Raw genomic sequence first — 109,204 nt, 5'->3', positions numbered from 1 at the left:
GTGGCGTGTTGGCATAGTTCGCATAACACACCACCGCATGCAGGCCGATTATGGTTCATTGGCATGCGTAGTGCCACTCATACGAATATTCGGGCAGACATGGATACATATGCATGCATGTAAATATATGTACATATAACATATCTATGTGTGAAGACAGTTAATAAACAAAAACACAATCACCAATAATTACAACTGAAGCAACACTAAACCTGTTGGCCATCCAGTTAGATGATCCTGTCAATGACGGGTAGCAATACTTGTATAGTTTGTACAGTGGCACAATATCGTAGCGCACTGACAGCCACCCATTGTACCACCTTTTTTATTTTGCATTTTCTGTAGACAAATAAAAAAGGAAGGAACCTCGACCTTTTAGTAAAATTTAATTTGGACTTGCTGTCATAGAGTATATCGTATCCAAATGAATTGGGGAGCAATATGTGGGCATGGCACCGCCCATCTTTCGACATTTTGCGTCGTGCATATACACTTCTTTATTCATTATTTGTACCAAATTTGAGTAATTTTGCTACAATTATAACAGAGATGTCATGTTTTTCCTCTTTTGAAAATTACTGTTATGTGACAGGGGAGCATGGTAATTGATCGATTTTGCCCATTTTTAATACCAAACTATCTTACACCCAGATTGATTGTAATATATTATATTAATTTTTGTTCGAATTATAGTGCTCATGGACAGATGGAGTGATGGACAGACATGGCTATATTGACTCCTTTCTCATTCATTCTGAACCTTTCAGTGTGCATATGTCCATATCTATTTCGATATCTGGAAGAATTCTAGAGTGACCAGTCTGCACTTGAATGCGGATTTTCCTTAATTCTATTAAAATTAATGTTTTCCGTCATAACTCAGATGAGAACTCGGAAGTAAAATAATTATGATGGAGTGTGTTTGATTAATGGGATTAACAATTGTGCAATTTATCAGTTCATTATTAGAGTGTGCCATAAAATTGCCACATTAACAAAGCAAACTGAGGAGCTCAGCCAGGTAATGCTTTTTGGCTCGGGGCACGACCGCATTTGTTGGCTATAAAGTTGGTAGCGCGTGACATACAATGTGGATTTAAATTCATAAGTAGTAAATAATACGTTTTATATAAAGTGTATACACGCATCATATCTTAATTAATTTAATTCTCATATTTAAAATATTTAAGTTAAAAGCCTTTTTCTTATTTCTTGATTTGGACGCTCTCACACCCGAAACTTTGACTGCTGGTCATATCATACGAGTATGCATACATATGTATGTATGTATATAATTCCCCGAATGAATGGCTTACGCTCGGTAAATGTGGGCATATATCGCACACTTATAAAGTAGTGTTGCTTGATTGGCTTATACCGAGGTGCCATTCATATAAACGGCGCTATGTACGATAATCACGTTATTAGTCGTCATGGAGGTACCAATTGGACGCCTGAAAGTCGCGACATTCTTATGCGGTGCCATGAAAAATCATTCGGGAAATGGTCGGGATTGGCTGCGCTCCTGCAATGAAGCCAGCAGAGGGAGGCTGTTACATGAATCGCATCGAATAAATCATTTCCCACAAAAATTTAAAATGCCGCTAAATCTACTACTAAAGCTAACATACTAATAATATGAAGTGGATTTTTGGATTATTCCATGTGTTGAATCAATAGCAATAAAATACTGCCTCCCTCTAATACTATCATATTTGATTGTGTAGTTTTTATTTTTTTTTACAAGATCCAGATGTAGCCATTAGTTTATAAATGTGTTCATGTGTGCATGTGTATGAGTATGCACTCGTGCATGAATATATTATTACCAAGAAAGTAGTGCATCCACCTCTTTGATCACCTTTGAGTACGCAGCTTCATTTGGACGTGACTCTAGGAGTGCTTGCGCCAGTGATACACTAACCCGGTTTCAAGTAGACGCAGTAATGTGGAAGATAAACAATACCACATAACTGTGCTTAAAACTGGAAAGAGTGGAACACTAACGGCCGCATGTAATGCAATAGAACAATTAATTACTTCCTCAACAATGCAAGAACTTATTAAAAATAAATAAACACACATGAGTAATGTGACCATTTGTCCCGAAATGACGGACACGGTTCTGAAACTTGTAGCGTATTCTTTATCAAGGTGCAAATGCTTCGGGATAACGAATTGTTAGGTACAGAATTTTTCTCCCTAAATGCAAAGATTTTAATGAATATTTCTGAATAGTACTCTTTGGATAAACAACACTTGTGTCGTACTTGTAATGTGGATTCTGCATTTCAGTGGTTGAATCAAACAGCTTCGAACTTTCAACTGCATCAAGTCAATTACAACATCTTTGGATGTTTTACAAAGAAACATATATGTAAATCGATGTTTATTTTTTGTTTTTTTTTATTTGAAAATTGGAAAAGTAATGAATTACAACCACAATGAGTTAAAAAGCATTAGCGACTAGGCCATCAGCTTATCGATGTTTATAGTTAGATTAATTTCATTAGAATTGACAGACTACGAATATTATTAATTTGAATGCTAAATATATATTCCCGTGGATTGTTTTATTTATAAAGTCGCATAATTGTGCCCAATTGACTCAATATTCATCTTTTAGTGTGGTACCGAAATGCTTCATCAATGTTATGGGAAATTTTGCAAAGAGTAGTTGGCTCCCTCAGGTTTTGGCGTCAAAATACAATAAAAATCAACGAATTCTCCATCTTTTCATGTTTAAGACAAATAACCACAAAATAAACAATTGTGGCAGCAGCATTAGTTGCTGCCAGCAAGGGCCATGAAAATTTGTGGCATGTTCACAACGCCATAGTGGCAGAAGAAAATTGCTACGTTGTATTACACACTATGTCTACACGTACAGACATTCACAAGTGTAAATTTGTAGTCAATACTAGTACAGGGAATTAGTGGGGGGAAGTTCAAATGAATTGTTCACTTTATGGAGGGTTATAGTCCAAAGCGGAGCGGAATAAATGTGGTAGCAGCCACTGTTGGACCGACCGGCAATTAATAATTGCATTTAATTGCTCTCACACTTCAATTCTAGTTCCACTCGTTGAAAATTAAAATGTCTTTTCAGTTTTTAGATTCATTTTTGAGTGTTGGGTTAGGAGTTAACCTCATGCACTGTCCACGGATCAGCGGATGCGGATGAGACACTGACCTAGAGTGGGATATCTCATTTAGGGCATTGATGTGGCAATAGCGAATTACACATCCGCACACTTGGCATCACCTCCACAAACCGTACAACTACATACATATGTATACACGTAACGCTAAAACAACAAACGAGAAGATGCAACACTTTTTATGGTTGTGTTTATACAGATACTTCCGAACTGTGGTTTGACAGTAGCAACAAAAATGCAGATTGGCGGTGCTAGATGTAAAGGACACGGGCTAACAAGCATCCACCTATCAACCTCTAATTGGCAATCTTGTTAAATAAGCAACCTCTTTAGAATCCATCTATCTGCATACGTAAGTCAATGAAAATCAAGCAATCCGAAATTCATGCAGGACAACAGGCCAAACGCGTAAACAATTGATCAACGTCAGTCTCGTGACTCCCTGATTCCAATTTTTTAAGGATTTTCTCTTTTTTATTTGATGCTAAAATGCCCATATGTCTGTGTGTGTACATTGTTCATGCAATCGGACATAGAACGCAAGTGGCTTCCAAATAACAACTACAAAATAGTGCCAGTGCCATTGCAATGTGAACATTTCTAACAATGAATACAACGGTGTACAACAGCATTCATACCAACGCTACCAGCTTGCACAGCCATCAGCATCGGTTGCATGTCGATCGTAGCATCAAAAATAAGTTCTCTCACCAATCGGTTTAACAACCAACCGACCGCAAAGTGTTATTGCTACTGCTGCTGTTTCTTCTACACATTTTCTTACACAAGGCACAAATGCAAAAACCCGATCGCTTTTTGAGCAGAAGATTTTACAGTGGCTGCTAGCAAATGTGTGTATGTGTATTTGTATTGTATTTTTTTCTATTTGATTTTGTGGGTGGTCAGATGAAACAGCGCCTCATATGTTCCATTGCTCGGTCAGCCATTGCCCACCATCCGCCATCCGTCCTCCATCGTCTGCTTATTACTGAGCAACCGAGTTTAAATACAGAGACACTGACTGGCAGAGTACTCAGTTGGCGTGTTGTTCTTAACGTTTTCGGTTCTTCTCGCTCGCGACTCTCCATACGTGCAATTCTAAGCAGTTGTCTGGTAGCGTTAGCAGGTGGATGTTTTTATACTCACGTTCATTCGGTTGTACGGAAAAAGGATTATTTCGCCATTGCGACTCGGTGGAATGCTGCAGTATTTGTTTTTGTTGATCGGTGCGTTGGTGTTGTGCTTTAGTGGAAAAGTGGCTCGAGCCAAAATTGAAAAAAACACCATCAACGAAGACGGGTCATTCTCCTTTCGGTAATTCAAGAAGATTAAATGAAAAGTGCTCTATGTCCTAACGTAAAAGTATATAAAGTTATGAACATTTTTACGTATTTATGTATATAAAGATTCATGTGTATTCAAGGAGTTGAATTAAAATGGACCGTGGCTATCATTCAAAAGTGCACAGGTTCGAAGCCCCGGGAATGAAACACCAAATGATGGAAACAGTTTTTTCTAATAGCGGTCGCTTCTCGGCAGGCAATGGCAAATTGCCGAGACTATGTTTGCTCTTCCTAAAAACCGCCTGCGGGTCGGATGTGACACAAAATTGTAGGCCCCTCTATTTATGGAAATATTACAAGACGTACTCCAAAAATAGCAATAGGACCTCGGCCAAACACCTAATTGGCACTTACACCCTTATATATAAAGTTAAATATATGCGAGTGTATGCGCATTACCAAGCAGACATGTTAAATACGTTTGTGTGCGAAATGTTGTTTAAAACCAAGAATTCTAAGGACTTTTCAAATTAAAAGCAAAATACATTCTCATATTTTTAGATGCAAATATTTCTGTGGTGTGGGAAGCGATCATTTTGGAGTTTTTGATTCGTAGAAGTTACATATCTGGGTAACGAAACTTGGATTTACTTCCAATACCCTAGAAACCAAAATACCCTAAGATAAACGTGAAATGAGCATAGGAAGATTGGATAATTTGGAAACTATCCAACAGCGAACGCCAGTATTTAATATACCCAAGAATTTAATGTTGTCTCAAGTCGTTGAAGTGGTCAGCTTGTTAAGATGTTCTTTGGCACTTTCCTATTTTATTAAATTCTATTTTGTTGAACTACTAAACCCCATTTTATAGCGAAGAACGGCTTGGTAGGTTGTTTGAGTTTTTGAGTGTTTGACCTTCTAACGGCAGTCGAAGGGACATCAGAAACATTTAGGTTGAAGTGCAAACCTCCAATAATTTCATTCTACATCAACAAGACTGCAAGTATGCAAAATCGAGCGTTTAAACTTAGTTTAAGTGGAATGCATTGTTAAACTAGAACTGAAAAATTTGCTCTAAAGGTTATACAATAGCACCAGTTAAGGCAAACTCTGATTTGCAAATACCGGATGCCACGCTGATTAACGAATTGGAAATGCGAGGAAGCCGTCGAAGCCTACACCATCTACTATGGCTTAAATAAAGAAGCACAGTGCCAGAATTATGATGGAAGTGATACTTCAAAATTATTACTGCAAAGTATGATATTTTTGTTCACTCTGGGGGAAGAAGGGTTTTGGAAAATCTGCAGCAAAGTGGAATTTTTCAACATTTGCTCCCACGCACTCACGAAAGGTAAGGGCGTAGCGGCGATAGATTGCTTTTACGTGTCCTTGCAGCAATTTATAAGCGTTGCCCGACACAATATGAGATCATATTTGGTCCCACAGCCTCAGTTAAGAAGGATAATTGACTTCCATGGGGCTTTGCCCTTGGTAATTTGTTTCACCAACCAACACAAAATTAAACTCAAATGTTTTTTATAAGCAAAACCCTTCTCAGCTGGTCGTCAAAAATGCTCACAACTGAGATCACCTCATTCCAAACAGCTCTTTTATATAACATGGTTGCGTAAAAAATTATTAAATGTCATAGAAAATCGTGTCAAAAAGTCTATAAAATGTCGTACAAATTTAGATATTTCTCAATAAAAAAATATTATTATAGCTTAGAAATATATTAAAAATATTTATTATTGTAAATTTTGCAAGTCAAAGATATTATTTTGTAATTTTTGTGTCGATATTCTACTGTTTTTAATGTTACCATAAAAATTCTTCATTTGGCATAACAACCCCGTCAATACTCTCAAGCGAAAAGGCCAAGCACTCACACCATCACCCACCCAGGTGTCTGTAAAAAGCAAAAAATGGGACGAAGAAGAGTGTTTTTACTTGAAATTTTGTAAAATGTTCATGGTTCAGGCGGCAACCACATAATATGGGCAACTGCTGTGCTGGTTTTTACTTAGTGTATGACCAAGATTCAGTTTGTGCCCACCTCTGTTGGAAACAAACCTTTTTTACGTCAGCAAGTTAATTGATTCCTTTAAATCCGCTGATAGCCCAATAGCGGTTTGATGTTGGCCACCTCTTTACGTTCTGTACATCGTTGATTTCAGGGAGCCAAGAAAGGCAACTGGTACGACGAGGAACGCCACACTGCTGCAGAAAGAAAACACATTACCCCTTACAGAGCCTTAACACATTATAGAATCGCTCACGATCGGCCGTAAGGCGAGCCACGTGGTAGTCTCTGATGATCCGATTATATTACACAATGGATTAAACACTTTTCCACCCTGTCGGATGGTTTACGCCGAAACTGATGGTACGGTCAAAAAACATCAAAGCCATGAGAGCCGACAGACTGTTCGCTGAAGCATTCTAATGCGGCGACGAGACGTCGACCAACAAATTTAAATGACTATGAATATGAAATTTAATTGAGAACGTTCCGATTGAATATCTCCGCAAAATACGGCTTTGTAAAACGGCATTAAACAATGCCAACAGCAGAATTGGACAAGGCTTCTAACAACAAGTTTTTAGATAAAGAGACTCGCTACAGTGTGACTTCTCATGCTGATGTGACAAGACTGTTCGAATAACTCGGGTATTATATTTTATGAGAGTGTGAAATTACTGACGTTTGCCGATTAATGATATTATATGCCTCAGCAACAGCGGTTTTACTTGTAGGAGTAGAGGTGAACGAGGACAGGACGAAATATCGTTCCAAGGGGAAATGAAATTTACAACTCAATCTTATTTATACAGCTAGTTTGGTCCAAGGCTTTGAATACGAACTAGAAATGTACTTCAATAATTTTTGTAAATTAACCACAATATTTCGAATAGAAACGTGCCTTTGCTTTTAATTATGTTTTATATCCTGCATGTCCCACATTCGCTATGAAATCGAATTTGATTAATTTCTAAAGCAATTTTGGCATATATGGTTTTCAATGACTAATTTCTATATCAATATATTAAATATCAAACATATCTCAGTTAAAATTGACTCAGATACCAATTTTGCATGCGAACATATATTAAATAAACCAGAAGAAGCTTTAATTGCAAAATGTGTGCTTTTTTATTTTTCCTTATATTCATCATCTGCGCTGCTAACATCTCGCTTACAGCCACGCCAACTATGACATTGGCAGCTATTACCACAGCGCCATGGCAGGTCCAGATAACATAGTCCGAGGTCGTTATGGCTCGAGAAATCCTGCAACTGGCCAAGTGGAGGAAGTTGTTTATACGGCGGGACCACGCGGGTAAGTACGAACCGAGGGAGCCACGTTAACATTTTCACATGTGCACATATTATATTATGCACTTATACATCGAGGTGACTAGCCCATGAAGTGTATGTTTTTGTAAACGGTGTGTATGTATGTAATTAGATCTACCAAACAACTTGGGAATTTAATACGTAATTGTAGAATAATTGAAATTTTGCAGCTTATATTGCAAATATGCAAGCATTTACCCAGTCATGTACTCTTATTAATGCCATTAAGCTGGATTTTTGATTTTAATTTTGAGCTACTAAATTCTTATAAATTATTATTATTGTTATAAATTAATACATATTATTGTAAAACCACAAGCTTAGACCCATTTTTGATTTTCGATCTTTTTGCCATTCTTGTTCGGAGTGTCAGAGTGGCCCATAAAATGTTTTCATTAACATATTTTATGCACAAGGGGCTTTGTACCAAACACAAATCATATCTATGTACATACATACAAGCAAGCATGCATACATAATTACATATATAAATTTGTATTACTCATTGCGAAGTTGTACTGTCAGTTAAACACATGTACATACATACAGACATACATATGAACGAATTATCGCTTTATTGCCATTCCAAAGCAGCTCTGGCGGAAGTGCGCTGAAGCGAAAATCTCACAGATTTTGCGCCCTTTGTTGTCTCGCCGAGTTTTTCATCTTTTAAAGTTCAATTTCAAGCCAATGCGTTTTACTTTTGTTTTGCTTTTGAATGTTCTTCGATTCATCATTACAATGCATGCCTCAAGAAGAGTTAGAGTTTGTTTTTGCAATATTTAAGTATAAGTAAATTTAAACCTCACACAGAATCATGTCTTACAGTAAGAATGGCAAAAGTATTGTACGATTGCCCGGAATACCAGTAGGCATAACTCGTAAAGCATTTATTAGCAATCGCACAAATTTATTTATAATAAAAATATTTTATATAAACGAATGGACATTTACGAGGTTCCTTGTTCTTAGTTTCTTAGGAAACCGGAAACAAAAGCCTTTTTGAGTTTTGCCGTTTCAGCGGAGCATAGTGAACATATACAGATGCACTATATATTCGTATTCATGTGTGTGTTTGCATGCGAAATATGGTATGTAGTTGTATATGAAAGTATGCTCACAACATAGGATTCTACGTATTTGCTTATGCGTTCGCTGTGAGTTGCATTGTAAAGTTCTTTTACTGAAACTCCAAATGGCATCATTTGGAGTCTATTTATTGCTACCACCAGCACTTCTACGTTTCACAGCAGCGCAGTTTACTAATATTACGGGCGTTAACCAAAGAGAAGCGAAGCTCTGTTTGACGTGCTTTTTTGCTTCCGTTAAAATAGCAGCTATAACTCCGGCCCTTCTGGTTTGGGTTAGTTGCCGAAGTTGAATCAACATGTGCTTGCATTTATTATATCGTTTGCGAATGCCGTTTGACTGATGATAAGATCGATTTCACAGTTTTGCTCAACTCTACCTCTTTGCATTATAAGTATGTAAGTCTATTTCTCTTTTTGCTTTGAACTACACGGTGCGATGTACGTACGTAACTCTGCAGCCACTGCTGTTGTTGTATTAACAAGATGTAATTTGTATGAATGTAAATGCATGCCCACAGCTTTTGAGTAACATTCGTATTCCATAGTTGAATGTCATAAATGCGTTCTTTGATTTTAGTTTTCGAGCTAATGGACCAAAAATTCACCGTCAAATGGATTTGGCGCAATATCCTGTACGTCCACGGGGCAGTCCCGACGACCCGTTGGCGGATCCGTACGACGATCCTTCGTATAATTTCAGCTTCCGATCAGGAGATCAATCGCGCACTGAAAACAGTGATTCCACTGGTCGTGTGAGAGGTAAGATGTTGTTTGAGTATTAAATAAATGCAACTTCTGATACTAACCAATGTTCAATTTGAAGGTCTTTATTCATACTTAGATGACGTTGGCGAACGCCATAGTGTTCGATATGCAGCAGGTGCGGGGACGGGCTTCGAAGTTTTCAATTCTGTACCTGACAATCCCGCAAGTGTGGCATATGCTGCTCCCCTTTATAAAGCTTCTCCGAAGACGCGTGGAAAGATGACCACCCAGCGTGGCCCAGATGGTACTTATAAGTTGATTGCTGCTGGACCTGACCATCGTCGGGCAGAAAGCCGAAGTTCAGATGGTTTTGTGAGGGGAACTTACTCGTATTTGGATGATACTGGTGTACAGCGTACTGTTGAGTATATCGCTGGGCCTGGCATTGGATACAGGATAGTGAAGAACCGAATGGGCCCAGGATCACACATAAATCCTTCAATAACTGAGTTTCGATTAAGTGATATGGACTTCAAACTGGCAAATGATTTTGGTCGGGGGGCTAGCGGTAGTGTCATAAATGATGATAGAGTTGGAAGTGAGTCAAACAGGAACAGGGTTGGTGGTAGCAGAATTGGCGATGGGGATTATTTGAAAACGGGAGACAGCTCAGGTAAAGTGCAAATCTCCGATAACAATGAATCAAATGATAATACTTCAGATGATGGGAGCGTAGTATTGACAAGTAACTCAGTAAATCGTGTGAAAAGTGATCGTGTGGGTTCGGGTAGTAGCAATCGCGGCACAACGCGCTATGGGGCAAATGGTGAAGCCAGTAGCGGAGGCCTTTTAGATGGAGGATATGATTACAGTTTGCCACGTAACCAGGGAAAGTTAGAGAGTAATCGAAAAAATAACCATAACTCAATCAACTCCGGTGACCGCGTAAGTCCTAAAAGTCGTGACCCAAACAATTCTTCATCAAGAGGTTCCGCCAAATCCAGTATCTCAATGAACAGCAATCGTAATGGTGGTGGTTACAACTATAATTCAATGTCGACTCTGTCAGATTCATTAGACTTTAGTGATGATGATCTTGGGTCACTCCCACCGTTAATAACAAGCAACCAGAAAATATTACAATTGAATCGAGATCGGGAATGGGCGCAAGGGCATCGTGACTCCACAGTGATCAAAAATGTTGGTAAATGGTACTTAGGACTCCCGCCCGGGCATAGCGTTCGGGCTCATGTGCAGAATATAGATTTGTTGCCGCTCGGTGGTCGACGGGTGCCATCACCCTCCGAGGCATTGCGGCAAGATGAAATCGCGGATATGATGACATCGATGGAGAGTGGAACGTCATACAACAGCTAAAATTAGAAAAATAAGTACAGTGCTATAGAAAAACAAAAATAAACCTTAGACTACAAATACGAAACAGTATTTTTGTTAAAATAAATTTAACTGCATGCATGCATTTTATAATAATATAATATAAACATTATTTATCGTTTTTAGAAAACTGATGCATTTATTTAATTTTTACGATTATTTTTTTCTTGAACTCGATCTAATATTGCATTATTACGATCGTTTCATTGCGACATTTGCATCCGGCCTATAGAATTATTACTCAAAGTAGCATCGGTTACCGCAAATTTCTATGACACAACTCATGCGTGCATATACATACTCGCACTTACGAGTATGCATCTGTAAACCACTCACACGCAGATTGGATTTTTGCGCGTCTTAGCTTCGAAGAGTCTAAACGCCTTAGCTTTAGTGCGTGTATGAAGTTGCGGTTGATATTCTGGGTATAAAACCAAAGTTTGTTGAGTTTAGAATGGCAGTTAGCTAAAAGCGTGTCTAAGAAATTAAACAGTTTTTACAATGGCTCGTCAGTTAGGCCAATTTGTGTGGCCGCTTCTGCTGATCCTTCTGTTGAGCGATTGTGCTACTATCCAGCCTGTAAGGCCAACTAAATCAAATGCAGGTCTTGCTTTGCCTTCGCGAAACTCTATTCTCTTGATGGATACTGGCGGAAATTATCGAATTGCAATCGGCAATGAGCAACATAGAGCATTTCACAGAAATGAAGTCACGAAACAATTCCCTTTCGTTGAAAGAGTTGAGCCCTATGTGGTGCAGTATCGAGAGGACACACAAGGCTATCAACCTGAATTGATAGCAACATCAGTAGCATCGGTTGATTCTCCCAATATACCTACTCCAAATTATTCGACAGTTCCAATGGAATTTACATCACGATCATCTGCCAAGTTGCGGTATAGTAATAGGTTATCCTTTGGCCAAACACCTACCTTACACACACCTAATGATTCAAACCAGCTTTCACCTCTCAGTACAACTCTTAGTGCCTCTGCAACGTTAGATGGCACCCAACAACAGCCGTCCTTCCAATTTGTACAAAATGCGCTACGTACTATGCAGACGCTTCCCCTCCGTATGTCTTTCAACTCCATGCATGACAACTTGCTGCAATCACCTATGGCGAATAGAGCGACAAGCACGGTTGTCGCGGTGAAACGCCCTGCAACACTGTCAATAGGTAGAACAAAATCAGCTGCTGCACAAATCTCTATCGGCAGGTTTGAGGAGATAACTTCAGCATCGCAGTTAAAGTTGCCGCGCCCCCTCATTGAAACCTTCCACCCACTTGACCATATCGACCCTGGGCAACGAAGCCACAGAGCTGGCATTGCAATACTCAGAAAAAATTTGAGTAAAATAAATGTATACGACAGGAACAGGAGCAACGCCAAAGACCAGAATGTAGGGACGAATAGTTTTCTGAGTTTGGATTTGCTGGCAGCGCCAAATTTGAGTTTAAATTCACATTTCGCTCCATTGACAAAAATGCCAACACCACAGTTGGTTGTAAGTATGAAACAACTGTCAGGTGGAAGTTATGATTATACTGTAAAGCCGCAATCCTAATAGAAAACGAGTTAAACAATAAATATTAGAAGTATCTAAGTTACTCTAGTTAAATCACTATTGGTAGGACTGGGAAGAAAATAGGTACAATTAGCAAAGAACTCTTGTAATAAAATAGTTTCTTTACTTGTCTGTATGTTAAGACTTAACTAAATTGTATTAGATGTAATGCCTAAAAGTATGCTAAAGTTTGCTCCCAGTATTCCAGGTACATGCGGAATTTACTTACAATTAACGCATTAATGTACTGGAGAAATTGTATATACATATGTGTGTAATGTATCAACATGAACCACTTATGCGCATAGGGTTGGTTCATTTTTTTGTTTATTGAATGATTGAATCAACTGACTGCTGAGCTTTACAGTTAGTAACATAAGTAAGTATACACCGGACACGTTTTCAATTTTCCCCCAATCGATTCCTTCAAACAACCTAAGTTATAACAAAATTGTGTTTTATTTACATGAATGAATTACAAAAATCATATAAAAATCCAAATAATGACAAAATTTTAAAAAGGAACAAAATTATAGCTTTATATATTAAATTTTATAAAAATTCATGTCTCAAAAGTAAGTTTACAGTTCATCATATTATTAATTTGTGAAATCAAAAACATAATTAAAGTCAAATCCTAGTATTTGGTAGGATAACCATTAGACTTTACAATCGCTTTGATTCGTGATGGCATTGATTTTACCAAGTTTTCAGTTACAGCTGGTGGTATTTTATTCCATTCCTCTTGAAGGACGTTTTTCAGTTGTTCCTTATTTCTAATCGGATGTTTACGTATTTGCCGCTTTAAATGTTCCTATAAATGTTCGATTGGGACTGTGGCGGTGTTTTCAGCTGTTTTCGCACATTATATAACAGCCACTCTCGTACAATGTGGGATGTGTGCTTGGGATGATTATCCTGCTGGAAGATAAACGTTCCTCCAAGGCCCAATTTCGTAGCGCTTTCTTTTAAAATATTTTTCAAAATATTTAAGTAACCATATCGGTCCATAATATTTTCGATAAATACCAAGTTTTCAACCCCGTTCGCAGCCATGCATCCCCAAACCATCACACAGCCCTCTCCATGCTTCACAGTGCCGGTCATATTGTTTGGATCCAATTCCGTGTTAACTTTTCTCCAAACGTTTTCACGGCCATCAGATTCACAGATACTAAATTTACACTCATCAGAAAATATGACTTGGTTCCAAAACGTTTGGTCATATTTTTCATGTTCTTTTGCAAATGAAATCCGTTTACTCCGATTGACACTACTCACGAAGGGCTTTTTCCTAACACTGCGCCCACGATAACCAGCACTATGCAAAACCCGGCGAATAGTTTGGGTGCTAAATTGTTTTCCAGTCTCATTTTCAACTTCAGATTTCAATTTGGGGGCACTTATTTTGAGGCTTGTCCTGATTTTCCGACCGACTAAGCTTTTTTCTCTGGGACTTAAGAGCGGCGGACGCCCACAACGCTCTTTATTAGTGGCACTTCCCGCGCTTTTATATTTATTCACAATATTTTGAACTGTAGCAAAACTCCTATCTATCAAACGACCGATTCTCGCAATGATTTATGTTCCTTGTGATATTTTATAATCAGTTTTTTTAAATCATCAGAAAGCTCTTTTCCTCTTGGTGCCATTACTAAAAATGTAGCAAAAATTAATCCAAAACGTACTTCCCTAAATTTTTATACTCACTTTGATTATTTCCTTTTAATAGTTTTAACTTTTTTAATCAATGCGTAAAAATTAATGTTATGCTAACTGAACAATCGTTTGCTGACATCAAAAGCAAAGCAAAACGTGGATAACGGTACCTAAAATTTACAGCTAAATTAAGGTGCATATGAAAGCTTATCCCAGTACACAATTACGATGTGCAAAATATTTTGATTACATATTAAGGAAAGCCTTAGCGTCAAACAATTCCATAAATCAGGCTCCTGTATATTTATTTATGTTACTAACTGTATATACAGTGGCCGACATACACCTCTCTCTTTCGTTGTTTGCAAAGTACAAACACTTTGCTTAAAAATGTGTTTATGCAATTTCATTTAAAATCTTTGTCTAATCGACTTAACTAAAACAAATCCATTCTTTAACATAAAACAACACAGTTATGCTAAAAAACCCAAACACAGCAAGCAAACTATCTCACAGAGACGTCAGCTTGATTCTAAAAGAAGTGGACAAAAATCCAGAAGTTTTTGCTCCGAAATTGGCCAAGGATATAGCAAGCTTATCCAACAAGTGTGTTCATCCAAGAACAATTCAAAGAGCACTGAACAAAAACATCTTTCATAGTGGAACACCACGAAAAAAGCCTCTTCTTTCTGAAAAAACCGTAAACTTCGCCGGGAGTTCGACAAAGCTCACAGGGAAAAAGGGATGGATTTTTGGAAAAAAGTTTTGTTTACAGATGAGTCGAAGTTTAATATATTCGGTAGCGAGGGAAGAGCAAAAGTGTGGAGGAAAAAAAATACTGCACTGAGTCCGAAGAATTTGGTATCAACAGTGAAGCATGGTGGCGACAATGTAATGGTTTGGGGAGCTGTTGCTGCATCTGGAGTTGGAAGATTAGTATTTATTGAAGGTAACATGGATCGTTATAAATACAAATCACTATTGAAAGTCAACCTGAAATCTTCGGTGAATGATTTGGAGCTTGGAGGTTTGAATATTATTGAACATGTCTGGGAAACTTTAAATCGAAAAATTAGAAAAAATTCGATTTTAAGCGCTTCAGTACTCAAAGAACGACTAATAGAAACTTGGAACAATATAACTTCTGCAGAGTTAACACACATAGTCCCCTCGACGCCACGACGGCTTCAAGCTGTTATTGATACTAATGGTGGACCAACTAAATACTAAGAAGCAATATTACTTAAAGTTAAGTGAAGTTTTTCACACTGGAGTAGGATATTTGTATACTGTATGTAGACTTTTGTTAACGTTTGTTTTAGGTTTTTTTGCCGTAGCTTTACTATTTTATGTTAATGTATGAATTTTTTTAAGTTTATAATGATTAGAAAAAGGTTTCAAATAAAACTGTGTAAACACATTTTTAATTCAATCCAGTGAAAATGGGGAGTGTATGTAGACTTTTGTCGGTCACTGTACATATGTATACTAACATACTTAACCTCATTATGTTGGCATTCTTCCCGCAAAGATGAGGCTTAAAATGTGGTTAAATTCTCTATGGGGAACTAATGGGGAAGCTCTGTATGGAATATTTGCTGGCCCCCCATATGCAGGATGAAGGATATGGTGCCCATTTAATCATCTGTAGCAACGATATTCCGTAGAACTTTGATAGGGAAGGACGTAAAGGAAGAGGCCCTAACAAAGTGTCAGACAAAGTTCTGTGCAAGAAAAGCGCTAAAGATCGCATGAAGGGGTATTGGCTGAACCCACAAAGTCAGAGGTGTTCTTCATCCAAACAACCTATGGAGCCAATAGAGGCCTAAAGAGGTATTTCGCAGCAGTAGAGCAAGCAAGAAACAAACAAAAACATCTATTAATAAATCTCCGGTTAGGGAGCAAAAGTCTCCTCCAGGAGCTTAATATTAAATATTGGAGGAGAGATAATTGCATTCGTCGATGATATTGTATTAACTATCTCGGGAAGAGACCTTCCAACAAATTACCCAAGTAGTTAGGCCAGTTCTCTGCTATGGTATTGGATAGTGATGGAACGCCTTTGAGAAGGGTACGAATATTGAAAAGACTAATAACTGTTCAAAGGTTCGTATCTACTACATCATCGAAAGCATTATATGCACCACTCTAGTAGAGTACGTCTAGTATGTAGATTTGCGGGCAAAATATGTCGCTAGTAGTGCGGTTATAATATTGATCACCTTAAGTAAGTGGTCAAAGCAAAAGATGTGGTCACGGTAAGATCATAATAGGTATTTCGGAGCTTCCCGTCTACCACTACAACAGAGTAGCTCTGTAGCTTTCGGGTCTCCGACTACTTCAGTGTTTTCCAGGCTGAACTGATGTCAATAATTATGACCGTGGCACTAGTGTGCGTGTAGGTTTGATGCGACACCTGGATATTATGTTTACATTCTCACTGATATTCCCAAAATAGTCGGCACTCTCTAAGGTAGCTATGAAATGCTGCTCATCTCTTAAAAAGATAGCTGAGTCATTTCAACCAAACGTTGCAGCGAATTGTAGGACAGATGAAGTAGCGAGACTCGGCTTCAAACTTCCTAATGAGTACACAGACATATGATTATACAGATATGTAAGCTACTTACTTTGAAATTTGTAAAAATAGCAAAAGAAAGATGGTATAACGAGTCCACCTCCAGAATTACTCGACAATTGTGGTCTGGTCGACTCTCAAACACTATTAAGGCAAAACAAACATAATCCTATCAGACTGATTTCGCTTATACGGATTATTATTATAACTTTCCAATAAGAAGACATGCCCAGATGATGATCGTGCAGACATAAGCTATCTGGATGAGGAAGACTTTACACCTCCTGTGCCACTGTTCTGCTCTATCCAGATGTATGTATATCCACTAGCTCATTTTTCAATGAGTTCGAAGATCTCAGCACTGTGGAAATCAAAGGTCTTCTAAAAAGATAAGGACAAATTTCCCACGTGACATCACAATGGGCTATAAACCTGAGTGCGCCCTATAGTGCACAAACGCTACAGCCAACCTCACGTATACCCCACAATCACAATTACATTTCAGCGGCGTAATACAATATAAACAAATAAACTGATACTCTTTGTTTCACAATTTTTGGTAGCAGGCAGTGGAAGAACAAAACTGAAAGAAAAATCTATTAAAATACTAAAATACTTTTTCTTTAACTTATGATAAGTTCCTTTTTTGGCACATTCACGTGTCTTATTTTTACGCAGAGTTTTTTTGGCTATCCCCCTTTCTCTTTTATACGGTTTTTTGTTTTCATCCCGATTTTTTAAGACATATTTTATTATTATCATGCGCTTGCATGGCATTGATCTAAAAAACAACAATAGAGCTGAGAGTGTGTGGTTGCTCCTCCTAAACTGTTTGACTTTGATTGAAGTTACTTCGACTGGTCTTAGACAAAGCTGCTTAGCTCGAAAATTATTTTATAGACATATGTTTGGCAAAACTTCGTCGTGGCCTTAAAAAAAGTAATGGAATGCGACCGAGAAGAAGAATAAACAATAATTGGCACCTACACTTCTGTTAGGTGTTTGGCCCAGCTCCTTCTCCTTCACAAATGGAGGAACCTACAATTTTAAGCCGACTCCGAACGGTAAATGGTTCTTATAACGAGCTTTTTGATAGCAGAAATACACTCGGAGGTTTGTCTGCCGAATGGCGACGCTATTAGAAAACAAATTTTCTATTATTTGATATTCATGCACGGAGATCCGAATCTCCGCCCTTCCGAATAGTTGCCACGCGCTAATCCATACGGCTGAGGCTCTAATTTCTGCGTTTACTAATGGATTATTTTAAGAAATAAGGTATTTTTGCATTTTTTTGTTAAATATCCATTTCCTGTTCTGTAAGAAAGGACTACATACAGTCTGTCTAATGGAAGCGTTCCAGGCGCTGTGCAATTTGTTAGTTTTGTGAGAAGTTCAGAAAGCGTCCGTTGTTTTTAGAAAATAAGTTCCACGCATGCAAGATGATTTGAAGCAGTGCACCTATGTACGCACCATATGGGTTCAAATATGTGAAGTGTATCCGCAGCAAAATATTTGAAGAAATTGAAGTCGTCATAAATAAGGCATTCGAGGATGCTTACTTGTAGAAGACTTCAAATTCCGGAGCACATAAAAAACCGCTGCTCATTAACACACCTTGAAAAAGTACTTGCATGGGCTAAGGCAATTTCAAAACGGTATTGAACAGACGTAATGAATCGTTATTACGAATGAATCTTCTTTATAGGTGAATAATTGTATAAATCGGTCCTGGAACACTGCTGATAATGGACAACTTCAACGAACTGTTTAGCCCCCAGTTAAGATTCATGTTTGGGACTGCTTCTCTGAAAAATGATTTGGCCATTTATTTGTGTTTACCGCAAAGTTGAATGCAGTTTTGATGAATAAAATGAACCAAAAAGCATTATTACAGTTAGCTGCAAAGATGTTGAGAAGAACTAGCCAACCTAATCATCGAAGTCGAAGGTGTGTAGAAAGAAAACATCAAAACGGGATTGAAATGTTGGATTGGTCAGTAACCTGACGCAAGTCCTATTGAAAATGTTTGGACAATATTTAAGGAAGAACTCAAAGGAAAACATATACATATATGTGGCGGTTTAACAGGTGTTAAAGCAAATTCAGTCGAGTTGCAGCCGACCGTGGAGGTACCATAACTTGCGCAGAAATTACCACAAAGTATCATTCTTAGATCTGCAGTTAATATAGTTAATAGTGGTGACTAAAGGTTTTATTGAATATATTGCGTATTATAAATATTATGACCCCATACAATGAAGTCACAGACTGAACATGCATACATAAGTATCTAATGTCAAGTTTTCCCAATAAACTGTGCTGTTCAAGAATACTCGCACACTTTGCCAGTGCCCCAGTTAGGAATGTCATATGAAAATACGATATTTTTTTATTTCGAATTTTTGCACGTTTTTTACAGAATTACAACGAATAAAAAAATTTGTACTTTTACGCAGAGATTTTCTGTACCAGTAGACCACGTTAAAATGAGATTAACTGTGCATTTCTATGTAGATTTCAAGCTCTTAGTTTTAGTGTTTTTCGTTTCACGTTTCACGAGAGTTTCACGTCCCCATACGAGAGGTTACGAAATTTTCGAATACAGGTTTTTCACAACGAGTCCTATATTATCGAACCTGAACCTGCTGAACTTCAGCCTCAATTCTCTTTTGAAACTAATATTATAAGCCAAATTGTTCTTTTCTTTTTTAAGTATTTAATAGTTTAAAAAGTGGCGGCCGCCGTAGCCGAATGGGTTGGTGCGTGACTACCATTCGGAATTCACAGAAAGAACCTCGGTTCGAATATCAGTGAAACACCAAAATTAAGAAAAAGATTTTTCTAATAGCGGTCGCCCCTTGGCAGGCAATGGCAAGCCTCCGAGTATATTTCTGCCATGAAAAGGCTCCTCATAAAAATATCTGCCGTTCGGAGTCGGCTTGAAACTGTAGGTCCCTCCATTTGTGGAACAACATCAAGACGCACACCACAAATAGGAGGAGGAGCTCGGCCAAACACCCAAAAAGGGTATACGCGCCAATTATATATATATAATAGTTTAAAAAGTAGTAGCAAATATGTGGTTTTACTTTTGTTAAAATTATACTCGTATTTTGACTAAACGCTCGGAAAGTGTTATTTTTGACCAAATCAGTGTTTATCGTCTGCAAACTGATTTCTTAATAAACCTTATGGATCAATATTCAAAACTAAAAAAACACGATACATACGTGATTTATGTGCACATGCGCGCATATACACACATGCAACTTATCCATTAGCATTTTGGAAATTCGAAATAAAATATTGTTCAACATTAGTTCAATCGAAGAATTTATTGAGTTCAGTATTAGGTTTGACAATTTTTATGCTGAACATGTGCCACTGTGGGCTACAAGGAATGCATGCGAAATAGTTCGTTGTTTATTTTCACAAATATGCGATAGTTTCGCTGATCTGTTTTCAAGCCCCGGGTACTCATCATTTTTACCGTTGCCTTTGCCATTGTACGATTATAGTATAGGATAGTAAGTACTCCGACATTCGAAATCTTAAAATTTTTTGCAAAATTTGTTTACTTGAGTTTTTTAATACGCGCACAAATGTTTTTAGCGATTTTCACATTTAATTAACCTTGACTCGACTGGGGGTAGCCTAAATATAAATTTTTATTCAGTAAGCTAGTCCGTTGCTTGTCAGTTTTGCACAAATGTGCAGTATTAAGTACATAAATATACAAATAAAATTAAATTTGAGAGAAAAGGGAAAACTCAATTTGGGCTTATAATTTCACTTACATTTGTATGTACGTTATGGGAGCATAAGATTGTGATGAATAAGAAAGGAATTATGTGGATTAAATTTTAGTCGCTACTTGTCAAGTTTCTGGTTTTTAATTGCCATTGTAGAGGCAGATTTCTTTCTGAAGCGGCACACCGATGACGTACAAGTAATGCCTCATCGCCACCTGAGTAGCATATTCTGCTTATAATTTCTTTATTTGAGGCAGCATCTATAAGTATACATATCTAATAATAAGTTAACTGTCTTTTAGCGGTACTGCCATGCATCTGCAACATCTGCAAGCAATTCACGTGCCAAACAAGTGTCATTGCCATGGCTGTACAAGAACCTGTGTTAAAATGTATTATTGTCTATATTTTTTTACTCAGTTTTCTACTGTATGCTGGTTGAATATGAATTGAAATGTATTCGTTAGCGATGCAAAATGCTCCATAGTAATTCAAATAACTCCTAAGACAAATGCATGTGAGATTCATAAAGTACCAAGGGTATAGGGTAATTGTTTTGTATTCCCGAATTAGAAGCTACGACAAAAGTATTATTCCCACAAAGTATACAGCTGTTTGGAGTATAATTGCAAAAGTCACTGCATTCACCTGATTTACCTTTTTGAAAAACGGTGACCGGTGTTAGTGAGATGGACTACTGACACACTCCGACGCCTTGATACAAAATTGTTGGCTGCGCCTGCACCTTCCGTTTGATTTAAGGCTTTCTAAGCAGCTAAAATTCATAATACGAGTATAGTGGTTGAAGCCGGCATGTACATAGTTGCATTAAAAGCTGCATTAAATAAAATTTCATTATTGGTTAAACTACCCGCTTCACTCATAATCATATGGTATATTTTATATCCATTTCTACAAATTTTTTCCACATTTTTTGTAATGAGTTTTTGCAATTTTTTATTTAATTCTTGCATTCGACAGCTGCATAATTTCCTTTATTCCTATTTTTAGTACCATATTTGTTCTCAATTCCGAAGTCGCAAACTCTTACACACAAAGGCATTTCATCAACGGAGGCATTACTGCGGTCTAAAGCCTAAAATTCCGACCATTTCAATTTTGGTAAATCCAACGCGAACATTAATCACAGAAACTACCAATGTATTTGCACATGAAGGTCACATTTAATGACGGCCTACAGCGGATGCGAGAGCAAAGCAAAAACGTTGTCTTCCCGCTTTCGACGTACACTAGTGCGTGCGTGCTTTGCATTGCCAGCGTTATGGCATGTGCATAAATATACCTACACGAACGTATGTATGTATGTGGAATGCCGTTAAAAATAGCACCGCACCAGCCTACAAATATGACAACAACCAACACATACACCAACACCCATTTCAAGGTCCCAAGTTACTAAATCCTCGTAGTGCAGTGGTTGTTTGGCTGGATTGGTAGACGATTATCAACTCTATCTGCCCGCGTGTACTGTTCGTAAATTTATTTAAGTCACATCATAGAGCTAACATATTAAAATATCCTGATAAGTTTAGAAATGGAAAACAGGTTCCAATCATTCACTCATAGGGACCACAAGAGCTGGTCTTAATTAACAATTAAATTTACAATACAATCAATGCCAATACATGCTTCCGCTTTTCAAAGCTGATGAATAATAGCCGAAGGTACTAAACGTAAAAGAAGTAAAATTCAAGTAACCTTCTTATTATGACAAATGCTGTCTGCCTAAGTGTTATTATCACTCAGCCATTTAAGTAACGGAACTTTTTTTTTATTGTACTTAAAGTCAAAAGATCATTTCGTCCTCGTGCTAAAACAGAAGACTAAAGACACAAACTCAATGTGTGTGTACTTAATAATCTAAAGGGATGCGATAGCCGCTTTAAGGCTTATTTTATGCTTATTTATCTTAAATTTATCATTACGCTTAAAAAAGAATTCAATTGATACTTTTCGAATTCTATTGTATTTTGGTCTTGAACGTCTTGAAGGAATCACGTACCAGTACAAATTAATGCTTCGTGATAAACTATGGTACATTCTCCCTTTTCTTGACCAGCGCATAAATGAATAAAGAAGACGGCTTTCCAAAACGCAAAGAGATATGGGGCGGCATTAGTCGATCCTCAAATGTATGATTGAATCCACATAGGAACGTTATATTTGAACCGAATGACGTCATTTAGTCAAAGTAACCGGTGTCTAGATTCCTGTGGAGTTGCCGTAGAGCAAAGAGCGCAATTATTCTGGTAGCTGATCTAAAGGTAATTTTTTTAAAATTTAGATATTAACACATTGAGAAACATTTTAGAATTTGCCCGCCGTAAAGAGTTTTTCGAGCGGAGACAATTCCAACAAAAAACCGAAAGCTCAAAACGGATGATCTGTTGGTCTGTCAAATTATCCGCCTTACGTATGCAACTTTGTTTTTATATATAGATAGGCAAGAGATCTCTTTGTTATGGAGACCTATTCTTAATATGTGAGCTGAATTGTGTCATAGGGTCATAGTCTGTTGCATCGCGACCGGATATGGTCATATTGGTTCGATTTTATTTTAAAAGCGTAGTTTTTTATTAAGTTGCCATAACTTATATATGTTATATGAGTCAATGCCATCTATCGGTTCAACTAAAATTGGGATCCAAAAATTGATTTTTCCGAGTTTCAACATTTTCCGGGAAATTTTTAAAATTTTCTCTCCGTGACATTTTTACATGGGCGGAGGCAAATATAAGAAAAAAGACCACTTAAATCAGATGATCCGTTCTCGAGTTATATTCGGTCTTACGTACACAGCTTTGCCTTGCATGCATAAACTATTAAATATTAAATTATTATTAAATATTAAGTATTATTTGGCTGTGGACTTTCTGCCGTAGATTCTTCCCCTTATACGAGTACAAATGTATTCGCCTGAGCAGCTGCAGAATGTGATGGAAAGTAATAAGACACTGAAATGCGCCCATATTATGCCAAGAAACACTTTCTCTTAATTTCACTCTTTCTCTTTGTCTTCAATGAACACTCTTACATTGCATATAATTAAATTTGGCAAAAGGAAATGACAAAAACTAGCCAATTCAGCGATCGGTTCAGTTGTATTGTGACTCCGGGATTCCACTTGTCTGTACACTGAAAGAGACAGCAACCAGCCAACGTAATGATATAAACTCGCGCAGTTGGTCGCGCACAAGCGCAGTTCGAGTTGTGACGCGAATGAGTTTGGTTGTATTTATTTTTTACTTTTTTTGACTTCAGTGGATTGATGCAGTGACATTCAACAGAAACTCACCTAGTTAAATTACTAAAATTCTTACGTATTGGATTAAGTGATTCAAATTATAAACCTACGAAATTTTGAAGGATATCGAATCTGAAAACAGAGTTTGTCTATCGAAATTTTGTTTGCAAATCATGAATATGCAGATTGTAAGTTCCAATGAATATTTCGACCTTATTCTTGTGGATTGGGAGCAGTATTTAGTATTTAAAGACAATACCATATTTAATTTATGCAAGTGAAGTGAGGAAGGGAAATGGAAAGAAATTTCTTTTTGTGCTTTTTAGTTCATTAATTGCGTTTCTCAGCAGCTGAGTATTTTGAGGTATGAAGAATGCTGCATATGCATCTTTGGTTGTTTGTATGCCTCCAAACAGAATAAAAAACGTAAACGAGAATGCTCGACCTGCTTAAGGCCTATTAAAAGCTATGGAATGTGGCCGTTAAGTTCCTCTAATTGACTTTCACTTGTCAGAAGTAAAGAACGGTGGCTATGTTGTTGTTAATTGTCAGAATGATGTTTGTTTATGTGCACGGTAATTAAGCAATGAAATGTTTAGTAGGTAGTGGCAAGCTGCTGATGAAATCTAAGCAGTAATAATTTAACAGGCGATATTTTTTAATAGGTCGATAGCTGGATTTTATTACTATTCAAATTGTATATTAAATTTCCACATATTTTTATGCAATTATTTTCATATCTTTGTATTTAAACTAAAATCAAACCCAAAAAAATCTTCTATACCAAGATCTACATCAACTACATTTTTGTGTAATTTTATTTTTATTGTCTGCAAAGAAAACCGCCTTAAATGCGCACGTATTACTCAAGCCTTCAACGGAAAAATCCATGAATTATAACTAAAAGCAAATTTCATAATTGTTGACTGACAATAATGTACAAATTTAATATTCAATTCAGTGTTTGCTCATATAGCTGGAATTATGATTATTATTTTTACATTTCTGTCGGCCGTCAGATGTAAGCAATCACACGAAATAAAGCGTAATTGTTATAAGTCCATAAAGGACCACAATGCCGGTAGAAAAATAAACATATACCTACCGTATTGTTTTATGAAAATTAATTATTCCGAAGGCGTATTTACTATTTTTTTACTAAAACAAAATTTAAAACTCTACAAAAAAGAGAATTCAATGAGGTAAGGAGCCACCTGTCGAAAAAAACAATCCTTCCACTATCAAATGGCTAGATTAAATCGATGCCAAAATTATGAAATTTTCTTAAGCAGAAAACATCACCAAGCGCCATGCATGCAAGGTCTAATGCTGTTTTATGCTTCAAACTAAATAGAAGAAAGATTCAAAGAAAGTTAATTCGATTAAAACATAATTAAATATCTATGCTAGCCAATGATTTTTTGAGATTGACCCTCCGTTGAACACCTTTTTCAAAACCTTCGCTTGGGCACCCGGGTCTGGCCTTTTTTACGGCCTGTTCGAGGATCCTTTTTAAAAGGGGTTTTTCCATAAATCGATAGAAAATTTTAAAAAGCTACCTGGAAGCCCAAGTTGTTAGCTATAATAGAAATCTGTTAAGCTCAATTCAGAAATATGTTGAAAATGGCAAAGCCAGTCTGGCCAGACCATGGTGCCCAACGGAGGGTTAAGCGCTTGAAAAGTCCTACCAAATCGCAGAATATGTAAATCAACCAGGCGTAGCTAATAGAGTTGTGACCCATTAACAAATTACTGCAGCCAGAAGCAATGCGACACCTTTGTTCCCTACAGAGACATTTGAATATAATAGATGTGTCTCTAATTCGTCACACCTTCTAACAATCGCTTCTAGCTCAGTTCATTGGCGGTGGTTATTAGAAAGCTTTCTCACAGATTCTAAGCTTGTGCCGCGTAACGAAACCCGACTTCAAAAGATTAGGGAATAGTGCCAGAAGCGTTGCTGTTTCACCTATCAAGCAAACAAGCACAATATTTGACTCACCCACTTTATCACTGAACAAAAAATAAGATCACTCTACTGGGCGCGAAGCAGCGGCCAACGGTCATTGACATTCTGCCGCTGTTTAAGTGCTTACAGTTTTTGCGATTTGTTGGCTTATCGTATTTGTTTTTCAAATATTTTTGTTGTATGATCTCGACACCAAATGCTTAATTGATTTAGCTTTGAATTACTGCGAATTTCTCTTCGCCTGTTCCATTATAATATTCTGAGTTATATGCAAGTGGATACTTGAATTGCTGCTCAAATGTAAAGAAATTGGCCAACTTATGAAAGATTTTACGTTTTTTAAGGCTTAGTGACGATGTTCAATAAACTTTCATCGTATTACACAAACGCCGGCAGCACATCCAGCCCACACCTTGAATGCGGACGCTGGCAACTTTCATTTGTTTTTTTTTTCTTCTGGTGAATACTTGTATGCTAATTTCCAATAAGCAATGGATGGCAAGTGGAATAGTAATTCTTGACCGCATTTTAATGCATCTTTTCATGCTGAATACCTAATAAGCACACCGTGGACTCAATTAAAATAATTTTAAGATCTTTGAGCTGGTTCTCATATATATACCAGCCGTGTGCTTCGCTTGCGTATGAAATGAAATACATTTAATAAAACACTTGTAAACATTAAATTTTTGAAACGGAAGAGCAAAAATTTTCTGTTTTTCGTTGACGTTTTTTTTTTATTTATTATAATTTATTTAATGCTTCTCTACGCTTGTTCAGAAATAAGCAACGCATTGCTTAATTGACAATACGAGAAGCAGTCAGTACGCAGATCAATATTTGGCTTTTAAAAATCTGCCATGTGGACTTATTAATTGCCATTGAGAAGCACAAACTAAGCCGCCTGAATTTAAATGAGTCATTTGTTGGGATAAGTGTTGTCAAAATAGTTGTTTCAATAATATTCTTTTATAGTTTTTTAACCCACAACATGTGCTGTTTGGAAAGTGACCACCTCGGAGGCCGAAACTGCTGAACGGTTAGTTCATCCCAACATCTAATTAAATTTTGGTGTTAATTTAAATGTTTTTGTTTAAAATTAAAAGGCAACGCCGTCTAAAAATATCGGTGAATTAAAGCTATCTTTGCTTTTACATTGACATACAAATGAAGATATATATATATATGTATATATATAATATATATATGTATATATGTAGGTATACATTGAAATTAACATATTTTTCTACTCGATTTCTTAGTTGCAAAAAAAGGTTTCAACACCAGCTAAAAACATTTTTTATGTAAGTTGAATTAAACTGATTTTATATTATTGTAATATATATACCAGATATTTAGTATTAAAATGAAATTCGTTATATCTTGGTAATTTTGCAATTAAAATCACATGACAATATTAAATAAAATTATATTTGAAGTGAAATCTGCATAAATTGGTTGCTATTTTTGCAAACGAATTTAGGTGTCAACATTAAAAGAATTGTTTCTAGAATAGATTTTTCTTAAAAATATTTGTCTTCAGTCCTACACCTGTACAGGGTTGCACATATTCGACGGACCCATCTGACAACCCTGTATATTTTGACAGAGACGTCAGATCGCTTAATGACATACCGCGTTGGAAGCGTCAGTCCAAGCAGATTTTTACCATGGAACAGTACAGTACAAAATTGCCGTATTTACGCGACTGAAAATCCTCACGAAATTCAAGAGGTACCTCTATACGACGAAAAAGTCACTGTTTGGTGCGGCGTTAGTGCGAAAACGATTATTGGGCCGTTTTTCTTCGAAAATGAATATGGACAAGCTGTTACCGTCAATCGGGAGCGTTATCGCGATATGAAAACCACTTTTGTGATGCCAATTATTCGTCGATAGCGTATGAGGCAGTTCTGGTTTCAACAAGACGGCGCTCCACCACACACAGCTCGCACCACAATCGACTTTTGAAGAAATAGTTTCTTCGTCGTTTGATGTCGAAAAATGGCGATTTTGACTGGTCACCGCGTTCGCCCGATTTAACGCCACCTGACTTCTTCTTGTGAGGATATTTAAAATCAAAGGTTTATATTAATAGGCCAAAGACCATAGAAGAGCTCAAGAACAACATCCGTGAGGAAATAGCCGCTATTCCAGCCGAAATGTTAGCTAAAACTATGGAAAATGCTGCAAAACGGGCACAATACGCCGCACAGGCTCAAGGCGGCCATTTGAGAAATATCATATTCAAAAAGTGATGTCAAAAAATCTACTTGAACCAAATAAAATGATTGTTATCGTCAACATCAAAAAAACTGTGTTTTTCTTTGATTAAAAAAAAAAACACATGGGTAGTTAATATATTACTTTTTTCAAATACAAATAGATGGCAACGCCCTACTAAATGAGCGTTATTTTTCTGTTAGTCAGGATCTAGATTTTACTGAGTTTTCGCAGAAGCTTACTCAGCACTTCATTCCGATTGTACTACCCGTGTTGGTTTTTCATCGTACATATTTACAATATTTTGCTTTGTTTGTTTGTTTACTTCGTCTTTATATTCGACAGTTCTCTTTGATGTGTTGCCATATGTTTTACATTCCTACGAAAAATCAATTTTGTATGGCATTTTTTCAGGAATTTTGTTTCAAATAGGTAAAAGATGATACAGTAGTATGATTAAAATACATAACGTAAGAGTGTAAAAAGGGGTGCAGTGCTCTATGTTTTCTCGTGTCGCTGACGCGGTTGGCGTAAGTTATGTAAAATTACTTATCTAACACAGTTTTAGCATACAAACCGTCCACGACCCATAGGCCTTCCAACGGCGAAGTCGGGGTTTTAAGTTATACTCTTTCGAAGAACGTTTTAACGGTTTTATACATGACTATTTATGTAAAGATATGTAGAGATACAATTATACTACTACATTTATTTATTATAAATAACTATGTAACTGCAAGGTGTGATCTTTACGCGAATAGACTAAGTTAAATGCGTAAAAGTATAATCTGCAATCAAAAGGTACAAAACTTTGTTCGTTGAAACTGTGACACAAGAAACGAGACGCATACTGAAACAGCTGACAGAATAAGATTTCCACCATTGTTTGTAATGCAAGGCTCGCATAGAGCGTTGTAAAGAGGAAAGGTGATACAAATTGAAAATGTAAAAAATCAAAATGAAATGTTTAACAGCCTCAGTGCCGTTATTTGAAGGATACATATCATACACATAGATATGCTACATTTTCTTATTAAAAAATACAACCAGAAACCAGAAACCTCTAAAATAATTTTTCTTTTCAGCTTATAATTTCGACGCTTATTGTGGCATGTTCTGTCACTCAGGCGCAACCTGTTGATAAAAGCGACGCTATTGTCGAGTAAGTACAAGCCGTCAGTTGTCGGGACCGATCAATTGCTGATCATCTCAAAGCAAACCAAGTAGTTTAATGCCTGTTTCCGTGCTTATGAAAAAATTCTAATATTTCGAATTATAATTTCATAAGAATTCTCACAAATAATATGTTTCATTTAGTTTCTTTTGAGACAGCATTCTAAAATCATTAACGTGTTAAGTGTGACGAAAACTCATTTAAATAATTTCATCAACCTTACAAAGGTCTTATTAGTTGAATTTTTTCTAAAACATCAAGTGACTAAAATATTATCGTTCCCATATTCTATAATTATTACACGAATTCTCATAACTGCCATTTAACCTAGAAATGCATTTATATACTCAATAAAATTCAAATAGTTAGGATTGTTCACAGCCCTTTATTATTTATGAGTGCCCACGCATTGCTTGCAATTCTCGTTCGCAGAATCGAAAAACAAAGACTGGTTAAATTTCCCGATGAGGTTGACCCACATCAGGATTCTACTGGCAACAGTTCCAAGCTGGATGAAGCTCAACGCATTCTGCAGGAAATTGAGAAGATTAATCACGCATTGGGTTATGTTCGAAAACAATCCGAGCACTCAAGAATTCCACCTATTCTAGATTCAAGTCAATATCTATTTCCAAAACCAGCAATGCAACCATTCCATCAGCAACATCACCAAGCCTCTGGTATGAATGGGGAAACCATACTAATTCCATCTATTAGATCAATATTACTGGACCAACAATATGTTACACCTTACTCAAGTTCCAAGTCCATTGGATTTAGAATTAATCCGCTCAAGCATCCAACCACCAATAAGAGTCTAACAAAATTCAATGAGTACGTCTTCCGTCCAAATGAAGTAATCCTACCAGCGCCACATGGTTCCGGCGATCAACAGCAAATACCTACACATTTTGTAATACCAGTGCGACTTTACAAACTCAATAAGGAGGAATACATTAATAACAATGCACCTCAAGAATTTCGAGTCAAGGGATATAAAATTGTCGGTGATGTTGACCATTTCTATGGGAAAACTAAGCTTAAGAATCAGGGAGTAAGCGGTGGTAAAGAAAAATCCACACCTAAATACAATTTGTTCCTTCTTTCACGTGAGATAGCGTTGAACGAAGATTCGAATCAAAATATTTCACAAGCTTCTGACATGAAATTGGATGCCAAGGAAGAATCGCCAGATAGTAATACGAGGGAAGAGAAAGTGATTGGTAATCAAAGGCCTTACAAAATACAAACCATAGCAACAAGCAGCAGCAGCAGCGGAGGTTCGAATACGAACGTCACAACGCAAATTATTCGAAAACGTGTTATACCTAAGCCTTTCAGAGAGAAGGAACCTAACATCGGTGAGATGACAGAGCAGCAGGTTCCGTTCGAAGGGATTTCGGCGACCAGCAACATCAATACTAACACCAACACTAACAGTAAACCAGCAGTGACCAAAAGCCCAACTCACAACTCGAATGTATTTAATACACGTATACAGCCTGGTAATTTGAATATACCCAACTTTAGTAACGTCGTGAGACCAAATGATTCAAAAAACTCTACTGCCAGCAATACGATTAAAAATGCATTTCAAAATATATTCAAATTCCCTTTTCGCCAGGACAGCAAACCGGATATGACAGCGGGCGTATCCGATCAAATGCCACCAAAGCCCTTTCTCACGACACTAGCTTATCAACCAGTGCAGCCTCCTACAGAGGTAGGTGGAGCACATCAATCACAGAAAGGAAGTTATTACCACTGGGACGATGAAGCGAGTAACAGTGCTTCAGAGGAAGAAGAGGACAATTCCACTGAGCATGAGGAAAAACAAATATTCGCCAACCGTAAAAATGGTGAGCAGAATACACAAATGGAAGCCGTCAAGCAGGGTGGCATTATCATACAGCGCCTGAAGGTGCGGAAGGGTGGCATTGCAATTGCGGGACCTGGTGGTGTAGCGACTGCGGGCAGCGGTGGTACCGCTATTGTTGGTCCCGGCGGCTACGCGCTTACCCATCCTCGTAGTCTGACCATTGCTGGACCGGGGGCTAAAGTGATTGCCATTCCATCCAGCGTAGACTTAAAAGATGCATTGCAAAGAACAAACCTTAGCGACCAAAGTATTCCACGCGAAGGCAAAGTTGTTGCCACTGGCCCGACGGTTTATTATTCGCCGGCGACAGGAACTGGCACATCGGAAGACTACCCGTAATGAACAAAAATACTGAGAAGGGACGAATGTTATTATAAAAAGCTAGCAATAATTTTAGTGCGTAATTCAATAATAAGCTGTAAAAATAATTAAACTTATTAAATTTATTTATTTACATTGCCGTAAATTACTCTGTGCTAAACTCAAGTCCGTTGCTCAAGGTCTGTACTATAAAAAAGCATAAACAGTTTTTATAGAAAATTCTCACAAATGATATAAACACACTTCATTAAACATATCATTGTCACAGTAATGCTCATTTATGCTTCATCAACTTATGTTGCACGTAAATAACAGATAATATACTCGTATAATTTATGCTCTTACGTAGTATTATTTTACATACCCACATATTTATTGTAAATATTTATTACACTCACTCATGCCTTGTTCTATTCGTACTTCTTTTCCGTTTCCTACTCTCAACCACTTCAACGGTGAATCCTCATTAACTTTTTATCCACCCATACCATGGTACCTTCACCACTCACTGATCTTTGGGAAACTACCATCAGTAATCTTTGGGAAACTACAAGCATTCAAACGTGGCCATGGACCATTCGTCCAGCTGCTCTTTCCGTAAACCTCTCACCACTAACACCAATCGTTCTAGCCACAGCACCAGCAGGGAACTTAAATCTGGATAAATTAATTTCTCAACCACAGCTTATTGAAATGTTCCAGCTTCTTCAAACAAATAAATTTGTTCATAAGAGTACACCAACTTATTTTACACCTTTCGCTATATCCCCCGTTTCGTTTCCACTTTTAAGAGGTGAAGCCACCGAAAAGCTCATCAACGAGGCAGAAAGCCAGAAGAAGGAAAAAATTGGAGAAGAAATATTACAAAAAAATACGAAAGAAATACCAGTTCCTGCTGCCACCAAAAAAGCCTATTCGCAGCCCAAACCGAATGCTGCTGACACGAATAAAGGAGGCTTCAAAAGTGATGCACGTCTTTTACAAGCTGTGAAGCAAATAAATCCGGAGTTTGTGATTGAAGAAATCATTTCTGTCCCCGGCCAACACATACTTTCTACGTTGTCATCGGAAAAATTTCCTAAGCCTCTTAAGTTTTCAGCTGCTTCGTCGGCGTTTCCTCAATTAATATCAAACAACAAAAGTCCTCCAAAAAAAATTTCAACGCAAAAGCTCAACATATCCAAACATCCATCCACTGAACCAGGAGCAGATGACAGTGAAGTGAAAGTGGAAGCGATAGGCCACACAGCCACTTCGGGCATAATTCCGCAAATACCGTTCGACACTTATTTCCTTCCGTACCACGCACAGAGTCAGAAGGATCTCACCAAGGCTGCTGCACTTATATTGGAACCTCATTCAAAAGCTGTGGTAGGCAATGGTGGCACAGCTATATCTGCACCGATTTCGAGGGCTTTCTTGAAACAAGGAGTCCCCACCAACGTTTACTTCAATCCGGAATCGGTGGCCATTGCAGGTGTTGGCGGTAAAGCGCATGCTCAGGCCGATTTAGAACTCGATTTGGTAGACTCGCGGAAATAGTTAATGATTGTATATTATACTGATGTGTAAAAGTTACCAAATAGAAATAACAATACTTACGTATATAGTGCTATATGTTAACCTTAGTATTTCTATTGAGATTATTAGTATGTAAATAATTGTATGTATATAGAATTTATATAAAAGTGAGTACAGCTTAAAAAATCTTTTGCGTAGTTGATTCTGAAACTCTCCTTTAGAGCGCTTTTGGCTTTGTAATACTAAAAAGTTTTGCATGGAGTTTTTGATAACTATTTTATGAACCAACCCTTCCTTAACAATAATGTAGCAAGCGCTCCAAAGCTCCTCTAGTTTTCGACGAATACTCATTCCCCTACTATGGCGGTCTGCGTGGGCAAATCTTGCAAGTGGTTAAAACAAAAGATGGTACCGAAAATATGTTTATATTAGCACCTCCCGACCCGTCCGCTAAGGCTCAGCCTGCTCTCACCAGGAAAAGCGGTATTTCTATATCTACAGTCGATGCCCAATCTCAAAACACACCGTCACCGACGACCGCCTTCGAGCAGGACTTTAACCGAATACAGATAGCAGCGGCCCGCTTGGTTGCCATTCAAGAAATTGCGAAACATAAGGGAACTTTTAGCGCCGAGGATAACCGCATATATGCGGAGAGTTTGCTAGAATTGGGATATGCAGCACAGAACTTGGCCAATTTGCAGCAAAGTGGCCAAATAAAAGACTTTAGTCTACTCCTTCAACCCGATTTCCAAATGTCTCACAAGCAACCATTATTTACTGCCGAATCACCAACTGACACTGAAAGCTCAGCAGGCGAACAAAAAGTGGAAGAAGTTACCGAGCAGCAGCTTAATGAAGAGGATTTCCTGCCACCGAATACAGAAGATCCTTATGAGGACGTCAGCGATACAGTAGCTGTGACAGCGCCTAAGAAGGATGCCTCTGTTGCAGAAGCTAAACCAGTGGGTAAGCCTTCTAATGCTGAATATAATCTGCGAAGTCGAGAAAAACTAAATCTTTTTTCATTCCATATACATATAGGACTGTCTATTGCTGGAGAAGGAGGTGTTGCCTCATCAAAGCCCAACGCAGTTGCGCTGTCCGGACGTAATGGGCTTGCTGTGTCTGCTCCAAAAGCCACCGCTATAGCCGGTGTATCGGCAGAAGAGGCAGCCGCGTTCAGTGTATCAATCCCCAATAGAAATAATTTAGTTATTAAAACCGTGAACCGCCTTCCACAGCGGCCTGTATATGATGACTACAGCGAGGACTACAGTGATATTTCACCAGAGCGCTCAATATTTACCCGCGATGCGGCGGACCCTCGCGCTGACTCCCCTCCTTCTGTTATTAGCAAAAAACCTAAGAACGTGAGCGCATCCGTCGGAAGTAATATTAGTAGAACCAGTGATTCATTTGTTGATAAATGGAAGACAATGGTGGCAGAGGATTACGCAGCGTTAGCCCGCAGCGCTCAACTGAAAACAAAGGAGTCGCTCAGGGGATTGGGCAAATTTTCACAAAGTTCTGCAGATAGAAAACTCTCATAATTATTGTGAAACTCATTTGTAACTACATATATTTTGCAACTTAAACAAATATCCGAATGTTGTCAGATGTATGTAATAACACAAAAAAAGAAATAATAGTAAGCTAAAAACTGTTCCTCAAGAAGGATCTGCCATCGAAATTTAAAATGAGTTACGCAAGTAAAATGAGTTATGAACTGCCATAAGAATAAAAAAATTAGAATTGTATTTATATAGAGTTTATTTGAAGCAATGCGTAGGGCATGAAATAATCTCTTATTTTCTAAATGCCTTGGGAGGTAAATTCCTACATGCCATTAAGCAACTTAACAGTAGGAATTTATTTCAATATATTTATAATTCAATTCTAAGCAAATGAGCAGTGCAGCTTTTACCTAATAAATATTTCCTCCGAGAAGAGAATTCACCATACAAGTCGAGCAAGCTTTGCTCTGAACTCACCTTCAAATACGAATGAAAGTTATTCTTGATTTGTTTCTTTTACCTTGAAAGCTGAGCAGAAAGTATGATCAAGGAATTGCGAGCGCCCGAGCTTTCAGTTTTAGTTGAGCTCGTAGCAATGGCTTAGACAGGGTGGACCCCAGCTTTTGATTTCTCCACATTTGTCAATGCAGACTTTGAAGAAGAAAAGCCTGCAAACAGTTAAAAAGAGTCAAACTTTCGTTTTGGCTTTTTAGCTTTGATACGATTCTTCGCAGTATGGTAAATGAATACATGGTTTATTTCATACTTCCCAATAATATATTGTTGCTTTTCTTAATTTATAGGAAATGAGAATTTAAAGAATAAAATAACAGGAAATAATAAAATTTGCGCGGATTGATTGTTAAGATTAAGAAAAATAATAAAAACAATGGCGGAAAACCATTGCTGTTCTAAGCTCAGTTTTCAAAAAACGATAATAGAGTAAAATGGCAGAAAAAAAAATATTTTCATGGAGTCGGTATACTCATCTTTCATGACGGACAATAATTTTTCGCTTTTCAACTGTTTTTTATAACTTATAACTAGTTTTTATATGTGGTTCCTGAAAAAACCAAGATATAAAACTTTTGCATTATTTTCTTGTAATGTGCCTTATTGATAATTAAATAAAGCTGTTTCCATTGTGAAACAATTTTCTTCTCAACGTTTTTTTAATTCATTCGGGCTTTCTTCTAACTACAACCTGTACTCTTATAAAACAAAAATTTTCCTGCCAAAAATGCTATACAAAGTCCGGGAGCCATGAAGTAAACGTCAAAACATTTGTTTGTAAGGGTGGTTAAGTTTCAAGGCCCGGTAATGATTTTGAATAAAATACATTTTTTTTAAGAAAATGACAATCATTTCTCTTTATTGTGATAATATTGGTATGGCTCAATTACGTATGGAACAAAATATCGGCCAAATGGCCGCCGCGGCCTCGGCGGCACACCTCCACCCGATGGTCCAAATTTTCGATGACGCTGAGGCATAATTGAGGTTCTATGCCGTTAAGGTGCCGAATTATCTCGTCCCTTAGCTCTTGAATTGTTGCTGGCTTATCGACGTACACCTTTTTTTTCAAATAACCCCAAAGAAAGAAGTCCAACGGTGTCAAATCACATGATCTTGGCGGCCAATTGACATCGCCGCGACGTGAGATTATATTCCACATATCGTCCACATATCGTCCACATTCATATCTTCCAATTCGGGTCATAAAAATAAGCCTGAATAACTTTAACACGTTGCTCGATTGTGTATCTTTCTATGGTTCAAATTGAGTTAGTATGAAATTGAAAAATGTCATATGAAATGCAGACAAAAGACAAGTTTTTTTGTGTGGTTCACATTCAACATCGGCCCTTGAAATGTAACCACCCTTATTACCTTTGTGGCGACCTTCTTTTATTTTGTCATTTATGTGCGCGTACGCAGTAATCATTCGATAACACTTTGGTATAGGTAGTTTTACTTGTTTTAGTATCGGAATAAGGTATTGAGTACTGAATAAATATCGGTAAAAAGTATTGCGTATATTCAGGTGTTGAGTAAAAATTTCAAATTGTAAAAATTAGAAATCTTTTTTTAATTTTTATCATTGAACGGAATTAACTTTAAATTTACATAACCTGCTTTGACATGATGGAATGAATTAATGGTGAAGGATAGTTTAAGCGTTGCCATATAACAAAAACTACCAAAAAGTATCGATACCAAATACTAAACTCGAAAAAAGCGTCGGCTACAAAAACGACTTGATTCGGGGAAAAAGTATTGAGTATTTACTTGCCAGCAGAGCTCGAAAACAAACGAAACATTCCACGAATGAATCGTTCAATGACACGAAACTTGCGGTCAAGTTGAATCGTTTTATGCCAAAGCAAAAACAAAACCACTATTTTTAGAAAGCAAAAGAGTGCATACAAAATGATCGCCTTTTCGATCATTAATTGTCATTGGTAATCGTATGTTTCTTCCTCTTACGTTTTTACCAAACGCAGCAATAAGAGTAATAGTAGTAAAAAATGAAAAACCATAGAAAACATGTAGGAAAATCAAACATGCAACTTCTTACTTGTCTATGCTGTTTGTTCAGAAATTTGTTAGGCGAATACGAAATGTGCACGGCAATTTAACTTGCTTCCACGACACACAAGTAATTTACTTTGGCAGCCTCTTTCTTACTATTAAAAGTGTCAGCAAATGGCAGCAGGCCCGCCAAAGTGCCTTTATAGGATAGAAGTGTTAGGCGATAAGATAAATGATTTGCGTGGCGCCGGGAAAAAAGCTACACCCTATTGAAAGAATGTAGCCGAATGAGTTGGTGTGTGACTACTTTTCGGAAGTGCACAGATTCGAAAGCATGGACAGGAAACACCTATTGATAGAAAACGTTTTCTTAAGCGGTTGCGCCTTGGCAGACAATGGCAAACAGAAGTGCTTAAGTTCACATTTTTAACAATTTTTTTTTTCCTGCGAATTATCAGTTCTAAATTGTTGAATCACTAATTCGAGTAGCATTCAAACAAATTTGGGTAGCGTGTAAATCACAATATTGGCGCGACAGAGAGGGAGACAAACATACAAACAAAATGGGTGTAAGCGCCAATAAGCCAAGAGGCCCCCTCCGCAATTCTTGAGGTGTTCAGCAACCTCCTCGACATACTTTTTTATATCATATCACAATATCTTTTTTTACTTCCATTATTCAAATGTAATTTAGTTTGAGCACTGTTTTCTTTCCTTTTGGTTACACTAATTAAAGTATATACGAGTCACAAAAAAAGTTAAAAATGTATAACAAAGTATACATACGGAAAACGATTATCCAAAAAATATCATATTTTGCGCAAAAGACTACAGAAATTTTACAAGTAAATCCGACCCATTAAACAAAATCATAGCCTCGCTCGTTTACAATATTTACTTTGATGTGATCTGTTCGTGTTCGGGGCAATAACAATTGCACGGTGTTCGCCAAACAAACTTTCAGCATAATAATAATACAATTATGTCGCGTCCTAAAAATGAGATACTGCGAGGACTTTTCCAATTAAAAAAAATAACATTAAGTGGACATGCCGACAATTTGGAGTGGACTTAAAAAACTGTTCGCCCTTTATTTGTTATGTTATTTTTGTTTTTAATTAATGATTTTTAATGTTTATCTTTTACATCGTCTTTATATATGATATAAAAATGAATGTTTGTTTGTATGTCCTCGATGTTCTCGATGAACTCAAGAACTGCTGGACCGATTATTATAAAAATTGGTATAGGTATGTATACTCGTATATGTATTTTCCCCCGGAGAAGAGTAGCAACTTCTGCCCCGTTCACCCGATTTTTTCGAAATGATAAAAAATCAATAAAATGGTTAAGAATGAAATGGAATATTTGTGTACTGATTTTTCTTTAAAGTTATTTTTTTTTTAATTTATTTTAGTTGTTGGCGCAGCAATGCGCGCCGGGTACAGCTAGTTGATAATAAAACTATGTTGCAGTTACGGAATCATTTTGTGATCCTAATAAATAAATCTTAAATCCAGGTTTTAATTTGAATTTGTAACGATCCCATGGTTTTAACTAATAAGTTTTCCTGCGGTCATATACTATTCCGTGACTCACAGCTTATTTCGTGTGTACGTTCAAACGTACATATATTTGAATTACAAATACCAACACATCAATTCAAAGTAACTTTAATTCAAGAAGAATATTTACAACATAAAAAAAGTGCGTGTAGCGTAGTACACATAACAGAAGTGAAACTTTCAAGGCAGACAAAGAAAGAGGGAGAGACCCGAGAGAGAATGAGAGAGAGAGAGAAAGAGTATATATCTAAATAAATTCAAAACATTTGCAGAGAATACAAATAGACAAAATTTACAAAAACCGGAGAAGGGTCGACCGGTGTAGGTAAACGCCGGACACAAACCGTGGCATCAACGCGCACTACTCCGAGCGCTTATCACCCGCACAAACGCAGCGATTCCAACACAGCAGCAACGGCACAAATTACCGCAAGGCAATACCATTAAATCCGACGCCGGAATGGATAGCACTTTATAGTACGCACAAACACTACCTAGGAAACGAAAATAAGCGCCAAAAGTAGGCACAAAAAAAAAACGAATGAAATTGGGACCAAAAAACGCCCCACGCAGTAGGCACCAAGGAAATATAACGCCAAAAAGTAGGCACCAAAAATATATTTCCTACAAGTTTGCTCCAACAAACAAGAACCAAAAAGTAGACAGTGTTGTTTCTCACTAGAAATTGGCAACCACAAGGAAAAACTCAGGAAAAATAGTCTAAAGTGTATCTAAAATATATATAAGGTATAGCTCTCTCTCTCCTTTTCCTCTACGTTATATCTATTTTCTCTCTCGCGGAACGAAAATGCCAAAAACGTTTCATGGCCTTGAAATTTTACTCTCCATTCTCGCTCGTCCATCGACGCCTAAGAAGTTTCACTTCAAAAATTACAGCGTAACACGACCTCACTGCTTGATTCGTGTGTGAACTTCATTCGCGCCAATATTGCGACTTGCAAAATACTCGCATTTTGTGAATGCTACTCTAAATCATTTCTCCTACCCTACCTATTTCAGGCTAGGAGAGATCGGTCGCGATTATAAACTTTAATATAACGTGATGGGCAACTGTACGTCTGTAGACACGCTTGAATTAGTGATTCCGTTATTGAAAAACGGTAATTCACAGACAAAGATTGCTAAAAATGTGAATTTAAGCATTTCCACAATTCAGTCCATATACAACGCTTTGTCCGTGAGTATAGAGTAGTTGACAAAAGTCGCGAGACACTGATGGTGTTCAGAACTTCTACAGATGATGGGGAGGCATTTGTTGACGAAAGGTTGTAACCTCTGTTTGATGGTGCTCGAGGCCAGCTATGTTTCAATTTCGTACAACAATATAGACTTCACACATGAGCTGAATATCCGAAGTTTAGTGGGGCTGGAGAGCTCGCCCATACTGTATGCATTCGCCCGAACGCCGTCCTTGCTTTGTTTAGCCTGCAGTTGCACCGAACACCCGTGAACTATTATAGGTCTTACTTTATTGTGATTGTCTATCCGCCTTCCCTTGCATATCAGTGAGCTTGGGAGAGAGGAGGCACATGTCTTTGGCGAAGTCCAGGTCCTCAAGATGTCTGGTGAATCTCCATACGATGCTTCTTTTGTGCAGGGTCAATTGGTTCATAACGTCGTCTACAACGATGGCGAGGAGAAGGGATGACAGGGGACAACCTTGCCTTACTCCTGCGTTGGTGGTCGCTGTGGGACGTTGATGTTACCGTTGTGGAGCAACACCAGTTCGGAATTCTCGTAAAGGGTTCTGATGCGGCCCATGCATATACGGGGAATTCTGCTGGAGTGACAGTCCTTGGCCGGATATAAGTCCGAGTAACGTAGAGCATGGTAGAGGTCGCGTTAGGATTTGGGGTAGTATGAGGTGTGTTAAAAAAATAAGGTGAATTTTCATTTTTCGCAAAAAAATATTTATATTTTATTTGAGCATTTATTCATCAATTTCTATTTTATTTCCTTCAAAGTAGTCCCCCTCAGATATAATACACTTGTGCCAGCGTTTTCTCCAACCTTCGAACAGTCCTGATATGCAATTTTTGGTATGTCCTTGAGCTTTCTCAGCGATTCGGTTTTTATATTCTCAATCGTCGCAAAACGCCATCCTTTCATGGGTCTCTTCAATCATGGGAACAGGAAAAAGTCGCAGGAGGCCACATCTGGTGAATACGTTGGATGAGGCATGATAACGGTGTTGTTTTTGGTCAAATAATCTCTCACAAGCAAAGATGAGTGAGCAGGTGCAATCTCATGATGCAAAAGTCATGAATTCTTTTTCCACATTCGCGCAAACGGCGTATTATTTCACGTCCGTTATTACACCTTATTTACCGTGCGACCTTGTAGTAAGAACTTCTGACGCACTACGCCATAGTTATGGAGGAAAACAGTGAACAAAACCTTGACATTTGATCGAACGTGTCGTGCTTTTTTTGGTCTTGGTTCTCCTCGACTCTTCCATTGGGACGATTGGGCTTTGGTTTTGATGTTATAACAATAAACCAATGATTCGTCACCAGTTATGACCCTTTTAAGCAAATCTGGATCATCGTTGACGTCATTCAACAATTCCTGAGCGATACTAATGCGATGTTGGTTTTGGTTAAAGTTCAGCAATTTTGGAACGAATTTCGCTGCCACACGCTTTATGTCCAAAATTTCCGAAACTATTGCATGGCATGAGCCAACCGATATGCCGATATCCTCAGCAACTTCTCTAATTGTGATTCGACGATTCTTCATCACAATTTTTATCCCTTTCTTACATTTTCATTGGTTGTTGATGTGTTGGGGAGTCCAGAGCGAGCGTCGTCATTCACATCTTCTCGACCTTCTGTGAAAAGCTTGTACCACTTGTAAACATTTTTTTGACTCAGAGTACTCTCACCGTATGCCACTGTCAACATTTCAAGTATCTTTGAGCACTTAATTCAATTTGCTACACTCAATTTGATGCAACTTCTTTGATCTATTTTTTTCTATAGCCATAGCAACGCATTACATGATTAACATTAAAGTGTTAGGACATTTTGAGACACCCTGTGTTTTGCAATGAATTAGCGAAAATATATTATATGTACATATGCATGCATTTATATAATATTAGGCAAACACCTGTATTTATGGACACAAGAATGTAATTAACTTGTATTTTTTTGAACTGATTTCACCCCCATACCTTATCATTACCATCTTACCTTTTCTATACACATACTCGTACATGCATTTGCATTTATATGTGTACATACTCGAATGCACGAGTATGTGCATATAGTATTTATGAATGTATAATAACAAGTTCAAGTGAGTAGTCAACAAACTTCCCCTTCACAGTTTTTTACACAATATGTTGTAGTTGTACCTTTCTGCCAAATTAAGAAGGAATCATTTATGATAAATTCCTACCTAAACCTCTATAATATACAAAATGTGAGATCACAGGACTGTCACTTAGTCCACTCAAAGTAAGTAGTGTATTTCTGTAGAGTATGAATTATGTGTTCATAAGTATTCTGTATGAACGTATTTACACATCACCACAGCAGTACTGTTTATATATTTATGGCTCAGTGTTTTTTGTTTTTCGAATGTCCCTTCTCGATACAAGATAATTTCCTCACAAATGCACAAATTAGTAAATATATCGAGGGTGGAGAACAGAGAGGGATTCCTTTGCATCGTCCTACTGCGACATAAAAATCTTCGATGCTTATTTTAGTGTCCATGCTTCAGTTTAATAAACTTTGGTTAACCGGTTGGCCACAATGCCCCTCTAAAAGCCAGCTGTCGTTTGTCGGGCTGGTGCAATACAAATGTTCCAGTTTTTGTGTTATTCAAGACAAGGCAAGCGAAGCCATAGGCAGAGCGGTAACAGAATCTGCTAGCTTCTGCACAAGATGCATGATATTCTTATTCCGCGGTTATTTATTTGTTTTTTTATTTATTTTAAAGCTAGAATAATTTTGCTGTTGTTGTTCCTCCTTGCAAGTCCTACATATACTGTTGGTGCAGGCAAGGAAGCTGGTATGTACATTGTCGCAATGGGCTAGTGTTGTCTAGTAAATCGCATCGGCAGAATGTTATAAAATACCACTTGCTTTTGCACTAACCGTCAGTTTCTTCTTGGCTGCAGAGGACAACTAGTGAAGTTGTCTAACTTTCCTCCACTGAAAAAGGCTCCCTGAGTTGAATTCTGTGCTTGGTTAATTAAAACTCTTCTTCTATTTTTGTTTTTGCAAAAGTAAGAGTTTGTTAATAAAATTAGTGTGAAAAATATATACAAATAGAACACTTCAGAGAAAAAAGAAATCAAAGCAAAAAAAGGAAAAGGTAAGTTACGATTGTACTTTTCCACTTTTCACAAATATCATCCGCAAATGTATAAAACTGCTATCATAAATGTATAATTAACTGACTAAATGAAACTTTTTTTGATTTCGTAACCTCTCCATGTGTTTGTGTGTTGCATACCAGTTAAAGGCTTTTTCAAAGGTGATGCCTAGATGTCAGTAGAGAATAATTTGTAGACGGTACCTTTCTTTATGCCATCTTTGATATTTGTCAAGTGAAAACTTGCCTTGAAATTATTGAAACTTATTATCAGAATGGCCGGTCTTTAAGGACAACATATCGCGGAATTAGTGATTTCTTTCGCTAAAAATTATCGTCCGAATAAGTCGAAAATTCAAAGGGTGGTGAAAAAATTTGAAGCAACTGGTTCCGTGGAGGATAGAAAAATGATTGGCAGACCAAAAACTGGACCTTCTGTTGAGAGTATTGCTGCTGTAGCGCAAAGTGTTGCTGAATAACTTCCAACATCGATATCTCGTCAATTAGGCATTCCTGAATCGACCATTTTTCACATATAAATTTTAAGAGTTGTGTTTTGAATAAACTTAAAGAAACTTGAAAGAATCTAAATTTTCAGATGGTTTATTTTAAAACAACATTTAGGCGCATCTTTTGAAAGAAAATTTATTTGTCGGAATATATATACACAGTTTTACAATGGAAGGACTGAATGGATCGGAGGCAGCATAAAACCTTTGTTCACCCTACTTGCAGAAAAAGTCACGATGCTTCAAATGTTGCCGCATAAATACATAATGCAATATTTAGTGTGAATATATCAACTTCATCTCTGAAGCTACTTAACTTGGGTGAGCAATTGGTTTGCGTCTGAATTATCTGTTATAGTGAGCAATTTCGAAAAAACACCTTTCCATAATTATTTCAACCATGACCATATAGATTGAAAAAGCGGGACAAAACGCTTGCTGTTTAGTAAGACAGACATGGATGTAACTTACAAAAGCAATTATTGTGACGTCAAGAATATGAATGAAAGAATGAAATTTTTATTGGAATTATTTGTATAACGAATGTAAATATTACAGCCCAAGAAGTCATCAACACTTAATCAAATATGTTCTGTTCTTATAGGTGTGAAAAATTGTTATAAAAGTGTGAATCTACACACACTAAGTATTCGTATTTCGCCTTTCGTCCTCTGAAGAATTGTTCAAGTTAGTAAATAGTCTCACCTCAGCTAGAACCGGTTAACGATGCACGCAGTAGTTCTTTTGAAGTTGATCCTGTTTACGTAGCGAACTTCATGCACCCTTCCGCAGATTTCCAACTATAAGTATATCTAAAAATAAATTCTGCTTTTCCAGTATGACTGCGTTTGGTTATGCAGTAAATCATTGCAATAATATTCTCAGCTTCGGCAAGAACTTGTAGCTTCAATTTAAAAACCAGAAAAATATGCTTTGCGCTCTTTGTTTTATTGATAAAATGAAAATAAATCCCAATAACAAAGGCGGTTTTTTCGAGCTCCCGTGCCGGTGCATGCAGTTGCAACCACACATACATGCACTACCTAACGTATATACATATGTACACTTGCCACCATAATTTACAAATGCCATGATGGCAGACTAATTCAACTTAATTGTAAGTTACCTCGATATACAATTTTACATGTTTTTTTTCAAGTTATTAAACGGAATTATCTATGTAATCTTTAGCATGCTGGTCACAGCAGCTTCAATGGCTTTAAAAGATTCATGACGTTTCCTTTTCATCGTCAAATGCAGTTTCGGGAATAGATAAAGTTGCCAAATCAGGTGAATCGAGCAAAGAAATAATACGATGGGAATCAAGCTTACATAGAGCTAAATTGGGCAAAAAATAACTATTCTATTTACTTCAATCACCCTTAGACGGTTCCTTATTATTTTAATGAAATCACGCACTTGTTCAACGTTTTCTTGGTATTGCACTCAGTGAAGGACCTGGCCTTTCATCGTCACGAAGCATCTCTCTACCTGAGTCGGATCGATTGTAGCATTAAAAAATTTTCGTACGGGATAAACAATCATCACCCTATGATTTTGAAAGCCATCGGTGCATGTTTGTAGGAGTTCATTGTTAATTAATATAATGCAATATCTAAAGTCACTTACATCCTAATGCCATTTTACAGTATGGTATGATATATATATATATAATATATTGTATATCTATGTATGTATATATAATATCCTTTAACTCTGGGTGGAGCGTAGGGCCAAAATTGGCACCATACCTGTTTTTTTTTGTTTATAAAATATATTTTATTTATAAAAAGTTTGGATATTTTTAGTATAGAGAATGGATTACAATGGATACATTAAAATTAAATTATTCTACATTATTTGAAACTGGCATCATCCTATAGATGCTGAAATATTTGTTGTTCTGCACTTTGATTGCACCCCTAGTTTGGGGTACACCGCTGCCTGTGGCACAAAGCGATATTTCCTCGCACATTGTCATCGTTACACCACAGGCTCAAGTTCATCTGGAGCCAGCTATTAAATATGATACCGCAGCTTTCATCCACCACCTCTCGCCATTAGCTCGTATCACCGCACCGCATGAAGAGACAATTGTCTATGTTCCCGCTAGTGCTGGCGCTCCGATCATTCCCGTTGAAAACGTTGGCTTGGGCCGCGCCAGTGCTAACGAACAGCCACAGAAGTTGGAGACCAAGCAATGGGATCAGATTTCACAGCAAATTCAGCAAGCAGTGCAAACCGGATCAGCACAGTTAGGTCCTCAACTAAGTGAAGCAGCGTCAGCAGCCTCTAGTGCTGCTGCAGCCGCTGGTCAAGGCCTATTTCCCGCTCTATTCCCACCAGCTGGGCCTGGCTCTGGCGTTAGCTCAGCAACTAGCGCTGCTAGCAAGGACGACAAACCGAGAATCACCTACGAACTTCCTGCCAATACCGAAGCCTTGCTACCCAACAGCGCACGCATCTATGCGCTAACACCGGCCGTATCACATGTCGTCGATTTCGTCCACTCGCCCATATTCGTTGGCCCAATCTCGGCAATACGAGCACGCAGTATTCTATCAGACGACGCTCAGGCACCACTGAAGGCTGTTCCATTATTGGAAGTTACTGAAGAATTGCCATTGAAAGATATCACTAAAGACTTGCAAGAAGCTAAACAAACACAATCGAAGCAAGAACTTAACAATAAGCCGGACTATGGCAGGTTCTTGGGGGCGAATACATTGAAAGACCCAGAAAAGAAGCCATTGGATGAAAGTGAGGTGAAGAAAGAAAGTAAGGATATGAAACACATTTACCATTCAATTTAGTTTATTCATTAAATTATTTTGCAGAGTTTTCGGAGGATCAGTATTTGGATACCAGCAACAAGTTGTCTGAGCCTTTAAAGGAAGGACTTCTTCAAGTAGCTTTACCAGAACAACCTGCGAAACTTAAGATCGCATCCTCTACCGATATAAATGTAGGAGTTCAAGAAGCAGCCTCTAAAGGTGTCATCCGTGAACCGCAGCCTCAATCTAAGGTTGCTTAAATGATTGACTGGAATCAAACGCTCAAATTTAAATTTATGTGTACACAGTACATCACTGTCTGTGGGATACGTTGGTAACTATAGCTGAGAGACAGATGAATTCATCATAGTGCTCTAACTAACACAATAATATTCCTATTTCACCATACTAACACACACATACACTTGATACACTTGATCATTGAATATGTAAACAAGTAAACATTCGAACAAAAAGGAAAGTACAATCATCGTCACCGTAAGTTCATCATCATTTATATCCATAAACAATAACAGAACAATAAAAATGCAACAAAAAAACAAGTGAATGTAAAATGTAGAAGAGTGCATTTTCTCTTAACAGTGTCTTACTGAATATGAGGAGAATTCGGGTGCCCATGAAATATCTGCTTGTAAATTAATATGCAGAACCATAACTGCTACCACCATTGTCAACGGCAAAATTTTTGATGTTTGCCATTATTTCCAATACTTCGATATTTAGCAAGCACAATAGGTTATGGATTATGCACAACGAATCAGAGGTGTCGCATTTGTGCTTGTGCAGAATCTGACAAAATTGTCCATTGAAACTGAGTACATAACACAAGTCTTATGTAAAAGGAGGAAGGAACATCCCCAGGATCTCCAAATCTTCTATGCTCGTCAATTGTTTGAGAAATCTTTTCAGAACTGAGTATTTCCTTTACTTATAATAGAAATTCACTTATTTTTATAATTGATGCCTTTACAAAATCTAAACCAAATTTTGTAGAAGCATTGAATTAAAAACTGTTCAAATATATCCGAGATGTAATATAATCATAATTCCCATTTATCAAAGAAGGGATACTATGGAGACGGGACCATAAAATAGAAGAAATCCAAAGCAGCTCACCACTGGAATTAGTGGGAAAGCTTTTTAAGAAATTCAGTTACATTTTTATGAGTAAGCAAACGAAAGACTTGAAACACGAACTTTTAAGTATAAGTTGTACATTGTTATTCATAGTATCTATAAGTATATGTATGTAACTGTATGAAAACAGTCATATAATCCTGTTTGGAGAAAAATTACACCCATTGGTATGTAGATCAAGTTCCAGTACAACGAACATTTATTTTCACATTTAAATTATATTAAAATACTCTTGCTGCATACTAAATTGTTTTTGCAGGCAGTGTTCACAGTACAGAAACTGACAACGGAGTATTTTCTCTACTGCTTTCGATACACCATAATCACACAGGTTGATTCATTATAAAACGTTATGCGACTCTAAGTGTTGAACAAACTTACAAAGTCAATATCTAATTCCGTTTTCCAAAATGTTCTATTTAGTTTAATAATCCCATTATAATTAATTGAAAATTCACTTCTTAGGTATATAAGATACTCAGTCCTCTCCCACAACGATAAACTCGTCATCGTGGTCGCTTATCGCTATAAACTCGGTGTACTCATCGACATTTTCTTCATTCATTGTTGGTTCAACTCCTAAAATGGTAAGAGACTGTTCTAAATCACTCTCATCACCAGAAAATATACTTCCAGTGCGATTATTCTCAACCTCCTCTAATCGATTCACTGATGGTGCGCAAGTTGCTGCGGTCACAATGTTGCTGTCTTGCAGATTTGTATTTTCTATGGACACTGCGGGATTTTCCAGTGCACTGGTGTCCGTGTATTTATAAACAGAAAAATATGTTTGAATGCGCTGAATAATGCGTTCCAGAAATGGTGGAAATTTATGTTCAATACCCTCGCCATAGATTTTGATGTTCCATTTACTGTTGGCGACGCCCAGCTGAGGATATATTTTCATGGCACCGAGTACAGATTTGAATAGCAAGAGATTCTGCAAGTTGGTGCCATTATTCATGGTACTTCGTAGGATCAAGGTACCGTTTGGAACAAATTGGATGTAACCGAACTTTTGCGCATCTCCTTTGTTACCTCCAACACGATTGAAAACACCCGTGTTTGCGTTTGAATCGTGTATATTTGTTTGGCTCCACACGAATGGTAATACACGCGCCTGCGTATTGTCCAAACTAACTGCGACAAAGTAAAAAATAGAAACTGGAAATAAAATATCCCAAGCTTTTACTACACATCCGCGTAAGAGATTCATATTTAAAGTTCGCAGAGGAGTCCCTTTTTATGACTCCGGTGTATCCGATGTACTCCACAACGAGCGCTTTATTAACTTTTACCGTCCTCGTTTGAGCCAATAATGCTACTGCTGCCCTGTCACACGCATTGTTCACTCGACGCCGGCTAAACAACTTACCAACTGCACACGAACAGCATTTGTAATTGGCATAGTCTGCAATTCGCACGGCTACAATGTCTGTGCTTGTAAAATTGTTAGGAGAATTTGAGACGTTAGTTAAGTTGAGGCATTTAAGCTTTGCCCAAAAGCTAACTCTCCGTTATCACGATATATAAGTGGATACACATTCATATATGGTATGGGCAAATATGCATGTACATACATAAATGTGTTTATCTTTCCGATATTTGTTAGGCCACTGATTGTGTGGCCTGATGAATATACAATATAACTCACAAATCCAAATTGCCACCCTTTTATGGAGGCACTGCCATTACAACTTCATCGAAGTTTTTGGTGAAAGTGTTTTCAAGTGCGAAACGCGGGCGCGAGTATATGCACATATTTACAAATGTATGTACATACCTATATCCATACATATTAGACATTGTACTTGCTTATGAGTACATATACAAACTACGTGCATATTAAACATATACTTATATAGTGAATGCGCCCGGGACTATCGAGTTTATTTATGCCATGAAATTGTTAAATAATTCAGAAGTACATTTTTTGCAAAGGATTTAAATAAAATGCTAAAATTTTTTGTGAGACGTGGAAAATAAAAAAAGTGTCATCATTAGTAGAATAAAAAGAATAACAGGCAAACGTCAAGTTTACGGTCTGCGGGTATAGTTCGCTAATTGTCTCTATAATTATGTAATACGTGTAATACAACAGCACTCTTGGCTTTTCCCAATTGCGAATAATGCGCAATTATAGCATTGAACTAAGTAACAAAACAAATTGCACAAAAGATGAACGGGCTGTTGGGTTGTCAATGAGAACTTTTACATAGAGGCATGACAGAGCAATGAGTATTTGTACGGCTTGATTTTGCACGGTGCGACAAAATACATAAAACTGATGGTATTTTTTTAATTCGCCCGTTCGAGCTCGGTCAAAACTTCAACTTCGGCGGCTCAAGCGTAAAACAGTTTTAGACCATATGGGCACCCAGTAGCAGCTGTAGCATATATATTTTTACATTTATAATGAATTTATGAATATTGAGGCATCTTAGCTTTTCCTTTTTCAATATATATGTTCAATAAAAATTGCTCGTTATTATCTTTATTAAGTGGTACTAGTTGTAATTTCTAAACGTTATTCTGTTTATACTTTAAGATGCGTAAATAAAAGAAAGAAAAAAAAGAACAGGTTTAGATTTATATCTATATATTAATACGGAGAGCAAAATTTTGTCGTACCTTTTTTTAATATTTATAGTCATAGAAATAGAATTTATATAACGTCGAATAACGTCGAAATTTCGACGTACGGGTGATCCTAGTATATTTTAATTCGCACCCTTATTTGTGCTTGATGCTGCTTCACAAATGGAGGGGCGGATTTACATGCAGAAATACACCCGGACATTTGCCATTGCCTGCTGAAAAAACTAGGAAAAACTTTCTATCACTTGGAGTTTAATGCACGGGGTCTAGAACCTGGACACTATCGGATCGCAGTCACCCAATCCGCATCGCAACCCATTCGGCTACGGCGGCAGCCTACGAGATTTATAGGTTGATTTGATTAGCGATAGATTTGCTCCAATCATCGAGGGTTATTTCCTAGTAGTAGCATTAAATATTTATATCTATTTTTGCTATTCACACATCAATATTCCGTATTTCTGAAATATAATTTTTTAAAACTGGAAATGGGTATACATGCATACATATGTGTATGGATACAAAACCAAATCTCAAAGTTGCTTCCGCATATTTGACAAGTAAATACTCATCATTTTTATACACTGTACTTACTCTAAACACAATTTGTATAAAAATAAGTAGAAAAGTTTACGAAAATCGTGTGCAAGTGAAATGATAATGTGCAGCTATAAAATGTGATAATTGATGTAGTAACACTTTATTGAACTTTAAAAATTATATACTCACATGCCTTATAAGTATGTAAAGAACAAATTAAGGCGAGGTAGTATGTACATTTACATATTTACATATGTATGTATTTATATAAAAAAATGTATATATATTTATACTTTACTTATAAAAGGCATTTATTTGGAAAATAATACTAATGTTCAATACTTTACTCGTATATACGCAAAATATTGGAAAACAAAACCTACTTAATATAACTATGAAATCAATGATAAATCAATAAATAAATAAGCACAAATATGTATAAATTAATAATATAGTTTATCCTAAAACGTTCATAAAAGAACTAAAAATTACAAAATAATTCTTCCTAAAGGGCCTGCCCTATAAATTTTGTAATTGTTACCGAGTTTTTCGATTTAAATCTTACACTTAATCGCTTGAAGGGTGCTTAAATTTTGTAAGAGCATTGTAAAATTTCAACTCAATAAGCTTTAGTGGATACTGAATCGAAGAAAAGTATCCAATACATATTGTAAAATCATACCCATCCGCATACAGATGTACTGAATGACATAACTGATTACGGCAACACAAAGTTAACACTATTCCTGAGAAGGTTACTATTTATATTTCCGGTCTAACAATGGGAAAATGAACATTGGTGTTTCAAATCGGTTTTATTGCTTTTCAAAATAAATTTAGGTTTTATTGTATTTATTTTTCAAGGTATTTTTAAATAATTAAACTAATTTCGTTAACTCGATGGTTGTGTATATTTTCATTCATCGTGAGTGAGAATTTCCTACAGCTTCCATATGTTTTCCGAAAAACAATTTCTTAATTTCTACATCACGATCAATATTTGAACCTTGCTGAACTCGTTGGGCTCACTCTGGATTTTCTTCCCCAGGTTAATAAATGGGTGGCATCCTTATCTTTGGAAAGACTAATTTATTTTTAATTTTCAATGCACTTTCATTACCATAAATACAAGGCGTTGTCGTTTCGCCAAACGTTAGCAGGTGGCGAATAGATGAAGCAACTGGTATAAATAAACGTATAGCGCTCGAAAAGAACTATCAAAAATTGCATTTGTTTGTGAAAATAAAGAGTTATACCAGTTTGATGAGGTATAATCGTACTCGCAAGAGCCGAATGTTGTCCGATAACTTTTTTGTTGCTTTCACCTGCAAATTTTTCGTCAAGTATTTTCAAAATCTTCACTTAGGAAGGGTTTAATAACTACTACTACATTTTGTGTCTTATTTGTGTACATTTCAAAAATTTAAATATTTACTTTGGCGGTAGAGTTGCACACGTGCCAAACTTGAAAAAGTAAGCAAATAAAAAAGAAATTGAATATACCGTGTGGCGCGCATGCAACAACATTGAAGTGAGTCATTTTACGACATATGTATATTCAATTACACTCTAGAATTTTTTCTTTCTAAAAGCGGTCGCGCCTCGGCAGGCAATGGCGAACCTCTGGTAGTGAAAAAGCTCCTTATAAAGAAACATCTTTCGGAGGCGATATGGCATGAAGGTCCCTCCATATGTGGGAAAACATCAAGTCGCGTACTACAAATTGCAGGGAGGAGTCTCGGCCAAACATCTAGCAAAGAATGAACACAGCGCCATGCAGAAGTTATGCGAAGATTAGTTCTTCATCAAATCATCCAGTTCACTAAATGATTTACTATCCTATTCCCTTACCAATTACAAACCTTATCGCATATCAATTGATTTCACTAAGTGTGAAACTGAAATTGTCTATGTGTTTTATAAAAATGTATGAAACCTGAAACAAACTGCTAAATATTGTATTGCAACTGGGGTTTGAGCTACAATCAAAGTTGAAGTCGCCAACTCATCGGTACATGGCAAAGTTCCTACTGAAATCTGCATAAACGGGAAGGCGATTTGACATAAAAGTGGTAACATGCCAATAACAAACGAGAGAATAATAAAAATGTTGAAAACTTTTCACTTAACCATTATTTACATTCAAATATGCGTAGCGACCAATTGGGAAGCATTAGAAGTCTCCTCCGTATTTAATAGAGCAATTAATAAATATCGGGGAAAGAGCTGCTTATATTTAGGAAATAAATTAGTTAACTTTTTAATGGAATTAATAAAATTGCCTAGTCAGATTTTTTTAAATTTACCATTTCCACATTATACTTGGCTCTCCGATTGCCAAATATACTTTTTGTATGCCCTGATTCTGTTCTGTTATTGCCATAGAGGTATTTCGTCAGCCTGTTTTTATTTCTTTCTAAATGTCTTTCTGGCTTAATAATTTGACTCCATTTTACTTAACGAATAGGTGTACTACCTTACTTAGAATATTCCTGATTTTTGGATTTCCTATGTACATATTATGATATCTGTAAACTGCAAAATTCTGGTGTCCCATTTTTTTTAATTTGCATAACGCGCACATACAACCGAACTTTTTCTTAAGTATGCTAGAAGTTATTACAGTTGCTGACTCACTTCAGAAGATAACGTATCTACGTATTTGCAAATCAAAAAATTATTCTTCTTTGAAACTAGTTTTTACTCGAATGATTTCGCTCTTATATTATTAGCTATCCGGTTGTTATTTTCGAAATATGTAAGATTATACAAATTGTTTTCACACGTCTCATTTCAGAAACATTTGAGCAGTATTAGTTCCAGAGGTAAATATGATTAACTATTATAACTATGACCGAAAAAACAAATCATCAGCTTGCTCTTAAAGTATTAATTCTCGTTTTGGTGCGTATTCCCACTTCGAATGAAAAAAATTGGGAAATCCCATTAATGTGTGTGTTCATATAAGTATAAGTATTTATAACATATACCTATAAAATTTATTTGTTTGCTTGAATGTACAGAATTTGCACATTTTGGAATACAAATTTATTGGCATAATTTGGCATGCTATATAATATATAAATTTATTCATTTAAGCGAATTCAATTCATACTTTTTTTGGTGATGATGTAAGGTTTACACAATTTTCCCCTCTGGAAAGCGCACTTAAAAAGTTATTGTTCTGGTTATGATTTACGGTTATTGTGCATCGAACGCATGTAGAATTAATTTTTATAACGACCTACGACCTACAGGTCCTTGTTCTCGTCAATAAGTGACTCAATGTCACTTGCATATCAATACATGATTAGATTAACACTTCCCACCAGAAAGGAGGAAATCAATTATTAAATCAGCAGAAGTGACAAGTGGTTACACCACGAAAGGAATATGAAATATTGAAAATAAGTTAATTGTTTGCTCAATGGCTCTGCGAATTACTTCGCGTAATAGAAGGAAATTAATTGCCACTATTTGCTATTTGCATGAGCAGATGCCTCAACCGTAAACAACTACCGACCTCAGTTTCACACTGGTATGGGTGTTGGCGACTGGAGTGCGTGTGTATGGAAGCACTAAAGCAATACAGCAACAGCGTCGGACACTGGCCATCTACTTAGTCAATTAGTCATTTAGTCGCTTGGCTATTGTGTGTTGTTCAGATTGACGTAGAATTAGAAGCCGCTGAGTAAGAAACCGGCAGTGGCTTAGTTATTCTCTCGAAATAAGTGGCTGATCGCTCGCCGCGTGTAGATGCTGTCTGCTTAGCTGGGAACATCTTCATTTAAAGCCGAGTTAATTTACATATTTTGCACAGTCGTATTTAGCTTATTTGTTATTTTTTTGCGTTTCATCTCTGATTTTGCTCATCTTCAATATAAGAAGCGGTCAGTTCTGAGTTTGGGCACTATTCTCGAATCGACTACACAGTTGTAAAGTCAAAAAGCTGAGCCAATAGCACAATTTAAATTGATTATATATATATAATCCCTGCCTAAGTGTTTTATTAAATTGTAATCGCGCAATAAATTTAATTGTGATGAACATAATCGTATTTGCAGTTTGCCTTCTGGTTAGTATAATAGTTGGTACATATCTATAACTATACGTACCTTCGAAAAACGTTTTCGCTATGGGGAGAAAAGAATTAATTGTACAATTATTATTTGCATAGTCTGCATCTCTGCTAAAATTTAAAAACTGAATTTGAATTCAATGGCAAGCCTTAATTTGTAATAACTTGTCTGGAGTGCGAATAAACAAATGATTGTGAAGTTTTCATTGAAAAGAGATAATCACGTGCACCGTTAATCTTAATATTTTTAGCGGATGATGCAATTATTCTACATAATTGTAATGATACATCGAAGATATTACGTTTTAATCGAAAGCTGTTTTATTTTTCATGTTTTGCTATAGGTTCTTCCAGGCACGCTCCTTGCTGAGAACATTTTCAAGATTAATATTTCGCCAGAAGAGGCACAACAATTTCTGAACAGTGCGAATCTACGCGGTCTGGACAGCATTGATTATGCGCCCAAGACCGGGGAGAATGAGCTGCCTGAAGCACGCAATGAAAAAGGCGAGTTCGTGTACATGGGCCGTGTGATAGATCACCCTGAGGAATATGTGGAAGAACACTACGACGCACACCAATACCATGGGCAGGACGGTTTGGGTCAGTATGTGTATGGCTATCGTGACTGGAATCAGGGTAAGAACGAGAAGAAGGACGATGCGGGCACTGTGAGCGGTTCATACAAATATGTTCAACCTACCGGGCGTGACTTTGTTGCGAAATACTATGCCGATCGCACGGGCTTCCATGTTGAAGACAATCGGCCAGCGCACTTGAAAGAACCTGCAACAAAGACTCCGGCTGTTCGCAAGGCAGAGGAGGAACATTTCAAGCTGTGGGGCGAACTTGCGGCCGCTAATGGTCAAAACCCCGACCCATTTGCCCCTGAATATCAGCAACAACGTAATGAGCCCGCTGAATCCGAGTATAAGGAATACGTTCATGAGGAACCACCATATGTTCCCGGACCAGAAGAAACTGGCCCTCCACGCGGTTTCTTCTACGCTTTCGACTACAATGTGCCACTACTGCGTAACAAAAAGGAACGCGAAGATTTAGAACAGCTGCGAGCAATCAACAACAAAGATTAAATAGCAATATTTACTCTATAGAAACACTGATGTCTTGACATTTTCATTTAATAAGATTACTTTAGGAAATTTCGTTTAACCTAATTTATTTATTTAATAACATTTAAGAATTTCTAACTTGGTTTTTAAAATTAAAACAAGTTGAAAAATTACTGAATGTGTAAATATTTAATTTTAATATTTTATTCTATGACGAGGTGCAAATAATATATTGACAATTAGTTTTTCATCGGAAAAGGTTTGTTTGGACAATAACATAGTTTTATGAAAAAGTTAATTTGGGGAGAATATTCGTAATGTCCACACGCCATCGCATTCTAGTGCTACTTTATGGGACGCGGTTATTTTTCGAATACTTATAAATATAGGTTTTGATGATGGCTTTTAATTCTGACATGGAATATCAAAACCCAAATATGGTTCGATCTCTGCATAAAATTGTATGCAATTTTTAAATGCGTAATATTGAATTATATTCGAACAATGTTAAAAGAAGGACGCGTAAAACCATCGAGGTTTTATACTCCACATTACTGCAAGCATTATATTTTTTAGCAATGCCAGCGGAAGCAGAGGAGTTGTAAATATATGCATACCACATACATACATATCATAACACATACACACATATCATACCACATATATTGTATAGACGCACATTGAGTTTTGGAACTCTCTGAGCCAGCTTTGTGTTAAAGAATCTTTAAAATTAGACGCAATGTGGGACTGGAGCGAAGCTCGTTGTATTTTTTTAAAGAGGCCGGAAGACGCAATCAAAACTCACACCGCTAAAGCTGGCCACAAACAGGGTTACAATTCCCAGCGATTTGTTGAAAATTTTCATTTACCTGGGATTTGTTGCTAGTTTGTGGATTTTTTAATTTTTTACGGACCGTCGTCGAGATAAGAGTAAGCGGAAAAATAACAAGTGTTAATAAAAAAATTTTAGAAAAGTTTATAGTGTTTCAAAAATGAGCCATCATTATGGCAAATTAGAAGTGAATTATAGAGAATACGTTTTTTCTTTTTTTTCTTAATGCATATGTAAATAACTGCAAGAGTACGAAGATAGCAACGAAACTATGGTTTACGGATTTGTGTACAGTGTGTGTGCTACGTAGTAGCCCTGTTTGTGGTCAGCTTTAAATAACCGGAATTTATTTATAAAAAATAATATACTCGTACTTATAGATACTAGTTTCAGCTTCAAAATTCAATGGCTCCCTTCAAAGTAGTCTCCGTCGGTTGCGATGCACTTGTGCCAACGTTTGGCCCACTCTTGGAAGCCTTTTGACACTTTGGAACTTTATTTTTGGTATAATTAATGGCGCTTCCAGCGACTTTTGCTTTACTGCCTCTACATTCTCAAAACGAGTTACACGTAGTGGTGCCAGATCAGGTGAATCGGGCGGTTGTTGAATACTTTACAATTAATTGTACATTAATGTGTGAAACCCACAGCGAAGCAAAAAGTGAATCTAAATAAATCGAGCAACGTGCAGCTTTTAAGCGTAAACTCGTCACACACAAAGTAATTTCAAACTGATAAGCCCACGAAATTTAGATTCGATATTGCGGCTATTTTCTGAAAATTTTAGTATTCGTTTTTTGTTTACTTCAAAAATATCGGGTAAAAATATAATTCATACAGAAAGGTCCCAAGTATCCATTCCCTTTTTAATAAAAAGCAAAACATTTCTGTAATCTATCGACTTCTAATATTCTCAATAAGACAACCGATAAGTTGCCTTTTATTTATCTTAGGGGGTATTCTAGGGTAGAGACATGAATTTCAAGCGCTGTACAAAGGGGGAAAAAATTGTACCATCCATATTTGTGTCATTTGTTTATTGTCATTAAAATTTACAAAATTATGCACAGTCAAAATAGAGGGTCCAAACAAACGAGGGTGTCCAGGCGTGCATGGATCCAACCCTCCTGGTGACCTGAAAATGGAAAACTAAACGGATTCTTAATTATTATAGATGCCGCTATCGAATAAGCCTTGGACAAGTTAAAAAAAAAAATTCACTATAGCCGTTTGAAAGAATTTTTTTTTGCATATTTTAGGAATTTTAAAAAATCCTCTTAATGACATATTTTTAAATGACTAAACTTTGAAAATATACAAAAAAAACATTTCGATTTTTTCAAAGAAAAAATTAAAGGCAAAACACAATATGTCCCATATTTTTTTAACCCATAAAAAACGATAATTCTATTTTATTTTTCAGGTTTTGATAAAAATAAAATTTAGGTATGTCAAAAGGGACTAAATGAATGAAATGATTAAAAATCTTCAATTTTAATTCAACATACAATTTATGTAAATCTCTACTTGCTTTTTATTGATGACAAAATTGTTTTGTGATGTTTTAATAACTCTTACCTGCTCAATCGAAAAATGTTAATCGTCGCCTGCTTGTATATATATACGAGTACATATTTCTTTTTTATGTTCGAAGCCATTCGTCCTGAGCTTTATTTTTTATACACATCTAATAAAAGTCATGATGTAGGTATATGTATATATTAATTTTTATATAAAGTTACAAACTTACGAATTCATATATTGCTGTTCTATATTGTATAAGTTTTGTGTACTTTCCATTTTTGTGACTTAATTAAATACAATTACATAATTTTGTTGTTCTTATTACTTAAATTGTATATATCTTATACTCTCCTTTACTTACGAACTGGGCTTATTCCTCAATTTTTCGCTGTAACACAATGTTTTTACATACATACTACAACTTATCAAGTACCCTAATCTAACTACTGACTAATTCTACACCTATATTTACAAATTTATTTTGTTCATAGGTATGTTACCAAAATGCATAAAGCCCAGTATGTTTTATTTCGGCAGTTTATACTAAAAACCACTTCCTCCAGCACAAACAGGGTATTCAAGTTAAAAATAACGGCGTCCCAGCTAACACCAAATACTAAATCGTAATTGCTTTTGTTGAAGTTTTTGCTCTCTCTTTAATATATAAGAAAATGTTTCCTAGGCCGTTTGAGTATTTTGGTAACGCTATTTATGAGAAATATTACTGTACATAAGAAAATATTTGAATTTCTCAGACAACTGGCTTAGCTTACTTTTATACAGGATATGGGAAAATAGCTTTAAAATATAGCATAAAGTCAAATACAAAATATGAAAGGAGGTAACCCCCACAAAGAATTTGGTATATAAATATTTATGTATATAATCGGCGCGTACATCCTTTGTTAAATGTTTGCCCTATCCCCTCCTCCAGTTTTGTGGCACGCACCTTGATGTTGCTCCACATATGGAGGGACCTACATGCCCGCCTCCGAACGACAAATGGCTTTCTATGAGGAGATTTTTATAGCAGAAATACACTAAAAAAAAACATTTTCTATGATTTGGTGTTTCATGCCCTTAGTAGGTTTCGTGTCCTCGTGACCTCCTGTGAATGGTAGTCACGCGTAAATCCGTTCGACTAAAGTGGCCGCCGAATGCAAACAAATTTATGTACTAATTGTGTATTTACATACATTTCTATTCCCCTCATTCGCTTGCGGCAGTATTGAGACTATGTTCTACACTTTGTCAGTCGGTGTTTTAGAATTTGTATAATTTAGGAATAGGGATTGGTAAGTGTACGCCATATTAATTTATTCTTGGAGCCTAACCGATCGAGAATTTCACCTGTTATGGAAGAGATCTCTTTAGTTAATAAACATACTCGTATATGTTGGGTTTTAAATGCGCTTGTGAATAGTACAACATTCTGGATATATAAATGTCTTAAATAGTTTTGTCTGATAGCTAAAACTGTGTGCGAGTTCAATAAATTTAAATATATTTAAAATTTGTTTATTATAAAAATGGCAAACGACTTAATAATACTAAAAAACTCAATACCGAACGAAAATCAAAACATATAACCTTCTCCAATGCGAACTAAAAATTATGTACGGACAACACAGAAAAGGAAAACTACGTTAAACTGGGTGATTTTGCTTTGAATATGTAAACAATCGAGTACAGACTTTTGAAGACAGTTTTGGTAAAGTATTGCATCAGAAACTGTAACCGATAAGTATCAAAAAGAACCGTCGAGAAATTAAAAAGAACCAATAGCATAATCGATCGAGACAACTTACTCCGATTGAAAAGCGAATTCAATTGTCTTCATAACTACTTGTTTAAACATTATATATTTAGAATTGAATCAAATTTAAAATCAAATCCTTCTAGCTTTTGGCGTTATATCAACAATAAACGGAAGACCAACGGCGTCCCCACTTGTTTAAATTATGATGGCATTGTTTCGGATAATGAACAAGACTCGTGCGACCTCTTTGCAAAATTTTTCCAAAAAGTTTATGAAAAATTTGACAAATTAGACACATATAACTTTAATGTATCCTCTTCTGAATCTTATGATGACTTTACTGTTTCAACCAATGATGTTATACAAGCAGCTTCAAAACTGAATAATAGCTCATCTACCGCCAATCACGCCAATTTATAAGTCAGGAAGCCGAAATGACGTATGCAACTATCGCCCAATAGTTAAACAAAGCACCATTTCGAAATTATTTGAATCTATTCTCAAAGTTAAAATGTTAAATCGTATTAGTGATCTTATCTGCGAGTACCAGCGTGGCTTTGTCCCCTTAAAATCCACTTGTACTAATTTGGCACTAGTCACAAACAATATTATTAACGCTTTTGTAAATCGCGCACAACTGGATGTAGTTTACACGGATTTCTCAAAGGCATTCGATAAAGTCGACCACTCTATCCTCATTAAGAAGCTGAGTGCATGCGGTATTAAGGGAACACTTTTAAAATTCTTTTTAAGCTACCTTACGGGAAGGAAATTATTCGTTAAAATAGCATCGTCTAAATCTACATTATTAATTAATGCTTGGTCTGGAATACCCCAAGGGACTCACTGTGGGCCAATTCTTTTCCTAATATTCATAAACGACTTACCTAAAATATTTCAATATGTAAAATGCTTAATGCTTGCAGATGATGTTAAGTTATTTTTACAAATTAGCTGTATTGAAGATTGTTCCAATCTTCAAAAGGATCTCAAACTTCTTCAAGATTAGTGTACCATGAACCACCTACACTTGAATACCGACAAATGCTGCGTGGTTTCATACAGGAACAAAAATCTAATCCATTCATCTATAATTACTTTTTGAACAATATTATACTTAGTAGGAAAGAGGAAATCAAAGACTTGGGCATAATCTTCGATTCAGGACTTACGTTCTCGAAACATATTGATTATATTATCTCTAAAGCTTTTTCTATGATTGGATATTTACGTCGTAATACGGAAGACTTTTCAGATCCCTTGACTTTGAAAGCACTCTACGTCTCCTTAATTCGAAGCCGACTAGATTATTGTTCTCTAATATGGAACCCATTCTACCAATGTCATATAAATAAGATTGAAAGAGTCTAAAAAGTCTTTTCCAAATATGCGTTGTGTAAGCTGCGCTGGCCTAAAGAGCTCCCTAGTTATATAGGCAGTCGCAAATTGATTGGACTGCAAAGCCTTGAGGACAGACGAATCTACTTTTCGATTCTCTTCGTGTATAATCTTTTAAATTTCAATATAAATTGTTGTGAGTTGCAGAGTTTAATTACTTATCAAACAAAGCACCATGATTTAAGGCAGGTTCGTTTATTTGTAGATCAACGGTATAGAACTAACTATGCCCTCAATGAATCAATGGTGAGATGCATTCAATTCTGCAACAATTATCCTAGCCTCGACTTTAGACTAAGTTTATATAATTTTAGGCAACAATTGTTTATAATCTTTAACTAATAATTAAAAATTATCTAATATAGTCTGTAAGAAGTATTTGTAGACTGAATAAACGAAATAAATAATTGGCGCTTACACCCTTTTTGGCAGAGCTCCTCCTCCTATTTGTGGTGTGCGTCTTGAAGTTATTCCACAAATGGAGGGACCTTTACTAAAATTAAATGGCATTTCGAATTAAAATTAGTATCATTTTATGTAGTTTACTGATGGAAAATGCCGGACTGGTGCAAAGAAAATCCATAAATTAATCACATTACATTACGATGATTTGCTCTATTTGCTCTCTCTCCTCTCTCAATGACTGATGAGTGTTAACTGTATTTAGGAAATAAAATGTATAAATAAATTTCACTCTACTGTACATTAATTTCAAAAGCGGGTCTTATCAGGCTCCAATTGAGGACAGTTCACTTAATTTATTTGTATAAAATACTGAGGCCGGTAGTGGGCGTGCTAAGATAGGAGCACACAGCCTAAAGTGCGTGTATTTAATTAAATACTATTGACAGCTCTCGGTCGGTGGTGGTAAAATTCGAAGAAGAAGAAAATAAAGTGTAAAAAATTGGATTTTTTCGAGTTTTGACGAGAAACTTAACTGATAACTGTAGAAGGCAGGGTAAACCCAGACGACAAGTGAGTGAAGTATAAAAATATTATAATGCGGAGGAAGTGCATATGAAGGGTGATTTTTTAAGAGCTTTAGGAAAGTTTTTCAAAAAAACACACGTAAAATTCAGAAAAATGCATGAAATTTTTATTTAAGGGGTTATACGCAGTTATGACTTTCAAAAAAATCGATTTTTTTTTATTGCATTTTTGTAATGTACATATATTCAAAAGTATACGCACGAAATTTGAAGTAGATCTAAGCAATACTTTCGGAGTTATACCTAAATATGTAGAGATGCCTCGGCACGTTTTAAGGTAGGTATTGAAACTTTAAACGTGTTTTTTTCAAAACGGAATTTTTCAAGTCGGTGTACACGATATCTCGAAAACGGCTTGTTTGATCGGTCAACCGTTTTAACTCAATCTTTAAAGATACATTTTCTAGTAATTAATCGTTCCTTTTGTAAATCTGATACTTATTTTCCATTTTATAATCAATTTACGGCCAAATTTTAACGTAAAAATCGAAATCATTTCTTTTAAAAGCTGCCATTTTGTGAAAATTCACTATTTTGATTAGCCGAACGATTAATTACTAGATAATCTAATATATTAACAAAATTTGTTTGGTTTTTTGATTTCAGATAATCCAATCCTGAGTTACGATGTACACCGTAAATCGTCTTTTTTTAAAGGAGGTTCCAGAAATCGCCTGCAGCGCGCTCTATAATCAACATTTTCATAAATAAAAAATTTTGTTACGTTCTTGAAGGATGCTTTTATAACCGCCAAAAATTTTCAAATTAAAATATTCTGAAGTTTCTTCAGGATAAATCCTTGACAACCCGTCTTTTATTTGCTTCATAACTGCGTATAACCCCTTAAATCGAGAGTACAGTCCATATAATTTAATGTTTGAAGATTATTTCATCCAAATGTTTACCGTGACTGCGCTTCAAATGGTCCATCCGCTTAGTCCAATTTTGGCATACTCTTTCCAAATGTTTCGGCCGGTATCTCACATACAAATGCTTTATTGTTGTCTTCAAATGCGTTAATTGAAGCAGGCTTGTCTGAATAGACATGAGCTTTAACATAGCCCCACAAAAAATAATCTAAAGGCGTTATATCGCAGATCTGGGTGGCCAATTGACAGGTCCTGAAAGTGAAATAAAATGTTCACCGAACTCGCCTCTCAACAAGTCCATTGCTACGCGTGCTATGTGGCATATGGCACCGTCTTGCTGAAACCACATGCTATGCAAGTCAAGCTCTTGCATTTTGGGCATTTTTATAATAAAATTCAATGATTTGCAAGCGTTGTTCGTTTGTAAGACGATTCATGGTTAAATTATAGACCAAACTGAATATGTTTGACAGTGAAACAAAACAACGAAACGTGCGTCAGCTGTTTAAACCAATTGTTTAAAAAGATAATAGCTGAAAAATCACCCGTTAGTATTGCCAAAAATTTCTTTATTTATTTAATGTGAAACGGATTTGACTATTCAAAATAATTAATCTTCTATAGTTATTCCTTCGAATAAGCAAAATTCGATTTCACAAAGACAAAGTACTGTTGGTTGGCACGACTAAAATATTTATACGTAACCAGAGCAGTATCAATGGATGGGATTCGTTAAAGAATTCGTTGAAGGATGAATTTGGTTCGACGCTTCAGGCTAGCGAAGTACACCGGTTGATGCGTAATAGCCGCAAGCGGTAACGCGTAATAATGCCAATGGAATTAATGACAATTAATATAAAGTCTTTTGTAAGGGAATTAATGTTAATGACATTAGCACACAAACGCAAACTGAGTTAATGGCAAGAGAATTGTGGAAATAATGTCAATAACAATAGTTCACTTCCAGGCTTACGAAGATCGTCGCAATTACTACCGATTAAAAATTAAAATCTATTGCCTAGAAAAATATTTATAACAACGTGACTGGTTACCTATGAATTTTCAGTGAATGTTAATTAAGTATTTCCATTAACGCTTCCAATTAAGCAATAACGAGCATCCTTACCCTGTGAATTTGATAAATAAATTAATGGCGTAACCCAAGTTAAAAAAGATTGCGCTAATAGCGGATTCAAACAGAAACACAGGAAATTCGACCACAATAAGAAATTCTGGACTGCCAAACAATCCCACTTCGCCATGAGAATTTTTCGTAAGAATCTTGTTATTCAAAACACGAGAATAAGCACATTTTATAGCAATACGATAATTGAAGAAAACTTTGCTTATTGCATCTTTGCATCACCCTGTATTTGCGACCTTCTGAAAGCCAGACTTTTATTTTCCTATACTTATGGGTGACAAAACGCATGTATGCAGTTCATCGATAAAAATGTATATGAATTCAAAGCTAGCACTTTTCTAACCGACTATAAAAAACCCCTTAGGAGTGCACCGAAAATCGTTTTCCTAAGTGCAAATCTGAAGGGGGCTGGTTTCATTATTGTGGGCCACTACAGCGTAGATACCAAAAAATTCCAAAGTTCAGAACTGCATTGCGTTCAAATATGGCTTGTCAACGTTGGTATCGGAAAAGTCTTGCTGATCAGCAGCAAAAAGTAATTTCGTTTCTTGTGGGATATCACGAGAGCCAATGAACAGGCTCTGTGATATCCCACAGGCTTTGTCAAATTGCTTGAATCGTAACGGAGTTAGGCAAAATAGCACATTTAGATGTATTTTTTTAGATTACAAGTATTATCGAATATTCTATTGAAGGGATACCAGATACGAAGTTGAATAACGCCAATCCGTATCGAGCAAGAAATTTAAAAGATTTGAATAAAGGAACAAATAGCCATATTTCCGGTAACATACCAGAAAATTAAGTCGGTCGTTAAAGTTGTCTCTGCAAGTACGAGCGGTATTAGCAGCACTTCTGCAACACAGCGGAAAGAGCGGAAAGTAAGAAAACATTGCTTCAGGTGTGGAGACGCAGAAGCAAGGGGTTGGACAGGTCAGTCATATAGCGTAGAAGGACAAATAGTGTCTCGGGGTGGATTATTTTTCAATATCATGTAAGCGACTCCGTACATTTAGCACACATAGATACAGGATGCGATTTGTGTTCTAATAGGCCGATGTATTGATGCTATTAAGAAAACATCAGTTATTCGGTATAGCTGGCAGTGGCCTTACGACGCACTGTTTCAACTATAAGAACGTTGGTAAACAAAATCCAGCTTAGAAAGAGAACCTGCTCTCAACGAACTATAGATTTCCAAAGAATCAACGGAGTCTACACAATATCGGTTGAACAGTTCCTTTGAATTTCAAACATTTCGCGCGACTTTGCAAATCTTTTTTAATTCTACCATTTTCAGCTTTTTTTCGTAATTTCGTGAAATATAGAGAAATGAGAATATTTACAGTTAAGCATTTTTTAAGTGAAACCTTCATAATTCTGATAGTGCAAAGCAAAGCCAAAAGCAAAATCTATTTTTTATCCAATTTCAGCCAATAAAGATATTCATATGACACAATGGTTCAAAACCCTGCTTTAAGTTAATTTGAACGGGTATCCGCTATTAGAGAAAAGGCAAAATGAACATCGGTTTATTTAGGCTTTTGTCCATCTAAGTTCATATAGTTGAAATACGTGCAATGTTAGGCAGTTTCCACTCAAAGGTAAATTTAATGAACGAGAGAGATTTAAGATTTGGTGTTATTATTGGTAAAGACATTTTAAAATCGGTAGATGTGAAATATAAGGACGATAAAGTAAAGTTGACAAAGCTCGAAGTAGTGTTGACCAGAAGCAATGCATCAAAGCGAGCGAAGTTATGTCGTTGATCAAAGATTATGTCTCTACCCGAAACACAAGTTCACCAATGTAGATCCACAGCAGGTATTTCAAAGGCCATGGAGATTATCGTACTAGGATAGATGTTGTGTAGATACGAAGACTTTGAAGTGACTTGATGAAGGCATTATCCAACCGGATACGCTTCATCTATTGTTTCGGTGTCGAAAAACCTTAAGAGTAAAATACCCAGATATGGTTACCGCCAAGTGAATGAAAACATTCAGATACAATGTTCTAATACCACTGATGGATGACGTCTTGCTAGGACTAGAAGGCATTCTAGCTTTGCCGAACGGGTTCTTTCACGTCCTTGGAAACAAATTTCGAGAAAGAACTTATCATTTGCGACACATAGTAGTCAATATAAGTTCCTTTACGTTCCACTTCGTATTTCCAATACAACAGCAGTAAGTGGAATAAAAATAAAATAGTGCAAGTGGCAGTTATTGAAGAGGCAGCTCGAATTTCTGGGATAAATTTTCTTAGAATTAACGTCATAGTGCAGGAGTAAAGTCTCTGTTCGAGCTTCTAGGTAACGACGCGAAAATTTTATTGGGGGATGCAGAGTTCACTGGATTTCAACAACTCAAAGTGGGTTTGACTAATGCCAAAGTTTGGACTTTATATAATCCTAAGACAGTCGGTAAAGTTCACATTGCTCCAATTATGTAGGGATATGGCATGGTTTTACTGCAAAGGGACTTCGAAGAATTTCATCTAGTTCAATATGAGTAGGAAGACGGAACCTTTCGAGAAGACATTCCACTCATATGCGTTGGAAATTCTAGTGATCATTGTGAAACTGCAGAAATCTAAGTTTACTTTATAAGTACTAAATTCAAGATCGTCATTGACTGCAATACATTTATGAAGATACTTAAGAAACATGGCATTCCATTAAGTGTCACGTTGGGCTTTGTTTCTGCAGAATGAAGGCAATCGACGCACTTAGTAGAATGTTATGTTTCGTGTTGGAGGATACAGCACCATTTAAATATAACGCAATTAGGCGACAACTGGATTAAGGTAGATAGGAAAAACTAGAAACAAATTCTTAATAAATAAAAAAAAAAAATGGCACGTACACTTCTGTTAGGTGTTTGCCGAGCTACTCCTCCTATTTGTGGTGTTGCGTCTTTATGTTGTTCCTCAAATGGAGGGCCTGCAGTTTTAAGCCATCGTTTTTTTGCTGGGGACAATGAAACTTGCATTTTTTTTTTTTTTATGTACTCATCTTTGTGTTAGTGATAAAATGAGTGCACCTTTACACTTGGACTGACGAATGGTTTTTTGTGTGCCGCGTGACAATCAATGATCAATCAACCATAAATTAATAACAACTTTGATATATTTTAGTTTTGGAAATGGGTAAAAAAAGTTATGTACTTCAATAATTAGAGAGCTAATCGATCAGTGTAGGCAAAATGAACAACTGTCAATGCCGATTTTTCTGCACTTCGCGTCCCATAACTTTAATTCCATTACAAGGCCGCTGACAAGATTACCTTCAACCTATTTTTTATGGAGATATCAAAAGAATATTATTTGGAGTAATTCACTCGCACAATAAGCCAAAGCAGTTTGAAATCACAGGAAGGCAGCACAGATTAATAATATAACTCCAGCAGAAAATAGGAGAGTAATGACTGTTAAAAAAACAACAACAAGAGTAATTATAATCCATTCTTGGTTCTCTAAAAATTCATAGAGCACTTCAAGATTAGTGAAGTGTTGGCTTTAAGATCAAAATTTTGATGCTTTGGACTAGACACCGCAAAGTCCTAATTTCAACCCAACGGAAAAAACTCGTGAAATAAAGAATTTTTTCAATTAAAGGAGCAAAATCATCATGATTTTTTTTATTTTAAACTCAATGCCTATTTGGTGTTCTTTTACTTTTTATAACTACTGATTTTAATCCTTTGCGATATGCAATTTTCTCTGATGGGAGTACCAGGTAATCGGACAAATTTAGCTTTTCGGAGGTTTTCCCCCATAGTGATTGAGAGCAAATATTCTGAATTCGTTAAATTGATTTATTGTGTTTAATAGCGTTATATGGTGTTACTTTTTAATGGCGTTATAAGTGTTGAAAATTCAATTATTTTCAATTCTTTGCAACAATCACAAGGGGGTAATGTGGTGAAATTAAGTCTCAAAATGTATTACAAAAATAGTTGTTGCAAAGTCGTTTCTAATAAGAAGACCACCACTGTACATATTTTACATTTGAAGTAACAATCTTATTTTCGAGCGCATTACTGCATGCATTTAGGGCCCGATAGCTGCCAAAGCTCGCACCTGAATTTTAAATTGCAAAATCAAACTTATTTCAGTTTTAATTTAATACTTAAAGTGTGAATAGAAATAAAATAAATAAATAACATATTCGTTTTAATTTTTACAAAATGAGCTTAATATTGATGTCCAATAATAATATCCGAATTTCAGTCTCTTAGGAAAAATATATAGAATAAAAATACGAACACTTCAAATTTTGGTAAATTTACACGTTGTTGTCATAACATTTCGTGTTTAAAGAAAACCAATTTAACTATGTATCTTTAAATTATTCTGTTTTGTCAGCGTGATTTAAATACATCTGGATTGAGTCTTCTGTGGTAACATTTTTGTGAGTCTTATTTTTCTCATCTAAAATTTATAAATGAAAATCAGTACAAACTATATTTAACAAAAAAAAAAAAAAATGCCACGTGCTAGTTACCTCAACAAATTGGAGTTTAGTGAATAAGCAAGGGATGGTAATACTGTATACTTATATAATATAATATAATTTAAATTAAATTTGAACATTTGCCTTACATACTGTGAGTATAAGAAAACGAAACCAATTTTTCAATTAGGCAAAGATTCTCGTTTTGATAAGATTAATAAAGTTATTCAACCTTAAACACGATAAAGATATGTATGAATTACATACATACAAATATATTGCGATTTTTATTCTGTGGTGTTCTTGTTCGCTTATATGTTTGTGAAGACATGTAAACATGCATTCATATGTATGGCTGTTTTATGATAGATTAATTGCGTTTGTGATCTAATATTGTGAAAAGTCTTGCAAAAATATAACAAATGTTTCCCCAAACTCGTTAAACTGACCAAGTCTATTCTTGTCTATGCAAAATTTTATACCTACATACATACATAAAAATATAAATGCAAAAAGAAAAAAAAAAAAAAAAAACGAAGGACAATACCTGCCTATTTTGCTGTCGCCGAGGTGGCAGCCAGTTTCAGCTTAACAAACATATTGTCGCCACTAGCGGATGTTTCGATTTTATTCAGATCCAACTTTTGTACCTCGTTCTCCAAGTGACTGCAGTTCTTTTCATAATTTATTTTTTGATCAGTTTCCCCCGATGTTTTTTCACAATTTTCAATAGGAGCAACTTTTTTATCTTTACTTTTTTTTAAAGCATTCAGGAGAGTTTTTTCCTTTGTTTTGGTCTCCTTTTCTTTGTCCTTGTCCTTTTCTTTGTTTTTGTAATTCTTAAACCGGGGAAATATACATCCGTTAGGTAAAAATCCAACTAGTTTATCCTTTTTTGTGGAAGTTGTCGTTGAAGCTGTAGCAGAAACCAGCGTGACAATTTTTGTAGAATTGGAAGTTGAAAGAGTCTCGGCACCTGCGATTGTGTTTTTTATGATAACAGGTGCTACTGCCGTAACCACTGTACTAGAAGGCGAAAGAGAGTGGTTTCCAGATTGAGTACCCTTACTCTCAGTATTGTCTTCTCCAATTGTCTCTGTACCAGATAGTGGTTTCACAGATGCTTCCATATTACCATTGGCACTGAGTTTTGAGGACAACTTGTCAGTAGCATCGATTTGGTCCTTTCCGTCAACGTATGTACTAAACGCATTTTCACCTCCACTTGCATTTTCCTCGATTGAAACCTTGGCACATAATGCATTTTTTGCTTTAAGGTGGTTAATTTTCGTGGCGTCTATTCTGCTAAGTTCGTAATCTTGCACTGCACTTGAAATTTTACTTTCTGACGGAGCAGAATCTCTTACTGCTATGGATCTTTCAACTAGACTATCTAGGGGAACTTTGTCCACCTTTTCTGGATTAATGACACTATTCTGCTTCTCTTCAGAAATTCTTATAGATTCCGCAGATTTTGGAAACATTTGTTGGGTGGTGACGTTGTGAAAGTGTTGTTGTTGGCGTTGCTGAAGCATTTGTTCTTCCCGTTCTCGATCTCTTTGAGCTTGTACCGCATTCCATACGTCTTTTAGCTCTCCAGATATATCACGATCTTTCAAAATAACAGCGTTCCTAAAACGAGATAAGAAAATCTTAGCAACTGAATAGTTTAAATTAAACTCATTACTCAAAAAAATATTTATATTTTATTAATTATAATTGATTTTTTTTAAAGCGTCTGTTCAAGCGATTAGAGATGTGTGCGTATTATTCCATTCACTTAACACACGACTATGAAATAATTTATGCAATCGTCCATACCAACAGCATCCTGAGCCTACTTATAGTATTCAACTAGTTGAGGAGAGCACATAAATAAAAGAACAAAAAGGCACCTTGAAACATCGCTCAACCTATTTTCAAATTTCTTCGAAATTTCTTTGTAAGAAAAGAAGAAAATATTGGAATATACATATCTTTTTAAGACACAACAGCGGTAAACACTTCACTTTCAGTAGAGTGCTAGCGGTACACTTATAGTTTTTTAGGGTCACGATTTACACTAATGGTGAAATAAATCTAATTTTCTTTAGAGTACTCGTACTATGTGATATGTTAGTTACTTTTTATCTGATTGAAATTCCTTTAAAAAGGATTTAAGTGCAATTACAAAGGATATCTCAAAATTACAAATTGCGGGGTCATATCTACATATCTAATTAACTCTAGATGACACTTCTTAGTGCTTCCGAGGTTAAATAAATTCGGATTTTTTTTTTTGTATACATTATTTGATTTTTCATTTATACTTTTCAACTTATACAAAATTAAAACGTTAGGTTTAAGTTAACTTATAAAAACTCGAAGTTATAGATTACGGTCAACAAAAATTTGTGTCGCCGAAGAGAGGAAATGATGACATATGTATAAGATTAAAACAATTAATTTCGAGTTATTCACCAAGCTTTACTACCACTGCATATTCGTTTCCACGACAGTCGGTTCTACGGACTTATATCCGGCCAAGAACTGTCACTCCAGCAGCATTCTCCGTATGTAAGTATGGGGAATGTTTATGGTGATACAACGACAACACCCACTGCATATTGGTATTTTTTGTGCCATCAAACAGGCGACATCTTTCGCCTTGCAACTCGATTGTCTAAGTGCACTTAATTCAAGAGCAAACAAAAGCAAAGACTTCCATATCTTTCTGTATGATAGCCAAATAAGCCAATCAATCAAGCTTCAATAGAATCCAAGGAAACGAGCATGCCGGCAGTGCATTCAGTTTGCCAGGCTTCGAACTGGAGAGTCTACTTAATAGAAGCGTGACCTCCATAGCTTATAATATTTATTATACGCAATATATTCACTTATTTGTGAACCTCTTCGACTTCCCCAAATACTCTGCTACAGATGTACGTTTACATTTTTGGACCTTTAGGGTGTGTGCATAAGAACACTGCTTCAAATCGTTTTTCATACGTGGAACTTAGTTTGTAAAAACAAAGCAGCCTTTCTAAATTTCTCATAAAACTAACAAATCGCACAGCGCGTATTGCGAAAAGGTTACGCCTATCTAGCAGCATTTAAATTCTTGTATGGATTTCTAAGGTTGAATCTTGCCAGTCACGCTTATATTAGACAGACTGTATGTACTTATATACAGTAGGTTCTGTTTTTATGCGGCTTTTTTTTATGCGGTTTTGAAATAGTGCGGTTTTGAAATAGTGCGTTTTTTTTTTTAAATTACAAAATGCATGTCGACCTATCGGGAATTGTACATATAAACAAGATTCTAAACCAGCTAAGCAAAAATTCATCACAGATTACATCAGAAATGCTAACCCTACAAGTATGGAACCGCCTGCATAACTATCTAGATCAGACGTGTACATTTCCTCAAGTGATGAAAGTGATTTTACGCCAAATTTTAAACGAACGCGCAACATGCGGGTATTGTCTGATTCTATTTCTGACTTAAATTTATTTTTCGATTCTGACGTTTCTTAAATAAAGATATAATTTTAAAAAATACAATATTTTGTTTATGCGATTTTATTTAATTATTTCAGATTCATGCGGTCTATGGAACGTATCTATAGTTATAATATGGGACTAGAGCCCTTTTTTATGCGATTTTATTAAATTATTTCAGATTTATGCGGTTTTAGCACTTTTGAAACGTATCTATAGTTTTACTATAGAACTAGTAGCTTTTTTTATGCTGTTTCTTGCGGAACGTATCTACCGCATAAAAACAGAACCTACTGTATGTATAAAAATTAGTCATAGCTTAAATGAAACCGCTGTACCCGATTGAAGATTGCTCCAACAACAGCATATGTGACTGCTAACACTGAGGACATGAAATATCAAACCATAGAAGTTTTTTAAAACAGCGGACGCTAATTCACAGGCAATAGCAAAACTCCAATGCATTTAAAAAATGAAATAATTCTCATCCGTCGTTCAGAAGTGGCATAAAATTGTATATTCATAGGATCACAACGAAACGCACACCCCCGACAAACGTTGTCCACAGCCAGTTAAATGTAATTTAACAAATGCTCCAGCTTGAAATTGATAGCTCTTCTCTATCACAAATTACACCGTCTCCTGCTAATTGCTTTGACAACAATCATGACAATCGAATAAAGCTTTTGCATTCAATTAATATTTGCTCATACTTCATGAAGTTGGCCTTCTTTTGCTAAATCTTGTTATCCCCATGCACTTTTGGGGAATGTTACTGAAACGAGAGACCTTAGCCGAATATAAATAATGTATAGCTCCATTTGTCTGAAGAGAATAAAGTACTACTAACTTTGATGAACTTTGATTTTACTCCCATTACGTGGCCATTCCTCTTACCACAATCATCCACCGAAGATGAATTTCGCTAATTTATTGCTGACGTGGTTGTTGTAACATTACAAACATTCCTCATACATGTCTGGGATATGCTGCTGGAGTGATAGCCTTTGACCGGATATATTATAAATTAATCGTTGTTGTTGTAGCAGTTATTCAAGCCTTCCGACACGGTGTAGACACCGGCCGGCATGGTCAATCTTATCTAATGGTAGGCCCAAGAACATGCTGTTTCGACGGGGTGGGTCCAAAGAGAGGCGGGTGTTAAGTGAGAGGATTTGAGGCGCATGGTTACGCGGGCGTTAAAATAGACACTGTTCCTAACGACCGACGTTTCCACGACAGTCGGTTTTACGTTACCGAAACGACCCGGATTTATATCCGGCCAAGGACTGTCACTCCAGCAGCATTCCCCGTATGTAAGTATGGGGAATGTTTATGCTGCCACAACAACAACAACCGAAATTTATGAAAGAAAGTTAAGACTGACTACAGAAATGATCCTGGGAAGTATAGTCTTCATTCTCACGACAGTCGGTTCTACGTAACCGGAATGACCCGGATTTATATCCGACCACAGTCTGTCACATTCCTAGTATATGTATAGGGATTTTTTATGCTGCAACAGCAACAACAACACCTGAATTTATGTACGTCCAAGGATTGCCACTAACAACAATATCCTCAAAATATTTAAGTGCCTACATTTATAACACGCGTTTTGACAGCGATAATAAATAATAAATAATTTTTATAACACACCTTACTAATTTCACACCAGGATTCATTGCTTCTACAAAATCACACATTAATTCCACCATAGCCCTGCGCTCCTCTGGGTCTTTGCTGTGGCGCCCTGAATCTTTCAGCACTTCCGGATTCGCCATAACAGCAAAAACAATCGGGGGACTGCGTGGACTTCCTGGAGGCACCTAAAAGTATATTCATACAATATAGAAAATCTCTCTACCGTGTACTGGATTTTCAATATATTTACCCGCATTCCACCGTACAAAGGTATAGGATCAGTGGGTTCTTGTGGTATTACGATTCGCGTCCAACTTAGTACATTAATAAAAAGTTCTTCACCTGTCTCTGTGGTTGTGCGAATGCACATATGTGGCTGTGGTGGATTCTTAAAATGACGGTAGGCTCGTGAATGCCGATAACTATGAGGTGGTGGTGATGTTTGCATTAATGAAAGGTTCATGGTGTTCCCATTGTCGTGAACAGAGTTATCTTCATTATTTAAATCATTATTTGCATCCGTCACCTGAGAGCAACGAATCGGTGATGCAGCAGACATTTCCATTTGTATGCATGGACTTTTGGCGTCCGTTTGATTAGAAGAACTAACAAACGTGGTCGCCACAACTGTTACCACCGAAGTTGCAGAAACCACCGCCACTACTCTGCTATTGATGTCCAAATCGGCCGACGTTCCAGTGTCGCTGACAAAACCAGACATAATATTACCTACTTTGTACCTTTATTCTTGCAATTTACTCGCCGTAAGACTGATTCCAAAGCACTCCCAGAACTCCAACACTCTTAACTGGCAGCTGATTTTGACGTCTATGTTCCGAACGAAAACTCGCTTCAACTACCTCTTTTTAATTGAATGAATATGCCACACTCGTTGGCACTATCTGCGAACAGATTTGTGTTCATACGGCTCGCAAAAAAGTACGAACAAAGGCAATAGAAAAACTTTACTTCACCAGCGCAACATGATAGTTTTCTTTATCACTCCAGTACATCTGAAGGGAAAATCCTTTAGCTTTTAAGGCAACTAAAGCTTCATTGTGTAGTCTGATTTAAAATGGTATTTACATATACATATGTATTTGCATGGCCGTGTTGAGGAACGTCGGTAGAAACATTTTATGTTATAATAACGTCGTTTTTTTTATTTAGATATACTAATACTTATGGCGACGTTTTTTCGCTTCTGTGATGCATGCATTTTTGATAATAATAGTAAACTATATGGTGATTTTGATCCACATTTTACGGAAATTTTAACTGAGTTTAAATGTTTTCTTCCTTACAACTTTTCAGTTTCGTTATTTACGCATATGAGTTTCACTGAAAAACATTCAGTACTTATCCCTTATTTGAATTTTTTTAAAATCACAAATCATCTGCTTCCATTCAATGCTTCATCCTATTTTATGCTATCTTTATTCTTTTATGAAAGCAATACATTTTTGTATATATACACCAGTTCATCCACTGTTTAGCTTTCAACACACATACACCTATGTGTGCAACAACGACTCTGCTATGTACACAAGCACCGACTCCTGTATTTCCGTCAGCAGTTTGTTTACACAAGCTTCACTGCTGGGCATTTTATGAACAAAAATGTTCCAGTCTCCACTTAAATTCCCGTTATAAGGGCGCTCATGACATGACTTTAACCAAACATTTGCTTGATAAGTGGAGTTAGCACACGCCCACTGCTCCAAAATGTAATCAATTTGGTCGAAAAGATTTAAAACAAATATATATGAGTGCGCACACATTCATAGTTGAGTACGGTGCCGTTGAGATTCTCTGTTGTCATTCAAATATACGAGTATATTATCTATTGCCAATTGCTATTGGAAGCAGTGGCCTCATTTATCTTGAAAATTTATTGGAGAAAAATCAAACTCGAGTATTCGGGTTTGGGGCTTATCATTTGCCTCAACAAAACTACACCATTAGCATTCAAAAACTTTCGAATATCCGACTTCGTGTGATATAAACAAAATTATAAACAAGTTTAATTATAGTTATACTTTTTCTCCAACAAACAAATAATTATTTATACACACAACATTAAACACACGTGCCACCCTTCTTTATCACATACGACTAAATTCAATGAGCAACTGAAATAGGAGATATGCGAGAGAATTAGCTAGTGCTGCCAGAATTTTAATTTTTATTAGGGTCGTTCTGAAAAATGGGAAAATATTGTATCCTCTTTTCGTAATAATGTCGAATTTATTCCACCTCGTCCTAGAACTATAAAATTTTCGTCCTCTTTTTTATGATATTCAAAGGGCCACGTGTTGTTTACTCAAATCGCTGTACTATGACTAGTCGAATGTGCGAGATTTACTTGCTGAGCGTTATAAATTTGATTTTAGTTTATCTGTGTCCACAAGTTCGTCAAAATAATGGTGCAAAAACTTCAATTATTCAAATTATTAAATAAAAATATGTATATTTATTTTATTATATTAAATATATAATTTGTATGAGTGCTGAATTTTTCTTGTTCATTTCCCAAGTGCAATATACAACATTTTCACAAAGACGAAAGTAATGTTTACATTAAATATAATGAAGTGACCGTTTTTTCGAAGAAAAGGAAAGATAATTTTCGCTGTTTGATGTAACGTTTCAACTTTAAATTCTGGTAAAACATTTCGATTTAAGCTTTTTGTTATCTCATTGTTTTATGCTATATATTGAAATAATAATATTTATTATGCAAATAAGGTTTTGAATTCTAATTTTGTAATTTAATGCGCTATGATGTGTTTTAAAAGACTATTGAGCAGGGTTTGAAAATTCCTACCAACTTTTTCGAAGGCTTTTAAAACAACATAAATTTTAAAACAAATATTCACTCTCTGAAAGACAATCAGAATTATTATTTTTGTCTGAGAAAAACCTTTCTTATTTGGTTTTTTCTGTTGCTCACCGAAAATTTGTTTTCAGCGAAACAAATTTAACTTCCTCTTACAATTTGCCACTAAATTCGTGAACACACTGTTTACATCAGGTTGATGGTGATGGTGTGTCACTGTAGGTCGTTTTTAACTAAGCTTGTTTTTTTTTTTTTATTTTTAGAAATTAGGGACTACAGGTTAATGGCGGCTACAGTCGGTGTCTGTTGCTTAAAGGACTCGCGATAAAAACGTGTTACTAGAGTTGGCTTGGTACCTTAGGCTAAGGTGTTCTGAGAGTTGCTTTTAATGCCCAGGCAAAATCGGTTGTTGCAAGTGCATTACCACGGTAAGTCGGCTCTGCCGTGGCGGGCCCTCCCCTTCCGTGGGGGCCAAAACAACTATGAACAACAAAAATATAATAATAACAGAAAATACCATAAGTGAGTGTGCCCAACATAGCACTCCTCTGCTGAAACCCAGCCGCCTACAGCCAACCCCATACACTCAATCTTCTACTACGGCGACCTCTGGTAAGGATGCCAAGAAGAAGAATAAAAAAGCAGCGCAATCTTCGTTTTGGTCTCAGGATGGTCAAAGTTAGTTGTTGTTGTTGTAGTATCATAAACATTCCCCATACTTACATACGGGGAGTATTGCTGGAGTGACAGTTCTTGGTCGGATATAAATCCGGGTCGTTTCGGTCACGTAGAACCGACTGTCGTGGAAACGCGCTTGTTGCCCCATATGACGACCTGGACGAAATAGGGGAAGATACCACTAAAATAACCGACTGGTCTCTGTTTAATAAGGTTTTCAGCATGAAGTTCAACTGGCGTAAATTTTCCATATAATCTATTGATCAACTAGAGAAGCAGGTGGATCATTTAGAGCGGTCCTATAAGACTGCCTTTAAAATAATGATTGGAGGTTCCTGTCTTGTAAGAAATCTACATAGCATGTATCGCTCTTAATTACATATTCGTCAACTGGAAGAAAACGAAGGTTGTTTTCATACCCAAGGCAGGTATGAAGGGTCTCGATTCGACCAAGACCCATAAGTCTTATCTCATTTATCCTAAAGTTGTTTGAAAGATTGATCGATTATCACATCCCAGGGCACATTGAATCCAAATCAGCATGTTTACCTAAGAGGTAAATCCACTGAAACAGCATGAAGTAGTAGGAACTGTGGACAAAATCTGGAAGGCAAAAAATTCACTTTGACAGCATTTATAGATACCAAGGGCACTTTTAATAACGTTAGGGTTGAGACAATTGTCACTGCGTTGGATGAGCCTATCTATCTGAGGATCTCTTCCCTGCTAGGCTGTAGGGAAGTTAAAGCCGTGACAAGACGGGCGAAAGTCGTAGGGTGGTATCCTTTCGCCTCTCCTTTGGCTAGTTGATATTGACGTAATTCTGACTAAGTGAAATAAGGGTGGGATTAAGAAACCAAAAAGTAGCATATGCCGATTATTTGGTCCTAGGGATATAGGAACAGTTTCCCTCTGCCAGGGTTGAGATCTTGGAAGGATAATTGACGGTATCCTCAGTACTTCTCAGTAGCTGGGCTGATAGTTGCGGTCTCAGCGTCAATTCTGATAAAACGGAGCTGACGCTATTTAGCGTACAATTAATTGGTGGCGTATGCTGATCATATTGATATCATGGGCCTTAACAACCGCGATGTTAGTTCTGCCTTTTCCAAACTGGAAAAAGAAGCAAAGCGAATGGGTCGGGTGGTAAACTACAGCAAAATAAAGTACCTATTGTCATCAAACAAACAGTCGGCGCACTCGCTTATCGCCACCCGCGTCACTGTTGAGAGTTGTGATTTCAAGGTTGTAAGAGATTTCGTTTATTTATTAACCGGGAAAACTTTAGTATAATATAACACGCTTTGAAAAAAGGTTGTAAAGTAGATGGAGTAGTGCATCCCATCTTAAAATTGAAAATCTCACCCTCCGGAGGCTTAGTTTTTAAGTAATTTATTGTTAAAGTTGTGTAATTTCGCGAAAAGTTGGAGTTGCCAGACACCTCAAATGATGTTCGCATGCAGAGACGTTCACTGTATATTTTCTGCTTTAGTTTAGAATTGAGAAACATTTTCGAAAGTGTAAACATATAAAATTGAATTTTATAGGAGCGTTGACTAGAAGGGTTTTTGCAAATTTGTAGAATTTGGCCTTCGGTCACGCTTCAAAAAAATAACCCTCATCAGCCCAACTCTGGCAACGCCATTTACAGTATTTTCGCGTAGAACTTGTTTCCGCGTGGGCGGCCTTCGACCGCTCTTCTAAAAAATAACCTTCATCTGCCCAACTCCGTCTACACCATTCAAAGTAGTTTTGCGTAAAACTTTCGGAGGAGGCGTCCTTTGAAGTGTTTAAGAGAAAGATTATGCGGAAGATTTTTGGGCCTTTGCACGTTGGTGACGGCGAGTACCGCAAGCAATGGAGCGATGAGCTTTACGACGACGTAGACGACAATAAAGATTCAGTGGCTACGTTGGCTGGGTCATGTCGTCCGAATGTATACAAACTCGGCTCTGAAAGTATTCGATGCGGTACCAGCTGGTGGTAGCAGAGGAAAGATCAGGTTAAGAAGGTCTTGGGTTCACTTGGTGTTTTCAACTGGCGCCGGTTAGCACGAGAAAAAAACGACTGGCGCGCTTTGTTAAACTCGGCCAAAATTGCATAAGCGGTTAAGGGGTTATACGCAGTTATGAAGCAAATAAAAGACGCGTTGTCAAGGATTTATCCTGAAGAAACTTCAGAATATTTTAATTTGAAAATTTTTGGCGGTTATAAAAGCATCCTTCAAGAACGTAACAAAATTTTTTATTTATGAAAATGTTGATTATAGAGCGCGCTGCAGGCGATTTCTGGAACCTTCTTTAAAAAAAGACGATTTACGGTGTACATCGTAACTCAGGATTGGATTATCTGAAATCAAAAAACCAAACAAATTTTGTTAATATATTAGATGATCTAGTAATTAATCGTTCGGCTAATCAAAATAGTGAATTTTCACAAAATGGCAGCTTTTAAAAGAAATGATTTCGATTTTTACGTTAAAATTTGGCCGTAAATTGATTATAAAATGGAAAATAAGTATCAGATTTACAAAAGGAACGATTAATTACTAGAAAATGTATCTTTAAAGATTGAGTTAAAACGGTTGACCGATCAAACAAGCCGTTTTCGAGATATCGTGTACACCGACTTGAAAAATGCCGTTTTGAAAAAAAACACGTTTAAAGTTGCAATACCTACCTTAAAACGTGAAAGTCATAACTGCGTATAACCCCTTAAATGAACAAACTAATGAAAACGAAGTGCCGCGTGTTAAATTGCACGAATTATAAAAATGCAATTTTTATGCGGATATATACATATACATAGTATATAGGAGGAACCTTGTTTCGAACTTAAGTTTCAAACAGCCAATGTTACGGTCAATGTTATCCGTGCATGGGCATGTTTGAAACAATGTTGAAGTTACGGTTGAAGTTATTACAATTTTTGGATTTTGAGGCATATTGGAGGCAATGTTGCTATGTGTGTGGGCATGTTTGAAATAAGAAACGGCTTGGCAATAGTGTGATTTGTGCGATTTAAACTAAACAAACTAATGAAACGAAGTGCCGTGTGCTAAATTGTGAAAGCAAAAATTATAAAAATACTTCCAAATGCAGATTTTATGCGGATGACCTCATGTGTTTGGTAATTTCTATTGATCTTACCTATTCTTCCCACTCTTCACAAACTTTGCGGATATTGGAAATATCTTTTCGCTTTCTTCTTGCTGTTGTGCATTTCGTGAAACACGAGACTTTGCATTGCACATACATATGTATGTAGACGGTTGCAGCGAATGGAGGTTTTTAATTGTGAATCCGTTAGTAGCGTGTTGAAAGTACCGTAATCTCTTACTTGCAATTGTTCCGTTTGGAACTCGGATAAATTTTTTTCACATCTACGCCTTTTCATTGCATTAACATTCCCCGATTTATACTATTCACGCAATTCGTTGTAATTCTGGTAATTACCGAGTTCTTGTTTTTCGCTATTCGAACAGTTAACGGCAGTGGCATAAATGCTGGCGACCAGTGTTGCTGCAAATAAAGAGAAAGAGAAGGCAGAACAAATTTAGTATCAAACGGAAACGGATATCAGCATTGAAAAAGTATTTAAAAAAGTTTGGCACAAAGCACAAGCTTAAAGTCAAAAAACTTGCGATCACGACGACCATTTTATAATTGTGTTGACTGATTTTCGGCTCTAGCCCAGCCGAAGCTTCAACGTCGAATTCAGTTAACGCGAAGCAATTCCAGGTTGAAGTCATAGTCAGTGGAAAAATCTAAAATACATTACTTACGGCGGCGAATCGCCAATTTGCCTCTGCTTCGATAGTGAAGTGAAATTAAAGAAGCATAAATATGGAATATTGCCAATCGTGAAAGAAAAAAGGAAAAAATATTCCATTTAATAACTTTGCCGTGAAATTTCAAGCAACGTAAATAACAACGCCCCAATCTGCAGTGTTGTTTAATAGGTGGGTGATAGCAAGAGCTAGATTTTAATATATGTACATATATGATACATACACAAGTGCGCAAACATATTAGTCTTCATGAGTTTGAATGAGTGCTTTTATCTATATATACGAGTACATATACGTATGTATGTGTGTTCAAGCTAAGCTTAAATATGTGAGTATGCAAGCATGCCAACGAAAACGCGAAACAAAACGAAACATAGATATAAAGTCGTGAAATAAAGCAAGAGTTGAAATAGCGAGTGAGAAAATAAACAATTTCCAAGTGTCGGTTGGATATAAATACATATATAATAATATGTATGTACATACATATGTGCATAGTTTATGTGCGTGTTAGTGAATTTTTCTGTAAAAAGTCATAATGTAATACTAACGAAGATGAATGTAAGGTAGGGAACTAAACAACCGTCTATTTAAACAAGTATGTGAAAATCAACATTACAAAGAGTGCAGAAAAATATTAGTACAAAGCCTGCAGTAAAGATACATATGTACATATATACATTTGTAAATCTATACGAAGATTTTTGCAACTGCAAATGTGCAAAAATGCGAAAATGGTACTTTAAATAAGCTGCCACTAACAACACTAACACTTTTTACTCTGCTGTTTGTATGCAACATTAAAGTGCTAAGTGCGCGAAAGTTTTGGTTTCAGAAAAAAATTTCTGTTGTTCCGGCAGCTTTTTAAATTTAAACAGGCACATACTTTTTAAATGTTTTCGAACGTAAGTAACTTTGCAATATGTATTTGTTATTAGCTTTTGTTTTGCTTTTTAATGAATGTTAACAAGAAGCCTTTTCTTTATATAACCAGTTGTCTTCATATAACATATGCATATTAAGATTACTGTTACTATTATTATCATTAGGCTACTGCGCACTGCGACCGAAAGGGATCCATTATGCAAAACCTGTTGAAGTACCCTATATTTTAAGGCTTATTAAGATTAATTTCAGCTATCGATAAACATTCGTGAATGATTGGACATAAATACATACGTACTTACCAAGGTGTAATGGTTAGCCTCTAAGGAAAATGTTGTGGTAGGGAGGAATATTTTTGTATAACTGTTGCAGTTTCTTTAATTAATTTGTTGTTAGATTCAAACTTGCAGACTCCAATTTTTAATAGACTTTATTAAAAAGCCATACTTCGCTTGAATGTATACTAGTTTTCACTGGGCGTTCGAGAAAAATGTGAATAAAAATAAAAAAAATAAATAATTGGCGCGTAAACTTCTGTTAGGTGTTTGGCCGAGCTCCTCCTCCGATTTGTGGTGTGCGTTTTGATGTTGTTCCACAAATGGAGGGACCTACAGTTTCAAGCCGACTCCGAACGGCAGATATATATTTTTATGAGGAGCTTTTTCATGGCAGAATTACACTCGGAGGTTTGCCATTGCCTGCCGAGGGGCGACCGCTATTAGAAAAATGTTTTTTTTACTTTTGCTTTCACCGAGATTCGAACCAACGACCTCTCTGTGAATTCCGAATGGTAATCACGCACCAACCCATTCGGCTACGGCGGCCGCCAAAAATATGAATCGCTCGCTTTTAATAAATTGATGTTTAATCGAATATTATCTAAATATTATATTTGGGATAATAACCACCACCCTGCTACTATTGTCCCTGCGGGAAACGGTATATTAGATTTACACTCTTTGAAAATAGCAACACGTTCTGGAGTCTTAAGAAACACTTTCATGACATCGTCTTTTTTAAAGCTTGTAGGAAGTTTATTAGTTGTGTCGCGGAAAAGACGAACAATGTTATCCTCCTTTTTTTGCAAGGTAGTGTTTAACAAAAAAACCCTGTTTTGAAACCTTTGTATTACTGTTAAGTACGCCTGAAACAATATTTACAGCGTAGCGTCCAGAAGCACTATTTGTCATTTTTGTATTCATAAAATATTTTCCTTAAGAGTACTGCCATTTTTATTGATATTTGGAAGAATTTGTATTTTTGAGGAATATTGGCAAATTTGGTGCTGAAAAATTAAGATTGCTCATACACAACAATGGGAACAATCGCCTAAGACTTTTTCTGACGAACAATACATTAGTATGTATTTAGGTATTTCAAACGTTTAACGCCTTCCTGAACATGCCTAAGTATTTACATAAATATTATACGATATTGTATACGATATTGTATAATATTTATGCAAATTATTAGAAGTTCACTGTAAATTATTAAGAGTAGTAATTCAATTTTCATTATTGAAACCATGCAGAGTTGCAAATGTGGGTGTGTAAACTAAGTTGTTCTAAACGTTCATACTTTTTATTCGAAGAAATTCCATAGTCATATATTATATGTATATGCATTTAATAATTATACATATGTATATGTCTTAGTCCGTAAATTATTTATGTACATACATACATATATATATGTACATGTAATATATTCGTATAATTTTTAACAAATTGAAGAGAAACTGAAAGCTAATTCGTGTGAGCTATAACTTTTTCACTGCAGTGGTGCATGCCAAAGCAATTCGTGCAAATTACATGTGTGGCTACGTGTACATCTCACCGTTCGAATATTAAAAGCTTTCAACTAGTATTTCTGCCTTACTTCAGACAGACATGTCTACCTTAATCCACAAGACATCTGTGTGATCAATGCACATATGGAAGTGTGCGCAGTCGAATTTTTGTTTTAGGTATTTTACACACCATGCAGGAAATCGCAAGGCTCAAATATGCTTTCTATTTTCCACTTTCACGGATAAGCGTTTTAATAAGGTGCACGTAAGCCAATCACAATCACTTTATCTTAAAAGTTAAACATTAAAGTCTGGTCTCGATTGTTCCATTTTTTAGAAGGATACCAATTCAATTACTTGGTTCAGGGTTATTTTTAATTAGAGTATATAAAATTAATGAGAACCTAATTTTGGCGGCCACATAGTTTATATAAAAAATTTGGCGAGGTACATTTTTTATTAGGTGTTTAACCGAGCATCTTTATCCAATTTATAGTGTGTGTCTTCATGATGTCTTACAAGTGGAGGAACTCGCAATTTTATGCCGATTCCAAACAGAAAATGGTTTTTATGAGAAATAGTTTGTTGGAAAAACTACACCCGGAGGCTTGCCATTGTCTGTAATCTACAGATCTGTTAAAAATTCTCGATTGAACAAATCAGCATTTATGCATGGGTATGAGGTGCTAACGGAGATGGCTCTAGTGTTACAAGGTCGAAGACACTAAATCAGATTCGGAACTAAGATTTTTTGCAATCATATACACGCGAATTTGTTAAAAAACATGTTTATTAAATTTAATACAGACCGTTTACCAATTTACGGTATTTTTATAACTTGGTAAAATAAAAGTGGTTATTCTTTATACATTTAATTTGGACATTTTTATCCGACAGCCAAAACTAGTTGTAACAACGGGTTACGAATTTATGACATAGCCATTCGAGCTCAGCCTTTTGCCTATGAAAATCGTACTAGTCAGCTTAGTCCCAATTGATGTATGTCGCACCGTTTTGTGCTTCTTTGAAGCCAGTCATTAAGTGGGTTGCCTTACATTTTCCATTTGCCAGACTGTTCCATTGTTCACTATAGGGTATATACATATGTATATGCAAACAAACATTAATTTATATATGTTGGAGACACATACATACATATATAAGCGCATTTTATTCTTTTTTATATCTCCGTGTTCGAAGTAATAATGTGGTTTGTTTTTACGATACGTCTAATTATCATTTTGTAACTGAAAATATTTTCTCATATGTATTTTATTTCTCTTTTGAAAACGTGCAAAATAATGCAGTAACACTCACACTTGAAACCAATGGCTTTATATTATATATACTACGTATGTACTCGTATGTGGCACAAAAATAGACATATATATGTATATATGTGCGTGTGTATGTGTATGAGCAAAACTCCTGAATGTTGGAGATTTTTTCGAATCTGATACAAGTGCAAGTAGAAATAAAGTAGAAGTCGAATAAAAAATAATTTTTAATATATCCCGTTTCCATAAATGGACTAAAAAGTAGAAAATACTTTTTCCTGTACTCATAGAATAATAGAGGACTATTAAGATCTGATTTTATTGGGTATGGGAATAAGCTTCCGTCCTTTCTTAGCCAAAGTTACGAATTATTTCAACAATTAAATAATACATGATATTGTGTGAAATATGTGCGACAGGAAGCTACAACTTGACTTCATTTTCAGACAGCATACGGATTTCTCTGACAAAAAATTCGAGTTCTTTTGCATTGATCGAAACGGATGGTAATCCGAATGTGCAATATTTGCAGAATACTGTAGGTGGGGAAAGATTTCCCAATTCAGTTCCTCTGCCTGCAGCAAAATCAGTTTGTCATGTCTACCGCCCCATTCCGGCCGTTTTTCTTTGAGAGCTCGATTCAAACGCATGAGCGGCAGTCGGTAACGATCGAACCAGATGCACAATATTTTTTTCGCTGTCGAGTGACCTGGTTTTCCTTTATCACTCACGCCGAAATTGCCACTTTGGAAGCATCGAAACCACTACCGTAAATATTAATCAATATACGACACGTTTCAGCTGCACTTTTCTTTAAAAGGTAATCATTAAGCATGACTTCCTGCAAGTTCTGTTTTTTCGGGACGAACGTCGACATTTTTGACATCAGATAAAAAAGGATCTTTACGAACGAATGTCAACTACTGTGATCGAGACCTCACATATACACCTTCCAATAACCAGTATATTACTAGAGCGAACACAAATATAGTATCAGCAGGACACCTTTTACGAGGGCGGAAACTTACTCCCATACCCAATAGAATTTCAACAATAGTAATTTCAAACAATATTCCTACAATGGTATGCATTTACAATTTCTACAGTTAATAAATTTAGTATTTTTAATGTTTTTAACCGTTTTGATTGTATGAGAGAACAGAAAATAGTGATGCAGAATAAAAAAAAGTTTAAAAAATGGTACGTGTAAATTACGTTTTTTACTTTTTAACTTATATCAATTTTTGTTTTCTTGATAATAATAAACTAATACAATTTTCATAAAATTATAGATAAAACATAAAATGCTTTGAAATGTTAGCTTGGGACAATCGGGAATCAGATCAAGAACGCACTTGATTTTTTACGGTTGCACCTTTCGTCAAATAACTTATATTTTTATTGGCCCTGCCGGTACACATTCATAAACAAGTCAAGCCTTTAGCTATTGCCGATTTTGTTATTGTTTTTGATATGTACACAGCATTTTCAATACAGGTTGCATATTTTCAATGTGTTCTGCAATCAAACGCGAACGAACGAACCGACAAGTCGCGAGGGGCAAATTACATCAGACAAACAAACCAGTTTTCGTCACCGTCTAATATAAGTAGACAGTATGAGTAAAGCTCTGCTGGGCTAAGTTCATAGCAGGAACGAGCCAACAAGTTTCCAATTACGCGTTGTCTGGGTTGCATGCAGCTGCAATGCAATTCAAAATGTAGTAACCTGTAGTGCAAAATAAAAAAAAAAAACAGAAAATAAACACTTGGGCTTTTTTGCAAATTCAAGGAGGTCAACTTTTTCCGTAGTATGCGCTGGCGCGACACAATAAGCGACTTTGAGGTGAAATCATACGTGTTTTACTGACCACTGTGGGAAAGTGTGCAGAGTAAACAATCGGCCCACAGCCCGTTTCAATATACAGTGAAACAGTTAAGTCTACATACAGCAGCATATTTTCTTATTTCCCAGAAGGTACACAATAATTGAAAAAACTGTTGATGTAGGTTTTTTCAGAACTCATATTTATTCATAAATTTACAAAAACTAAATTCTTTCACTTGCTTTATAACAAGCAAATTAACAATAAAGCAGTATGACAAGACTCTACATTCAGTTCAATTAGCTTAAAAAAATTATCCACTTTAAAACTAGCTTTTTTGGATACTTCTAGTATTTAGTAGCTCCACCACCGTTGTCAATCACTGCTTGAAGGCGTTGTGGTAATGATCCAACTAGTTGGGTAAGCGCTTCCTGCGTTATTTGGTTCCATGCCTCCATCAACTATTTTATCGACTTTGCGTCAGTTTCTATTCTTCGTCGAATTTTTCTCTCTAAAAGCTCCCAAACATGTTCTATCGCATTTAAATTCAGACTCTGCGGCGGTGTATTAAGTTGTTTGGGCGCGTACTATAAGAGCCAATTTTTGACAATCTACCTTGGACAATCTTGCCAAAGACCTAAGCATTCTACTAATGGCTTCAAAAGTTGTTCCAACATGTTTTTATATTTATATCGCTCCATATTACCTTCAATAAAGGCATCGTTCAAACGCCAGATGAAGCTTTGCTCTCCAAACCGACAGTTGGTATCAAATTTTTCATTTCCATATTATTAAGATATCTCTTAATAGCACTTGGATGAACACTTTCTCCGGATGTCTCGACGATATGTTGGACCGATTTCTGAGCACTAATTCTCGGATTTAGGTCGATTTCCCTTAAAATGGAGCTTAAATCTCTCCTGGATAGTTTCTTTGGGCGACCGGTTTGCTTTTTCTTTACATCCTAATTCATACCAATTATAACGTGTATGTGTGTATATTAGGGTGTCCCAGGCTACAAGGGGGAATTTTTTTTTTCAGAATTTCAATACGCATACCCTTTATTTTTTTCCATTTGACTCTAAAAACTTAAATATAAAATATTATTGAGATCGGATGTCATTAACCCGTGCCGACTTGATGTCAAACTTTAAGTTTAAAAGTTAGTATGAAAGCTAAAGGCTCACAATAGAGAAAAGTTTAATTGAATTTTTAGATTAATTAAATAAATAAAAATAAAACACATATTTCGTATTTATTTTCTTTTTATTATAAAAGGGACATCAATCATCGAATTTTCTTTTCAAAGTTTGCTTTTTACAGTCGGGATATACCTGTCTGTGTTCTTGTACGCAAAGTAATAAAAATTGTTTTTGCTCCTCTTGAACAGTGATCAAACCATGGAAGTCTTGCATTAACTTAACCGCTCTTTCTGCCGTATCATTAACTGCTTTCAGTCCTAGCAGCTTCTTTTCAGCCTGTAGAAACGAATCATCATTTGACCACGAAGAGGGGCACTTGTTCAGAAAACTGTCGTCAATCTGGAGTCGATTAAACAGGAACTTGCTTTTGACAGCAATGTTTTTCTCTGAAATGAAAACAGATATATCAGTTATAATTATACCTATTAGCAAACTTAGTAAAAGAGCAAAATCAAAGCATAATTAACGTACCAAAAAGTGGGCCACAGAGTTCTTCTTTGGATGCAATGTAACGTTTATTGTGGGCTGTTGGGTGTTCTCTAGTTAAGTTAGCAATCATTTTTACATTAGTTTCTAGAACGACATTATCATCAAATAAAGCCAGAATAGATACTTCATCTGTCAAATACCACAAATGCTGGCAAAACTTCTGCAAAGCTGCTTTTGAAATGCTTTTGTCTATTGTTCCGTAATTTTTCATGGCCTTCAAAAAACACAAATCCTGATACGGCGCCTTTACTGCTAAAATACATTGGAGCCAGGGTTTTACGTAGGATGTCACGATGAACAGACATACGTCCAACAGAGCTGCCTTATCCTTGTTTGAAATTCTGAATTGAGAGCAAAGTAACGATATTTTTAATGAATAAATGGTTCTCGCCATCCATCGAGCCTGGTGCATAGCACCTGGAGGCCGAATCTTATATTTCTTCTCTGAATCTCCGCCAAGAAATATAATTGAAAGCTCAATTAATTCGCGATAGTCATCTCTAACGATTTCTTTGGTTAATTCAGTTTTGTAGAATTCTAGCAGCTTGTCAATTTCCGAAACATTGAAACAAGATAGCTTTTCTGTACAGCTTTGTTTTTTCTCGGGATCGATATTTTTCCAGTTTTCTCGGAATTTCTTGAATAATGGGATGTCTGGGCTTGTAGTTACTTGACTGATTTTCGCTTCAAACACGTCCTTAAGTACTAATTCGTAAACGTGATGACGGCAAGCAAAAATAAGCACTTCTCTACCCAGTTTTTGTTCGAGAAGTATACATGCTCCATTTATGCGGCCTGTGTTAGAAGCAGTAATATCACAACAGAGAATCTGCGCTTTGTCTTCAAGGTTCCAGTTCGCAATAGCATCCCAAACTGCCTCTGCCTGTTCCCTTCCTGTCGAGCTATCCAATTTAGGAACAGCAATAATTTGTTCTTTATTATCGTACGTAATAACTACCGGTAGGCGTTCTTCTTTACTTTTACGTGAATCTAGAGCTGGCAACAGTTTTCCGTCCCAGTGGGCAGTTACCGTGCCCGGGACCTTGTTTTGAAAATCAATTTTTATAGCTTCAGCCCGTTCTTTTCGCATTTCCGTACGAATTCTATGGATGGACGAACTCTATGGATGGAGGACTTGCTTATAGGGAATTCATCCGTATTGTGCCCCAGAGCCTCAATAGTAGCTTCAATTATAAAGATAGAATCCCTCACACTTAACTGACTCCTGTCTAATGCGGCAACTAACTTGGGAGTTATGATTTTTTTATCGGGCTGAGAGGGGGCTTCTCTTGCGCTGGGCCTATTTTCTTCTAATTCAATTATTTCAGAATCAGAAGATGATTTTTCTAGTGGTGGTTCGCAAGATGATGTTGATGGTGCTAAGGATGCAAAATTTTTAGCACGTCACTTTTTCTCCTCGATGACTCTAAGGCGCGTCCTTTCCTCTTTTTTTGTTAGTTTTTTGTCCACTCCGGCTAAGTAACCGGCGCTGCAAGAAGATCTTATCTTCATTTATTTTAATCGATTGAAGAGCATTGGCATGTGCGATGTCAAACAAATTGTTTAAGTTTGAAACAAACTCCTGTCGACGCTGTTTAAACACTTCTTGAGTTTTTTTCGCATTTTTTTGCAATTCTCTCCGAACTTGGTATAAGATAACTAGTTTCTTAACACAGTTAGATATTGATCTGGTCGGTATACGTGCCTTTTCCCAATAAATAATACACTCACGAATGGTGAGATTTGCACTTTCATTGACACTTAAGTTCACTTCACGAATATTATAGAACAAAACTGCCAGTACTTGCCCGTTAGAGGGAAGTTTAGAACCGGTAATTTGATGTTTTACGTCCCCTATTAAAAATATCTCCTTTTTGGAACTTCGTAACTCCACTGACATGTTAACTACACGAAAAAAACGCGATTACTAATAAAACAAACAAGTAATTACACGCAATCAATCCGACACTTGGCGCGCGCCGTACTATACAAGTACCGTTAGGTTTCCGCGCAACTCGGCACGGGTTGCCGTGATTCTAAATAGACGAAACTTTATTTTTAGATGTTTTGAGACCATTCAAACAAAATAAGAGGGTATGCGTTAAAAAAAACACTTTAATTTTTTTGGGACACCCTAGTGTATATAATAGTAGTAGTATGTAGGTAATAGCAAAAACGATTTATTAATTGAGATTTTGGAATTACCAATTGAAAGTTTCGAATAACGTACTTTACAGCTACTTTTTTAATGTTTGCTTTGCTTAAGTGAACCAAAGCTGATCGATTTATGTATTCTTTTGCCATTTCGCTTTTTTTATTGTTTTGTTAATTTTTTGTTATAAAGCGAGTGAAAGAATTTAGTTTTGTAAATTTATAAATAAATATGGATTCCAAAAAAAACTACATCCTGGGGGATAAGAAAATATACTGCTCTATGTAGACCGATCTCGGTGAAACACCAAAATTAAGAAACACATTTTTCTAATAGCGGCCGCCCCTCGGCAGGCAATGGTAAACCTCCGAGTGTATTTCTGCCATGAAAAAGCTCCTCATAAAAAGTATCTGCCGTTCGGAATCGGCTTAAAACTGTAGGCCCCTCTATTTTTGTGGAATAACATCAAGACGGAATTTGTCGATTTTGGGGCATTTAAGATATGATTCTGGCTTAAGTTCCACAGGAGATATTTGTCGTTAGTTTTAAATTTATTGGTCTGGATGAAACCAACTTATATGTGCCGGGATTTGTTCTAAATTTTCATATATAACTGCATAAATACTAACCTATGATTCTCTCTAAAAGCTCGCTCTATAGACCTCTATTATTTGAACTAGTTATAATCCGCGGTAATTACTTTTGGTTGCCCGGAAACATGAAAGCTGAAATCAAGAAAGGGTAGACAGTTGATAGCATTACCTCATCGCCCCAACATTCAAATGGCTAGCAGGGTAACATAAGCCGAAAAAGGCCCTTCAAAGCATATTAAAACCTCTGTCTACGTAAAAGTTACGACTGTCGACAGAAATGCCATATCCACATACTCACATTATCCCAAGGAGTGGTGGTGGTGGTGTTCCAGCGGTATTCTGTCTGCTTTTCGAAGCTTTTGGCAATTTATCCTTGCCTTCAATTTGGGGGAAATTAAAAAAAAATTCAGTAGGCACACTAAAATCAATTTGGACGTGTCTGACAAAACAAAAAAAAAAAAAAAACAATTAAGAACCTTCACGGTTGGAAAAGTTCCATTGAAAACAAAGAGTGTGTGCAATATGTGTACATACATACATACATACGAGTTACATACATATATATTTAATGATGTAAAAATTTATTGGCGCTTGTTCAAGTACTATATAACAATAGTAAACATCGCAGAAAACTTGGCTTGTTCCACGTACTGGCCGTCAACAGTTGCCTCTTTCTCAATTCTTGCCCATTGTTGACGTCGCTTGAATGCGTAATAGCGTTTAATTATCTATGCACGCAGGTATGTCTCATACGAGTAATCACAAGTACATATATGTAAGTATGCCTTTCCACATTTGAACATTGTTTGTCGTGGTATGTACCAATATGTCTTAACTATGTGGGCTTTTTTGATTTTCCATGTATGCACCTGGATTGATAAAACTTTCATACACATTTTTTAATTGCACGCTTCATTTTGGTATTTGAACCTTGTGTCATAATTTGTACGAGTTTATAAATGTAAGTATTAACCAGTTGACTACTCAAAGTGAACTTAAGCTGAAAACCCTTATTTCACATTACCTTCAAGCGTGCAAACATATACATTTAACTGTTTAATTAGAAAATAAATCCGCAAATAATTATGCGCATATTTACATACTTCACTCCGATCAAATCGTGGTAACGAACAAATAACTAATTAGTTATGCAGACAAAAATACATACATTTTTGAGGCAACGTTAGTTTGCTGTATCGAAAACGAATTGCAAAATTTTCAAAGCAAAATTTTCAGAAAGAAGTAGAAGAGGAGTTGAATATTTAAGACTACACTCTCGGCTCCTTATTCTTAAATTTTACCTAGATAAATAATTGTTTTATGCGAAAAAAAAAACAAAAATCAAAGTACGGTAGCATCATTTTTTTAGTTAGGGGCACTATTTTATTGTATTTATTTACGTATTAATTAATTGAATTTTGCTAATCTCGAATTCAAGTACACTGATTGTAGTGGTATTGATCATTTTTCTGGGTCAGTTCTGTTTTCCGAGGTATTGGACATTCAAATTAGACCACATTCTTGAACATGATCTATTATGTTTAAAGTTGAAAACATTTTTTAATTTCTCGTCTTCGGCATTAATTAAGTCAAGTCGTATCTTGAGATACTATACTTAATCATTGTTATATTCAAGTCTATACCGATGGCTTTCAATTGAATCTTAACGGTCTGTGAATGAGTGGGCTTATAATATCGGTCTAGTTCTTAACCCGAGCAAATCACAGTGTATTGTCATTTATAATGAGTACTTCAAACTTGACACCTTTGGCAAAGTAACCTTAAATAACTCTGCAATAGGTTGCATTGACTCTGTAAGAAATCTTGGTGCTATATTTAAGGGGGGAAGCTGGTCTAGAATTTTGAAAAAATCGAAAAATTTTTTTTTGTCTTAAAAGGTGCTTTAGGGTCTTAGAAATAATATACCAAATGAGGGATGCCAGCAAAAATGTCTAAATGCCCAAATTTTTCATTCGACGGCAGTGCCTCGCAGGTATGCCCCGAACGCTACTTACAACTTTAAACGCGTTTTTCTCGAAATCACTTTTTTTAAACTGGCCGAAGACATAACTCGAACAAATCTTTACCGATTCTTACGAAATTTTGACAATACATTCGAAATACCTTTCTCCGGAGACGTACGTAGGATTTTTTATTTATATTACATAGTTTTTTTTTTAATCAACAATTTTATGTCGTTCTTTATAGTGAAAATTGTAACTTTTTGTTCAAACGTGCACCATTTCGCGAAAAAACAAAATATCGAAAAAATCCTACCTACGTCTCTTTCTGTTGTTATATAGAAACTAAAAAAATTTTATTTTTTGATCCAGGACAAAAATTAAGGAGTTTACGTCTTCGGCAATGGACCCACTAGAAAAAAAGGCGCCTTAGGAGAACTGCTGGACAGCGGCCATTTTGAAATTAATTCAGACGAAAAATTTTGTATTTGTACCATGAAAGCTATATTATTAAACCTATTTCACAGATTTTCGATTGATTCCTTTGTTGAGTCAAAATAAATTCATAAAATATGCCCATTTTTTGCGCTCTAGACCAGCTTCCCTCCTTAAGCGAACTCTCACTTGCAGCAATCAGATGGTTAATACCGTAGGCAAAGTATATAGAATATTATTTGACTCCGACGCTTTTTCGTTGGTGCCTTTATTCACAACGTAATTTTTTCACTCATATATTTGTTGTAAATTTTAAAAATGTATGTCTATGTAGGAACTGCTCTAAATATGCCAAGCAACCTTGTGTCTTGGAATTATGTGAAAGCAGTCAGCTCAAAAAGTCAGTACAAAGTTGTCTTCTTGGAGACTTGAAGCCTCTAAATGTAATCTAAAATATTTCAAAAATGAGAGCTAATGGTTCTATTCGAGCACAGTGATATTACATATAATATAATAAGATATGTCATATCTACTTTTTTAGTACAACAAAATATATAATTTCGCGATGTAATTATGAAAATAATTCGCACATGTATGAGATATCAATTTTGAAAACTATGTATATGTATTTATAAAAACGAAAAACTACGCATAACTCAATCAAATTTAAATTTAATTGGATTCCGTACATAAACTCTTACTTGTTAAACTAAATACATTAAAAATAGCACTCAAAACATAATTATTAAGTGTTAAAATATTAAGTTCGTAAAAGAAGTAAGTCAGGAAAAATAATCATGACAACTGAATTATGTTTATTGGTTTGCTATTTCAAATTACTTGACTTTCACTCATATAAAAATTTTAATATCTACAGAAACGAGTATACTAAATAACTATACTTTGCAGGTTCCAATGACTCAAAAACGTTCACTGTATTACCATCAATTAGTGAAAGGTCTTTTACGGGACTTAAATTATAACGGTTTTTGCACTTACCCCTGCCTCTCGCTAATAAAGTGTGAAGGAGTTAAAGTCGTATAAGTTTAATCAATCAAACGACATACACAAATCAACCAGAGAGTGCAGAACATATAACGTAAATAAAGCTCATAGCAATATAAGCAGAAGTCCCGAGTAATATTCGCACCACTAATACCTGGTGATGATGAAAAGCCAATGGCGAGGGTACGCAGTTGAGCTGTTAGTGGTGGTGCTTTTATTGATGGTATTCCGCAGTAGCAATGGCAGAAACTTAGCAATTTCACAGCAAGACAACGGTAGCAATAGTAGTGTGGTGGATGCTGAATATGATAGTTCGAAACAAAAACCGCAAGCTGAGAAAGTTGTCGGTGCTACAAATGTTGCAATCGACAGCAGTACGCAACAAGGGCTGAAACAGCGTGATACCAAAGAGAAATCAGCAGTAAATTTAAAGCTCGAAAATGAAGAAAAAGTTGTAGGATCGGGATTTGTATCGACATTGCAAAGGGAAGCTGCGACGTTTCTTTCTTCCACTATTTCTCCGCCAATAACACCAACAACATCTCCTAACTTCTTGTTAATATTAGATCCATTAACTTTAGCAGAGACGACACCATCGCGAATTTCTGTCGACTTAGAAAGTAACGATAACGATAATGTCTCAGAAGGATTTTCGAGCATTGACGTAGGTAAGTACATGCTTATCTATATAAACACATACCTATAATATGATATATAAAATTATTGTGCGCACAAGCGAGTTTTTGTTTACATAATATATAAGAATATATGAATATTTTTATGCGGACTTGGCTTGAGGTGCCCAACTGCCACCGGTTAGCACAAAAATCGGGAAAAGTCGCTTGAACTGTTATCCCTTTTATATTCTTTTGTTCATTATTTTCATTAATTTATCGCAAACAAGTATTTTTGAAATACGACTACATTTTCGAACTTAGAATTTGAAAAATCTCCCCTTGGGATCCTGCATAGCCAATTATGTTTTTTATACGTTTGAGTTAGTAGTCGATATGGCTAACATTGGGTGGGCAGGGTTAAATCACTCAATTTACCGAAAACTCAATTTGTACTTTCACAGGAAAAATAATTCCTTAATTATAATTAAGTACATACATCTGTGCATACATGTATAAGAGCGGATACTTTAACTCCGTCAAAAGCTTAATGAGCTCTCACCAGTTTGACCAGCTTCTCAACAATATAAACAAAACGTAATGAATAAAAAATACTTAAGAAAACAGAAACACGTTTTGCGCAATAAAAATGGTGATGAATAGGAAAGCCTGTAGTCTCGGTCAAAGGAAAGATAAAAGCAAACAGCAAAACAAAGTCAAAGATCATGAGACTCGCAGAGGTTGACAAGTGAAATGCTCTTCACGAAAAGGGGGAAAATATGGACCAAAACAAACACATAGAAAGTTACCAAAGGCATGTACGTGGTAGCGAAAAGAAAGCAGTTTCAAGTATTAAACAAAATGTACACATTGCTTTGGAAAAGTGCCACCCATTGAAAAATAAAGAATAACCGCATTGGTGTGCGGGCCGAATATATGTATATATATATATATAATTGGCGCGTACACCCTTTTTGGGTGTTTGGCCGAGCTCTTCCTCCTATTTGTGATGTGCGTCTTGATGTTGTTCCACAAATGGAGGGACCTACAGTTTCAAGCCGACTCCGAACAGCAAATATTTTTATGAGGAAATTTTTCATGGCAGAAATACACTCGGAGGTTTGCCATTGCCTGCCGAGGGGCGACCGCTATTAGAAAAATGTTTGTCTTAATTTTAGTGTTTCACCGAGATTCGAACCAACGTTCTCTCTGTGAATTCCGAATGGTAATCACGCACCAACCCATTCGGATACGGCGGCCGGGCCGAATATGCAATATTATAAATCAGGTATGCCGAGTCCCCAGCAAAATTTTAGGCATGCGCTGCTCTCATTACCGCTTCTATAACCACTTATCAGGTAATCAAAAAATTATTTTTGATGTTTTTACTTATTACTAGACATCCAATAACTGATATTCAAGGTATTAATGCATAGCTTCACTGAAGTGCTCATGTGTAATTCGCAAAATAATCGAATTATTGGAAATCTTTGAGGACACTAAAGTAGACAATCCTGTTTTGAGTGAATTTAAGGGGATTTAAGATCAAACCATAACTGAACGGTAAATACCATATATAGAAGAAATTAAAATTAAAATTTTCCCAAATTTCGAAACCAGGTGGCGCACTTGCGCTTCAAAATGACATTGATGCCTTGAAACAATTGTGTGTTGGCTCTTGGCTTTCTTTAAACATCAAAAAGTGCTTTAAAGTCACGCATTCGAATACTGACAATATTTTGCCGACGGCTTACAACATATCTCATTCTTTGCTGCAAAGTTTGGATGCAATTAAAGATTTTGGCGTTATTTTTTCGAGTAACTTTTTATTTAATAGTCATTTAAGTCGTATCATTTCAAAAGCTTACTCGGTATTAGGGCCTGTGAGTCAATAGTTCGAGATTCACTGACTCTTATATTCTTACCATAATCTATTACATACGTCTTTCCTTCGTCCCAAATTTGGAAAACGCTTCTTTAATTTGGAAACAAACAGAATTGAACCTATCCAAAAAATATTTCTAAAATACGCTCTACGCTCGTTGAGCTTTGTTGAACCGATTCCTTTATATCACTCTTGCTTGCTATTATTAACCTAATGTCTTTGGAAGTAAGAAGATCACTCCTCTCGCTTTAATTTGTTTATAACATCATCAATGGTTGTATTGACTGCTCTTTTCTTTTGGAAATAATTAATTTCAATATACCCTATATCACTCTGTTTTTCTATAGTGTATTCGGGATACACTACTCGAACCATAAGTGGATTTAGTTAAATCTCGGGTTCCATGCAACTAGATTTTTCATCTTCGAAAAGTATATTTTGAGTTTTTTAGGTATTTAAGTCATGTTCGATAGTTATTCGACTTTCATTGTACTAGTCTGAAAGAAATTTGTGTTCATGGACTAAATAACGATAAATCAATAAATTTGTTTATCGGTGCTTAACACGGTTTTGAGATTTTTGCTGATAGAATGCTTAAGAATACTATTTTTATTTTACACCTGGTACTTATTTTGCGATCGCATATACACCACCATAATATGGTATGTCGAAAGTGTTGCTGAACAACCTTCAACATCGATATTTCGACGTGCTCTTGGTGGACATTTAATTGATGTAATTTTTCACATGTAGTTGTTAAGAACTGTATTTTGAATTAAAATAGTGAAACCTGAAAGAATATAATTACACATAAAAAGAATATACATAAATATAAATGTAAGTATGTAAATGAAAAAAAACCTGCCAATATTTAAGACGAGGCATTCAAGTGTGCGAAAAATTGCCAAGCGCCCAACCCACTTACAGGTTAAACTAACTAAGATATGTACGAGTACTTATGTGTAATTGCATATACACTGATGCACAATTAAATACGTGTGCGGTACTTTTTCCAGTTTCAGCTATTTTCCTTTTGTTTTTTAGTGTATTCTTATAATTTTTGTATAAAAGTATTACTCATTATACAATACAATACAATGAAAACTAATATATATTATATAAATCTTTTTTGCAAAAATTAAAAAGATTCTTCAAATTTTCATCAAAATTTCAACCTTTTTAAGAGAATTTTTGGAATAATTTTTAGAATGCACTTTTATAGCCCATTCAATTTTATATATGTGCTGGCCATTTTCTTCTAAATAAAAATATTACTAAACGTGCTTTGTATGGAAGAAAATGGGTAAAAATTTCACAATTTGCAATTGTTGTCTTTTCGGCATATAATGTTTATTATTCTCAAAATATTCAGTACAATGGATAGTCATCAGCATTGCCTATAATGGCTTCAATGATAACTGTTTGACTGTCCATATTTACTTTCGTTTGAGTTTTTGCTTAGTTATTGTGAATAGGGCTGGCATCAGGCGACTGTGAAGATCTATCGAACATTTCAATCCCATTTTGCTTTTTCCACTTTACACACCTTCGGCTTCGATACTTGGGATATTAGCTTTCTTGTAAAATCTTCCCAGCTGACGGTAATAATGATTTTCGGAGAAGCAAGAAGATTCGTTAACACTGCGAAAAGTTTAAGTTTTTCCATTTTTTCGCCGAAAACCTTTCATTTCACCGTTTTACAGAACGAGAAATTACCATCTGAACTCATATACATATATATTTTAAAGGTAGAACTAATGCGATGAAACGCTTTTCAATTCTTGCTAATAAGTGTTCGGCTGGTAAAAAATTTGCTATGCGGTTCTCAAGTTCCCAAAATTTTCAGTAAGACATTTTTTGTTTTAATAGTCAATTTAGCTGGATATTTTGCAACATAATACAACTTAATTAGGGTTTACTATAGAGTTTTGTTTTATTGTGTGATACATTATGTACAACGTACTGCTGGGACACATGCATCCCAAAACTAATTTTCGCTGAACATTTTTCACAAAACTCTTATTAAAATATATATTTGTACTTACCAGTAAAAGGGCAATATTTTTCTTTAGAAAAATCAACACTTCTTATAAAAATACGTATTATTTCACCAAAATTACGCGTAAATTTGATGCAATATTAGCGACTGCTCACAAACAACTGATCAAAACTAAACACGATTGAAACAGTGTGGAATGCGGATAACGGTAAATTGTAAGTATTGTTCGAAGTTACTGATTGGGACATTTTGGTTGAGTTTCCTATGAAAATTGCAAGTTTCAGGGTGAAGTGAACATGCTGTGGGATATCAGTGTCCCAGCAGTAGCGAAAGGGTTAATCTGATGCAAGACCTACATGCGGTCAGTTCAGCCTGAAAGACATTGCAATGCATGGTAAGGAAGGCAGCTCTTTTCTCTTTGCATTTACAGATATTATACGGCTCTTTCAGTAAATGGCCTTAACCAATTCGCCCGATATTTAATCCAGAGAATGTTAATATATTTCGTAATATATAATATTATAACCTTATAAAGAAGTCTGCACGTCGGCGTGATTACGATAGTGGGACGAATTTCATGATTTGGCTGCAGTCATTGGACGCTTGGGAAAAAACAAAACTCCTACTATTTACTTATATATATATATATATATTATATATACTTATATAAGTATAAAAGTGTAGAGTGAGTGCTACAACTGTCGCCAATGTTAATTTGGATAGTTCGTGCCTATCATTCGGTTGATCCCATGTTCAAAATACACTGTGGACATAACAAAATATCCATATGTGGGACAACACTTCAAATTGGATTGGAAGGGTGAAAAAGTACTTAACAAAGGATACAAGAACTTATACAAACGTCGGACTTTTGAAAGGACTTGGTGTTTATTTTCTGTAACCATCTATGTTTTGAGTTTCAACCATTATAAATTACACAATTATTTCGTGATAATTTTACTTAGATTCCTCAGTTAGGGGTCTCTACAAAATATTTATACTCGTATTTATATTTGGATGTGTTCATTTCAGTTAATTAAGAGTTTGTATTATAGACATATATAATTGGTGCTTACACCATGTGTTGGGGGTTTGGCCAAGCTCCTCTTGCTATTTATGGAGTGCGTCTTGAAGTTGTAAGTTTTTATGCGGACCCCGAACGGTAGATGGTTTTTTCTTAGTGGAAATACACCCGAAGGTTTGCTATTGCCTGTCGAGGAGTGCCCACTATTAGAAACAACTTTGTCTATCATTAGGTGTCCCGTGCACTTCCGTGGTAGCCGTCGGCTGTAGTGTATATGTATGTATATTTTCGTACAACATATTGCATAATAAATTATTTACATCTCTAAAAAGTGTTCATGTTTATGAGTTGATTTGTTATGAAAGTTTACTTAGCATTTTTTTATTATTCTCATTTTGAAAAAACTACTTAATACTAACATTTAATAATTTCTTGTAGATGCGGCAGATCTTCTAAGCATTACTCCAACAACTTACCGGCCTGCTCGACCGTCCGTCACACCAAACAGTTCCGCTAAGGAAAGAGAACGTAAGCTTATGAACGTTTTGGCAGCGCGACGCAATGCATTGCATCGGGGTAGCTTTCGTACCCGTGTAGGAACTACAGGGCGAACTGCTACTGTAGCATCGCTGGAGACTACCTCTAAGACTCCCACAGATCCACGTTCGATTTGTATACGAAATTGCACGAAGAATTTTACGCGCCGTACAACGGCGAGTTGCATGCGACAGTGCTCAAACTTTTCGCGCACTTCCTGGCCAGTTATTAACTCAACTGCTACAGGCAGCATGATAATTGTTCGTTCAGCATCCCGAAACAGCTTGGGCGCACAGGCTTTAGATAGGGATAACAACGAAATTCTTTTCACGGATGAATCGTCGCATGGTTTATTTGTCGTGGCAAAGGATCAAAATGACACCTCAAATCATATATCAGATGCAACAAAAAGAGCGAAGTTTCGTCCTAGGAATAAACTTTTATCGTCGATAACAGTATCTCCCAGCTCCATTGAGGAAGATGATATTCAACCCTATTTATACTTTGGCCAAAAATTACCACCTATTAGGCCAGCTAGTCTAACAATCACTTCAGTTAGCGAAGATCATCCGAAGTTATTGGAAGTGTCTGCCGCACAGTTAGGTTCTACCACACCTGCGTCACTGGTATCCACGCCAACTTTATCAGCAGTAGAACGTAGTCGTTCACGATACAAATATCGAGACCGGGGATACGTCAATACTCGGCGCTTTCCAATTCGTGCAAGCGCATTAGGATCTGTTAATCCCCTCGAAAACAGAAGTGCGATTTTATTAAATACAAAAGATAATACTACTACTATACAAAAGGAAACCTCTGACAGTGGAACTTTAGAACCAGAAGGAGTAAGTGAAAAAAATATGGAGAAAAAAGCTATATCCAAAATAGCTCAAATACAATCTACTACTTCTTCAGATTCCTCTACTCCGTTAATAATAAAAGTGTTCGGTGAAGAAGAGGAAACATCACAAACGGATGATCCTATTAACGAATCAGTGACCAAACTAATTAGTTCAGTTGAATCTACCTCAGTAGATAAAACAGGTTCCATTGGCACTACTCTTAATATTTTGAGCAATAATCAAACTCAAAGTACTACCTCCTCTCCAAGTATGTTGATGAAAACTGTATCAAAGTCAGCGGAAGTAAAAATACCTTTTCATAGAGCCTATCCTACTACGATCCGTACTTCTTCAACCACTTCGACTTCCCCCACGTCTAAGGCAACAGCTATAAAAACCGCGTATTCAGAAACGACTCCAATATATATCAGTACCACACCATTTACATTGATTTCCTCTTCCTCTACTACTGCAAAGACCAAGTCAATCATTAAGGAAGACATTGAAAAGCTTCGCGCTCTTGGACCAAGCCTTACTCAAGTGATAGAAAATGATGAAAATTTTGTTATATTTCTCAATCAGACGGCTTCCCACCCTTATCCATTGTTTGACACCGATACCACCGATACAACAGTCTCAATATTGGGCACCACTGTGTTGACCTCGGTGCGTTCAACTGTGAACCCTCGGGCTGAAAACCCCTCCGGGGCAGTAGAATACACCTCTACTGAAATGAATAAAGTTAGCCGTCCTTCTTTTGTCGGTATTATAGAGGCAGCACCAATAGAAAACCCGACTCGGAATGAACCGCCAAGCGAAAGCGGTGCTGATATTAAGTATACTTATGTCACAGATGAAAGTAAGGTGTCACTAGAGATGCGACGTGTCAATATTGCCACAATGGTGTTGGCGGGTATTGGAATAATACCCCTCTTTGCTCTTATTCTTTACCTTGTGCGTTCATATCTACCCAGGCGTGGTGCCAAAAACGAAGAGGATTTCGATGTATGTATCACCGACCAGCAACCTATAAGTCCAGTAAAGAAGCTTGATTCCAAATACCGCAGCAAAAGCGAGGAAGAGGATTGCGATGCTGATCACCACACTGTTCACACATCCCACCATCATTCGGCACACCATATGCCGATGGTTTCGCATGGAAAGACAACGTCACGAGATTCTAACCACAACAACCGCTATGATGAACAGAGCTCTGTAACCAGCGACCAAGAGTTCGATCGTAACAATATTCGTCTGAAAAGTCTGCTCGGTGAGGGGAATTTCGGTCAGGTGTGGAAAGCTGAGGCTGATGACCTTAGCGGTCACTTTGGCGCCACTCGAATTGTAGCAGTAAAGACAATCCGGAAATGTAGTGCGCAAGTCAGCTTGAAAGAGGAAGCAGACATTATGCGAAAGTTGGGTTCGCATCAGAATGTTGTTACACTGCTTGGCGCCTGTGTAGAGATAGGTATGTGCCTTGTTATATTTACAAACGTATTTGTTGAAGATGAGTATTAGAAAAAAAAATTAAACAAATTTACACCATAGAACCGCACATGTTGATTATGGAGTACGCGATGCGAGGCCGGTTGCTTTCACTGCTGCGTGCTGCTCGCAGTGCTACAAATATTTTACCAGCTTCTGTACCAGGAGGCCGAAGCCTGTCACCTTTGTCACCGCGAACGCTTGGGGGATTTGCATTAGACATTGCTTGTGGAATGGAGTATATTGCCGAAAGGAGGGTAATTGATTTGGACATTTATATACACATGTTTTCAAATATATTTTGTTTTTCCCCAGATCGTGCATCGGGATCTTGCTGCACGCAATGTCTTACTTGATCATAATGGAATTTGTAAAATATGTGATTTCGGTATGTCTTTTGACTTGGATTCTGAGCGCAGAAGGAAAGAGGAAGAGAAAAACTGCGTGAATGAAATTGGGCGTATCAATATGAAAAAAAATAAATTCCATTTCGGCAGCCGGTTTATAATGAACCATTGGAACAACAACTTTAATGGACAGGAGAGCAGCCTAACTTCACCAAAAGATGACAATGAAAAGAAGCCGAATGTTCATGGCCATGGTCATGACACAATTAGCCGTAAGCCAGCGTTACCTATACGGTGGATGGCGCCGGAAGCACTACAGTATCATATTTTTACACGGGAAACTGACGTATGGGCTTTTGGCATTGTCCTCTGGGAAATAGCAACATTGGGTAGATATTAAATAAACTTTGTGATGTGACAGAACTAGAATTTACATAACCTCACGTACACAACTTTTTAGGTTCTACACCGTATGCTCATCTATCAGGGCGAGAAGTTATACGACGAGTTCCTAGTGGTCTGAGACCAGAGCTACCCAAGGAAGGACGACATGAGTTTTATAACTTAATGATTCGCTGTTGGCAAAATGATCCACACCAACGTCCGTCGTTCACATATGCGCGAAAGGAAATATCTTATTATTTACACAAGTGGGTCGATGATGACTCCACCGCCTCTGATTATATGGATGTTAGCGGGTTCAGTGAAGATCTGGAGCACGGCATGGTGTACTTCAATCACCGAATATCCGAATTCGAATGCGAAATATGACGATGACTCAATCCTTCCTTTTTCAATATATTTTCTTTCAATTTGCTATATATTCGAACTTCTTTACTCTTTAGATGATCAAAAGTTTATTCATTTCCAAAATAGTTCGAAATTTAAAACTTCTCTTCTTCTTTAAATGAAGCTTTATTTGAAAGCCTTATCTACACTATGCACTAAGAATTTCAAGTGCTGGGAGCAGTATTATTTAAATATTTCAAATTAAGTAAAGAAAGCGGATAAAGAGAGTTCTTTACACATCTTTGTAGAATGGCATGGTTTCATTTGATTCAATATGTAATAAAATGTAAATATTAAATTTATGTTGCTATAAGCTAGATTAACAGGAACATTTTTAATTTTAGTGCACCATTATTGTATTATTTAATGTATAAAACGAAGACAATTTAAAAAGATTAAGATTCTCTAGTCTGTATTAAAAAATGTATGCCCACATGGATATACATATATAAATATGCATACAGTTATACATATTTTCATATATGCATACGAATATATATTAAGAGTATTATGTTATGTAGTTTCGAAATTGCAATTATATTTTAACGTTTTGTAAAAGTGCTTTGAAGTCGTTTACAATTTTTGACTAAGACTTTGCCATAAACTGTACTATTTTTGAACATTGTTTTCTAAAATTCGCTACAATTATTCCTGCCTATACCAACTTACCAGCATCAGGGACCGGTCACGAATGGACCACTTGGTATATTCCAGTAGTCCGAGCCCACTATATTCGCAACGCTTTCGATATATATATGTATATACACCCTTTTTGGGTGTTTGGCCGAGCTCCTCCTCCTATTTGTGGTGTACGTCTTGATGTTGTTCCACAAATGGAGGGACCTACAGTTTCAAGCCGACTCCGAACGGCATATATTTTTATGAGGAGATTTTTCATGGCAGAAATACACTCGGAGGTTTGCCATTGCCTGCCGAGGGGCGACCGCTTCGGATGTTTGTGTATGAAAAATCTTTTTTTTGTCGGGACAACTAGCAAGTACAGCACTCGGACAACATTAAGTCCATTGAACTGCTCTCGGATTCCCTTTTAGTTTTCTTTAAATCTACCCGACCTCCGAAAAAATTTGAGAAGATCGTGTAGTGCCAAGGAGCCAAGGTGGTCGCTTCTTAACGCATCAGTGCCAAATATCTCAAACCTGATTCCAGCGAAGGCGGGGCAGATGCACAGAAAGTGGTCCGGTGGTCAGCTTAGTCCATCTGCAGCCTTTCTCGGCCTGTGAAGCTCGCTTGTGGGCTGTAGTAACCCATTTGCTAACCGTGGCTTTGATGGCTGCCGAAGGGAGTGGCAGAATGGGCTCCGGGCCAAAGAAATTGATCTCAGAGCCCATCCTAGCTAAGGAGTCTCGTTATACACAATATCCACGGGTCACGTTTTACCATTAGGCTATTATGTCTACCGACAGAGTTCAGCTTGGATTTACAGGACTCGACTACCCCTGAAGTATGAATGCATTCCAAGATCAAAGTGCAGTTTGACCCCAGAGTAGACGCCAGAGCTGGTTCTGGAGCCAACCATGAAAATGCGAAAACGGTGTCTGCCGGACTCATTTTATGAGTTTGACCACAACTGAGCCTTTGGCAACACTATATCGTGCCTGAAGTAGTCGGAAAAGATCCAGTGCCTACTCGCAGAGCTGCAAATACTGTCGAAAGTGGCATTATCAATAGCCCCTTTTATATCCAAAAAGATGCCCATAGCGTAGTCCCTCCTGTCGATGGCCTACTCAACCCTATCAACAAGGTTTTGCAATGCCGACTCCCCTAATTTTCCGCTTTGATAGACATGTTGAAATGGAGAGAGTGGGTGAATCTTCAGCGACTTCTGACGCACATGCAACTCAACTAACCGTTCGAGACTTTTCCGCATGAATGAGGCCATGTTGATGGGTCTACTGCTTTTGGGTCTGGTGTAGTCATCTCTCCCAACCTTAGGGATGAAATCGACTCTCACCATCCTCCAAGAGCGTGGTATATAAGCCAGTGTCCGCAGGCAGTAAAGATTTTCTTCAGGGCTGCAGTCACGGATTCCATGCTTTCCTTCAGCATGGCCATCTGGTTCGGGGGATTTGTAGCCACCAAAATATTAGATGGCAAATCGAATGGCGGCTTCATTCACCACAGATCTGGCAACGTACCAGTCACGCCGAGAAGGTGTAACAGTTTTGACAACGGTCTCTTTCGCTAAGGGCTTTTGTAGGCCAATGCTTATCTGATTACCTGGAAAGTGAGAGTCCATCAGCAAGCTGAATGTTTCGCTTTGCTTCTCCAGGAGCCATCAGATTTCCTAAGTGACCCCAGCCTTGCGGTTGGATCCCTTTTCAGGATTCTAACCAATTTTGCCGTGTCACTTAGAGATTCAATACCGCCGCAGAATTCCCTAAAGTAAGCCCTTTTCGACTACCGAATTAGTTTCTGATAGTTCTTCTGAACATGACGGTAGTGCTCCCAGTCCTCAACAAGATTAATCTTGAGGGTCCGGTTTAGAAGTTTTCTGGACTCACGCATCAATGCTTGGAGCTCTCGATTCCACCACGAAATGGGAGTCCGATCAAGGAGAGGTCGAATTGGTTACGCTGACTCAAAACATTCAACTAAGGCAGCGCTAAGTTTCTCAACAGCCACCTCGACCCCTTGTTCTTTTCGAAGTCTTGGTGGCGTCACGTCAAATCCCCGCAACGTCCCCCTAAACTTCTGCCAGTCTGTTTTTCTGGGGTTTCTAGAGGGCAATGGCATTTGTGCCTCCTCGCCACACAGAAACTTAATATTCGGCAAGGACTCTCCAGTTCTTGATTGAGCACCCAAGTTTTGAATTTGATAAGGTGAGATCAATTACCTCCTGCCTTCTAGCAGTAATAAACGTCGGCTGGTTGCCCTTGTGGTGTATGTTTAGGCAAGAGGAAACGATAGAGTCGAACAGCTGAGAGCCTCGCTCATTGCATTTGCTGCTGCCACAGATTGTATGCTGGGCATTAGCATCGCAGCAGAGAACAAGGCCCAGATTGCGCCGCTCACAGAACCTCACGACACTGGTGCCTTTCCCAGATGGTGGCGCTTCCAGGGCACGTTAGGAAAATAAGCAGATGCAATCACAAACCTCAGCCATTACCTTCTACCCATCATAACACACCTCAGTAGCTAATAGGTCTTGGAAACAGAATTGCTCAAGACCCGTCACAGTGAGATGGGATCATACTATAAGACCAGTCTAGGTCTACTCGAACTCCTGTTATATAATACCGTGGCCCCTTTCAACGCGTTAAGCCCACAGAGGCGGCCCCTAAATGAAAAATCTTTGTGTGTGAAAAATCTTTACCAAAAACCACACTTGAAAAAAAAGCCGCTTAACTTTGAACGACATCACCTTTTACTATAAAAGAAAATGTACAAAAAAGAAGACGCGATAATAAAACAAATGGTATTTTTTGAGTTTTTCAATAGTATAATAAGCACAAATAAAGGAAACATACATTCTAAAATACAACTGGCTCGTACTTTTAATTGTTTGTGCAGTTATTTTTTATTCTTTGCTTTTCATTTATATCCTTTTTGTACCGAAAGAAATAAAATTGGACTGCCTCAGGACAGACCCCTAGGTGGTATTTCGCTATCTACAATTTAATTCTGTCGTGGTGATTGACGCTAAATTCTATTTACGCAAAGACAACCGCTACTACGTCTACTGAAGTCAGCCTGTTAAAGGTTATCTTGTTTAGCTATTTAAGCTTCTTTTTGCATTTACAGATACTAAACATACTTTTTTCTGTTCGAGCTGGAAATCTTGCAGGAATTAGCTGTTTCCATGTTATGTGCATATGTTACTTATTCGTCATGGTTTGCAGGAAAAACTGTTTTATAAAAAAGAAATAAATGTTAAATTTAAGTTATACTGAGTTACAGTCAAGGACACCCCTAACATGTACATATGTAAATATATAAATAGCGCACCTCTCCAAAAAACCTTATTTATTATTATACAGTTGTTTGGATTTGTTTAACCTATTGAACAACGCAGACATGCTGGAGAACACACATCGCACCCTAAATACAAAAGGGTCACAACTCAAAATGAGCAGAAGCTCAAATATGAACGAGACGTTATCAATAAACGGTCCGCGGATGACATATGGCAAAAATAAATTTTTTGTTTTTTGGTAGGACTGTTATAAGCTTACATGGCAAATTTCAGCGTGATATATCACATAGTTTGTTTTCTGTGCTACTGTAAACAAGTCAAGCTCGAGTGTGGAAAATTTTGAGTTGTGCCCCTTTTGTATTTAGGGTGCGATATGTTTATAGTCTTTTACGATGTGTTTTACTTACATACATATATACTTATATATTATAAGTATATCTAGATATACAAATATGACAATTTTCTGTAAAAAATAAACTAACTGTAATCTTCAAGCAAAGGTTTTGTATTTCACTTTTAAAATATTAATAAATAAATTTAAACATACATAAATATGTTGCCAAGAAAAAGAAAGCATCATAATTTTGTGCTGCTATATTTTTAGAAGAAATCGAATTACCAAACAGTCAGTACATGCAAAATGTTAACACTATGTATTCGTACATAGTTGCCTCTAGTAAATGTAAGCAACCTATTGAAAGAAGGATAGTGCAAATAGTCCATTAAATTGTATGAAGTTTTATCCATAAAATGTTCAACGACGAAGGGGGGAAATAATAGAGGAAAACTTTGCATTGCCTTCTTCCCGCAACCAAGACAGACAAATTGCCCTAATTGTGTCAACGATCAGCCCCTTCCGCAACTCTTTGACAGATTGAGAAGGAATTTTATTTTATTTTCATTCATTTTAGGCATCAGCTGCTTTGAGCACGGTTATACCTATGAGTTTGGATCACGTCGTTATATCAACACAGCAAGAACCGGCATAATGCAGCAGCGTCAACGAGCTCAAAGCCCATATTTGTTTTGTTTTTGAGGTTCTAGTTCATATTAATATTTATAATTCAATGAAGTCCAAATATACTCAAAGCCCAGTGCAATCAATTGTTGCAAGTTATGTATATACATAT

The 109,204-nt window shown here is 36.5% G+C and overlaps 7 protein-coding genes and 1 pseudogene across 12 annotated transcripts; 5 read left to right on the top strand and 3 right to left on the bottom strand.

Moving 5' to 3' along the window:
- Positions 1-4,211: 4,211 nt before the first annotated feature.
- Positions 4,212-11,077, top strand: LOC128860163 (uncharacterized). The gene is made up of 4 exons (XM_054097450.1): positions 4,212-4,475; positions 7,654-7,791; positions 9,477-9,658; positions 9,723-11,077. The coding sequence occupies exons 1-4, from the start codon at positions 4,360-4,362 to the stop codon at positions 10,979-10,981; spliced, it is 1,695 nt and encodes a 564-aa protein (XP_053953425.1). The 5' UTR covers positions 4,212-4,359; the 3' UTR covers positions 10,982-11,077.
- Positions 11,078-23,799: 12,722 nt separating this feature from the next.
- On the top strand, positions 23,800-34,641 carry LOC128861474 (uncharacterized). 2 transcript variants are annotated; one of them, XM_054099621.1, is made up of 4 exons: positions 23,800-24,013; positions 29,103-29,179; positions 33,223-33,881; positions 33,957-34,641. In XM_054099621.1, the coding sequence occupies exons 1-4, from the start codon at positions 23,999-24,001 to the stop codon at positions 34,463-34,465; spliced, it is 1,260 nt and encodes a 419-aa protein (XP_053955596.1). In that variant the 5' UTR covers positions 23,800-23,998; the 3' UTR covers positions 34,466-34,641. The 2 variants fall into 2 exon arrangements, with proteins under 2 accessions (XP_053955596.1, XP_053955597.1); XM_054099622.1 differs by lacking the exon at positions 33,957-34,641 and having other exon boundaries at positions 31,925-33,299.
- Positions 34,642-42,684: 8,043 nt separating this feature from the next.
- Positions 42,685-46,718, top strand: LOC128860963 (uncharacterized). The gene is made up of 3 exons (XM_054098785.1): positions 42,685-42,873; positions 45,266-46,160; positions 46,220-46,718. Exons 2-3 carry the CDS (start codon positions 45,266-45,268, stop codon positions 46,414-46,416), a joined length of 1,092 nt encoding a protein of 363 aa, XP_053954760.1. The 5' UTR covers positions 42,685-42,873; the 3' UTR covers positions 46,417-46,718.
- Positions 46,719-47,469: 751 nt separating this feature from the next.
- On the bottom strand, positions 47,470-48,700 carry LOC128860357 (uncharacterized). Its single transcript, XM_054097841.1, has one exon. The coding sequence runs from the start codon at positions 48,528-48,530 to the stop codon at positions 47,793-47,795; it is 738 nt and encodes a 245-aa protein (XP_053953816.1). The 5' UTR covers positions 48,531-48,700; the 3' UTR covers positions 47,470-47,792.
- A 5,648-nt stretch (positions 48,701-54,348) lies between these two features.
- LOC128862210 (uncharacterized) lies at positions 54,349-55,776 on the top strand. The gene is made up of 2 exons (XM_054100706.1): positions 54,349-54,527; positions 54,875-55,776. Exons 1-2 carry the CDS (start codon positions 54,495-54,497, stop codon positions 55,622-55,624), a joined length of 783 nt encoding a protein of 260 aa, XP_053956681.1. The 5' UTR covers positions 54,349-54,494; the 3' UTR covers positions 55,625-55,776.
- Positions 55,777-58,117: 2,341 nt separating this feature from the next.
- LOC128862209 (uncharacterized) lies at positions 58,118-75,823 on the bottom strand. 4 transcript variants are annotated; one of them, XM_054100703.1, is made up of 4 exons: positions 73,949-75,823; positions 73,714-73,883; positions 69,122-70,206; positions 58,118-59,309 (listed from the first exon to the last, which is right to left on the bottom strand). In XM_054100703.1, exons 1-3 carry the CDS (start codon positions 74,417-74,419, stop codon positions 69,126-69,128), a joined length of 1,722 nt encoding a protein of 573 aa, XP_053956678.1. In that variant the 5' UTR covers positions 74,420-75,823; the 3' UTR covers positions 58,118-59,309; positions 69,122-69,125. The 4 variants fall into 4 exon arrangements, with proteins under 4 accessions (XP_053956678.1, XP_053956679.1, XP_053956680.1 ...); XM_054100704.1 differs by having other exon boundaries at positions 69,126-70,206; XM_054100705.1 differs by lacking the exon at positions 58,118-59,309 and adding an exon at positions 65,614-68,201.
- LOC128862639 (small nucleolar RNA U3) lies at positions 73,361-73,471 on the bottom strand (annotated as a pseudogene).
- Positions 75,824-80,949: 5,126 nt separating the features above from the next.
- Positions 80,950-107,642, top strand: LOC128862413 (serine-rich adhesin for platelets). Of its 2 annotated transcripts, none has more exons than XM_054101012.1 (6): positions 80,950-81,176; positions 94,523-95,286; positions 100,579-102,987; positions 103,068-103,261; positions 103,320-103,740; positions 103,812-107,642. In XM_054101012.1, the coding sequence occupies exons 2-6, from the start codon at positions 94,779-94,781 to the stop codon at positions 104,120-104,122; spliced, it is 3,843 nt and encodes a 1,280-aa protein (XP_053956987.1). In that variant the 5' UTR covers positions 80,950-81,176; positions 94,523-94,778; the 3' UTR covers positions 104,123-107,642. The 2 variants fall into 2 exon arrangements, with proteins under 2 accessions (XP_053956987.1, XP_053956986.1); XM_054101011.1 differs by having other exon boundaries at positions 80,950-81,910.
- The last annotated feature ends 1,562 nt before the right edge of the window (positions 107,643-109,204 follow it).

This window comes from Anastrepha ludens, chromosome 4 (genome assembly GCF_028408465.1).
Source record: "Anastrepha ludens isolate Willacy chromosome 4, idAnaLude1.1, whole genome shotgun sequence".
NCBI classification, from domain to species: Eukaryota; Metazoa; Arthropoda; class Insecta; order Diptera; family Tephritidae; genus Anastrepha; species Anastrepha ludens.
Note: the sequence above shows the minus strand (reverse complement) of the source record. Positions and strands in the feature narration are given on the sequence as shown.

Bases quoted from the DNA above. Each gene is read 5' to 3' on its own strand.
- LOC128862210 (XM_054100706.1), top strand. From the start codon at position 54,495: ATGAACATAATCGTATTTGCAGTTTGCCTTCTG. The intron at 54,528-54,874 runs GTTAGTATAATA...GTTTTGCTATAG, and splicing joins TATTTGCAGTTTGCCTTCTG to GTTCTTCCAGGCACGCTCCT.
- LOC128862413 (XM_054101012.1), top strand. From the start codon at position 94,779: ATGATGAAAAGCCAATGGCGAGGGTACGCAGTTGAGCTGTTAGTGGTG. The intron at 95,287-100,578 runs GTAAGTACATGC...AATTTCTTGTAG, and splicing joins ATTTTCGAGCATTGACGTAG to ATGCGGCAGATCTTCTAAGC. The intron at 103,741-103,811 runs GTAGATATTAAA...ACAACTTTTTAG, and splicing joins CTGGGAAATAGCAACATTGG to GTTCTACACCGTATGCTCAT.
- LOC128861474 (XM_054099621.1), top strand. The intron at 29,180-33,222 runs GTAAGTACAAGC...ACAATAATGTAG, and splicing joins AAAAGCGACGCTATTGTCGA to CAAGCGCTCCAAAGCTCCTC. The intron at 33,882-33,956 runs GTAAGCCTTCTA...ATATACATATAG, and splicing joins TGCAGAAGCTAAACCAGTGG to GACTGTCTATTGCTGGAGAA.
- LOC128860163 (XM_054097450.1), top strand. From the start codon at position 4,360: ATGCTGCAGTATTTGTTTTTGTTGATCGGTGCGTTGGTGTTGTGCTTT. The intron at 4,476-7,653 runs GTAATTCAAGAA...TCTCGCTTACAG, and splicing joins GACGGGTCATTCTCCTTTCG to CCACGCCAACTATGACATTG. The intron at 9,659-9,722 runs GTAAGATGTTGT...TTCAATTTGAAG, and splicing joins TTCCACTGGTCGTGTGAGAG to GTCTTTATTCATACTTAGAT.
- LOC128862209 (XM_054100703.1), bottom strand. From the start codon at position 74,419: ATGTCTGGTTTTGTCAGCGACACTGGAACGTCGGCCGATTTGGACATC. The intron at 73,884-73,948 runs GTAAATATATTG...ATATACTTTTAG, and splicing joins CTTTGTACGGTGGAATGCGG to GTGCCTCCAGGAAGTCCACG. The intron at 70,207-73,713 runs GTGTGTTATAAA...ATCTCGTTTTAG, and splicing joins CCTGGTGTGAAATTAGTAAG to GAACGCTGTTATTTTGAAAG.
- LOC128860963 (XM_054098785.1), top strand. From the start codon at position 45,266: ATGCTGAAATATTTGTTGTTCTGCACTTTGATTGCACCCCTAGTTTGG. The intron at 46,161-46,219 runs GTAAGGATATGA...ATTATTTTGCAG, and splicing joins AAGTGAGGTGAAGAAAGAAA to AGTTTTCGGAGGATCAGTAT.
- LOC128860357 (XM_054097841.1), bottom strand. From the start codon at position 48,530: ATGAATCTCTTACGCGGATGTGTAGTAAAAGCTTGGGATATTTTATTT.